At 36.6% G+C, this 144,179-nt stretch overlaps 1 protein-coding gene across 21 annotated transcripts; it reads right to left on the reverse strand.

Moving 5' to 3' along the window:
• Positions 1-8,113: 8,113 nt before the first annotated feature.
• LOC139967290 (myoferlin-like) lies at positions 8,114-104,504 on the reverse strand. Of its 21 annotated transcripts, none has more exons than XM_071970915.1 (57): positions 104,273-104,504; positions 101,045-101,100; positions 91,966-92,057; positions 85,219-85,321; positions 84,293-84,356; positions 81,487-81,625; positions 80,057-80,240; positions 78,499-78,561; positions 77,897-78,094; positions 77,255-77,289; positions 76,808-76,890; positions 76,182-76,282; positions 75,622-75,690; positions 74,910-74,953; positions 72,965-73,041; positions 70,522-70,569; positions 69,137-69,193; positions 65,990-66,010; positions 65,500-65,600; positions 64,881-65,297; positions 64,638-64,744; positions 64,038-64,233; positions 63,536-63,691; positions 60,710-60,772; positions 58,810-58,953; positions 58,446-58,526; positions 58,116-58,195; positions 54,988-55,105; positions 52,430-52,538; positions 51,247-51,371; positions 49,432-49,605; positions 49,108-49,222; positions 47,706-47,783; positions 46,828-47,009; positions 46,306-46,458; positions 45,653-45,751; positions 44,722-44,883; positions 43,227-43,395; positions 42,187-42,231; positions 37,773-37,817; positions 35,824-35,937; positions 31,150-31,340; positions 29,677-29,691; positions 28,131-28,184; positions 23,937-24,041; positions 22,613-22,744; positions 21,737-21,892; positions 20,907-20,998; positions 19,822-19,992; positions 18,716-18,861; positions 16,500-16,731; positions 15,270-15,365; positions 14,720-14,858; positions 14,304-14,403; positions 13,753-13,937; positions 13,466-13,575; positions 8,114-9,978 (listed from the first exon to the last, which is right to left on the reverse strand). In XM_071970915.1, the coding sequence occupies exons 1-57, from the start codon at positions 104,364-104,366 to the stop codon at positions 9,792-9,794; spliced, it is 6,672 nt and encodes a 2,223-aa protein (XP_071827016.1). In that variant the 5' UTR covers positions 104,367-104,504; the 3' UTR covers positions 8,114-9,791. The 21 variants fall into 21 exon arrangements, with proteins under 21 accessions (XP_071827016.1, XP_071827015.1, XP_071827014.1 ...); XM_071970914.1 differs by having other exon boundaries at positions 9,833-10,375; positions 42,187-42,228; XM_071970913.1 differs by having other exon boundaries at positions 9,833-10,375.
• Positions 104,505-144,179: the final 39,675 nt, after the last annotated feature.

Consider the following 144,179-nt stretch of genomic DNA (forward strand, 5'->3'; position numbering starts at 1 on the left):
TATATATCTGTAGATGGTATATGTATTTACTGTTTTTTGTATTTAATGTTTTATGTCATTTTATATTCTAGATTGTTTGTAAAGCGCACAGATGCATCGCGCGTAGTGCGCTATATCAGATTTTATTTACATATACATTTACCATGCGTCGGAGCCAATGTCCTTCAAGATGAAAGAGATTGAAGCAAAACGAGTTGAAACGCGACTAGATGATATGATGTCATCGTTATGTTGGGTAATGCCCCTCTGGGAGCTGCAGGCACCGTTTTTCGGGACCGTCTCCTGTTTTTCGGGCTGTTTCGGAAGCCTTCGTGTTAGCTTGTAAGAGTAATATATAAGGTATCCATAAAAGTATACTTGTTAAAGTATATATATGCCTACGTATTTATATAAATATAAAAGTTTACGTGTATAAGTATATTTGGTAAAGCAAGGACAATAAATTTCAGTAACTTTAAAATCTGAACGAATAGGATTTGCAGAACGCGTGATTAAAGTAATCGGTACAAAATAGTTACACAATAGGCTATTCACATTGACCCAGCGGCGTAGCTAGGATTTTTTGAGTGGGGGGCATGGGGGGGGGCTGTTCTTTCTTGTGGGGGGGGGGGGCCGGGTTACTATCTGAGCGGAGCGCCACCTTGGTTGGCGAGGAGCGTACAGAGAAAATTTGAGATTTCAGCACCCCCCAGATCGCAGGAGATGGCACCTGTGAGGCAAAATAGCAACCAAAAAGATGTGCAACTTTGGTGACAGAAATGCAAATTTTTTTTTCCTCTTTCATGCTGACTGGCCTTGCCAACTCAGCCAGACTTTTAACTTGAGTGAAGTTGACATCAAAGGCGTACGGGACCATTTCAGTTTGGGGGGGGGCAGAACTTTTTGTGCCCGAAAGTTCCCGTGACACTTTCTAAGCGGAGCGCCACCATCGGTTGGCGCGTAGCGAACAAGAAAATTTTTGGCACACAATGCCTCTCAGATTGCCGGAAACGGCACTTCTGAGGCCTTGCAAGTTGCATCTAAACATTCTTTATTTTATAATCTCACGTTTTAGAAATTTACAGTTCCCCAAAAATTTGGTAAATTAGAAGAAGAAAAAATGGTAACATCACTTTGAAGGGGAAAAATGGGACAGTATATTTTTCAAGCTGCTATATTTAGTTACCTTATTTATTATTTTAACACAGTACTCAGCTACCCCCAGAAAAACATTGTTCAACGACACGTAGGCGGGATAATGTCGCTGTGTCGGGTGAGACTGCAATTTTTCTCACAAAAAAGTATAAAATATAACAAAGAATATGATAAACATGTACTTCTAGGCTTGTAGACACTCCCCCACCATCCATGAAAATGAAAATGTTTCTTTTATACACTCATGTCGGGGATATCCAGGTCAAGGGCGGCGGAAGCACTTTTAATCTGGGGGAGGGGGGCACCGACATCAAAGGGCACTTTGCAGAAATTCGATTGGAATGATGCAGCGTTATATTCAGTACCCTTTTTAACTCTTATTGTATTATCTTATTTGTGTATACACATCACTCCATCAACGTCCCCCCCCCCTCAAGGAAAATATGCATACTAGCACTGCAATATCCAATGCGCAAATTGGGAAACAAGGAACAAGTTTTCTTTTGAGACAAAATGAGGTGAAATCATGCTAGTTGCTAATGTAGGAATCTTCCGAATTAGAGTTTTTTTCTTGTTAATATCTTAACAAATTTTTTCCATTCGAAAATGCTTTGAGTTTGACTCACAGAAATTCGTCAAAAGTCACGGGCTTAGCCAGGATTTGCAAAGTTTTATGCACGGCTATCTGAGCGGAGCGCCACCATCGGTTGGCGCGGAGCGTACTTTTAAAAATTTTTGGGTTTTCAAACCCCTCAGATGGCCGGAAACGGCCCTTCCCGAGTGTTCATTCTGGTTCCCTAGCCTCTTGCTAACTTGAGGCACCTCAATTTTTATGTAGAAAAAAGGCACATTTCTAACCTGAGGAAAAGTGGGGGAGGGGCACGTGCCCTCTTTTCCCCCCGGTTCCGCCGCCCTTGGTCCAGGTATACAATTGAATAGTTAGAAGAAAAAAAATTGATCGTGCAAAAAGCGTGGTAGCCCAGATGAACTGCACTTACGGTGGTGTTACACGGAAATATTCGGGCATCATGATGCTAAATAAAGAAAATCATGGAATTGTCGGGCAAAAATTTGAAAAAGATTCGGGCAAGCTACTGCATATTTATATATATATATATATATATATATATATATATATACATATATATATATATATATATATATATATATACATATATATATATATATATATATATAGGCCCCCTATATATATATATATATATTTTTTTTTCTCCTCTTAGGCTGCCCGAATTTTTCAGGACTTTTGCCCGAATTTCTTGTCCTCTGGAAATTTAGGGGGCAGTCTGCCCCCCTGCACCCCCCGCCTCGTACGCCTATGGTTGGCATCATTTGTTGTTTCAAGGTGTCAAGGCCTTTCTCCCAACTCAAACCCCTGTGGGCTACCGGTAGGTTTGCAGGAAATGCCCACATGTGGACTTAAATAGCATTAGAGGAAGGGGATGGAAAACTAACACGCATCGATGTTTCGGTAATGTTCCACATTGGTGGCTCGGTGCTAATTAGGCCATTTATTGGGTTTCTTGAGGCAGCTGTCATCAGAATCTGGGTTTTTGTGCCAATCGATGACCGATAACATGTATTGGTAGATATCGATATCGCGCAGAACATGCACAAGGCTCGTGGTGTATGGTCGCAACCGTCGCATCGACCATTGCCATGCCATGCTGTATGACCATTCTAATGATTACTACAGATATTGTATTATTCTTATTCTGCCAGATGCAGACGAGAAAATTGTGTAACTCTATTTCCCAAATTATTGAACAAAAAATATTAGTGAATCCCACTGATGATTTTTTTTTACATTTTTTTTACCCCATTCCCAGTGGGGGGGGCCAGTGGGGGGGGGCCAGCCGATTTCATGGGCCCCCCCGTAGCTACGCCACTGCATTGACCGAACCTTAGATATAACGACTTCAAAGTTGGCCATACCGAACTATTGGGATCGGAGCCTCGGAGGTGCTGCACATGTTGCTGGAACGGACCGGTCGCATCGGTGACAGTGAAGCAGAAACAGTAAATGCCGAGAAAAACGCATGATGCGGTGGATGCGATGAGCACGCGAGCACAACATGAGTGACTCAAAGAGCACACGAGTTGGCCCAGAGAAACGAGGGCTCCAGAAGTGACGCCCGAGTTGGCCCCGTTTGGAGTCCCGAGTGAGGCTGGGGGGGGGGGCAAGCACGGTAAATACTACTATCATAATTGAGCAGCTAGCCTAAACTATAGGCCTACTGTGTTGTCTTAATGCTGGCGTCACACTGTCCCGAAGTTGACATCAGATGGACACACGATAAAGAAAATGTTCAAATTCGGCTCTGATCGTAAAAACATCGGGCCATTCGTGAGGGCATCTTAAGCCATCGTATGACCGCCGGTGGAGTTTTTCAGGCTCCGGCAGCAACTTCGTGAGTGATGGCAAAATCTTTGGCATGCCAAAAAATTGCCGGAAGACCTTGCGAAGGTTCATTTTCGTGTTGAATTCGTGTGTCCATTTTGCCCTTCGTAAGGCCATCGTGAGGGCATCTTATCAAATCGTGCCATCTTCGTTTTTACTTCGTGTGATAATCGGTGCCATCGGGCATTTTCGCCTCACGAAGACAATACGAAGGAAACAAGAAGCTGCCCGATTGTCTTATGAAGGCAACACGACTACGTGAAGCCCTCGCAATGCCGTCGAGTAATCATCGTATTATAGTACGATGACATCGAGATGGAACCACGGTGTCGGCGAAGACAGCCGAATTTGAGAACCTCAAGCGTTTCCCAGGTGTCTTGGTAACTTGGACATATAAATGCCGGCCTCAGAGCATCTTCCTCAGTCAGTCCTAAGCAGGCGCGTAGCCAGGAATTTGCCAAGGGAGGGGCGAAACTGTAGATTCGGCATTGCAAACTATCTAAGCGTAGCGCCACCATGGTTGGCGCGAAGCGTACAAGAAAATGTTGGCTGTAAATGCCTCCCAGATCGCCGGAAATGGCACTTCCCATGCCTTGTTAGTTGCATCTTAGCATTTTCTCTTTTGAAAATACTAGCGATATCATAAAAACCTTAAAAAATTTTGTAAAAAATATGCTCAAGGGGGGGGGGGCGGCTGCCCCCTTCGCCCCCCTTGGCTACGCGCCTGGTCCTAAGCAACTCTACAGAGCAGAGGCGTGTGTAACTCCCAAAGCTACAATCACAATCACAATTAACCACCAATCAGTTCCTGCAGAATGGCATACTTTGGTGATGAGACAACCAGGAAAAAGAAAGCAGCAACATTGCTTCTTTTGATGCACCTCAGAGAACATGATGAGCAACTCTTCTTACAATAACAAAGCATTATTTTATTGCACTTTGTCATTTCTTGCTATTTACCTTTCTAGCATTCGACAATGTACTTATCAATACGTCATCGTGTATAGCCATCGTGTGGCCTTCGTGTGGCATTCGTGTGTCCTGCGGGTAAACTACTTAAATAGAAATGCACATCTTCGTGTTGCCTTCGTGTGTGGTTCGGGTGCAATCGTGTGACCTTCTGTAGGCATCGTACTTGCTTCGGCTGTTGATTGGCTGTTGACCAAGTTCGGGGCCATCTTCGTGCGAAATTCAAAATTCCTTATTCGTATGGCCATCTGGTGTCAATTTCGCGACAGTGTGACGCCTGCATAAGCAATTAAAAATAAAATATCTGCGAAACGAAGATAGCTTGGCTTCTGTTACGTTAGGGCTCCTCTATATACTAGGCATATACTATACAGTAGCTAGGTGTGCGCGAGTCCTAAGCCTATACAGTGCTTCACGACTACTTTGAACCGCGACTCGATCGATTAGCGCGTACATTTTCCCAATTATTGATCTTGTCTTTTAGCTGCAGATTGGTGCGCGAAAAAATGTTGCTTTTACTCCATTACATTGCCTAAACCAAGGCGATTATTTACACAATGAAAATCAAGGTTGAAGGAGCATCTTCCAAAAATCATAACAGCAATAACAGTAAACTTGTATTACAACTCCTTAAATTGTTATATATTTTGCGTATTATGACTGATGGCCAGTAGGAAAATGCCTTAAGAAGTAATTTAGAAGATGTTTTGCCATCTTAAGTGTATTGGTGGACTGATTGGTATTCTTCACGTTGTTGTCTTAAAAAATCCAATTATACCCCACTACTCCACTAGGCGTCAGTTAAGTTTCGTAAACGGCCCCTGGTCATTTCCCCGACGTAACTGCATCCAAACCTTTGCGAAAAACGACGGAAAATTCCAAAAGCACCGATGTGTGTACAAAGAGTACACCTTTTTGCTCGCAATGTAAGTAGCGAAAGTAGGCATCGGAGCGACACACGAAGCCTATATAGATATGTACGAGTTGGCAGTTGTGAGTTTTCGATTCTACGAATGCCAATAAGCTAATTTCCAATTGCCAACAGCCTCATGTTCTTATGAGGCGTAACGCACATGTTATCTAATAGGCTGGTCGGTGAGAGATACGGCATATTATAGAACAAGGTTTCGATTAACAATTTGGTCTCTGGTGACAACAAATGTCCTTTGACCTTCATAAAAAACAATATGCTTCTTGTACTGAACGTTTCACAACTACATATTAAATATGATTGGTTCAAGCTTCCCTTCTTGAGATATCGTGTTTATAATGTTGTCACATTATGACCCTAGGGACCTTAAATGAACTTTGACCTCCACAAAAACCCATAGACTTCTTTTACGTAATGTGTTACACCTTCACACGAAATATAAGATTAGTCGAAGCTTCCCTTCTTGAGATATCGTGTTTACAAGCAAGGCGTTACCGCAATATAATCAATTCAGACATATATTCCCTTATAAGGGAAACCGAATCAACGGTTTGTTTTCTTGTTATTCATTCATGTAACATCACTCTAAGGTTCATAGGTGATCAACTGTAATATTTGTTATCTGCGATTATTTGTAATTTCATCTACTCCTGTTCTAGTTGTTGACACATCAGATGTTGACACATCAGATGTTGAAGGGAGTTTTGGTGGATCTCCCAGGACTCGTCGCAGATGTTTACGATTTTTGCGTAGTTTCATTCCATTCTCAGTGACTATTTCATATGAACGAGGATCTACCTGTTTTGCACTTGTGCCTTTTGTCACGACTGGTGTGTGTCTATAAGTGCGACTCTTACAATATCTCCATTCCTCAACATTGGCAAGAATTTTGCTGCACTGTTGAAGTATGATCTTTGGCGTTCTTTTTCTGGCCTGATTTCTTTCTGAGCATTTTTGTCTGTTTTAGGTTTCCAGAGTCTTTTGTTGATGGTCGGAGTGCTCTTGTTTCCCTGCTGAACAATCTTTGCACGGGGCTGGTTTACATGCCTTGTGTAGGTGTGTTACGACAGTCCAGAATAGCTAGGTAGTTGTCACTTCCTGCTGCCAGAGCCTAAGTTATTGCCTTGACAGCGTTAACAGCTTGCTCTGCCTTGTGTAGGTGTGTTACGACAGTCCAGAATAGCTAGGTAGGTGTCACTTCCTGCTGCCAGAGCCTAAGTTATTGCCTAAGAGCTTCCTCTGCCGTTTGATTGTGCGGAACCAGCCGATGAGGTCTTATAATGCTGGAACTCCCAATCCTTGCTGAACTTCTTGAATTCAAGGGATGCATATTGGGGTCCATTGTCTGGTCCATTGTCTGACATGAGGACCTATGGGATTCCATGTCTTTAGAAGTTATGTCTGTTTTTGATTAAGTATCTGTTCTGGCAACAAACAGCAAACCATTTCTTTTAGTGTTAACGATCTCAATGGTTCGCAAATGTCACTTGGTTTCGGTAGAAACTTACTCAAGTAGTTCACAAACCCTATGAATCTTTGTCCTTGACTGCCCATACTTTCTCTGGGTCCTGGGTTTAAGGCATCACTTGTAATGAGATGTCCTTTGAAAGGCACCTGGCATTGCCTCAAATGCACCTTTTTCGGGTTCAGTCTGAGGCTCCTTTCTCTGCACGTTTCCATCAACTTTTGTAGTTTGACATCAGATCTATTGCTGCCTCCTCAATGGTATCTCCTTCTCTAAAGATCAATATGTCATCCACTATAGACTTAACTCCAGGCAGGCCATCTGCTGCCTGGTCTTTTCTTCTATGTAACACCTCTGGAGCTGTTGATATGCCAAATGGCATGCGGACCGCAGAGACACCCATATCTCCCAAAGGGAGTGTTAAATGGGAGTTATGTTTATGCCAGCTAATGGTTAACCACAGTGTGTTTGAAATCTCATTAATGTTGGAATGTATTATGCCGAGTTACCTTTATTTATCATATTTTTGTGCTTGAAAAGTGGAACACTGTGTCCCAGAGAGGGGTGGGGGGGGGGTGGGTTGAGGGAAGGGGTATATTCAAGAACACATTTGGGATTTTAAAGAGTGGCATTTTACAGCTTTATACACCATTTATACAGAGTAAAATTTCCAAAGCTCCACTTTTACTTGAAATTTTCTTAGCAAAAGGTGGCTCATTAGGTCTAATATGTTTTTTTTCCAAAATTATTTACTATTTCATTAAACTATATGAAGCTTAGGAATCACAGAATTTTTCCTGCAAAGCTTGTGGAGCTAATATGTGGCCATCAATCATCATGTTTCCAAAAGACTTTTTCTCGTTTTCTATAGTCACATGAAGTGATGCATCAAACAAAATGTGTACTCTTTTTAGCTTTAAATCATCAAAACAGTGATAGTTTGAACATCACTAAGACATTTTGAAAATTTGGGAAGAATAAATTTCCATGCCAAAAAATGGGACATTCCTGATTGACTACCATGTATGGTAACCCTAGATTTGCTGGACTACATCATGATAGGATAGTGTGTAGGAAGCGAAACTAACATATCTGGTGGTTGACTGATGGAGGGAAGGTACTTTCCTGTAGGTTGGAAGAAAGTGTTTCTGGCCAGTGACATAAAAAAACAGAGAAAACACAACAGCAACAACAGTTATTTTCATGCTGATCAATCTTGTAATACTTGTAATACAAAACAATTCACCCTAATTAGAATTCATTTACTGAAGGCACAAGACATAAGACTAAACAAAAAGATAACAATAAATCAGCTATTACTTAATGAAACTAATAGAGGCACTTTTGAAAAGCTAAGTTAATTTGCAATATCTCCATTTAATACCGGCTAAAATATATTCTTTGATTCTTTTTGCATGATTACAACAAATTTCATTCAGTGTTTATAGTTTCAATGGAAAACTAAACTTATATGTAATAATTGAAAAATACATCAATATTAATATTAATGACTCCAAAGTCAGCATATACCCTTAATGCACAATAAATCTTAATAGTCTGTAGTGCAACTGGGCAGTAGTTTAGTTCATCAGGCACTTTGAGTGGTTTAATATACTTACTGTAGAAGCAACTACATTATTATATATCTTCTACTGGTAACACTGAATATTGCTGTAAGTGTATGAGATAAAATATGGTATATCTAAACTAATCCAAATCAGAAAAGTATAACAATATGACAATTCTTCTGATTACATAAACAAAAATATTTCTGATCTATACTACTCTGATTACATAAATGAAAGAGAAAAAAAAAGAAGAAAATACATAAATTCCTTGACGTTAATCACCGTAATGTAAGGAGTGCCTAAAGCACATTAACACCTGTCACCATTACTAGCCCTGCTACATTGAATCAATACTTCAAAAGCCTTGCAGTCATCTGCACATTTCAAAACCACCTTGAAGAAAACCGCAAACTATAGAACCTATCTTGACAGCTTTTGAGGCCATTGTCATACCTTGTGGCCGATACTGTTCATACCAAAGTTTTCATTGTAATTTATTCAATTTGTAATTTATTCAATTTGTAATTTACTCAATTATGTTTGACTTATAAATAATTGACTTGTAATTTTTTTTGCAATTTATTCAATTTGTAATTTATTCAATTATGTTTGACTTGTTAATAATTGAAATCCTTAAATAAATCTACAAAGAGTTATATTAATTCAGCAGCTTCATGAACTGGCCACATCGACTCATAATTCATCCTTAATATTTAATAAAAGGCTTGATATTATTGGAATACACAAATAATCTTATCAATATAAAGTGACATGATTATCAATTGAATGTTTCTAATGCACACATTCTGAAATGTAAGATCACCTCCATCTTTGTCAATGACAAAGCTCAAACAATTGCATTAAAATGTTCATAAATCTCTGAGTGTGTATCCTTGCTGGATACTGTTTGGACGTAGTGTGGAACATTCTTACATTGGTTCCCATCATAATTGTTCCTCTTATTACATACAGTAGAAGCTTCAAATTCTCTTTGAAGACCTTTTGAAAGCCAGAGTACCAACAAAGCTTACATTCCCCTTTCCTTTTCATGCACCCTTATCTTCTTAATACTACTGTACACATTTTTATTTGATAGTAAACTTTGTCACAGACTAACATAAACCAACTGATTTACCAAGAATGAATGAATAGAGTAGAGGAGAAGGTCTTCCAACACTTCCAAGTCGACTTGGATTATCTGTTTGGGAACAGATTCTTTTCAATGTCATTTTTTTGAGCAGTGCAGGCACAGAGAACATTTCAGAAACAGTTACACAGCTTGTTAACATTGAGATGATACTGACTTTAGCCAATGGAATTCACAATGCCTGTGTTAACAGCTCCAGGTAAAGTGTACAGGAACAAACCGACAAAGAGAATGATCAAAACAACTAGAAAGAAGCCAATAATGTAATACTTGAACCGTTTCCAGACGATGAATTTGAGAGACTTCCACGGGGAAGTGATCCAGAGGAATGAAGTTGCTGGTCGTCTGTCGATAAACAGTAAATCACATCAGATGTTGACAGTTATTAGCATCTGAAGATTTAGAGAGTGGTCATGGGTGCAGGTTGACAAGCAAAATGTCACATGACAAACAGTTTGTCATGTTGTAAAATTAACTAGATTCAAGCACATAAAAAAAATATTTTGTGGAAAAAAAAAATCATTTTAGTAGAATGATGCGAGTGCGGATTTATCCGGGTATGGCTTTGCTCATGACTGCGGTAGTGACGGCTCCAGGGAAGGTGTAGAGGAACAGACCCAGGAACAGGATCAGCCAAAAGATGATGAAGAAGCCGATGATGTACCACTTCAAGTTGCGCCAGAGAATGAATTTCAGCGTCTTCCACGGAGACGTAAACCAGAAGAACGATGTGGCGGGGCGTCTGAATATGACACAAATGAGAGATGCAGATGGGGTGAATGAAGATGCAGGGAATGTACACATGCACAACGAGCAAAACAATATGAAATCCTTGAACTTCTGTTTGACACACTCCCTTCAAACAGAAGCATGTAAGTGACAAGCAGTGACAATGTCTAGGCTGTTGAATCCTGTCTGGTACCATTTTGATAGTTCTATTTAACTTTCTTTGGCATTTGAGGCCATACCCTCAACTGCATAAACACCTTCATGTTGGGTAAACTCTTCCACTGTTACATATGGAACTTAAGTATTGATGAACCATCAAAGAGAAACAGAACAGAAATTTTCACGGGACCCTTCGGTCATTAAACTTGGTGCGACATTTTGGGGGACTGTGTTTCCTCGAAAAAGCAATCTTGTATTTAATGAACAATAGATGCCCTTGATACCAACATCAGTTCCACTTTAGTCACTACAGCGATTATTATGGGGTCTAATGATGCAGCATTTCCCCCTATACTGATATAATATTGTACATTAAATTAATACCATTCACCCATCTGATTGGCCCTTCCACGGTGGCTATTTCCTTCCTGTTACTCTCCACCATCCGGTCAATCAAATACTCTTTGTTATTACTATTCCCATTGGTATCATATCTTTCACATAATATAATAATATAATATCGACCATCCCCTCGCAGACAAACCCTCCAAGCCTTGCTCAACCTTACAAAACAATGTTACACGTAACAGTAATTTACAAATGTATGTAACAAAATGATAATGGATGACTTAATGTAGTTATTACTATTCAAGTTTGTGGTTGTGAAAATGACACTTGTGTTGTCTCTTTTATGTGTGATAACATTCAATGAATTACCTATTCATACATTTATCCCCACTTGATCGGTGGCGATACTTATGAGGTAGCACTGTACCTTCAGAACAAAGTACTCTTTTCTCCCCACGCCATCAGCCCTCAACAAACAGTGAATTGTCTACCAACTATTAATATACCAGATCAAGCAGCACCTAGTCTAGCAGAACCTGTAGCTAAGGAAGGTGCCATGGTATGGTCACTCAATACCACCAAAGAACCTGTTTGTGGGCAGGGTCCACAAGTTCAGTTGTTCTCACATAAGTAACACCACTAACAAAATGGAGGAACTCCTTGCTTTCAGGACAAAGACTTGACCAGTCTATCTAGATCTTCTATGAAGTTTCATGCCATGTCCCTTGTGAGAAATGATCATTACCGGGAGATCTCCCCGTCTGGCTGACAAGCATGTAATCCACCCCCACCAACCCCCCCACCCACCCCCACCCATGCCCCCTCCCCAATGATGATTGGGTATCAATGCTTAAAGTTGACTTGTTTTTCAATGGAAACACATGCCAGTGATATTCAGATGTGTTTGTGGAGTGTCACATAGATTAGCAAATAACAGAGGAGATGGGTGCAGGGAAAGGACTTTGGGACCTCTGTGTGGAGAACTTCTTGGAAACATGACCCCTGGGAGATTGGCTTAGTCCCACCACACTCTAAGCCTAGGTGTAAACAGCTGAGTAGAATGTGTGCAGCCCACCACTGCACACATTAGCAGTACAGACACAAGCATACTGTCATGCTGATTGGTTTATAGTTAGCGCTAGTTTTGCTTCTGAGCTGGTTGCCAATGGCATGGAAAGTGTGTAGAAGGTAAGTTCTTGAAGAAAATACCAACATTTATCAGACAATTTCAAATAATGTCTACATTCTGAAGGTTACATTTACTACACTCTACAAGATATCACAATGTGAGGAACAGAATATATGCAATTGTCACAAATAGAGAAGACCTTCTTGTTTCATGTATGTATGTCTTGAAAGCAACAAAACAAATGGTGGAATTTAAGCTTTCAAGTGGGTGACGAAGTAAAGCAATGTATATAATAATGTACGTGTTCATATACATGTTAAGTATGAATGGTACCTTCATATACATGTGAAGTATGGATGGTACCTTCATATACATGTTAAGTATGAATGGTACCTTCATATACATGTTAAGTATGGATGCTACCTTCATATACATGTTAAGTATGGATGGTACCTTCATATACATGTTAAGTATGGATGCTACTTTCATATACATGTTAAGTATGAATGGTACTTTCATATACATGTTAAGTATGGATGGTACCTTCATATACATGTTAAGTATGAATGGTACCTTCATATACATGTTAAGTATGAATGGTACCTTCATATACATGTTAAGTATGGATGGTATCTTCAGATACATGTTAAGTATGAATGGTACCTTCATATACATGTTAAGTATGAATGGTACCTTCATATACATGTGAAGTATGGATGGTACCTTCATATACATGTTAAGTATGGATGGTATCTTCATATACATGTTAAGTATGGATGCTACCTTCATATACATGTTAAGTATGAATGGTACCTTCATATACATATTAAGTATGAATGGTACCTTCATATACATGTTAAGTATGGATGATACCTTCATATACATGTTAAGTATGGATGGTACCTTCATATACATGTTAAGTATGGATGGTACCTTCATATACATGTTAAGTATGAATGGTACCTTCATATACATGTGAAGTATGGATGGTACCTTCATATACATGTTAAGTATGGATGGTATCTTCATATACATGTTAAGTATGGATGCTACCTTCATATACATGTTAAGTATGAATGGTACCTTCATATACATATTAAGTATGAATGGTACCTTCATATACATGTTAAGTATGGATGATACCTTCATATACATGTTAAGTATGGATGGTACCTTCATATACATGTTAAGTATGGATGGTACCTTCATATACATGTTAAGTATGAATGGTACCTTCATATACATGTTAAGTATGGATGGTACCTTCATATACATGTTAAGTATGGATGGTACCTTCATATACATGTTAAGTATGAATGGTACCTTCATATACATGTTAAGTATGGATGGTACTCTTAATGTCCGTCTTATCTTTAGGAATACCTTATCTTAATTAAAGATGCAACAAGAAGAATGCAATTAAGAATAATTAGTATGCGTGCATGGGTAACAATAGCAATCACTTACTTGGGTGGATCCAAGGATGGGTTGGCGTTAGGTTCATCTCTGGCTTTTGCAGCAGGTCTTTCCAATTCTTCCAATTCATCAACAATCTCCAACTCACATTCCACTTTGCCCTAGAAATGGAATCAAATACATATTTTATCATTTATTCTTGCATATGGGTGCCTCTAGTTTCAGCACTAACCATAACTTTGCTTTCTTCTGCTTATTACAATAGCAGCAAGATTCAACCATTTCCTATTACTACCTTCACTTTTATATTTGATACATAGCATCTGGGGAATACTTACACCGATTAGTCTCTCCCCTGTTGTGTCGTCAATGCATGGGAACCAACCTTTGACCCTCTTCATCTCAAAGAGTGAGTGTAAGGCTGGTTGTTTCTCATTCTCTGGGTAAGGAATATCTGTTTCCTTCACCTGTGAAGCCTTCTTCTTGGGTTTAGGCATTGCATTTAGATCAAGGTTCAAAGATCCTGGGGGAAAAAACATTAACAACTGATGAACACCTCAGTTTTGCCTGACAATGGCTTGTAGAATCCTACTAGTTTAGCATGGTTGGAAGACCACTGATGCATTCCATGCTAATGGAAGTGTAAAATGTACAACTTATTATTTTGTTAACTTTATCAGTGTCGCATACTGATGTACAGATGCTTTCATATATACAGAAGAAATATGAATATAGAGTTAATCAACAACAGGATTAAGATAACAGGGGAGAGGTGATAACTAAGTTAGTAATCCAACACAGGTTCATGAAGAATATTCTTCCTTCGAGGTAAATACCTCACAAAACATTTCACTATCGTCACAAGTCTACACAAAGTGTAGAAACTCACCCAGGAAGTCATCCGAAGAGAACTTGTCGTTATCCCAGATTTGAAGATTCAGCTGAGGTGGTAGTCTTGTCTCTGTCTTGTCAAGGCTCCAGAAATGTTCCTAGAATAATGAAAAACAATGCATTAACAGTTGCACTGAGTTGCCTGATAGTCAATGTATGTTACAGTGAATATTCAAATTATACAAGCAAGCATTTGCATCAGGTATTGAACATTAACCGAAACATTCTGCTACTTCCCAGTATGCAGTAGACACTGTTCACACAAATCACATTATTACATTAAGTCTATAACATCCATGTTTGCAATTTAAGGAACATTCATGGCATGGAAAAGTGTACATTCCAGTTTCTGAGAGAAAAATTTCATTCATTCCTTTAACTTTAACTGTTTAATACTTCACAGCCCAAACTGACCTTCTTCTTCACGGCAATGACCTTCTCGGGAGGAATGTAATCAAACGGGAAGATGAACCTCCAGTTGAAGTTACCCTCGCCATTCAAGGAACGATAATGAACATCTGTTCTCTGCTTTTCATCGATGCCTTGGATCCACCTGTAGAATGAACATACCATTACTAATGCATATTGGAACAACATGGCTGATAAAGAGAACAGCTATTTGAATACTGTAACATTAGTTAGCAGGATATAATTCAGACATGTGATCTGATTGGTACACAGGACAAGGTAGTTGTCTAGCTATTATGCACTACTATTAGCCAAGCAGGAGCTGTTTGTGACAAGTTGTCCACATGTCTGCTGTGCAGGAGTTACTGGTCATTATTCTTGCTACAAAAAAAGTTAATAAATAGGAAATTGTCACTCACTGACAGTCTAGAGTCCATATTAAAACCTCAACAAACTTAGTTCAAGCCTCAACTATTAGAATTTCAATGAACTTCTAATTCTGGAACTGTATTTAAATACATAAAAGGCAAGAGAGTAAAAAGTGATTGGTTCTCACCCCTTGACATAAATGTCACTCATCTTCTCTCCCAGTAGACTTGTTTCGTCCAGCACCACATCTTGACAATTCCAGATGATGCAACGTAGCACAAACCTGAAACAGACATAGAATTGAGACATGAGGCCTGATCAGTACATTGTCACAGATATTCAATTGTTGTCTTACAATATCAAACACGGTGATCTAAGCTGACGCGTTGCCTTACGATATCAAACACGGTGATCTAAGCTGACGCGTTGCCTTACGATATCAAACACGGTGATCTAAGCTGACGCGTTGCCTTACGATATCAAACACGGTGATCTAAGCTGACGCGTTGCCTTACGATATCAAACACGGTGATCTAAGCTGACGCGTTGCCTTACGATATCAAACACGGTGATCTAAGCTGACGCGTTGCCTTACGATATCAAACACGGTGATCTAAGCTGACGCGTTGCCTTACGATATCAAACACGGTGATCTAAGCTGACGCGTTGCCTTACGATATCAAACACGGTGATCTAAGCTGACGCGTTGCCTTACGATATCAAACACGGTGATCTAAGCTGACGCGTTGCCTTACGATATCATACACGGTGATCTAAGCTGACGCGTTGCCTTACGATATCATACACGGTGATCTAAGCTGACGCGTTGCCTTACGATATCATACACGGTGATCTAAGCTGACGCGTTGCCTTACGATATCATACACGGTGATCTAAGCTGACGCGTTGCCTTACAATATCAAACACGGTGATCTAAGCTGACACGTTCTCTTACAATATCAAACATGGTGGTCTAAGCTCACACCTTGTCTTACAATATCAAACATGGTGATCTAATCTGACTTTGATTCAAGTCTGATCTAGTCATCATCCTGAGATAAAGGAACATAAGAAACTATCTTTATTTTCCAAGATTAAACTATTTTGAAAGAGTAATTGGAATTCAGCAACATCTATAATGAATGAACATTCAAGGGTGGACAAGCTTTCAAGCTTATTCTTTTGCTCTTATGTTACATTTCAAAACATTTCGAGTGATCACAACCACCTTGTCAGCTTACATAACATAACATGTACATGACACTTACAAGAGGACAATTCATACACTAGTGAGAGAACACACAATCAATAGGATAATGCATTGTTATATAACATTTCTGCCGTGAGGTTTGCAAAGTTATCATAAACTGCATAGTAATAACTCCCTCTATACAGGAAGAAGATGATGAACTCTGACCTTTTTGCAAGTCTTGGTGTGATATCTACGGGAATGGAGGGAGCTCCCATGTACAGAGGGAAGATGTCAACCCACATCTGTAGTTTGCCTTGTTCAATGTCAGGCATCAGTGGACTGTAAAGAGGACGGGTCTCGATATGTTCCTTGACGAGAGGAAGTGTATTGAGAGCGTAGAGAGCCAGCCTCTCAGATTCTTCACCTTCATGGGGGTTGTTGATATGACCAGCTGGTTCTGAGAGCAAAACAAACACAAACAATGGCTATAGTACAATCACATTGGCTTAGACCAATATTTACCCAATAGGGAACTTGGTCAAAACATCTGGCAGGAAAAAACCCAACACATGTTTTCTAATTCAGGCACAGATAATTCATCTCAGTTAATTTATTTTAGTAGATTTATGATCAAAAGACCCTGTGTTAAATTAATTATGGTGTATAAATACATAATGTTAGTCCTCTTACATGATATTACTGACTCAAAACTTGTCTAGAAGAGCACTACGTTGAGCTTCTCTCAGAGATGTACCCTTCAACTGCAACATGCAGATTTAATAGACTTTTCTGAATGCCTCTTGCTAAAGTTCTATAGCTAGTATAATCACTCGCAGAGATCCTTGCTTTTCTAAAATCTCAATCAGCCATTTGGATATTAACTTGGCTACTAAGCCGTACAGATTTCCAGTTTTTAACAACTGGACTACACTGCTTACTTATCTAGTATAATTCCTAACCAGTCTTTATCAAACATTTTGAGGTAATTTTTTATCGCTTTATAACCACAAAAAGATTGAGTACTCAGCCTTCAAAGCCTAGAGAGTCAGAAGAACAAAACAAAAGAGAGAGACAAACAAGACTGAACAAAAGAAATAATCATTAGTTAGTGAAGAATGCTGTCAGTCGTCTCTTAAACTCATATCTACTTTCATTGTTACAGTAGAAGCAACTTATTTCCACTCTGCAAAACTAATTAGAGCTTCAGTAATTTTGAATCTTATTTAAGGATAAGCTTTTTGTTGGTCTATGGGTATGTAAGACTAGCAGATATCATCTATGCATTTGTGGCTTCACTATGCCCTGATCCCAGCTTCCCTAAGGATACAACCATACCTTTGTTGATGGGTATGTAAGACTAGCAGATATCATCTATGCATTTGTGGCTTCACTAAGCCCTGATCCCAGCTTCCCTAAGCATACAACCATACCTTCGTTGATGGGTATGCAAGACTAGCAGATATCATCTATGCATTTGTGGCTTCACTAAGCCCTGATCCCAGCTTCCCTAAGCATACAACCATACCTTTGTTGATGGGTATGCAAGACTAGCAGATATCATCTATGCATTTGTGGCTTCACTAAGCCCTGATCCCAGCTTCCCTAAGCAAACAACCATACCTTCGTTGATGGGTATGCAAGACTAGCAGATATCATCTATGCGTTTGTGGCTTCACTAAGCCCTGATCCCAGCTTTCCTAAGCATACAACCATACCTTTGTTGATGGGTATGCAAGACTAGCAGATATCATCTATGCATTTGTGGCTTCACTAAGCCCTGATCTCAGCTTCCCTAAGCATACAACCATACCTTTGTTGATGGGTATGTAAGACTAGCAGATATCATCTATGCGTTTGTGGCTTCACTAAGCCCTGATCTCAGCTTCCCTAAGCATACAACCATAACTTTGTTGATGGGTATGTAAGACTAGCAGATATCATCTATGCGTTTGTGGCTTCACTAAGCCCTGATCTCAGCTTCCCTAAGCATACAACCATACCTTTGTTGATGGGTATGTAAGACTAGCAGATATCATCTATGCGTTTGTGGCTTCACTAAGCCCTGATCTCAGCTTCCCAAAGCATACAACCATACCTTTGTTGATGGGTATGTAAGACTAGCAGATATCAGCTATGCGTTTGTGGCTTCACTAAGCCCTGATCTCAGCTTCCCTAAGCATACAACCATACCTTTGTTGATGGGTATGTAAGACTAGCAGATATCATCTATGCGTTTGTGGCTTCACTAAGCCCTGATCTCAGCTTCCCTAAGCATACAACCATACCTTTGTTGATGGGTAAGTAAGACTAGCAGATATCATCTATGCGTTTGTGGCTTCACTAAGCCCTGATCTCAGCTTCCCTAAGCATACAACCATACCTTTGTTGATGGGTATGTAGGCCTAGCTGCTATTTATGGCATCTAACTATTCAATGCTCACCATAATCTTCAAGATTGTACATCTTGCCATCAAAAGTAAGTTTATTTGTTCCATAGAAGACCGCCTCTGCCAGACCATTCTTTGTGCAATAATCCTTAAGAATCTGGGAAGGTAGTTGAGCATCTCTCCACTGGTTTGGTCCATCACTGAGAGTAATGCAAGAAATGTGTGTAAAATGACACAGTATGCAAGGCCACCAGACATAGATTGAGGGTTGGCAATGTTCAGATATATTTGTACTTATGTAACATCATTATGGGTAAAGGTAAGTATGAAACAAACTAAGCATATAACGTCATTGTCGGTAAAGGTAAGTATGAAACAAACTAAGCATATAACGTCATTGTGGGTAAAGGTAAGTATGAAACAAACTATCATATGACGTCATTATGGGTAAAGGTAAGTTTAAAACAAAGTAAGCATATGACGTCATTATGGGTAAGGTAAGTTTAAAACAAACTAAGCATATAAAGTCATTATGGGTAAAGGTAAGTATGAAACAAACTAAGCATATAACATCATTATTGGTAAAGGTAAGTATTAAACAAACTAAGCATATAACGTCATTGTCGGTAAAGGTAAGTATGAAACAAACTAAGCATATAAAGTCATTATGGGTAAAGGTACTTATGAAACAAACAAGGTATAACGTCATTATGGGTAAAGGTAAGTTTAAAACAAAGTAAGCATATAAAGTCATTATGGGTAAAGGTAAGTATGAAACAAACTAAGCATGTAACGTCTATAAGGGTAAAGGTAAGTATGAAACAAACTAGCATATGAAGTCATTAAAGGGTAAAGGTAAGTATGAAAGAAACAAAGCATATTACGTCAGAAAGGGTAAAGGTAGTTATGAAACAAACTAAGCATATAACGTCATTATGGGTAAAGGTAAGTATGAAACAAACTAAGCATGTAACGTCATTAAGGGTAATGGTAAGTATGAAACAAACTAGCATATGAAGTCATTAAAGGGTAAAGGTAAGTATGAAACAAACTAAGCATGTAACGTCATTATGCGTAAAGGTAAGTATGAAACAAACTAAGCATATGAAGTCATTAAAGGGTAAAGGTTAGTATACAATAGCAGGGATGACATGACTTACATGTGGTAGGCAGCAGGAAGGCCACAAGTAGCCCTGTACTTGGATAGGTAACGGTTTTCTAGGTCAATGTACGTCTCACCAATGATGTCGTCCTTTGAGAGCAGATCATAGTCCATTACTGTGATCTTCAGATCTTTATGGACCGGTAGGAAAGTCTTCACTTCAAACATCCTAGAAAAGATGACAAAATAAACGGTGCAAAACATTTGTTTTTCCTGTAAGTAACAAAGATTTATATTTGTAATATATTTTTCTGTATGATTCATAGTGGGCTGTATTTACATAACATCCGTCATGACCTATTGAAGCCATACTAAATTATTTTCAACTTTCCTGTAAAAAAGAGGTATTGCCAATGAAGAAATGAAAAAATAACACATTCTTTGGGTTTTCCCTTTCAAAGTCATCTCTTAGAGAAGTTAAACTGATTTGATACAATGTTTTAAGATTTTGACCTCCGCTGACCTCAACCGACCTGCACCAAAACTCCAAGATGGCTAATTCCACTTTCTAGGCACCTACCACTCCCAGTAGGAGATTCATGGAAGCGACAGTTGTGGAGTAAGCATGTTTACATCATTATAATATTTTAGCCACTGGTGACCTGAAATGACCTTTAACTTGCAGAATAATAAATGCAGCTGAGAATCTAAAGGGCATCAAGATGCCATTTCATCCTTAAATGACCTTTACCAAAACTATTCTAGGGTTTGTACTCATTAAGGGGCACCTGTCATACAACTATGATCAATGGAACCAGCCAAAAACGACTAAGGGGAAGCTACCCCCCAAACTTTGAAGTTCATCTAAGCATGGTGAGTGATCATGTTTACAGCCAGGGCTTCACATCCTTGACTGGTAACCTATATTACATATGTATACAGCAGTATGAGTATAAGTACAATCACTTTGATACCAGTGAAAGCATGTAATTCGTGGTTGTACCTATACTAGATTCCAAGTTGCCCAGAGTAATAGTACACTCCATAGGGGGAGTACAGGTAACTATGTTAAATACAAGAATGATGGGGTAGTTTATCTTTGTAGTTCATAGATACCCCAATTATACTATCATTAAGTCTTACCTTCCAAAGCTTGGATTTAAGGTGTTTGGAATATAGTAGTCTTCATCTGTGAATTTGACTTTGCCAAGGCTCATCTTCAGGTATGGATCAGACTGTAATTACGAGTAAATGAATGAAAAACGGTTACAATGTTTGTTGCTTAGCATTTCCCTGGTGATCTTATTGTACAGCACAGTTGAGTATTTTGTTATTACTGGCACTTTATAAGTGGTCTACTATACTGTACTGTACTGTGCGAAACTATACTGTACTGTACTATACTGTGCTGTACTGTACTGTACTATACTATACTATACTATACTATACTATACTATACTGTACTGTACTGTACTATACTATACTGTACTGTACTATACTGTGCTGTACTGTACTGTACTACACTACACTACACTACACTACACTACACTATACTATACTATACTATACTATACTGTACTATACTATACTATACTATACTGTACTGTACTTTACTATGCTATAAAGATTACTCTTATTAATAGCAATGTGCAATTTTTTTCTAGCTGCCATTTTTATTCATCTCCATATCATATTATCAAATACTTCTGGCACAGTATGCTTTGTTAAAACAATGTCAGTACTGTCAGTGTTGTTACTTGGTAATGTGGTTATGTGAATTCAACATCTCATACAAGGGTTCTTGAAACATTCAACAGCCAATGTAAAAAATGAGAGCATTAAGAAAATTTAATGAAATTTCTTATAACAAAAATTACTGCTAAAACAAATAATCTTCAATGAAAGGTCACTTTTCACTAGAATGAGTGATGCAATTACTGAGCAAACAGTTGAGCCTAATTAATAAGACTCACCAAACCATTTGCATCCTGGGGCTGAAGATCGATAGCCTTGATGCAATAAACACGGACCAAACATTCCACAGGTTTTGAAGGAGGTAGTTGTACAAACTGTTTACCAGGCATTACAGCTTTGAGGTCCCCTGGTAGGGGATAAATGCGGAATAGGCCCTGTAAAACAAAGAAATTGAAGAAGTGCCGGCAGTCAATTATGACTATACTTTACAAAATAAGAAGAACTCCTTCTGAGGGACGTTACCTTCTCTATTTCAGAAGACAGTTTTAGAGTTTCCACCGTCAAAAGTTATGGAAGGCTCGCAAATGTAAAAACTGACCATGATAGCCAGACAAAGTTCTGGTTGGTGTATAATGAGCACACATAATGAGCAACACTTTAAGGTAAACAGCTCTGATTATACTTAGGTCTAAGACCTGTTACATTCACTCCTTGCTGCTTCCACAAAGTAGTCTTTTACAGTACCACATAAGGAGTATCTTGCAAAGGGGCATGAGGTACTGCTGGTAACAACACCCTACTAAGGAATATGTTTGAGGTACTCACTACTGGTAACAGCACACTACTAATTAATGTTCAGTACAACGAACAAAGTATCTGATATCAAGTGTTGTTGACATCACGTCATCATGTTGGCATTAATAAAGTCTTTGCTTTTGCTCACCACTAATAGCAGTTGATTTGTTGTAAGATTTGTTAAGACCGTCCATAATTTGCTGCTTAAGGATACTAAATCTGTGACATCATATGCTTTACATGTCAACAAATTAAGTCAAAAGTGTTGCATAGATGCACAGGTACTTGAGACTTGTTTTTTGTCTCAACAAGCCACACAATTTTCCAGGGTTATTAAATAGATTTGTTCTCCTTCTTACCTTGAATTCTCCGACATGAGATTCTTCCTCATCATCATCGTCATCCTGTTTTCCTCTTTGAAGCTCAAAGGTGTAACAAAAGTCCTTGAAGTTGTCGTACTCGCCAACTTTCTCTAGAGAAGTTTCATAGAGCTGCAGCCAATGGGGTCATGGGAAACATTGTGAATGCACCGCACTACTATATGACCACATACCAAAATATGTTAGATCTCTTATCAACACATCACCTTTGGACAAGGACATCTTCACTTAAAAATACAACTGTCCCATCAATAAGTTGATTATAAGGATATCAAAACCGAGCTCTCCATTTACTAACAACAGCTTGAAGGTAATATTTAAAACACAGTTTTTCAACACTCAGGACTTTTATTTTATGAAGAAATTCTCAATCAATTTGGAGGTTACTATTAGTATTCCACAAGTGGAATCATCACAGCAACAGACTGACTGGTATGTCTTATATACCGTTTATTCCATTATTAGGTTTCTTGAACCAGATGGTAAGGATGGACACCATGTGTATAGAGAGAAGCACATTAATGTTATAAATCTTTCTTCTTTCCATTCACAAACAGTAACATAAGGATATTTTAATATTCTTTAATCTTTCTCTTGTTCCCATTTGTTTCCATATTCTACATTACTCTCTTTTTTACAAACATTCAATCCTAGTGCAGTTATGCAAGCATGTTTACAATACAATACTATGTTTGTACTGTATTATCAGCTAGGGTATTCATTACTGGATATTATGGATACATGCTAGGGTATTCATTACTGGATATTATGGATACATGCTAGGGTATTCATTACTGGATATTATGGATACATGCTAGGGTATTCATTACTGGATATTATGGATACATGCTAGGGTATTCATTACTGGATATTATGGATACATGCTAGGGTATTCATTACTGGATATTATGGATACATGCTTACTATGATGAATTGTCAGGTACAGCTAAGTACTAATCATAACTAGTCTAGACAGTTTAAGAGGCAAATGTATTACCAGACTTAGAGTTTGTACACAACAGAACTGATATTTATGCAATTATACTGTTAAATCTAGTCATTAAATGCATTTCCTCATGGGGGAAATTGTTTGCATGGAATACAATGTATGGTAAGAAAATCAGTTTCCCAGATTTTGTTTTAACTTTCATTCAAAGCAATTTTTGTTTATACCATAACTATGCAAGTAAATGTACACAAAATTTGACACAAACACGTCATAATTACATGATGAAAGTTAGTTGAAATTACTGTTTCTAAGTTTTTAGGGGTTGTCTTGTGAGAAACAAGAGTGCCCACTTACATTTAACTTCTGATACCCTCTCTCCAAGTAGTCACCTGCCTTCTCTGGTTCATCAGTTGATGCATAGTATTTGGACCACCAGTCAATCTCCTCGTTCTCAACATCCTGTTAAGTAATCACCAAGCCAATAAATCAGTGTTAGTATTGCATGCAGAAATCAGGTTCTCTCTCTAATAGTCTCCATTTAACAGATTAACTCTGCTGTAAGAATCCCTACAGAACCCATCTTTTCTAAATTTAAATTTAGCATGGCTTCTACCCTAGCAAAATCTAGAACAACCCAGTTGCTCAACCACAACACTTTTTAAATTATGATAACTAAAAGTTTCTAAATATTTGATCTTCAAATATCTATCAACAATAGCCCAATGGGCACTATGGTTCCTTGCTTAGTGAAATAATAAAGTATTGTATGTCATCACCCAATATCATAATATTTATGCCACATGTACCAGCTATTAACCAACAAGTGTATTCCAAGTTTGGCGACAATCCGACTGAAGGCTGCAGAGTTATTAATGTACAGAAAATGTGGGCCCAATTGTACCCCACAAATTTGAGTCCAAATAATGTGCCCCAAAATGCATTTGAGGTGGAAATAACATTTGGGACCATCCAGCACAAACATGGGCCCAGATGGTCCCAAAATATTTATACTGTATACCAAATTTGGCTACATCTGACTTATGGTTGCAAAGGTATTGTAATGTAAAAGAATATGTTGGCCAAAATGGCCCCGTATTGGGCCCCACAAATTCTGCCCCAAAAATTTGGCCTAAAATGCATTTGATTTGGAAATCACTTTTGGACCTACCCAGCCCAAATATGGACCCAGAATGGTCCCAAAGAAATTAGGCCTACATGTACCAGCTATTAACCAACAACTGTATACCAACTTTGGTTACAATCTGACTAAAGGTTGCAGAGTTAATGCAATGTAAAGATTTTTTTTTGGCCCCATAACCTCATTAATATTCATAAGGTCAGCAGAAAAATAATACAGTAACATAGCAAGTATGACAAATATCCATCACTCCGTTGCCGAGTTACCGTAGACCCAAGTGAGGGTGACAGACGCACACACACACACAGACCTGACTGCATAGGTTCCTTTGCTTCCAGCAAGGAACCAAAACATCATTACCATGAAAGCTGCTTTAGATATTATTAGCTACATGAGTTTCCAACCCTGGAATTGGAAGTACATGCAACAAATGTATCTTACTTAACACCTGGGACAATCCCTGAATGTGGCCCACCAAAACCCATAAAGATGTGTACCTAATACTAGTACACATAATGATGTGTTAGTATTGATCACATGGGTGCTTTGGTTATTTATGAAGACTAACGGTCATCAGTATTTACCAAACATTTTTGGCAGCCTAAAAATTGCTTCAATTTGGATTTCAAAGTATTTTCCTAGTAAATTATTCACAGCCCTTTCGGAATATTCGATAACAGACAATTAAGTATCATGGTGTGAATTATAAGAGTGGCAATAAAATGCTCATTAACATTTAAGAAATGAGTTACCATTATCTCACTTTCCTAGCACATTTAGGGGCAATACGATGACCTTCAATCTATTTACATGGTAGTTGTACATGGTGGTGCAATATATATTATACATATACATACATATAAATACATATACATTCATATAGATATACATGTATATTATCTGACACTATAGGTCCTACTGACAACATGATATACACAAATGTAAGAATATGTTGTTAATTCTTGATGTAATGTAATAATAACAATGTTTGTTTATACTATCAGAAGTATGAAACAATCACTGAATCCAAAACAGCATTTAATTGTGATCTGATTATAAACCTCTAGATGTTTGGACACTGAGTCCTAAGATCATCGCAAAAAATAGGTATCATCATGTTGGAATATTTTAATTTAGAAATGGAGTTGCAGCAAATTGCCTATGCCAATACTATTCAGTTGTTTGGAAACTTGGTAGGCTTGTTCCAACATTGTTTATGGATATTTTGTAATGTTCAGCCTTTTTATGGCAAAATAAAAAAATACACGTTTAAGTTTCTACAAACAAAGGCTTTTTTCACTATACATGCTGCAGTTGGAAATCTCTATTATAAGAGTCTACTATTTATTAACTTGACTAGTAAAGAGATGAATTTAATCAGATTCTGTGTGAGTTGTGCTGGGATTTATAGAATAATCCTCAATTAGAGAATCTTATTTCTTGACAATCCTCTAACTACTGTAATTTCTATCTGGCAAACAGCATTTATAGAAATGGATTCCTTGCACAACTTAATACATGTATTCTTAAAAATTAAATTTCAGGGACGGATGTGTAATGTAGCTATCATTGCATATAGGTTTTAAAGATATCTTTTCCAACAAAGCTTTTTGGGTTGAATTCAATATATTTTGATGCTTTACAAGAAATTTCCTTTTCAATGCAAGTCATTAACTTGACTTGGCTACTTTCATTTAAAAATAATGAAGAAAAATGTCCCAACATTTTTAATATTTTGCAACTTTAAGAAGTGATTGACACTTGTGGTAATGACATGTTAGGATCTTATAACGCACACATGCCAACACCAGCACTCTTTTTGCACTCTTTTTTGCCAACACCAGATTCCTTTGAACTTCAACAAGAAAAACAAATTTAACAATAAAGAACAAGAAAATATTTTAAATAACCAGTCTACCACATAAATATTGCTGAAGGGCATTGTCATGGCATTTCTTGGGCAAGGCATCTTTTTGATTTGCAAAATTTAAACAGCTGCTGTATTGTGCATACCAAAGCTTCCTGTGAAAACTATACACTGTATAATGTGCAGCAAGTTTACAGAGATTTGCATTTAGAAAGGCACTTGTTTAGTATTGCAGTTAATGTTATTAATTTTCTTTGCCGCAACTAAAACCTGCACCATTCCAATCTATTTTAATTAGCTACTTTCTAATACAGACAGTATAGTACATAGCCCTGGTATTCAATCCCTTTGATTTTGTGACCCAATTTGCACCATCATGATCTCTGCAACCCTCCAGTGTTGAACATTGTGGCCTGAGAAGGAGCATACAACAGGGAGAAGGTTCCCCCCACCCCCACATGTAACAAACATTTATATTGATTAAGGGTGTTTGATTCCACAATGTTGTGTATTTTGCAACTTATGAAACAATTTGTCTCTTTTTTATTGCCTTTATTTTTTGGTCACCCTTCAAACATATTTGGCTATCTTACAATGGGTCGCAATCCCCAGTTTGAATACACAGGGATTTAGAGTGTCCATCTCTACCTGTTTACATTAATGTTCTTAAAATCAATGGAAATATAAAATAATAAAATCATAATTTTATAATGTGCTGAGATTTTTTTATTTCTTGGCTTAAGTTACCTTCTCTACTGAGTCTATGCCAGATGGTACTGGTAACTCATGAATATTCAACGAACAAAAATGAATCCAATTACAAAAGACCAGCAAATAATAAAAAATAACCAGTGAATAATAGGTTAATGTTCTTTTAAAACCAAACAAACAATAAGGAAGGTGGTAAGGATGAACGCTTTGTTACATTTGGATGGTAAGGGGTGAACACTAAGGTGCCAATCCACTTAACAATACAAATAATGTACACATTGACTGACTTCCATTTAAATGGAACAACCATCAACAAAGGCAGAGAAGATTGAAAAGTTAATAATGTTAGTAAGGATGTTAGAGTAGAACCTTAATGAATTCATCTAAACAACTACCACCACATAATACTGACCATCTAACAACAATACATCAAACAATAAGACATAAGACAATGAGATTATCCAAATGATCATGACCTAGATATAAAACTGCTAACCTACTGGTCTAAGCTAGAACAAAAATGGATTATAGTTAGCTTTGCAGCAGCAGGATACACTGTATGTAGGATATGAGAGCAACAAAATATGGAAGGCACATCTAGGCACATCTAAGGTGAAGTTCATCCAGTTTGTGGGTGATCACTACTGAATTCCCACCAGTGATTATGAAGTATGAGATTTGAGTGGACTGACATGTTAATATCATAATAAGTAAGCCATAACCCAAAGTAAGTAAACAGGGAATTCATGTAGCGGATGAACTTCTCCTGTAAGCAACAGACACTGTTACAACCATTCACTGAAGCATTGTGAACATTGCGACATGTACAAACCTCCTCTTCCTGTGTTTTCCCGACAAGGGATCCGAGTTTACCCAAACCTGGGAGCTGTGGTGCGGTGAGAGAATGGAAGTTTGCAGCGATTGAATAAACAGGATGCAAACTTTACAGCTCGGATGAAATTAATGAAACTTAACAATTATTAAAAAGGATGATTTAAGGCAAAGTCTTGTATAGATATGTAACAAGTCCTTCCATATTTATGCCAGCTTTTAAAGGTATCAATCGTTTGAAAGATACATTCTCTAATGGTTGCTAACACAACTGGGTGCTAACTTCTGCTTCCCCCTCCAGGTCATTGTTAATATTTTTGTGACTGTTTTATCAATTTTAATATTTCCACCAAGTGGCATTCCACATAGTTTTCATTAACAACAGAGCAAGCAAGGATGGAATCAACCACCATATCTCCTAAACAGATTTGTGATACATTTTAAATGTCATATTTCAGGCCACATAAATCTTGATTAATGATTTCATTTCCCCTTTCATTGTTCTGTGTAAAAAAAACAATAATTAATGAACCTTGGGCACCTTAAAGGGTAATTCTTTGGAAATAAAAGTGATATTGAACGTTAAGGTTTAAGGTTCTGTATAATATCAAACTTAATTTTGTGCCTTAAATCATCCTTAAACAGGAAATTAACTGAAACATAAAAGTAGCTAATTCTACAAATAAAGCAGGATAAAAATGATGCCAATATATCATACAATCAAACCCACAGTGCTGTGGTCCTAAAAGCAACCTTACTTTACAAATCAAACACAAGAATATGAACTGTCTGTAAAGTATTAGTGTGATGTTGCCAAGGAGGATATGGAAATCAAATATCTAGAAATTATTCATTCATTCAAGGCAAGACATCAGATATTTCCCATTATTCCCCATCTTAGATGTAAGCTCATTCTGGATTATTAATTATATTTTAACCACTATGTACAATGGAGGTTTGAACTGCAAAAGCAATACGGTCACACTAGGGTTAACCCTTCCAATAGTGAGAGTTACACATTGACTCACTGTACACTAATTGAAATCAATGACCATTACAAAATATTCTTCATATATTGCTGGTGTAAAGAGGGAGGGATACATTTTTCATAAACACATGTCCAACAATATGCACATGCATATGGATATTAATTTCAGTATATATGTAATTCTGCAATATTAATCCTCTGTACGTTGTTTTATCATTGTTCACTACCTGCTTCAACAATAGGGTGTAATGGAATGGAGGATAGATACAGGCTTGTTAAATTGGCTACACTGTAGTACTTAATGACATCATGTTAAGTACCTTAATACCAGTAACCATGGGAACTACAAGGTTAGGAATCCTTGAACCAACATTAACCTGTTGTGTTTGTATGTTATATATTAATATACATTCATGTTATATATATATTATATATTAATAAAAATTTGTGGAAGCCACTACAAAATGAAACAAAGTAAACCAAGATGATGTTATAGTGCTATAAATGTAACTCTTATCAGCAGTGTGGAGTGCAATGTTTGATGAGATCCAATACTTACTTCAGGTGTACCCTCCTATCACAAAAGTAAGAAGAGATTGACATGAACTGATTAATCTTACTACTTGACCTCAAACAATCAATCCTGCATCTTCCCCGGTAACCTCAGCATTGACTGGCAAAGGTCAACTAGCACGACACATTAAAGTCGGTGACACTAGTCTCCTAACACTGTCAACGTGTTTGTAACTTTCATACTCAAGACCTACTATAGACTGGTAACAATACCCTCATTCACATTATAACCATACCAAGTACTAACACTGTCAACATGTTTCTAACTTTCATACTCAAGACCTACTATAGTCTGGTAACAATACCCTCATTCACATTATAACCATACCAAGTACTAACACTGTCAACATGTTTCTAACTTTCATACTCAAGACCTACTATAATCTGGTAACAATACCCTCATACACATTATAACCATACCAAGTACTAACACTGTCAACATGTTTGTAACTTTCATACTAAAGACCTACTATAGTATGGTAACAATACCCTCATACACATTATAACCATACCAAGTACTAACACTGTCAACATGTTTGTAACTTTCATACTAAAGACCTACTATAGTCTGGTAACAATACCCTCATACACATTATAACCATACCAAGTACTAACACTGTCAACATGTTTGTAACTTTCATACTAAATACCTACTATAGTCTGGTAACAATACCCTCATTCCCATAACCATGACACATAACTTATTCACATAACCATGACACATAACTCATTCACAAAACCATGACTCATTCACATAACTCATTCACATAACCATGACACATAACTTATTACATAACCATGACTCATTCACATAACTCATTCACATAACCAAACCAAGTAATGATGACACAACATGAAAGAGATGACAAGGGACAATTCTCACTTTGAGAGACATGAATGAGGCAAGCAAAGATGTTTCATTTCACATTTCACAAAGCTGTTTTTATGATTTTTTTTTTAACTACAAGAGACTGAAAGAAATATTGGCAACAATATGAAGTCATCTTCTCTTCCAATGACACAAATATGCTAATTTTGTTCTTTCTTTCCTTCTGTTATGGTGTACTCTAATCTTCTTTCTCTTTCGTCATATAATTCTTGGAATGAGGGATACATACTTACCTTGACAAAATAAAGCATAGAACACAACGAGTAACACAGTAATTAGAGTATAAGACACAAGAAATGTTCGGACAACATTGGAGTTGCATTCACTAATGGTTGACACATTATACAGGAAATCTAATCTGTCATACCATAAAAGTGATGAATTCCTTATCTGAATCAAACTGCAGCTATTCTTTTCATTTTGAACATGTTTCTGATGGTCTCTAACCCTGTCACATTGTTATAGAAACCATTGTGTCTGCATTTGAATTATGAAGAAGAAAAAAAGCGATGATTTAAGACTTCTTACAACCGCTCTTATTAGCTCCAACTTCCAGCAATTTACACCAACCTTGATCTTTTTCTCATCCTTGATTGGTCCCGCTTCTGCGTCTGCTCCTGCAGCAGCTGGTTGTTCCTCTGGTATCTGGATAATGTGGTCCCCCTCTCCTGCTCCTTGGCTACTCTGTCCACTCCCCTCCTGTCCAGGTGGTGTCACTGCACCTGTTCCATTGACTGGTGGTTTAGCAGCACCATTTTCATCTATCATGAAAGAACAAAGAAAATAATAGCTGAATTCATTTTTTCTAACAAATTGAAGTTTGCTTAAAATTATGAAGAAATGATTTTGATTTGAAGCCGCACACGGATCATTTCAACAGCAGATCCAGAGGGGTACAAGATAGAAACCCAAGTGCATGGATGGAGAAGACGATGTACTAAATACTTGCATTACATGACTAGGAATGCTACAGAAACTGTGAACTACAGTATCACAATGGGAACTAATCTAAACTAATGAACTGGAGATGAAAGAATGTATTTCATGAATTAGGTGAAGCTTAGAGAGGAGCACAGTACTGTTTGCTTTGATTGTGTGGACTTGTTACTCAGAACAGTCTGTATTCAAAGTAATAAGTTTTTATTTACAGCTACCCAAATATGAAACTAGTTGGTACAGTAATAGGAAGTAATGTTCTAGAACTACTGAAGCTATGACAGTCATGCGAGTTGATAACTATTACTCATCATAACATAATCATAATCAACTAATATTTAACCATCACCAAAACAATTCCCAATAAGTAACTCTAAAACATGCATAAGGAGTCAAGATATAGCCACCACATGACATAAACTTATTGTTATAAAGCATACATTGATATAATTATTACATCAGCCTCCATAACTGCAACAAACACGACAATTTACCAAACATGCCAAAACATCCCAGTCATAACTCCTCAAATTCTGGTGTAGACTGTACATTACAACACTAGCTTAAATTATCATCAGCCTACATAAGCATCAAAGCCTATTACGATTATATTTTCATTTATCAAAAGTTATGAGCTTTGTCTAAAACTAAAGACCAATATTGATTTTAATATTCTTTGATTTCATTTGTAGCAGTATGTTGTCTGTTATAACTTATGAAATAACTCTGTGAATGTGGAACTAATAGATATATATATTTATAGATATATACTGTTAGAAACATTGGAACAAAGTTAGCACAATAATTTAGTTCTGGCAGGAACTTTAGCGGAAGGTAAATGAGAGGGTCATGAGTTATACTCTTATGAATGCCAAACCAGGAGGCTGGAAGAGCCAATTTTAGGCTTCTGAAAAAACAAAATGGTGGTTTAAATGTAATACTGGAAAGTTAGCTGACAACCAAAGCATGTACAGTATGTATATTAGATCCTCCTGCAAGCAGGAACTCGCGAAGAAGCCTAATTGGCTTATCAAAGCCGCAAGCTGACCGAAATCAGTCCCTCACATTCATATTTAACGTCCATGATTATGAATTGTTAATTGTCAACAACTCTGTAACTGGACGACATACATTAATCTGGGAGTGACTCAAGTAAAGGACACATTATGAATTTGAAGACAGACAATTGAAAAGAGAGTAATTCCTTGCTTAAGTATGTATGTTGTAGATATAGTTGAGATTCCAATGTAAATGTGACAGGGGAAGGATGCAATTATCCAGTAAACTTATGTAATAATATATTATATAGCTTATATAATCTGGTCCTGTGCAAGTATAAACTTAATTTAGCAAGTATAGCACTTCAGTATCATTTATAATTGATGATCAATTTTCAATGACTTTAGCATCTGCTTTTCAAATGAAAGGCTGAAAGGCTGATCATTCTTCCACTGGAGTACACACAGCAAAATTCATGTCAATTTAGAAGCTAAATATACACAAGGGCTATGCAAAGCAGGCAAGCTTACTACGGTTTTTTACTATTATTAAGATTCTCTAGTTCTTAGTAACATCCCTTACTTATCTATGTCTGTTACTACTAATAAAATTCTCTAGTTCTTAGTAATATTCCTTACTTATCGATGTCTGTTACTATTATTAAGATACTCTAGTTCTTAGTAACATCCCTTACTTATCTATGTCTGTTACAACTAATAAGATTCTCTAGGTTTAGTAACATCCCTTACTTATCGATGTCTGTTACTACTAATAAAATTCTCTAGTTCTTAGTAATGTTCCCTACTTATCGATGTCTGTTACTATTATTACGATCCTCTAGTTCTTTGAAACATTCCTTACTTATCGATGTCTGTTACTATTATTAAGATACTCTAGTTCTTAGTAACATCCCTTACTTATCGATGTCTGTTACTACTAATAAAATTCTCTAGTTCTTAGTAATATTCCTTACTTATCGATGTATGTTACTATTATTAAGATACTCTAGTTCTTAGTAACATCCCTTACTTATCGATGTCTGTTACTATTAATAAGATTCTCTAGTTCTTAGTAACATCCCTTACTTATCGATGTCTGTTACTATTATTAAGATACTCTAGTTCTTAGTAACATCCCTTACTTATCGATGTCTGTTACTACTAATAAAATTCTCTAGTTCTTAGTAATGTTCCCTACTTATCGATGTCTGTTACTATTATTACGATCCTCTAGTTCTTTGAAACATTCCTTACTTATCGATGTCTGTTACTATTATTAAGATACTCTAGTTCTTAGTAACATCCCTTACTTATCGATGTCTGTTACTACTAATAAAATTCTCTAGTTCTTAGTAATATTCCTTACTTATCGATGTATGTTACTATTATTAAGATACTCTAGTTCTTAGTAACATCCCTTACTTATCGATGTCTGTTACTATTAATAAGATTCTCTAGTTCTTAGTAACATCCCTTACTTATCGATGTCTGTTACTATTATTAAGATACTCTAGTTCTTAGTAACATCCCTTACTTATCGATGTCTGTTACTACTAATAAAATTCTCTAGTTCTTAGTAATGTTCCCTACTTATCGATGTCTGTTACTATTATTACGATCCTCTAGTTCTTTGAAACATTCCTTACTTATCGATGTCTGTTACTATTATTAAGATACTCTAGTTCTTAGTAACATCCCTTACTTATCGATGTCTGTTACTACTAATAAAATTCTCTAGTTCTTAGTAATATTCCTTACTTATCGATGTATGTTACTATTATTAAGATACTCTAGTTCTTAGTAACATCCCTTACTTATCGATGTCTGTTACTATTAATAAGATTCTCTAGTTCTTAGTAACATCCCTTACTTATCGATGTCTGTTACTATTATTAAGATACTCTAGTTCTTAGTAACATCCCTTACTTATCGATGTCTGTTACTACTAATAAAATTCTCTAGTTCTTAGTAATATTCCTTACTTATCGATGTATGTTACTATTATTAAGATACTCTAGTTCTTAGTAACATCCCTTACTTATCAATGTCTGTTACAATTAATAAGATACTCTAGTTCTTAGTAACATCCCTTACTTATCGATGTTTGTTACTATTATTAAGATTCTCTAGTTCTTAGTAACATCCCTTACTTATCGATGTATGTTACTATTAATAAGATACTCTAGTTCTTAGTAACATCCCTTACTTATCGATGTCTGTTACTATTAATAAGATACTCTAGTTCTTAGTAACATCCCTTACTTATCAATGTCTGTTACAATTAATAAGATACTCTAGTTCTTAGTAACATCCCTTACTTATCGATGTCTGTTACTATTATATATTACATTAATTATTTAGATATTTTAGTTAACATATCAACTTTCCTAGCTATTTGATTTCTGTAGTCAAGTTTAATTTTAAAACATAAAGTGAAAGTCAGATATTAAAAAACTTTGCTGTTTGTGTAAATGTGATGGATGGAGAAATACAGTCCAGGTTACAAAATATCAAATATCCCATCAAACTTGTTAATTACTTTCTCATTAATCTTTGTTTATTGAACAATTATAGGTTGTTGTCTTCATTTGATCACATAGAACCTTATTTTGATTTGGTGAAATTGCTGAATAAATAAAAAAATACTGTACTGAGACATTGCCCTGTGAGTGTTAAATATCAGAACTCTTTACCACCACCATGCAATAACTACAAACATTCATTTGACTGTAAACAGAAAACTCTCACACCACATTAAAGCAACCTTCAACCACAAAACAAACTTTATTTCAAAATATGGGAGACAAAACAGATCCTTTCATTAGGAGTATGACAGAAATACCCATGGCAGTCAAATCAGCAAGCCAATTGTAATTTTTTTCTGGAGTCGTGACAGACCAAAAGTTTGTGAATGGCAAAAAGGAAGAAAATCTTCCTTATTCCTTAGAAATCAAACCGAGCCAGAAAAATGTATCTTCCACCATGCCCTCCATATACTGCCAGACATATTTAATACCTAGCGCAGCATATAACATTACATACAGTATTGCTGTTAGTAACAAGAAATGATCTTTTATTTGTTAATATTTGATTTTTCCAACTGTTTTTGGTACGTAATGCCACACTAAATACTACTTGGTTAGAAGTCAAATGTGCAACACTGCCACACCTAGAGAGAAGATCCCACAGGAGACACGTGCACACTACAAACAGATGTGAATATGCAGACTAAATGGTGGTTATGAAGATGATGATGATGGAAGGAGGAGATGTCCCCTATGCATATTCATTCTTTGGACTTTTGCCTGACCTTTGACCTCCTTGGATCTGACTTGCAACAAACCGACACTTTCTCCCAACAACTGTGTCGCTGAGATCAATTCCGCAGTGGAAAGGCTCTCTTCGTCGACTGCGGATTTATCTCCTGGAGAGAGGTATGTTCACAGCAAAAGGAGGGAGTTAAGATGGCTTACAATAATATCAGTTTACATCCTTTCTCCTAAATGTCTTGCAACTTGAAACTCTCCCATGACTCAACAAGCAAGTACTTCCAATGAACTGTCCAGTTTATATCTTTCCAATTGACAGTTATGAACCTCAATTCTGACCTTTTCTGAAACTAATACAGTCTTCCTGATATAGTGATCTTTATACAATATCTCATACCCATGGAAGGATGATTGAGTTTCTACATTTTGCTTTGTGTTTACTCATCTTCAAGTGAGAATTCTCTTTCAGTATGGCACTCTAGTTCATAGCTCAGGAATCTGTGTGTACTCAAGTTAGATATGCTTTTATCCAACATACATAAATTGCAGCAAATTGACTTTTAATAGCAAAGTGATATTACAGAGAATCATAGTGCTTTCAAACAAGATCAGTAATATTGTACATGGGTGGAGGGGGAGGGGGAAGTGGAGGGAGAAGTGGGGAGAGGGGCTAAGCAAGGATAAGTGAAGGACCTTCACATAGGCAAGCCAGCGAAGTGTTTGAATACACTAATAGTAATCTATATTCATTAACATGGAAACACATGGCACCTAGCATAAAGTACGTGACATCATGTTACCATGGTAATTGTTTATTTTATATTTCATTTGATATGTTTGAATATGTAAGCTTGCTCCCAGTCAGTTGCTCCCATTCAAGTTGGATAGGCTTGTAAATTCAGGAGACAAATCAAGAGTTAGTGTGTTAGTCACAAGCCACCTCTGCAAACCAGACAGTGGATTGGTGCAAAAGGATAAGTGCAAATGGATAAATATGAAGGTATATGCCAGGAAACCCTGCATGGATGGGTATGCAGGCAGCAAAGCCTGCATGGATGGGTATGCAGTCAGGTGGGTGATCTTGTGCACAATCTCCAGAGGCTCACCAAAGCCATTTCTTTCAGATACCTAGCTCAGCCTGATCTTGAGGGATAAATACCATATTTGTATTATTACAGATGACAAACTAAAAAGCACTTTCTCCTGCCCACAAACTATGTGTAATATGCCCAGGGGTCATACTTCTTTATAAGTATCTTTAAAATGAATGTAAACTTTTTGCATTTCTGTTCAGTCAGTTTCTCCATAGAATATTACTACTTTATTAATTAGGCAAGATGCCAACCAGAAACTCTCGGAATGTAAACTTGAGCCATCGACTCGGCTGTCCCTAAACTGTCTTAGACTAAAACTACAGAATGCCTAATTTACTGAAAGCTCAGTGTGGATTAATTAAGACCTAAACAATAACAAGGATGTAAAAGCAAATAGACACAAAACTGTTTGAAAGCAAGGAAACATTTTATAGTGCTATTCAAAACCTGAAGCCCTGAAAAGAGTTAAGCGAACAAATGAAAATAGAGTGTAGCGATATAACCGAAGGTCGAGTCATTATACAAAACCAATAGGAATTGACTATTAAAGAGTATAGATTAAAATATCTCACTTTCAAAATTTACAAGATAAAAAAACATGTTTGTAAGGCGAGTAGAAAAAGTCAGCCATACTGGTCAAGTCCCAATTTAGTTTCTATTCTTTAATTTTCTAGGTGTTTGCAACTATTTATGTACAACCCATGTTTTGAGTGGTTATTTGAGGCTTTTTCTTCAAGAACTAGACAGTCTGTTCATTTCACCCAAGTAGTGTTTGGTAATCTCTGACTTATCTGAGTTTAAGACATTCTGCCGAATCCCAAACAAGAATGGCGAGACTCTGGAGATTATGAACGAGAGAGGAGGCGAGAAAGTCTTAAAACAAGTTGGAGACAAACCCAGATTTTCTAAAGCTTTTGAGAGGTCCTCGGGATCCACGCTCTCTGAAACGGAAAAGTGGGTCACATGATCAGGATTATTCATACAGGAGGGGCCTCTCAAGGTCGGTCACATGAGCAGGATTATTCATACAAGGGGGGCCTCTCAACGTAAGTAGCAGTGTTAATGGTAACAGTGGTATGCATGACAATCTGTGGATTCATATACTGGAGTATGCGGCATTAAAAGATGGTAACCACGACAACGATAGCTATATATCTGTGTGATGAAAATGGTGAATGTCTGCTGCATACTGTTGAACATTATATGAAAACAGTTTGCCACATAATAATACTGAATGATGCAATGGAGAGTCACAATTAAGAGGTGGTTTAAAGAGCCACTCTCAAACCACGGTCCCACAGAGGTGTTCAGAATAGGGACTGAGCCACTGCTCATTCAGTAATGAATCTTCAAATACAGAGTATTAAATAACCACCACCACCTCCTCTCTCATCTGTCATTCTCACCAGTACATATGACAGTCAATGGAAGTTTGTTTCCTTGGATTATTTTTGTGAACCTTTCTATAGGTGAGCTCCATTTATTAACACCTTTCAGTGCAAATCCAATCTAAGGTATATGTATAGTTAACAGATTTAACTACATGTCCAGACAATAAGACAAGGTAGAATGAAAAGACTAAAACAATGTGCTCTCAACATTGCACTAATCTGCTACATGAAATAATTACACAAGAACAGAAAGAACAATGACCATTACTGGGTATACTTTACAGAGCTTACATTATTGTAACCTTTCTAACCTGTCAATCCCATCCAACCGGTCACTCCCATCCAACCGGTCACCCCCATCCAACCGGTCACTCCCATCCAACCGGTCGCTCCCATCCAACTGGTCGCTCCCATCCAACCGGTCGCTCGCATACAACCGGTCACTCCCATACAACCGGTTACTCCCATCCAACCGGTCACTTACTTCCAATCGGTCGCTCCCATCCAACCAAATGTAATGAGTGCTGAAACTATGTGTTATGCACTGCTATTTATCTTTGATCATATTATTACCCTCAGGATACAAGACGACAGACACATAGCATAGGAATAGATTTACCTAGTATTTCATTCAAATATCCACTGCAGGGTCAACACATAGAAGCAAATTATTTTCTAAAACCAAAGAATGGCTATAGAAAAAGAGAATACTCAATTATTCCCCAGTGTTGTTATGTTGTCAGTTTGCCTATATAGTTAGAGTCTCTCACAACTGACAGCAAATTAACCTCAAGACACAATCCCTTATAAATAAAAAATATCCCACAGCGGTGTGAAACCAATTGATATGAAATAAGATAAAGACTACATCCTAAACTGCCAAGAAAATAGTAACAAAGTAGAGGAGGGCAAACTGATGGTAAAGGCAAGAGAGCAAAATAGCTTCATTCGGAATGAAAATCCAACAAAAGAACAGTACATATATACAAACCCATCATCATCATAATATAGTTTCCTTCAAATTTTCCATTACATCGTTAAGAATATTTGTCTCCAGTAACCAGCTTGTATTAATTATAAAATGTTCTGTTGCCTGAGCTTAGGATCTTCAGAACCATCTTTTCCTTGCAGATATTTATCAAGACTGTTCAGTTCTTTGCATCACATCCTCATGAAGAAGAAACATCATTAATTATATTACCTAGATTTGACCCAAACAATCTAACTATACACTCACTAAGAAATTTAGTGGCCACGAAAAATGTGACAAACAGGACAATCATGTGAACCAGAGAACTTAAAGGAGCTCAGAGATGACCAATGCTATGAAACACTCTAGTTTGATGTACGACATATCATCAAGTACAAAAGGCCAATCTGTAGTAGTTTGAGGGTGCACTAACAAATAAAAGCATGAAACAGCAACTTTATTAGTTTTAGAGAGCTGTTTGAAATTTGAAAGATAATGCCAAACATCAGAACTATATGGCCTACAAAAATACTCTGGGGTTTCCGACTAATTTTCTTATTTTGAAGCATAAAAAAGACATGAACAATACAATATGCAGTAATAATAAGACAGAAAGGAAGGATGAGAGGGGCAAAGTAGTTCATATTTTATGCTATGAAGTGTCAAATAGCTGAAGGGTTAAATTGAGCATCAAGTCAAGAGTTGAAGCTGAGAGGGAAACAACTAAACCACCACCCTAGAAAATTTTGCTGCAACCTTTGAAATAGTTCTTCTATGTCTCTCCTTCCAATAAAAGTGTTAGAAAAGGTTGGATCTCATAATCCTACTAGTTAAAAGAACCATTCAAAATACATTGAAGAATATACAGACCATGGAAGATTTTTGATAAACATAAACAGAGCAAGCAGGGAGCTGATCCAACCAAAGCAGCAACAAGTGAAGTGGTAGTCACACATAGCAACCATGACTTACACCAAGAACAAGGAATATGTGAAAAGCATTAACTCCACGCACAACCCCAAGAGTGGGTGGTTAGGCTGTTATAAGATATCTCAGTTAGAAGAACCATTCAACCTCATGGGCTCAAAATTTAGGAAGGACATGACTAACTTTTCTTCTGTTCCCCCTCCATCTCCCCTTGCCCACACCTCCCCCCTGCACTCCTCTTCTCATAGCTCTCTTCCTTTCTGTCTTTGTCCTTCTCTAGTTTATTCCCTACCCCCTTCCCTTTATCCTCTCTTTGTCCCTTCACTGTTTATCTCCTACCTCTCCTCTTCCCCTGTTGGTTTCTTTCTTTCTTCTCTCCATCCCGTGTCTACTAATCCCCTTAAATCTATCTCTTTGTGTTCACCATGCTCATTAACCTGTCTGTATTCTGTGCGTGTTTTTGTCCCTTCTGTTAGTGTTACTTGTCATTTAGCCTCTGAAGATCCTGCTAGGATCGAAACGTCAGGCCAACTTACTTTACACAAGATATCTCAGTATTATCATAAACACAATGGCAATTAAAAATATCAATAATGAAGAGTAAGTTCCTCCCAAAGATAACTAGATTACTAGACTAAAGCTGACAAATTACATCTGGAGAAAGGATTCCTTATAGTTTCATCTCTTAAAATATCAATCTGAGACACAGTGGTAATATCAAGTACAAACATTGACTGCATTCAAATACTTGGCAGCAAATGGAACTGAACATCCAGGCAAGATTAATGTTTACATATATGGTCATAATGAACCATGTGTAATAGCTGGTTTTTAATACAAAACTTCTGGTAATTGCAGTTAATTGCTTATCAAAATTGCCAAAACTTCTGAACCACATCCTCATAGCATTCTGTGTTGCAAAGATATGAATAAATATTTCAAAGTTTGTTTTGTAAATTTGTCTGGTATAAAGCAGAATGGATGACGTCTTTTTTTTAGGATTGGCATTTGAACTGAAAAGTTTTGTTATTTTCTTTATCCACAGAGAAAAGGAATAGTTTTATAAAAAGATCAATTTTGATGAAATTTTAAGTACAGAGAACTTTGACTGCTATTATAAACACTCCAAATATATCAGATTTAAAAGGATAAATAAACAAGAGAATCTTTTGAAGGCATTTTGCCCAGATGACATTACAGACCCCAACTGTGATTCAACTCTTGCAGTAGGCCAAGGGTTAAGCCAGTCAAAACAGGTTACAATTCAATAAAACATATTTCAAGTTAATGGCAAGATATTGGGTTTTCAACTAGCAGTGTGGAATACTTTTCTCTTCAATATAAGTTGCACATTGCTTGTCCACAGAACATCTTTTCAAATTTAGATGAAATTGCAAACTTAAATCAGATGCAACACTTAGTTAATTAAAATCTTGAGCCAAGTTCAACTGTATCTAATGTTACTGCCTAAATCCTCTCCTTAATGAACTATAAAATAAAACACACCAATGTTGTTACTATGTTACAAACTACAAAATATGAAAATGAGTGTCTAATAATTTGATGGCTGGGATTTAAATGCTTAAACAACTTTGAAAAGAAATCTAAAGAAATGTTATCAATGCTGCTGGCCAGAGCAAAAGACAGAGGATGCACTTATATGAGAGCAAAAATTGTTTCTTTCAAAACCACCACTGGCATGAGCAACAAAGGCAGCATAATTGTTTGAAGAGCAAATAACAAAACTATTAAGAATATCTTGTTAAACTCTTGGAATAAATTCTTTCCTCTCAGGGCAGTCACTATATGTGTATCACTTTGTCAACAACAAGCCCTTTTTATGTGTTTCCAGGTAGAAACAACAGATTAAGAAACAGATATTAGTAATAGACAGAGGACCAACTATAGAACAGAGGGTGAGATACAGGATGGGTTACAGTAAGTCAAGTGTATGTGATGATGGCCTATTAAACCACAGAACAAAGCTGCTACCACCAACTAATTGAAATGTTATTTTAATACCTTCAACAGGCAAAGTTGCTGGAGCTTGTGCAGAAGCTTCATCTGCTAAAGAGAGAGTCAATTTGGGCCGTTTAATGAAAATGTCAAATGAAACAAACAAAAATGACAACAACATGAGATGAACATGAAACACATGCAGAGAACATGAAATGTTTAATATCATGACAGCAAATATCTGACATGCATCGATAAAACAAAAATAATAATTAAGAACAGCAAGTTTTATATTGACATCCAACACTATCTGTAACCCTCAACAAGCACATTTTTTAGTATGTGTTATTTCTAAAGGTGAACCTTGCAGATTCAATCAAACCAGTGCAAACTCAATCAAACCAGTGTAGCCTCAATCAAACCGGTTCTGGCTAAAGCTGTTTATTGGTAGTGAATGAGGAATTCTCAAGAAAGCTTCCGCTAAACCAAGGCATGACATTTTGAAAACAATGCCCCATTGTACCTTCAATGACCATGAATGACAATGAACACATAACATCTCAAGCATTCCTAGCCAAAACTTTTGGACCATTTAGCAACAATATTTCTGATCACACGCATTACATTTGAATGAAGAAAATTAGCAATGTCATTCCAGATTTTCACATGCAGAAAATAACTCGGCCTTTACACTTCATTTCCTTTGAAGAAGTTACGTTATGTGTACAAATTGAATCTGGTTAGCAAAGCAGAACAGTCTCTGAATATCTGGCTTGTTTGACACTTGATTATTGGGCTACATTCTGCTAACACCAGAGGGAATACTACAGAATTTACACCTCAGTTCAAGAGAGGGGCTGCGAACTAAATTCTCATTGCTAACTGTTAAACGACTCAAGCCCAAAACAATCATATTAAAACTACGTCACTGATGCAAGCTAGGATACATCAAACCGAAATACAAAACAACTCAAAATATACCTTTTTATTTTCTTTCTTACATTTCCTGTATTTTGCTACAGAATGATGAGTCTGTGTCAGAGGTCAGAATGATTTGATTTTGGTACACAAAACAGTAGATTTGTGCAGTTACATTAGTGACTTACCTGGTTGCTCTGGTGGTGGTGCTGCACCTGCAACTGGTGCAGGGAGACATCTGAATGGAGTCAGGTTCTTGATGACAGAGGTTCCCACAATTGGCTTGCGACCGAATGCTCTGTGATCTCTGACCTTGATGTTGATTGGTGGGGTGTAGAGTTCCTCTTTTGGCAGATCCTACCAACCGATGAAAATAAAAAAGATCAGATGACATGGGAAATCGTACAAAACACGTGGAAATTTAAAAAGTCATGCATAAATAAAGAATAACTGAGACAACAGAACATACATACAAAGAAGATGGTTGAAGTGATAATATTGAAACGGAATATATCTACCACCTGACAGCTGCCTCATGTTTTGTAATTCCTTGTCACTCAGTTTATACGAGAATTGAGTTCAGGAGTAAGTCTACAAACACTGATTGAAGTCAATTCATGAAGTCTTTAACCTTAACAAGCATGACATTTCTTAAATGCAGAGGGTCCCCTCCACACTAATAATTCAGGTTCCCTTATACTTGCTTTCTGTATGGCAGAAACCAAAGTATAAACCAAGGGAAACCAGAAATTAGCATGAAAGTTCCTCCAAATTGTGCTTGGTTGAACCTAATCAACCTACAATAGGAAAGCCAATAAACCGTTATTGTTAAGTAATCTTTCTTAGATTTGGACTTCTAATTACTGAATTGATGATCTTCCATCCCCACCAAACTAATAATGTTCAAAAACCTGTTATAAGGGGCATCTACATACGAAGAATAGGTTGTACTGTCGTATTATTTTGTTTACAAGGTTTTCAGATTTCAAACATGACTGACTTCAAATGATCTTGGAACTGTACACAACTCAAAACCCTCAACAGACATACACATAGGACAAATGACATGCACCTACAATACAGGTGGGCAAAATGTGGCCCACGGGATGCAACCTGCTAGGACAGTGGTTTTAGTGCTACCCGAAGAACCTTAAAGCAATGGAACACATAAAATATGTACACTGGGGGAGGGAGGGGGGGCTTACAGAGCCTACACTTGCTCTACAGGGCATGTTGAACCTTACAGCCCAAGGAATCACATACATATGCAAACCTACACATGCCACAAACCATAATGATTACATGAACTCCCTCTCTCCTTTGATAAGGAATCAAGAAGAAACATCCTGCCATAAATAATTAAACACTACTGACATGTTGCTGCAAATAATCTTGTGATAAAGAGATTTTGAGGGCAGATACAAGAAGGACAATCATCTGCAGATCACATTGATGGCTATTTATAGGTCTTCTGCAGTATTGAGATAACAGCTTGGTTATGCATTGAATATTTCTAGGTAGTTTCTTACTATTGTGCCATTTGATATTGAGAAAGCTAGCCTAATTAGAAGCCACTTGCCAGTATTCCAACATTAGACACTTACCACTTCCATGAAGAGCTGATATTGAGAAAGCTAGCCTAATTAGATGCCACTTGCCAGTATTCCAACATTAGACACTTACCACTTCCATGAAGAGCACTGGGCTTGAGAAGTTTGGATTCTTCTTGGTATTCTTGATCACCTTAGAGTGGATGATCTTTCCTCCAACCTCAAACTCAATGCTGGGCGAGGAGACGGACGAGAGCTGGAACTTCTTCATGTTACGTACCCCCCAACAAAGAACCTGATAGTAACAAACAACATCAATGAGAAAGGTAACTCCACAAAAATCAAACAAAGATCAAATATATAACAAACTATAATCAAATATATAACAAACTTAATCAAATATAAAACAAACTTAATCAAATATATAACAAACTTAATCAAATATATAACAAACTTTAATCAAATATATAACAAACTTCATCAAATATATAACAAACTTCATCAAATATGTAACAAACGTAATCAAATATATAACAAACTTAATCAAATATATCACAAACTTAATCATACATATAACAAACTATAATCAAATATATAACAAACTTAATCAAATATATATAATAAACTTAATCAAATGAGAATTGTGACATTGCTTTTTAACAGTTTACTGTATGTTATATTCACAGTGTTTTGGTTGTTATCGTTGCTGTGTTACTGTTTCTTTTACAGTATTACTGTAAGTTCTTGCTACATAACTACATTAATTTCCTTAATGTTACCCATAATGTTAAGAATCTGGTACACCACTGTCATAATAAAAACACAGGGCGTTCTTACCTATCACGTCTGAGGACTTACAAACAACTATGAGTTTCCCTACAAATGAATTTTTCTTGCCTCTGCTTCATGGATCTATTAACAGGTCGAACCACATTCAATCCATACCTCACACTTACAGAGCTATGTAGATGGAGCTATATTATAAACTTCACACTTGCTATTTATTGTAGTGTATTCCCTCTGTACTTTTACTGTAAGTTGAAAATGTAACATTGACAGTGTACCTCCACTCCTGTTCTCTGAAGCACAGGTCGGATTCCATTGGGCACAATGTAAAGCTCTTTCTTCATTGGTGGCATGAAAGGCAAGTCAGATTTCTCAGACTGTAAGAAAAAAATATATAAAATACAATAAAGGTACTAGCAAGAACACTGTAGCCAAGGTGACATAAAATATCCCAAGTTAGTTTAAAAGTCAGCAGGAGGTATTTAAGATACCGTATATGAAAGTATTAGACAGTAACAACATACAGGCATACAAAATTGACCTCAAACACATTACTGTTTTTTTTATACAGCTGTCATTGCACTAATCCAGCTGTTCTGAAATCTCATGATTGCATGGCAGCATTTTATCATTCTCATCATATTTAGTAGACAGACATATCACACTCTACAAAAGTATGACAGTTAAGTGATCTGGCTATATGAAATATAGTTCTTTCATGACTTCATGCCCTGGCAAATTAGAGAAAACAAAATTCGATAGATAATCCCATTTGTATGAAAATTGTTTATAAAAAGTTAAGCCCTATTAAAGAAAAAAGATGAAAAGAACAGTATGAATCAAAATACATAAAACACACGGAACTATTTATGATGGCAAAATGTGCTTGCTACCAGTTATCACATTGTCTTCTCAAGTCATTTATACTTACCACTAGGAAGAGCTCAAACGAAGCCAAAAGTTCTCCTGCAGGTTTTCCTTTCTTGACAATCTGGTACCAGGCCAGACGGGCCACTCGCTGGTCAGAGCCGTCCAGTTTCACAATTGGTGATGCAATTGTTCGTCCGAGGAACTCATTAGAACCCTGTAAATGTAGATCACATCGTGGAATATAAAAGAATGGCATCAAACATTTCTGGGCAATACTGAAAATAAGCAATACCAATCCTCTTTGTAGTAACTTCCTTTGTTGCTATTTGGGGCGAGTTAATGTGTAAGAGATTGCCCAGCTGGGCAGATATATCTGTACATGTAAACTATGTAAAATCCAACAACTATGATATCAATATGGACAATACAAATGAACAAATACTATATAATAATAAATAGTGAGAAGTCTGCTTCATCTTATCCACAGGAATATATTAAATACCAAACCCTTGAAGATATCAAGCACATAACTCAGACTTAATTATGCGAAAATTATTTTTTAATATATTAAATCTTAACTCACAAATGTGTCAAAGTCAAAGACTTCAAAGACAATTTCTGGAGGGTTGCCTTGGATGATCTCCGGATCACCAGATATCTCCATGTCATCAAAGATGAGCGTTTGGTCCCAGGTCGGACAGAGGGTCATTTTAAAGGTCTCTGTCTTCTGGCTGCGGTTCATAAAGCTCACATAGGCATATGGATCTGTAAAAAAGGCAAATTACATGCAAATAACATACAATTTATACAAGAATAACATATTGACAAATCTGCCTTCAATCTTTAGGACAGGTGATCTATAACATTGCAATTATTTGGATGCTCTCACTTTGAGTGCTGCTATTAACTATTCAATCCAATACAAACAAAATTTGTCCCACAAATATTATGTTGATGCAGTTTTACTTCACAATACAAACCTTTGAAATTTAATCCTAGTTCAAAACAAGATGAACAAAAAGAATAACATATAACATGCCTCTGCGTTATTTCAGTCATCCTAGACGATTGTGGGAAATTCAATGCTAAAGAAGCTTTTTTGCATTTTGCATATTTAATATAAAAACTACATAACCATACAATCATTGCTACCACAGAATTTGTGAACTTGATAATATATGAAAGATACTTGACCTTGCTAACAAATGAAAATATAACATCTTTTTCACACACCTGGTTCATAAATGTTAACTACTATGTTTCAGTGTCTCTGTTTGTTGTTGAAGAGACTGTCTCAAAAGTTGTAACATTTGTTGCGATACTAATGTATTAACTCAATATGCATTATGTTTGAAAAATGTAAAGAAGGACACCCTGAGGTGAGGGAAGGAAAAATTTCTTTTGACATCTGCACACAATAAATTGAGATTATTTGTACTATCAATGGGAACTAGTTCTTACCAGAGAAACTGTCTGAATCAGAGGCGATCAAGTCTCGAGCCTGGTAGATGTAAGCCCTCATCTGATACTTGTTGACCTCTGGCATGGAAAGAAGATAGTATATTACATGTGAATTTCTAACATATATTATTAATACCAAATAATACTTTTCCAGAAACCTCTATATATTCAAAAGCCTATATATACCCATAGCTTTGTTAGGGGGTACCATTCACAAGCCACTATATACACATATCTTTGTTGGGGGGGGGGGGGTACCATTCACAAGCCTCTATATACCCTTATCTTTGTAAGGAGGTATCATTCACAAGCCTCTATATACCCTTATCTTTGTAAGGAGGTACCATTCACAAACCTCTATATACCCATATCTTTGTTGGGGGGGGGGGTACCATTCACAAGCCTCTATATACCCTTATCTTTGTAAGGAGGTATCATTCACAAGCCTCTATATACCCTTATCTTTGTAAGGAGGTACCATTCACAAACCTCTATATACCCATATCTTTGTTGGGGGGGTACCATTCACAAACCTCTATATACCCATATCTTTGTTGGGGGGGGGGGGGTACCATTCACAAGCCTCTATATACCCTTATCTTTGTAAGGAGGTATCATTCACAAGCCTCTATATACCCTTATCTTTGTAAGGAGGTACCATTCACAAACCTCTATATACCCATATCTTTGTTGGGGGGGGGGGGTACCATTCACAAGCCTCTATATACCCTTATCTTTGTAAGGAGGTACCATTCACAAACCTCTATATACCCATATCTTTGCTGGGGGGGGGGGGTACCATTCACAAGCCTCTATATACCCTTATCTTTGTAAGGAGGTATCATTCACAAGCCTCTATATACCCTTATCTTTGTAAGGAGGTACCATTCACAAACCTCTATATACCCATATCTTTGTTGGGGGGGGGGTACCATTCACAAGCCTCTATATACCAATATCTTTGTTAGAGGGTACCATTTAGAAGCCCTTATATACCCATATCTTTGTTGGGGGGGGGGGGGTACCATTCACAAGCCTCTATATACCCTTATCTTTGTAAGGAGGTATCATTCACAAGCCTCTATATACCCTTATCTTTATAAGGAGGTACCATTCACAAACCTATATATACCCATATCTTTGTTGGGGGGGGGGGGTACCATTCACAAGCCTCTATATACCAATATCTTTGTTAGAGGGTACCATTTAGAAGCCCCTATATACCCATATCTTTGTTGGGGGGGGGGGTTACCATTCACAAGCCACATTACAGTACCGTGGCACCGAGGGATCACACCCATGTTTCAACTTGTTTATTATTTCCCAGTCAAGTTTGCATTGTTCATTTATTTTTTCAACCAGAGGTTTTACAATAGTTTGAAAGAAGAGAATGGTTAATTACGGGTATGGGTGAGGAATATTCTAGGGGTCGACATGGCTGCTTTTGGTCCCTCTTTCTCCTTCTTTTTCTTCTTCTTCTTTTTCTTCTCATCTTCATCGTCACTACTGTCATCTGCCTGTTGGACAGCAAAGACGGAATTTAAATATTATGTTTCAAAATTGACAGAACAGCAACCAAACATTTGCAGCTGATAACAAAACCTGACCTTGGTTGACATCATGCTTACTATAGATGACACCACGAAACTACAACATCATGTGGACACTGAACATAAAGTAACGACAAGTTTTGGCAAAATCAGATTTTGTCGATAAAAAAACTCACTCCTCCACCAAAGTCGAAGACAGCAGATGCATTTGGTGAGTCAGCCACCATCTTACGATGGAATCGTCGTCTTCTAACCATGTCCATCTTCCTCTCTGTGGCGTGAAACTTCATGTTGAAGAGAGGCGCGTACTGCCAACCTTCAGATTTCTGGGCCTCGTCCTTCTTCTTTTTCTAAAATGCATGAAATACAAAATCAGTCCTGCCATTAAGAAAGTAAGTTAAAAACAGAAAAACAGACTCGGAAATGATGAAAACCAGATAGCCGGTTGGATTGTTGATTTCTTGGCATAATAATTTGCTCAAAATTCCAAATAATTATCTGACGAATGTAGATAGAGCAAGTGAGGTAAATTTATCCAAGAATTCAGTGAGAACCAGAAGAGATCAGAGATTTCTAGGTCTTACTTGTAGCATTCCCTTGTGGTCATCAACCATTTCATTCACTGGTAAGGATTTTACAGTTTTGAATTTTGATTCCAAAATGTTTCAATATCCAGAAAGAACAGTCTTCCTACATGAAACATAGATGTATGAATTAAAGGACATTTTCTTTTATCAATTTTGAGCTGGCAAATCAACTCTGCCACCTTGCAAACATCCCTTTAATAATTGTTACTCATGAATGGGATGTCTACATGATATTGTTTATACATTGTGAAAAACTTGCACAAACTTACTGCCAAAGCAAAAGTCATCTAGTATAAATCATAGAGGAAATGGCCAATTTTGAGACCACTTGAGATAACCTGTTGACCCCTTTAAGCTCAGAGGGTGAAAACTGATCAGGGCCTGACATAACTTAAAGAAAGACTATTGATTCTTTGAAGCAAATTTCATTTCCAGGATGACTGTTTGTTTTGTTGAAAACATATAGAGCCTCTTCTCAAAACTTAACTGAAATGAATTTGACAAACTATGTTCACCAGAAGAAAGTCATCGCATTGGAGGATTCACAGGTTAATTGAGCTTCAAGTTTGGAGTAGTCACGTTTAAAAGGTTTCAGACTTTGACACCTGTTGACCTAACTTAATCTTTGACCTCTACATATTTCTAATAGGGTTCTTGTACTCACCAAGCTTGATCTACATATTATGAAGTTCAAGAAAGATGCACTTCTTGAGTTATTGTGTTTACAAGATTTTCAGACTTTGACTTAAATGTTGACTGCAAATGACATTTGACCTTCACCAATTTCAATAGGGTTCCTCTACTCAATAATATGAGACATCAACATGCCAAGCATGAGATTCATGAAAGCTTCTCTTCTTGAGATATCCTGTTTACAACGTTTCCAGAGTTAGTATGACCTTTGATCCCAGCCAAGAACTATGTTGCCATTATGATTCCTTTTGCTTCAAGCAAGGAATCCAAAAAATGAAAGACAAAAGAAATTATCACTTTAAAACAGGATTTGAATTCCAAGCTAATACTTTCTCTGATTTCTCAAATAAAGGCAGTTTGATGGAATTCATGTCACTCAAGTCACTTGGATCAAACAATACAAACCATGAAAAGAACTGAAGCAGAAAAGTACTGCACAGATACACCCAATACTCCTCCCTAGCAACAAGAGCAATCATCTACACCATCAAAAGCATAACAAGAGTGGATCACAAGAGTGCATAACAAGAGTGCAGTAGTCAAATAGTGAATGTCTGATTACACTTCTAAAATAATGATAAATAACAAGAAAGGTACAAAACAGAGTTGCAAGTCTTCCTTTCAACATTCTCTACTGTCGCTTCTATGGTACAGTATTGTACAAGTCATACCGTCCTTAAATCGGGGGAAAATATCTGTGATTTTCTTTACCTCTAGCATCTTTGGATCTGCGACCAAGCTCCTGGGTCTGACCCAGCGCTTACGACGGCAGAGATGGTAGGTCCTCTCCACAGCTCCCCAGCTACCTAGAGTAGGGTCTACGCAATACTCAAAACCTGAAAGAACACATTAAAATAGTGTACAGGATTCGAATTATGCAATATTCATTTATTCAGGTTTGAGGAGGAGGTTTGAGGAGGAGGAGAAGGAGAAGGAGAAGGTGAAAATGAAGGAGAAGGTGAAGGAGGAGAGGGAGAAGGAGAAGGAGAAGAAGGAGCCTAAGGAGAAGGAGCCTAAGGAGAAGGAGCCTAAGGAGAAGGAGCCTAAGGAGAAGGAGCCTAAGGAGAAGGAGCCTAAGGAGAAGGAGTCTAAGGAGAAGGAGCCTAAGGAGAAGGAGCCTAAGGAGAAGGAGCCTAAGGAGAAGGAGGAGCCTAAGGAGAAGGAGCCTAAGGAGAAGGAGAAGGAGAAGAAGGAGAAGGAGAAGGAGAAGAAGGAGAAGGAGAAGAAGGAGCCTAAGGAGAAGGAGCCTAAGGAGGAGGAGCCTAAGGAGAAGGAGCCTAAGGAGAAGGAGCCTAAGGAGAAGGAGCCTAAGGAGAAGGAGCCTAAGGAGAAGGGGCCTAAGGAGAAGGAGAAGAAGGAGAAGGAGAAGAAGGAGCCTAAGGAGAAGGAGCCTAAGGAGAAGGAGCCTAAGGAGAAGGAGAAGGAGAAGAAGATGGTGGTGGTGGCCTAGTAATACATTCATTTCTCTCCTGATATCTGTTTCTTGTGACAGTACAAACTAAGGTAACATCAGAAGCATTCCAATCTGACAGCTAATACTAAGTACAGTAATGAAATCGAGAGCTTATATTGAGTACGGTACTGAAATCAAAGTTTCATATTGTTGGATTTGCTTTGTATCTAAACTGTAACATCATTTTATTTTACACACTGCTTATAACGAGGAACACTATTGAATTGGGTGTTTAATGGTAAGCATGGCAACATACAACACTGTCTGACCCACGTCATTTTTGTAGAGGGACAAATGCCAATAAAACCACTTGGGCAAGTCTAGTTTCTTGAATATATCTGAAGTGATGCCAGTCTAGTTTCTTCAATATGTCTGAAGTCATGCCAGTCTAGTTTTTCACTATGTCTGAAGTCATGACTTATTGGTGATATACAGACATACCTTCTTCATCCACAGCTCTGTTAATATCTGCCTGCCAGGCATCGTCCCACTGCCAACCTTCAGGTGACTGAAACTCCTGCAAGCTGCTGATGGATACATTATCTCCTTGCTGATTAAACAAACAAAACAAGTCATTAATTAAGCGACAATCTGGTATAGTTTTAAGCTATGTGAGACAAACTGGAAGACTTCACAGTCACTTGTATCATTAAGTACAAGCCACTTTTCTAATGTCATCATTTCAACTGAGAAAATAAAAAATACAATCGACTTCTTGATAAGAATAAAGAGAAGATTTCAATATCAATGTATGTTACATGAGTATATGTTCAGTGATGTTTAAAAGTATGTGTGGACAAATATCCAGTCACTGGATACAATTTATGCACATTGATGTAGAGAGTTTTGTTTTGATCTTCTTACCATGGTTTGATCACGTTCAGGTGTCTGCATCCATACATATATATATATCTATATAACTATCTATAGCTCAACTCTCTGTGCAATAGGACTAATTTTTACAATTTGAGAAATCCAAATATCACGCCATCTTTTAGAATTATACTCTTTAAGAACTCGTTTATTTACAGAGCAGCCATTTTTGTACAAAACGGCTCCTTAGATCCTTTATTGTAGCTTTTTGATAATGTTTTAGAATTTTACTATTTAAGAACTCGTTTTATGTACAGAGCAGCCCTTTTTGTAAACTGGTAAAGACAGCTTCCTAGATCCTTTGTTGTAGCTTCTTGATAATTTTGATAACTTTTGTAACGCTTTTTATGTTTTCACTATTAACTTTGTCTCATAAACTTTTATATGTCTTAACCTGTATTTTGATGTTTTGTATATTGTTATATTTTTATCCTATTTATAAATTTCTCTGTAAATTTATACTGGAATAAAGAAATGAAAAAAAAAAATATATATATATGTATATATATGGATGTACCATCTTATATAGCATGATACCATAAAATTTACACACCTGTTTATGTATCAATGCTGGACTTAAAGTTTTGCAATTTCCCATTTACAAATGTTCTGATCTTTGTTGTGTTAATTTCACAATAGGAATAGGCAGTGAGAGAGAGAGGCTATGGTTCTAATATATTATAGTGTTTATAGACATAACAAAAACATGAAATCGTGGAAAAGCACAGAAAACTATTGGTCAAAAAGACAAACACACGTGCTGAGAAGAAATCATTACTGCATTTGGTGAAGTGATCCAAGAATATTGGAATAAGAAGAAGAAGCAAACACATGGTCCTTGGAGCAATAGCTAAAACTATTGCATCTTAAACAATCATATGCGAAGGCTGTACTAGACAGCATTGCTCTGATGCACCAACATGCATGGACTACCCCTAGAATAAACCCATCCAAGCTAGGACATATCAACCTTGTAGTTGTCTTTCTCTACATATACAGTAACAGTACACAGATATATAACATAAGGTTTATGACCTAAATCCCTCGTGCCAATAAACTAAAGAGGGACCCCAACTTCTTGTTTAAAAGTCTCATAGCAAGCAGGTATTTAGGTCTTGTTACCAAGATATCAGCAATGTTGATCAGTCTATACGATTAAGAATACTGCTTCAATTGTTTAATCAAGCTTCTAATCTTTTAAACTTATTTTCTTAGATTTTTGAGTATGAATGTTTTGATTTTTAAGTATGAATGATTTTTAAGTATTTTTAAGTATAAATGTGAGATATATTAACTGAGCTGTAAAAGATGGCCAGAGAAGTTTATTAAGTTTTAAATCCTTGCCTTACAAAGAACAAGGAAAGAGATTGATTGCAGACAACAAAGTGACATTAGCAGGTAAATAACATCCGTTTTATCAATAGTCACACAATCACAACAGCCTGGAAATACACTCCTACCTGTAAGAAACCCTTTGTCCATAAAAGTGCAATACCAAATAAATACCAAGTAGAAAAGGTATGAAATCTTTATTAAAATCATACAGGCAAAATTTCCAAAGGTATCATTATTCTCAACAAGTTTTCATATTTTTGCAACTCCTCTTTCTGGTCACAACTGAATACTCTGTCACCTTTTCAAAGTCAACCCGACTGTTTCCACTAATTTCGTAAAAGTTGCGGACAAGATTTGAAAACCAAAGTCCCATTTCATGCATTTCATCCACTCAGCTAGACACCTTTTCTTTCCACTGGTTAAGAAAATGTCAATTTGTTTCTACACTTGATTATTATATGTAACATGAAAAAGTGTCTGGCAGACCTATAGCTTTCCAAGCAAAAGATCAAGCGGAGTGACTTCCTGTAGTCAATTGAAAACTCTCACGCTGTCAAACTGCTGACAATTAATGAATGAGCCCATAAAACAAATGTATCATTGTGCTCAAAGATTATTATTACTCAATCAAACTGTCTTGCTTAAATTCATCACATAAAAATAGTGCAGAGACTTTTCTTTACCTAGCTAGGACCAAAGGATAGTAATATGACGTATGTCTCTTCCTTCCTAAGTGTTTTAAATGCAATTATCTAAACTGAAGGAGAAATGAAAACATCCTGAGCACTTACAGAGGTGGTAAAGGGAGGGTCAGCCTTCCCCCAGTAACCCCCGGGGATGTTACGAGATTCCTGCTCGTACACATCCTCCAAGAACTTTGTTTGGCCAGAATCAGCATCGAAAGTGGTGCTGCAAAAAACAGAAGATAACAATGTCATGTACATAGAACCAGCCACAACCCTTCCACTGGTTACTTGCTATCTTAGGAAAGTTCTGATGTATCGCTGTTGTATTGCTGTTGTATGCATTGCTTACAGATGATAACAATGTCATATACATAGAACCAGCCACAGCCCTTCCACTGGTTACTTGCTATCTTAGGAAAGTTCTGATGTATCGCTGTTGTATTGCTGTTGTATGCATTGCTTACAGATGATAACAATGTCATATACATAGAACCAGCCACAGCCCTTCCACTGGTTACTTGCTATCTTAGGAAAGTTCTGATGTATCGCTGTTGTATTGCTGTTGTATGCATTGCTTACAGATGATAACAATGTCATATACATAGAACCAGCCACAGCCCTTCCACTGGTTACTTGCTATCTTAGGAAAGTTCTGATGTATCGCTGTTGTATTGCTGTTGTATGCATTGCTTACAGATGATAACAATGTCATATACATAGAACCAGCCACAGCCCTTCCACTGGTTACTTGCTATCTTAGGAAAGTTCTGATGTATCGCTGTTGTATTGCTGTTGTATGCATTGCTTACAGATGATAACAATGTCATATACATAGAACCAGCCACAACCCTTTCACTGGTTACTTGCTATCTTAGGAAAGTTCTGATGTATCGCTGTTGTATTGCTGTTGTATCGCTGTTGTATTGCTGTTGTATGCATTGCTTACAGATGATAACAATGTCATATACATAGAACCAGCCACAGCCCTTCCACTGGTTACTTGCTATCTTAGGAAAGTTCTGATGTATCGCTGTTGTATTGCTGTTGTATGCATTGCTTACAGATGATAACAATGTCATATACATAGAACCAGCCACAACCCTTTCACTGGTTACTTGCTATCTTAGGAAAGTTCTGATGTATCGCTGTTGTATTGCTGTTGTATCGCTGTTGTATTGCTGTTGTATGCATTGCTTACAGATGATAACAATGTCATATACATAGAACCAGCCACAGCCCTTCCACTGGTTACTTGCTATCTTAGGAAAGTTCTGATGTATAGCTGTTGTATTGCTGTTGTATCGCTGTTGTATTGCTGTTGTATGCATTGCTTACAGATGATAACAATGTCATATACATAGAACCAGCCACAGCCCTTCCACTGGTTACTTGCTATCTTAGGAAAGTTCTGATGTATCGCTGTTGTATCGCTGTTGTATGCATTGCTTACAGATGATAACAATGTCATATACATAGAACCAGCCACAGCCCTTCCACTGGTTACTTGCTATCTTAGGAAAGTTCTGATGTATCGCTGTTGTATTGCTGTTGTATGCATTGCTTACAGATGATAACAATGTCATATACATAGAACCAGCCACAACCCTTTCACTGGTTACTTGCTATCTTAGGAAAGTTCTGATGTATCGCTGTTGTATTGCTGTTGTATCGCTGTTGTATTGCTGTTGTATGCATTGCTTACAGATGATAACAATGTCATATACATAGAACCAGCCACAGCCCTTCCACTGGTTACTTGCTATCTTAGGAAAGTTCTGATGTATCGCTGTTGTATTGCTGTTGTATGCATTGCTTACAGATGATAACAATGTCATATACATAGAACCAGCCACAACCCTTTCACTGGTTACTTGCTATCTTAGGAAAGTTCTGATGTATCGCTGTTGTATTGCTGTTGTATCGCTGTTGTATTGCTGTTGTATGCATTGCTTACAGATGATAACAATGTCATATACATAGAACCAGCCACAGCCCTTCCACTGGTTACTTGCTATCTTAGGAAAGTTCTGATGTATAGCTGTTGTATTGCTGTTGTATCGCTGTTGTATTGCTGTTGTATGCATTGCTTACAGATGATAACAATGTCATATACATAGAACCAGCCACAGCCCTTCCACTGGTTACTTGCTATCTTAGGAAAGTTCTGATGTATCGCTGTTGTATTGCTGTTGTATGCATTGCTTACAGATGATAACAATGTCATATACATAGAACCAGTCACAACCCTTCCACTGGTTACTTGCTATCTTAGGAAAGTTCTGCTGTAGCTGTATGCATTGCTTTCGCTAACTAGTTCGCTCAAGTGGGTACTTAAAGCTCTTAACAATGCGTTTTACTGATTTTACAAACTTGTTGCAAATCATCAAAGCCACAAATGAAACAATTGTCCAACTTAAAATTCTTCACATAAATGATTCCTTTTTTTCATTTTGATCTCTCCTGACTTACTAACAACATATAAAGACACTGTTTCCATGGTGATAAATCCACATGCCAAGTATGACATTTGCCAATATTCCCTTTCTTCAAATAGAGTTTACAAAGTTCTCAGCATTTCACTTAGAGTTGTTAACCTCAAATGACCTTTGACCTCCACAAAAAATGTAGAATTACACGTAAAAAGATCAATCTTAGATGTATTAACATTCTCCAAGTTACCATTCTTGTGATACATAGCTTCAAAATTTGAGCACTGGATGAGCACTGGATACTTGCTGACATGAAATGACCTTTAACGTTACCAAAACACTATGGACCTTATCCTCATTGTGGTCAAGCTACATGCCAAGTGTATGATCTGTCAATGTCCCCCACCACCTTCTTGAAATAGTTTGTTACAACTTTTGCAAGATTTATTTACCACTAAACTCAAATGACCTTTATCCTTGACAAAATCGTGCAGATTAGTTGAACATAATTTATGCCAGTTCATGATGCATGTGCAATATTCCTGCATATTAAGAGTTTTTAGATGTAGAACATTTAAACTTATCAAAGTTTGGCCTCTGTTGACCTTACATGACATGACAACACCAAAAACAATAGGTACTGAATACAAACATAGAAAACATTAAAAGCAATTGATGGGCATTACCGTTCATATTAAGATCTGCAGAACCAGCTAAATAAGCAACAATAATACATATTTAACCTACATTCCGACTGGCCATGATAAAGCTAATGATATATATCCCATTTAGAGTTTCATTTACCTGATCTCAGGAGCCTTAAACCAATCGGAATCCCATCTCCAGCCAGTTGGAAGCTTGAACTTATCCTTCATCAGTTTGACCTGTGAAAGATGACCAAATAAATATACATAATCATCTTTCTCAATTGAATATTTTCTCACAAGTGTCAACGAAAATATATTTTTATGATCTTTCCGACCTTAAAAAGATTCTTGAGAGTGTGAGAATTTTTCACAGGGTAATGAATGTAATCATGTACAGGGTTAATCAAATTTCTGAAAACATCCTCCACAATGTTTGCATACAATAAGGGCAAAGGAAACATATGAAGTGGATGAAAATGTGTTTCACCTTGCCATTGGCATCTGACCACTTTGGTCTGGGCAGGCCCTTGTTGGTCCAGTGGCCCAAGACACTCATCTGGTTTTCATACTGTGGGTCGAACAAAGAAATCAGACATGTTAAAACAAAAACAACTGACCCATGGATCACAATTGGCATTTAAAGTAAATAGGATTTATCAGGACAATTTTGGTATCATAAACAGATATTTCTTCTAAGAGCTAACAATAAAAAGTAGTGAGTAATGAAGAAGTTGAGAAGACAACTCACACATTGTTGTTAGTGGTTATGATACCAGTAATTTCAACTAAAGCAAAAATAAAACTGAAAGTCAATAAGAGACAGGAAACGAGCAACAATTTTTTTTACTCACAGTCTCTGCAAATACGGCCACCTCTGCATCCTTCAGTCCTCTTTGGAAATTTTCACTCTCGGCCTCCAAGCCGAGCCACATCTTGACTCGGATGAAAGCTGGAATCTTCCTTGCTCCAATGTTGGCCCACATCTGTCCAGGGACCTTTGGGTCATGACAAAATGAAATCACAATAAGCATTCACCTTCACCAGTTATGGCAACAATTTTAAGGGTATATCCTAAAGAAATATCCACTTCACAAATAACAGAATCCATTTCATTCACATATATATCCTTCACAGTTCCTATGGATACTTGTGACTGAGGATGATAATTAGGGCGCCACCTGACTCCTGTATATATGAATATTCATACAACTGCTGTCAAATTCAAACTCACGAGTCGATGTCATTTGCTGCAATTCAAATTTAAGTCAACCCATGCTGAATATAACTGAAGGAGGTAAGGAGCCCCCCCCCTCCTCCCCCATGTTACCTACATAAATTACTATAAACATCTACCTTCCTAGCTCTATAAACAGAAGATGTATAGGTATTAAACCCCTTGATTGCTCTAGTGTTTTCTTTCAATCAAAATTATGAAATAATTTTGTTCTTTCAAAGCTGTTACTTATCATCATGTATACTATCCACCAAAATTTGTCAGTATGATTGAAGTTGATCAAGATAGTAAGGTAATGCAAGCTATTGGTCATGCAAGGTATTGGTCATGCAAGGTACATTGTCATGTGTTAGCATATTAAAGGGTGCCACAATAAACTTGTAATTTTGTAGTATCATTCTGAAATATATTTTGATAATGTGAAGAAAGCAGGAAACTTAGGAATCCAGAGAGGTGATATGGTGAAGGTATTAATGCATGCTGAATAATATGGAGTTAGTATCATTTAAAATGGATTTTATTTCTGTAAAATGCTGATGACATTAGCAACATGTACATCTTGATGTAGTATTGTTAATATCCACAAAAGAACTATTATACCATCGCACCTTCTACATTCGTAGATACCAAACTCGCATGAGATTCAATGACTGCAGGTTTGAAAGGATTTTACAGTAGAAGCATTTAAAAGCATTTGAAATGTTAAATGAAACTTCATACTAACATGATTTTGTTTTAGTTATGTGTATCAAGCTAATCAGCAGATCACACATGGCAAAAACTTCCATGTGGCATCAATACATCACTTCTCTGACAAATTTCTCTGAAAACTTGAATGTCTTTTTTTTGCATTCATACACTACTTTGTGCAAGCTGTTTACTAGGCATGTTTCGTCATACGGTATAAGAAGTATATCTGCTACTACTTTAAACATTCCTGCCACCCGCACAAAACAGTTTGGCAACCGTGTATTTTCTGTAACTGGGGCCAGGCTATGAACGACTTACCGTCTTCGGTTGCTAATCAATCCACATTTCTCTCTTTCAAAAAATCTCTGAAGCAGTTCTCTTGCATGAGGCCTTTAAGTAATCCTCTTTTTTCTTTTTTCTGTCTTGTTGCTGTTTTTGTTCAATTGTAAGTTTTATATTTTCCTTGTAAAGCGCCAGAATATCGTTTTAGTTATGGCGCTATATAAATGCCTTATATTTATAGTATTTTGAGGGATGTGTGCAAATTCTTGTACCAAAACCCAGAAATCTTTAAAATCTATTTCACTACAAATGTTAGTCTCCCAATCTCTACTTCCACTAACTGTATCAATGACACTGCAAATCATAGCATGCAAATAAGATTGAAGGGTGCTGAAAATAAAATACAAACAGAAATATGCCCCAAACTTAGAACTGATTGCCTACTAGTTTTCACCAAAGGTTTAGTGCTTTTGCAGTTAGTATTCTAGCAATGAACCCGTCTACAACAGCAGTGGCTTTTACAGGAGAATAAAGTAAAGAGATACCTGAATATCGTCGTCAGTGATTTCTAAACCATTGCCACCAGCAGTTTTACTGGACTTATATTTCTAGACGTACAAGGAAGATGGAATGTACACATGAAATGACAGTTTCGCAAACACAGACAACCTCAACAGCGAGTTTTGTTTTCTTGTAGAATCACAGAGAGGAACAGTGTGGTTACATAGTTTCATGCAGAATATGATGTACATTTCAAATGGATTTTTGGACAGTAAATGTTACACTAGGTGCAATCAAAAACAAAGTTTTGGACGTTTTGGTTTTTTTTGTTGTTTTTTTTCCCTTTGAAAAGGAGGTATGAAATGAAGGCACAGATAGAGAAAGATGTAAACAAACTGTTCTTCTGTTTGGTATAGAAGTATCCTTGTTAAGAGCTCTAAACTGCAGTGCCCAACATTAATATCAACCCAAGAATAACAAACTCTGAGCCAAGAAAAATCAGTATCGATTTAAACAGTCTTTACCGTTGACAACTGCTTGAATGTCATAAAGTTGTCATTAAGCAGAAGAGAAGAATCTGCCCCTATTATATAGGGTAACAGACACAGGAAAGAGAGGATAATAGTAGAGAGGCTTTCTAATCAAAACCCACAGCAGAACACACTGATTCAATTTGCACAAGAGGCAACAGACCAAGCACATCAAGCAATATGTTGTGGGTGATTATGACATGGACAGTACAAATATAATATCATTACCACTATGTCTGAAGCTTCCAGTGCTTCAATATCATCTGATTCTGTGGACACTGTCTAATAATCATACACAATCACAAATGAAAAATTTAGAACATAAAACATCACAGAAAATAAAAAGATAGAAAATCAATTAACACAAGCATAAAAAGAGATGTGACATATAAAAGGAAAATCACAAATAACAAAAATTAAAAGAAAGAATGACAAGGAAAACATACTTGGATTACATCAAAAGCTTTTCTGGTGTACTGAATAAATTTTAAAGTAGAAAGAGAAGTTTCTGAAGCTTCAAATATTGGTTCTTTTTTACCATTTCTATGAAATATTACATGTTTTGAGGATTAGCTCTGAGGTTCTTCTCTTGTTGGAGTTGAGACAAATTTGCACAACTATACAACAAGGGAATTAGCAAGCATCATGAAATATATGGAGAATATACTGCGATAATAACAGTTACTGTTTGCACAAATGCCTTAATCTAATGTTGCCAAATTTATTTGAAATATATGGAGAATATACTGCGATAATAACAGTTACTGTTTGCACAAATGCCTTAATCTAATGTTGCCACATTTATTTGCAAGAAAGAAAAGAACAATAGATAAAATATAATCATGGAAATTAATTATCAGGACAAAAACACAATATGAGGTATGGAACACTACCGACCCTCCCAGTGGTTACCAGGGGAATACATTGCTGCTGCTCCAGTTTAGTACAACAGTCACATATATCCATTTACTTAAAGTGGGTGCTATAGCACTTGGCTGATATTGTGGGATAGTTGACATAATGAACGCTCAGCTGTGGACTTGAGTACTTACAATGTATTAGCTAACACACCCCATGTCTCTTGGACTCAGAAAAAACACCTATTAATGAGTGAAAACAACTTTACCCATGCTGGCAAGCAACTGTCTAGGGAATCAGTTACTGTTCTTCTAGAAGAAATAGAATTTCACTCAAGGCAAAAAAACTATTAAATAGTAGTAACTAGGTTAATTTCATGTTCCTCTAAAAACTGTTCAAATTTATTAAAAATTGTACCAAAGAACAACTAAATTAGTCAAAAATAGATGAGGCCATTGCATGGAATATGTTTTCATTAAGAAATATTTTGAAAACTTCAAATGAGCTGTTGCACATAAAAAATAGTATGTGTGCACAAAACTATAAATAGTATGTGTGCACATAACTATAAATAGTATGTGCGCATATAACTATAACTAATATGTGTGCACATAACTATAACTAGTATGTGTGCACATAACAATAACTAGTATGTGTGTACATTACTATAAATAGTATGTGTGCACATAACTATAAATAGTATGTGTGCACATAACTATAAATAGTATGTGTGAACATAACTATAAACAGTATGTGTGCACATAACTATAAATAGTATGTGTGCACATAACTATAAACAGTATGTGTGTACATAACAATAAACAGTATGTACGTACATAACTATAAGTAGTATGTGTGCACATAACTATAACTAGTATGTGTGCACATATAACTATAACTAGTATGTGTGCACATAACTATAAATAGTATGTGTGTACATAACTATAAATAGTATGTGTGTACATAACTATAAACAGTATGTGTGTACATAACTATAAACAGTATGTACTTACATAACTATAAGTAGTATGTGTGCACATAACTATAACTAGTATGTGTGCACAAATAACTATAAATTGTAAGTGTGTACATAACTATAACTAGTATGTGTGTACATAACTATAACTAGTATGTGTGCACATAACTATAAGTAGTATGTGTGTACATAACTATAACTAGTTAGTGTGCCAGTGTGTCTGTCCAAAATGGTTTGTAGAAGGAACAGTACTACACACTGTCTACTTCCTAATTTATGTCCATAGGGTTAAAAAGAAGTTACACAAATTACATCCATTGTTGCCAGACTATGGCAAGCAATCAAAAAGAAAAACTTTCCTAGCAAAGGATAACTTGAGAACTCATTCTAAAGAACACATGTTCTATCGACAACATACAAGAACCAGTTCAAATCAATGTACTAAATAACTAAGTCATTGCAACAGAAGGGTACGGAAGCTTAACCAAAATGGGGAATGGTAATACCTTGAGAAAGAAGCTGGAGATCCTGCCACAGAGCTTGCCGCAAGCATCGGGGTCTTTTGAAGAGAACATGAGGTCATTAGCTGGGATCCTGTGGTAGGCAATACGCTTGCCTCCACTGATCATCCAGATAATCACATCAGGCATGCTGTTTTGAGGCTGTACGGTATAAAGAAAACAAGGACAGGAAATGTATCACAAAATTAGAACATTAATTATAGAAGTCAAATACTGATCATAGCACTGGTCAGAAATAAAGTTAAAAGCTCAATAAGATAGGAACTCATGTAGGTGTAAATATTGGATGGATTGAAAACTGAAAGAAAAGCCTTAATCCATCAAATGCTAATAATAAACCTGATTTATTTGACAAGGGATCGGTTAAACCTTCCACCTTGCAGAATACAATGAGTGGGGAATTGCTGGTACTTTGTTTTGAGATGATTAACAGAAGCAGCAGTGTTTAAAAATAGAGAATTAAATGTATGGATTTATAGACACTGACCTCCACAGCGAGAGACTTTAGGACATTGAGGTAGCCCTCTACCTCATCAATGGCCTCCTGAACATCCGTGGCGTGTTCTCTCAGTTTTGTTGCCTCAGCGGAGATGGCGATCAGAGCATTGCAACGCATCTGGTACTTCTTGCGGTCAAGGTCGTTGAGCTTATCTTTCGTGGTATCTGCGACCGGTAGAGGTTTGCTGGTGAAATAATGGAAAATATGTCACACATTGTTCACAACCACTACCAGATTGGACACCTACCAAAAAGGATTGCTTTTTAACACATTAATGATGATAATGAACTTCTCAACCCTATGTGAGAACAAGTTTCTCTCAATAGCTCTTGCAGCGCTCATGCTGTAGAGCTGCTTTGATTTTCACATAATGAGAGTTTCTAATGCTCCATTATTAGAGCTATTATAACTTCTATTCAATAGAGGTGCTATACGTTCAATTAATACAACAGAGCTCACATTTAGTCAAAAAGAGTTATCATGCTGTTGAGTCAAAAGTGCTGCTCTAATGTTTAGTTGAATATTCTGTTACTTGGCAACATATACAAAAAATCCAAACAGGAAAAAACCAATGATTTATCCTCTTACTTGCAATCCATGATCAGAGAATCAATCATGCCAATTAACTGAGCTGCAATCTCTGCTGTCGGTGCTCCTGCCTTCATTGTCAGCTTGACACGGGAGAGATTGCTTTCCTGAGGAGGCAACAGCAAAATATTCACAATCATCCATAGTAGACAGAGTATCATGTGTGAATAATTGTCACTGACATTTGGGGGCAGAGGATGTATTGAAAAGTAATATATAATACTAATTTACAGCATAACTTACCAATCGTCTGATTCTGCTGAACAGAATGTTGAGAGACTCCAGTCTCCATGTTATGTCCTCCCAGTCTGAATTGATAATCAACAGAGGCTTGTTCTCTCCCCATGGTAAGAAATGGTACTGACAGCCATCATATACAGCATTGGTAGGCTGAGTAGCAGAGGGTTGTGGTATGCAGCCGTCATCCAACTTGTTACCATAGTTACCGATGCTGACCTCAAATTCAACAGGGTCATCAGTCTCACTGACCATCAGGGCATCTAGCATGGCACAGTAGAGGCGGAACTTGCGTCGCCGTAGGTACTTGCTGACTCTCAGCAAGTCTTCTTCACTGATTGGCTCCATGCTTGTCTCAGGATGCTCTCCTAATTTACTCTCGATGGAGAGCAACACTCGCCCTCTGTAGGCCACACCTTCTCCCTAACAGAGCAGAGAGGAATGAGACATCACATTACATAATTAACTGATCAAATCAGTTACATTTAAAGCAAGGATACAACACCACTTACATTATCTAGGTTAATCATTTAACAATAAAATGAGACCTACAATTAATTAGCTTCTCTTGTCTTAGCATACCTCACTCAGTTATATTTGTACAAATGGTGGTAAATAAATTTACCTTGCCCTTGTTGAGATCTTCAAAGGAATCTGGTAAGTCTGAAAACTCTCTTGTTGAGCCATAGAAGTTGACAAAACACGGTCCAAATGTTGGAAGGAACCCTGTAGAATACATTACAAGGAATTATTCAGAATGGCCAACAAAACAGCAGCAAAGAGGCTTTACCCACAACACAACAACTATTAAAAACTGTGGTGACATTAATGAACATTTGATTTCTGCGAAACAGCACACCATTTCCAAATGCGATACTTTACAACTTTGTCTTTATATTCAACACATCTGTGTCCCTAATTATGAAATATGAACTACTAGTTAACAGTATCATGAATATTCCTCAATCTTCAGTAATGATAGTTCACATATACCACATGATTATTGACCTTCAAAAATTCATATTGCTTTCACTGATTTGATCCACATTGGTTACTATTTAGGTCTTATTTGTCTTAAAAATAATAATTGGTCTTAAAAATGTAAAATGTCCTACCTGAAGCCAAATCTCCTTCTTCTGTTGAGGAAAAACAATATTGAAATGAGAGAGATAGAACTTGCAAGATGCACAGTTCTGATATCATTTAACTATATTAAAATGTAGCACAACTACTTAAACTATATTAAAATGTAGTACAACTACTTAAACTATATTAACATGTAGTACAACTACTTAAACTATATTAAAATGTAGTACAACTATTCAAATGTAGTACAACTACTTAAACTATATTCAAATGTAGTATAACTACTTCAACTACATTAAAATGTAGTACAATTACTTCAACTATATACAAATGTAGTACAACTATTTAAACTACATTAAAATGTAGTACAACTACTTCAACTATATTAAAATGTAGTACCACTACTTCAACTATATTCAAATGTAGTACAACTACTTCAACTATATTCAAATGTAGCACAACTACTTGAACTACATTAAAATGTAGTACAACTACTTCAACTATATAAAACTGTAGTATAACTACTTCAACTATATTAACATGTAGTACAACTACTTCAACAATATTAACATGTAGTACAACTACTTAAACTATATTAAAATGTAGTACAACTATTCAAATGTAGTACAACTACTTAAACTATATTCAAATGTAGTACAACTACTTCAACTACATTAAAATGTAGTACAATTACTTCAACTATATACAAATGTAGTACAACTACTTAAACTACATTAAAATGTAGTACAACTACTTCAACTATATTAAAATGTAGTACCACTACTTAAACTATATTCAAATGTAGTACAACTACTTCAACTATATTCAAATGTAGTACAACTACTTGAACTACATTAAAATGTAGTACAACTACTTCAACTATATAAAACTGTAGTATAACTACTTCAACTATATTAACATGTAGTACAACTACTTCAACCATATTAACATGTAGTACAACTACTTAAATTATATAAAAATGTAGTACAACTACTTCAACTATATTAAAATGTAGCAAAACTACTTCAACTATATTAACATGTAGTACAACTACTTCAACTATAATAAAATGTAGTACAACTACTTCAACCATATTAACATGTAGTACAACTACTTCAACCATATTAACATGTAGTACAACTACTTAAATTATATTAACATGTAGTACAACTACTTAAATTATATAAAAATGTAGTACAACTACTTCAACTATATTAAAATGTAGCAAAACTACTTCAACTATATTAACATGTAGTACAACTACTTCAACTATAATAAAATGTAGTACAACTACTTCAACCATATTAACATGTAGTACAACTACTTCAACCATATTAACATGTAGTACAACTACTTAAATTATATAAAAATGTAGTACAACTACTTCAACTATATTAAAATGTAGCAAAACTACTTCAACTATATTAACATGTACTACAACTACTTCAACTATAATAAAATGTAGTACAACTACTTCAACCATATTAACATGTAGTACAACTACTTCAACCATATTAACATGTAGTACAACTACTTCAATTGTAGTACAACTACTTAAAATAGGCACATCCTGTGATACATTATACAAAACTTGTTGCTTTTGACTTACTATTGAGTAACTGCATCAATTTCCTTGCCAATATTTGAATGTTATTAAATCAATATATAAAAACATTATGGTAATGTTTGCTAGACTAGGTGCCCTTTGGAAAATAACATACAAGAGTGTGGAAATCAAAATATTTCAAATGATGACAAATTAATAACATTAGTAGTCAAAGATACTTTTCCATAAAATTTCATGGAACAAGAAAAAGGGCAAAATTTTTAAATTAGTCGAACAACACAGAACATACACTAAAATATAATAAGGCTTGCAAAAGAAAGTGGATTGCAAAATGAAAATGGAGTTCAAAATGAAAATGTGCATGATAAATATGAATTAAAAAACAAAACAGCAAGTGAACTAACTACTCTATCTTTTATGACTTTCAGTATTAAACAGGAAGTGCACTTTATAACCAATCTGTATTCCAATGAGGTATGATTCATTGCTCACTAGCTGTTGGTGCTTTGTGTTTTTGGATGGTTTTATAACTAACATTCATATAAGGTATTTTCAGGTTTAAGAGGTTAATCCAATCTACTGAGTGTTGCTCTAACCATCCCATTTTGAAATACTACTATTCAAGAAGGAGTTAGTATGAGAAGAGTCCCTGATAAACCCACACTTCAAATGTTGTTGATTGGTTGTCTAATCAAAGTTAACATTGCAGCAAACTGCCATCCGTACAGGATTCACCTACATGTGGTAAAGCATCCAGGGCTTTTCTCTCACATTTATATATATATATATGCTGTCAAGAAATAATGGCTAGAGGGCAGCTCTCCTCTGTTTATTCTAGCATGTACAATTCTAAGCTTGTCTACAATGTGACATCTCTTGTCATGTAAGTACATTTGAATATAAAACATGTTGCATATCTGGAAAGTTCAAAATCCAACATCACCCCATAAGAGGTAGATTTTAACATGTCTTTGAAACTATAGCTAGCTGACTTTTGTACATAGCAATTGAAACATACATTTTATTGTTATTAAGACTAATTAACAGCTCACTTCATTAGTCCAAGGAAGATATACTTCCTTGCATATAATATGGTTCTCCACTTGAGGAGAATCTGGAAACAACTATGTACTGTGAGAATATTAATAGGCAATCAGTTGCTGTTAATATTCACTCACTCACACCAATGTCTAAGATGAGCACATTTTTGGAAACCTTTGTTTTTTAACTTTTGACATATTTTTAAGTATTTATGGACTGCGATCATAAGGAATTATAACAAAGAAAATTGTGCAGCAACCCTCTTATTGTTTGAACAGAAATAATACAGCATGCAGCCATTCTCAACTCTATTCAAAGTTGTATACACTACAGTTCCATGACCCCAACATGTTGATGCTCAGCAAAACCTTCTACTCTAAAGCAAAGACTCAAATCTTTAAGAAAAAAAAAAAACATTTAGAGAAATAAAACAGGTCAACACAATACTTCAAAACAACTAAAGCAACCCAAACAGAATAAGCTCAAAAACTAAGTTGTTTAAATATTAGTGACCGATTAGTTATACCCCCATCACATGCAGAAAAAACACTCAAAAATATAAACTGACCATCATCTTCATTATTCTCACTTCCACCAATTCCACCATTTTCACCTGCTGCAGGAGCTATAAATATATGGTACGTGCATTTTACACAGAGGCAGTAAAGTCAGTCTGACTGAAGAAACCAGTCAATTGTTCTATTAAACTGACAGATGCCTTTAGTCAGCATAGAATAGCATCAACATTCGATATGAAAGGTAGCATAGCATTGCTTGTAAACTTTGCATTTACTTGCTTGCTGAACACTCCGGTCCATGGACCTCCGAAGATCAAAACTTCAGGTCCTCTAACTTTACCCACACATGCTTTGTTGCAATAGATAACCACTTTGTTAATTGAATTTTCTCTTTCATTAGGTAACAGTTTTAATAAGGCCCTACATCAATGACAGAAATTGCTACCATCAGTAGCTTCAAAGTAATGAATCTGACCTGTTGTTTGTTTTACACAGTATGGAATGTCCTCTAGCCATCGATAAATACTGTATATAACAGACTATAGGCAGTCTTAAATGCGGTGATATATGGAAATAAGCAATAGGACATTAGAATTAGGGAGGAAAAGCTGCACTTACTTAATGTACAAAATGATGAGCAAAATTGTGATGAAACAAAGTACAACAGATTGATGGTAGACAGTTCATAAGGAATATATGGGTGCATGGGAAAAATATGCAAAGTGTCATGTAGAATGACTAGGAAATGCAGGAGGGGTGAGGGGGTGGACAGTGGGAGTTGGTGGGTGTGCAAGGTAACACTGAATGTACTGGCATATAACTGCCACATTACTTCACTGCAATTGATAGTATATTACCCACATATTGTTGACAAATATGGACAGACAAGCATAAAATCAGGAAATTTAAAATAGCTAGCCACAACACAAGAACACCTCAGATTTTGTTTGGTTCGATGTACTGTACATGTCTCACAACCTAACAATATACCACAACTAGCTTAAAAACATGATTTCTTATCGCTTATCAAAGCATTAGTTTAATTGCTAAAGGCCATTTAAGTACTTCTCTGAGAGGAAAATGTTAGTTCCTATAAATCCAAAGCAGTAGTCTTCTGGTATTAATATTACTCAACATATCAAAAGGTTTCAATGTATAACATAAGTTCTTCACTTGCAAATCTGTAATAAAGCTGCTCAATATTTAGTTTATTTATAGGGAGTACCCCCCCCCCCCCCCGCCACCCCTCTCCCACCTTTCTCCTAAACTTGGCAGGTCTAGATTGATGCATCGTCATCTTGGTTTCCTATAGTAGGTCTAATTTTGGGCTTTCGATCTTGTTTAATGTTCAAAGAGAAGAACCGACCACACCAGCCGCCACCAATCAGGTTAGTAGAGGGAGGTTAATGACATCACCATGGAAACATGTACTGACCCTCTTCTTCATTGTCCCCTTCAGCTTCATCTTCTTCCTCTTCATCCTCTGTAACAGTGTCAAAGGTCATGGTAATCAAAACAATAATTCTTAAATGTGGACTTAATGTTTTACTCACAAGTTACAAATGAATAAGACCAAAACATACATAGACAAACAATGGGTTCAAGAACTGTTACTGCTTGCTTGAAAATGAAACAGTGATGAAGGTCTGAAAAGAAAGGGTATCAAGTCTTAAACCATCATTCTACCTGGACTTCCACCCCTGCTAGGCTGAGAACAATGCATCAGAGGCAAAGAGGTGTCTGAGGGACTGGTCTAGCATAATATTACCTCTTGGAATGTGTCAAAACTAAAACTAAGGATAAAGAATTATGGTGTTTGGTTTGCATGGCATTACACGAAAACTAAAATAGAAAGAGTTGGACATTTTAAGCAAACCAATATTACACCAAATTTTGACAATTTTGCAAAACTGCAACATCTAAGTAACTTGTGATTGTCAATATTACCAACAGTTAAAGGTAATTCTTGTCCGATCTATGCCGCAAGATTGAGGAAAGTAGCATTTCAGATTCCTCCTGTGAGCTCTGCCTGATATATATATTACCAACTTAACCATAAGTAAAATTGGGGAAAGATGAAATATAATTAGTTTACAACATGAATCTATGAATTTCCATAGTCTGCTTGTCACAACTGACTGTTTACCTTCTCTTGAATACAATTTTTATTACGATCACAAATCTCTGCTTGAAAGTAACCAGCAGAAACTTGATTACAATTGGTACCATCATTAATTGCTTCTTATCCACCAGTCCTGTGCCAACTTTAAGTTTTCAGTGAGGTTTTTCCATACAATCAAGGAACCTGTATGCTTATTAATCAAAGTATGCAGTAGCTATGTTTATGTTTGGTATTGCATTAAGAAGATGTAAGAGTTAAAAGTTTTAACACTGTAGTAGTGGACTAGAGTATGTAAGCAATACCTTTGGCAACATAAATAAACAGGTTATGTGCTGTAACAATTTGTATTGGTTTGTATTATTACGATGTGTGTTTTCTCACTGGGTTATGTAACTTTGTAGTATGTAACCTATACCTTGTTATTGTACAGTATGTTAATAACACAAAACAGTGTCTGTTATAGACAATATAGTCTCTGCGGTTCACTCAAGCCCCTGACAATATGTCTGCAGTACACACTGTGCAAGTCAAGCTAGTTTCTACAATACAAGTGACTCTCTACCAGGCATTGTATATCTGCAAACATTGTATATATTGACAAACACATATTTTAACCAGTTGAACCATCTACAGCACACAAACATCATGACAGTGTACACAAACCTCTGCCAAGTATAGTTCACAATTCAGACAAAGTACCGGTTGAGGAGTTATAAATATTGTGTACACACTGCTCTTTAGTGTGTATCATCTGACCCTATGACAGTAACTCTAAAGTTACCATAGCAATCCAAACAGCATACCAAACAAACCTCAAATAATACAAAAGCCTATTCTAATATATTCATTTGACTCACTCAGGGAGGAAGGGCAGGAAGTAAAATATAACCACAGTACACTCAGTTCACCATCATTACTATATTGTCTTTGTCGGAAACTATGTTCGATTCGGCATGTGTTTGCCCAGAGTTGCACTGACAGAATTGTCGATCCGTTTGTAAAAAGACATGGCTACAGAATAAGGAGCCACCATTTTAAATAGTGAAATGAGACGGATACAGGAAGTGGTAATCAAATAGTTAGATGCTTTAAGCTGGATTGAGCAGAGTTTGAAGCTCTCACCTTTTATCTGTACTATAACAACAAGGATATGATTACATGGCATTAGCTGGAAAGACTGTACGTCATGAACACTGAATGAAATGTAATTACAACAAAGGACTCTTTCATGAGGTCTGTTTTTGATGAATATTGCAAGTTTTGAGATAGTTGCAGATTGATTTGTATAAAGCCTGAAGCAAACAGGGAGAGCACCGTGCTACCTTGTACGAGAGAGGCTTCGCTGTCGTTATCACTATCGGCATCACCTTGTCCAGGATAAGCCTCATCATCTTCCACTAGATATTATCAAAAGTAGAGTGTTACATATCCATGTCTACATCAATCATGTATCACCATATTCAAACATTTAAATGTAAAACAGGTACACTTGTTTTTTTTAACATAGCCAACACCAAAACTTGGATGCAACAAAGTTGCTTTTCTACCAGTAAGTTCATTTACTGAATAAACTTACGACAGAATTTGCAAATGTGTAATCTGCGGTTGTACAACTCTGTGTACATGTGTTATTCTCATGTTACAAAACATGCAGTGAAGTTTGCCACTAAAAAATGCTTTCTTCACATTTTAAGATGAAATAAGGCCCCTAAAACAGTCTGTGAAGCCTATACTATTTTGTTGGTCTTAAATTTACCTTCTTGGCCAGGACTGGAAATTGCAGGGAGGTCTATGAATGCTGTACCAATATAATCATTCCCAGTCAGTCGATCCCTGCGGATAGAAACACAAATTCAGCTTTACTACTTTATGACACTTCATAATAAACTTAGAAACAAATTGTGGTACATTTATCAAAGACAAATAAAAACATCCTAGAATTGTGAGCCTTCAAATCTCTCACTTCCCTATACAACTACAACTTTCAAAACACACAAGAATAATCTGTCCTTGGACTAACATTTTCTTTCTTGAGACTGCTTGCTTACATGGTAGAGCAAGATACAAGTCATTTGGAATACTCTATTTAATATATGTAAGCCATAGAGTCAATTATGAGATACTCTATGTAACATATGTAAGCCATAGAGTCAATTATGAGATACTCTATGTAACATATGTAAGCCATAGAGTCAATTATAAGGTACTCTATGTAACATATGTAAGCCATAGACTCAATTATGAGATACTCTATGTAACATATATAAGCCATAGAGTCAATTATGAGATACTCTATGTAACATATGTAAGCCATAGACTCAATTATGAGATACTCTATGTAATATATGTAAGCCATAAAGTCAATTATAAGGTACTCTATGTAACATATGTAAGCCATAGACTCTATTATGAGATACTCTATGTAATATATGTAAGCCATAGACTCTATTATGAGATACTCTATGTAACATATGTAAGCCATAGAGTCAAATATGGGATACTTTATTTAATATATGTAAGCCATAGAGTCAATTATGAGATACTCTCTGTAACATATGTAAGCCATAGAGTCAATTATGGGATACTCTATTTAATATATGTAAGCCATAGAGTCAATTATGAGATACTCCATGTAACATATGTAAGCCATAAAGTCAATTATAAGATACTCTATGTAACATATGTTAGCCATAGACTCAATTATGAGATACTCTATGTAACATATATAAGCCATAGAGTCATTTATGGGATACTCTATTTAATATATGTAAGCCATTGAGTCAATTATGAGATACTCTATGTAACATATGTAAGCCATAGAGTCAATTATGGGGTACTCTATTTAATATATGTTAGCCATAGAGTCAATTATGAGATACTCTATGTAACATATGTAAGCCATAGAGTCAATTATGGGGTACTCTATTTAATATATGTAAGCCATAGAGTCATTTATGGGATACTCTATTTAATATATGTAAGCCATAGAGTCAATTATGAGATACTCTATGTAACATATGTAAGCCATAGAGTCAATTATGGGGTACTCTATTTAATATATGTAAGCCATAGAGTCAATTATGAGATACTCTATGTAACATATGTAAGCCATAGAGTCAATTATGGGGTACTCTATGTAACATATGTAAGCCATAGACTCAATTATGGGATACTCTATTTAATATATGTAAGCCATAGAGTCAATTATGAGATACTCTATGTAACATATGTAAGCCATAGAGTCAATTATGGGGTACTCTATGTAACATATGTAAGCCATAGACTCAATTATGGGGTACTCTATGTAACATATGTAAGCCATAGACTCACTTATGAGATGCCATAAAGTCAATTATAAGGTACTCTATGTAACATATGTTAGCCATATCTGAGTCAATTATGAGATACTCTATGTAACATATGTACTGTAAGCCATGGACTCAATTATGTTTTGCCATACTTTCCCAAGTCTATCTCCTATGATAACACAGCCATGAGTGTTCTATCTCAAATGAAAGTGATCATGACAACTTAAAAGATGACCTATTTATTACCTACTTCTGGATAAACTGCATATAATACCTTCAAATATGTCAAACATTATGTTTAACATAAACACAGATTACGATAATTATTACAGAAATGCAGCAAGCTAACACTAATGTGTCCCAATGAAAACTAGATTCTAAGCAAGATCTCACCAATCCATCATCTGCAACTTGATCCTTTCACACATAGATGGAAACTGTGGAGAGAGTTGAACAAATACCATATTGCCTTTACTATTTCTTTAAAACGAGTAACAAACATACACAAATATGTCACACATGTAACATCGAATGGTACATTGCAAAATGTTTGAAAATATGTGTATCGGGCCAATATCGGGATGGGAATACTGATTATCGGACAAAAACCGATATTGGCAATATCAGCACAACACTAATTAGGGAGCTCATCGGTGACACAAGGTTTGTTTCAAGGTTTGGCAAGGGTATCCCCCTGTTTCCCCCAAGGGTATCCCCATGTTTCCCCCAAGGGATCCCCCTGTTTCCCCCAAGGGTATCCCCCTGTTTCCCCCAAAACCTCCATCAAGATACGGTAATTTTCTCGCTCGATTAATTTCCAAAATGACCATTTTGGGATATTTACCTTGCTTCATCAGTCACCTGCTCTCCTGGCAACTAACCCACCGAGTAGGACCATTATTATACTGGAGGGGGGAGGGGTGGGGTAGGACCTGCTACTCAGACCATGATGGGAGCAAAGGATAATATATCAGTTTCTCAGTAACTGATCTATGTTAAAGAAAACAATATAGCCCTTGTTTGGATCCAATCTGTTTTTATATTAAAGATCAAGTTAAACATGATGCGCATGACAAAATTATTGAAGATAATACACTTTCCTCACCCGAATACCGAGTCTGAGGATCATGTTCCAATCAGGATGGTCATTACACTGCTTCACCTCAGTTTCAATCTAAAAATAAAGAAAACATGAGGAATTAAAAAGTTCTCAGAGTTCTTGATTTCTAGATCATAAGCAAACTTTTTAGCATTATTTATATCCTTTGATAAAACGAACAATAATCGTTGGTTCTCTGTTCATCTCATGGGAGCGGACTTGGGAAAATGAGCAAATTAACTCATCGACCATTTCAGCCAAATGTTCTCTTATAATACATTGGTACTGAATGGCTTCCTGTTTGACCCATGTCATTCCTTGTCTATTCAGGCAAAGAATTGATGCTGTCTAAGAGAGAAAACACAGGTGAGTCTTTTTTGGATTGCATGCTGCGTAGCAGATGGCAGTTGTTGGTACTGCAGAATTACAAATCATGTTATACCCAGTTAACCACCACATCCAGTGTCAAACTAGATGCTGCTTTAAGGTCCTTTCAATGCAGAGATGTCAGATTGGCTTGCAAACTACTTGCTAACACACTTTTGTTACTGATTTTGACTGTTTACCTGTTGTCCTGCAAAATCGATGACCATGAAAGGATCTACCAATTCCTTCTGTTTGTCTGCACCAAAGAGTTTCTTGACACCTTCAAAGAATGCAGGATCCACTAGAAAAGAGAAGAAAATGTGAACACTACGTAAGCAATGGTCTGCCAAAAATATGTCACATGGCTAACCAACCAACGATGTTCATACTGCCACACCAACACAGGCAATCAAATGTGTTATACCTGACTCTTTAATAATGTCCATCAATAGCTAGATATGTGACTTGCATTTGCAATGCTTTCATTAGCCAAAACTGACTGTTTATGACTGCATATCTGACTCTCAGTGACTGTATGCGTGATCAGGTGATCAAGAAATGATCAATAATTACATACCTAACTGTTGATGACTGCATATCTCAGGGGATCAATACATGATCAATAAATACATACCTGACTGATTGAATATATGAGACTCTCAAAGACTACATGTGTAACACCTCTCACCATTTATGTACATGACATCAAATTAACACATATGACAACAAACCTTACCCTATTATAAAGTATGATTGGCTACGACTACATATCTGACTTTCTGTGATTTCAGTGATTAAAGATTTGTCAATTAACAGATAGACCTACTCTGAGGAATCTCTTCTGCATGGTAAACCTTGATGACAAACATTCCTTTCCTTAACTGCATACCAGCTGGTCTTAGAAGGTTTCTGTAGAGAAATGGGAAGTAACAGACCAAGGTATTTTTCAAATCATAAATATTCAAATGACAATGCAATGGATGCTTGTATCCTACATCTTAGTTTACAAAGTGTCACATAAAGCCAAGAACATTTTGAGCTACTTGCACTTTTCACAACAATTTGTACACATTTCAGCATTGGATTAGGTAAATTGAGAAGTGGGGGGGGGCAGTAGAGAGTACATGACCTGGAATTTCAAGTTTCAAGCCTGTTGCTTGATAAAGTCTTATCATATTTTATTTCTGTACAGGGTTGGCGAGGAAGGTGATATGTAATGCAGAATTCCTAAACGCATCCCTCATTAAAATTTATTTTAACTTATCACACTTACGACTGCATGTCATCCCCTTCTGACTTTTTGAAAACCTGCAGGGAGCAAAAAGATGAAATGGATTAACGGTTAAAGAACAAAGGCATGTGTAAATGAAAGAAGATTTTTGGGACTGATGACCTCAATCGACATTTGAGATTTACATTAATCTAAAGAGATTCTTGTACTTGTAATTGTACTAAATTGGATCCAAATATTCCATACAGCGTTCATCAAACCTTCATGTATCATTTATGGAGTTTTCAGGTTTCAGAATTTGATCTCTGTTGATTTCAGATGATCTTTGACCTACATGAAAAACTATGCAATTCTCTAACACATCAAGAACAACCTACATATACTAAATATGAAGTTTATTTAGGGATTTTTACTTAAGGAGTTTGAGTTAACAAGCTTTCCAGATTTTTACCTCTGGTGACCTCAGATGACCTTTGGTCTCTACGACAAGCCAATCACTTACTAATATGAAGGCACATAGTAAGTATGAACTTAATCCATCATGTACTTTGAGGGAATCACATACACGCACCCATACACATACACCATTACCATCGCACAGATTCCTCTTACATTCCGCATGGAATCCAATAACATAAACGACTTACAGGTGTGCTTATATTCTTAAGGTTAGAAACCACTTACAGGAGCATCTTCACCAGTGGTCAAGACAGACATGCTAGCTTGAAGATAGCCCTTAGGTCCAGCCTGGGCATCATCAGCATTGGTCAAGAGTAACCACTTGTTCAGGAAACAGTGGTCATCCTCCTCATAGATGGTACCAACATCCAACTGGAAATTCCCAATCAGGGCATCACTTCTGAGTTTCTTGGAATTGAACACCTGAATAAAACAAAACAAAACACAAAAGCTTGCCATTACAACTGCTGACATTCCACGTTTTCCGTTTCTTGCCAAATAGAAACAGAACAAATGTCAACCTATGGAGTCAGTAATGCTCAAGATCCATACAGAAACATGGGAGAAAACACAAACACACACACACACTATTAGTACTGTAAAGGGTTCAGTTGCCATCAAAACCACAAAATCTGGATACTGATTAGTGGACAGACAAAAAAACCCAATTGAGAACTTTACTCACTGTTATTGTTGATTATCTATTCATAGTACCTGTAATACACTTGGTGCTTTAACTGGATGATGACCGGAAGATAATATACACGCTGATAAAATATACACAGATACTCTAGCAGCTTTAAACAAAGTTAAGAAAGTTACTTTACCTCAAGGTTGACAACTTCATCAAAGAGTTCTGCAGGACTGGCATTAAAATTGAAGAAAAACACCTGCAAAACAGAGGGAAGAAATACAACACTATTTAGGAACATTAAAGAAAACATGGTATTTCCAATCATATGAAGGCTTAGTGACTCTTTGACAGGTTTCAAATGAGACTAAAGTAAAACTGGAGACAAGATTCTCACTTTTGACTTCTGTTGACCTCCACAAGCAACAACTTTAACAAGCTTTAAAATGACTTACTAATTTAATTTCTAAGACAGAAAACTGATTTGCTTCATAGAGAGCTGCATCATAATTATGCATTGATCAGATTCATCTGCTCAAAAAGCTTGATCTTATTGACTTTCTTTCATGGATTAATTCTTTTTTTTCAAAGCATTCACTTCAGCCTGGCACATCTGGATGCCTCAACCTACTTGAGAAGATTCATAGAATGTAAGAAGTGTAAAAATGCACACAAAAGCATCAACTTAAAGGGTTCTGATGAATCCAGATATACATGCACATGTATGCATCAACCTGCAGAATTCTAAGGCACATGCAGTCATCAACTTGTCCTTCCACATTCAAAAGTCAAGTTATTTACCAAGAATTGTAGTAATATAAAATATAATACTTTGAATAAATGCAGGCACCTGCATGTAACTATATCCACATGCTAACCTAGTATCCTGTGTAAGGGTGTAACTACAGGAAGTTAGTACCATGCTTTCATGTGTTGTTTTTTCCAATGTAAGAAATCCAATTCTTGATAGGGGCCAGTGACTAAAGCCTAAAACAGCTTTTAGTGCTAAAGCTAAAACTAAACAGTAATAGGACAGGAATATAAAGTATTTAACCCTGATATATATCTGATTGAAGAGAGAGATGTATGGTTAGTGGATTAACAGAACATAAAATTGTTATAAGGGCCAGGACTGGCCAGTCTGGATGTAACCTACGTCATTCCAATAAGGGCCATGACAGGTCAGTGTGGATGTAACCTCCCTCATCCCAATAAGGGCCATGACTGGCCAGTCTGGATGTAACCTCCCTCATCCCAATAAGGGCCAGGACTAGCCAGTCTGGATGTAACCTCCCTCATTTCAATAAGGGCCAGGACTAGCCAGTCTGGATGTAACCTCCCTCATTTCAATAAGGGCCAGGACTGGCCAGTGTGGATGTAACCTCCCTCATCCCAATAAGGGCCAGGACTAGCCAGTCTGGATGTAACCTCCCTCATTTCAATATGGGCCAGGACTGGCTAGTCTGGATGTAACCTACGTCATCCCAATAAGGGCCATGACTGGCCAGTGAGGGTGTTACCTACCTCATCCCAATAAGGGCCAGGACTAGCCAGTCTGGATGTAACCTCCCTCATTTCAATAAGGGCCAGGGCTGGCCAGTGTGGATGTAACCTCCCTCATCCCAATAAGGGCCAGGACTAGCCAGTCTGGATGTAACCTCCCTCATTTCAATATGGGCCAGGACTGGCTAGTCTGGATGTAACCTACGTCATCCCAATAAGGGCCATGACTGGCCAGTGAGGGTGTTACCTACCTCATCCCAATAAGGGCTGTTGGTTGACTTCTTGACTCTTGTCATCTTCGTCTGATTGGACACAGTGACCTTACACACTGGGTGGACGTTACCTCCCCCCAACTGTCTGGCTTGCCAAATTTTGATACGGACTTGGAAGTCTTGAGGTTTCTTGGAAAGCTGCGAACGCCTCTTTTTCTTCTTCCTGCGAGAAAACCAAATCAGAGTGACATTTCTTCAGGCAGTTAAAATAAATTAAACTCAACATTCAATGAAGTAGCTAAATTTTAAGACATGGGTTAAACACGCAAACAGAGATGCCAACCTCTTGACACAAAAAAACAGACTGAATATCCTAAAATATCAGATTTTGGAGAGGAAAATCAGATTTTCACGGAAACTTGACACTACCACTGGCCTGGGGCCAGTAAAATGTCAGAAAAATGTTTTACTGGTAAGAACGGGCAAGTAAAATGTTTGCTTTATCATTAACATTTAATGAGAAAATTGTAAAGCTGCCGATTCCGCGTATTTCCCGGCCATGTAGGCTCGTTGTTCAACGTGTTTGTCAGGGTTTGGGGGGTTACTTGTACATGTTTCTATGCGATTCCGCTTCCTTTTTTTTTGTTTTGAAAGATGACAAATCGTATTTTCAAGAGGCAATATCGTATTATCATATTTCACATTTTTTATAGTACTAAATACAATAAAATCGTACTGGTTGGCATCTCTGCACAAAGAGAGAATTTTACTTCCCTCGATTGAGCAATGACAAAATGTCACGTTATCCAAATTTGTGTCTATGTTGACTGGGAGACAGGTAAGAGAGGAGCGAAGTAAATTTTCACATTATCCAAGCTTTGAAACAAATCAGTCTTCAATGGAACACGGAACAAACAACCTTCTAACCTTTTGCTGAAGATGCTACTAGTATTGAAAATTATTTACTTACTTCTGTGAGTCTCTTGTGGTCAGAGAACAATGTTACATTTTAAGGTTAATTTATGCATAAATTCTTGACCACCTACTGTATATTACACAAACAAAATGCCAGATAGAAAGTACTCTTTTTGAAGAAGGAAAAGACTTTTTCAAAGGAAATATCTTCAAACATGAATGTACAGTTACCAGTTTTTTGAAGTCTTAGTGATTTTTTTTTCATTTTTTTAGATATCATGTTTTCAAGGTTTCAAGCTTCCTACCACTTTGAACCTGAAATGAACTTTCACCTACACCAAAAACTCTAAATGGTTTAGAGATCCTTAATACACAATGTACCTTGAATACATACTTTGTCCAAGTTTACATTTCTTCAAATATGTCGATTTCATGATTGTCATATTCTGCTTTCTGCTGACCTCCAATGGCCTTTGACCCACAAAAATGATAAGAGCCTTATACTTCAAAAATTAAAACCTGATAACACCATGTGCAGGTGAGAGAAAACGTACTTCATGCTGCCAATACTACGTCCTGCTCCTCCTGCATCTCCTCCCTCCTCTAACTCTTCCTCTTCTTCCTCATCTTCCTCATCATCTCCATCGTCTCCATCTCCAGCACCAGGAGCAGAACTAACGTCAGCTGCCTTTTCTGAGGGGTCAGAAACAAGAAGCCAGTTAGCTCTGTGATTCCTGGTCACATAATTTGCTCAAATTCAAAATAACTATCTGAATAATGTAGAGCAAGTGAGTTTCATTTGCCCAAGAATTAAGTTACAACCAGAAAAGATCAGAGAATTGATGCTAGTTCAAGACTTAAACGATGAGTTACCAGAGAATGTGGCAATAAAGAATCAACAGATCTATGATAATCTATGCAATAGAGCTACACTATTGCAAAATAGACTGCCAGAGTTTCCCATTAATGTAAAGCTGAGATTTTCATTAATTCAATCATTTTCTGACAGTCTCTAAACATCACTTTCCTTAGCCTTCTTCATGTCTACCTACTGTACAGTACTGGTCCCATGTAATGTAATATTAAGTAATGTAATGTAATGGGTGGAATGCAATCATCCCAGTTATGGCTCTCATTTCTTTTTGTATAGGATTGCAAGTGTCGAGATCATTGTGAAAACTTGAGACAGTGTTCCACGCAATGTACGCGCTACAGTAGGTCTATTCATCTGCGCAGTCGTGAAGAGACCATTGTTTGGTCGGTGCAAGCAATACCACGTTAATGCTATTCACCTAGTCACAAAAGAAATTCAATCGCAGTGCAAAAATGACACAATCTGACAAAAAAGCTGGAACTGACAATCCTAAAGAAGAATTAATAACTTGTATGTCGTATGTCATGCCGCTTCGTGATAAAAGCGTGACAAAGTGACAACTTTACTCTGAACTGTATGATATGGCTGCAGTACAATCCAGCATACCGCTGTATACTAAAAGTAACATTACCAAGAAAGCTCTCTGTGCATGGAATATAGAGAGTTGCAAAGAATTTTTCCGACAGCTTGTACTTTCTGTCGACGGACCACGGTAGCCGATCAGATATTATGATTTGAATGTATGAAGCTGAGAGAGCATAGATAGTCTCTCTTCATTGGCTGAAATATTCAAAGACAAGCTCAGCTGAAAAACATGTCGGCATAAGAGTGTTCCCATTCTGCCCAACCAAAGATCAGACAGTAGGCTCCCCAAAGGAATGAGTAAAGAAACTAACCATTTATAATGACAACAATGATCATTGATCATCTTCAGTTGTCAGTTTTTTGCTCTAATGTTTTTAGTTTTTTTAATCCTGAGGACTTGCCTTGCCATGTGCCACAGTAGTTAAGGGAGCAGTCATGTTTGGTAACACAATATGTATTGCATATTTAACCAATCATGGGAGTAGTGCATGGCTTATACACTGGGATATCAAACGACATTAGACATTCTTATGTTGTACCAAGTCTGCCACATGTTCTAATTCATGTATTGCAGATTGAAAACATTGATAAAACAAAAATCAAATTTGAGTATAACATTTTATTTTCCTGGCAAATATGACTTGTTTTTATGAGAGCAACAGAATTCTTTTTCTTTAAACTTCCTGCAAAGAAAATATGGGACGGATGAAAAGTTAAAACAACGTACAGAATCTACCAAACAAATGTATTAGGCTACGTGATGGACATTTCTTATTCATTCCTATTCTCTTTTCATTTTGCATCTGGTCTTTTCTTATATCATTTCTACGAAAAATGATGTGTTTTTTTTCATTCATTCATTTTGTCTGTCTGTCTGTGTGCGTGCGTTTGTGTGTATTTTTATCTTGCAAGGTTGTAATTAAATGGAGCAGCACATGATAACAGGCATGCGTGTGTCAATGGTGTAATATATAAATTTTCTACTTATATTGTGCAGTTTAGGAATAAAGAACATGCTGATTGCAATCCTTTAGAATTCCTCGCACTTGAGCATCTTAAATGCGGTGATCACATTCCGAGCACTAAGGTAATTTTGGATCGGTACTGTAATGCTGTAGTTAAGTTAAGTGGTTGGAATCAACCAAAGTGTCCTCCTGATCTGACATGTTGTATGTGTAGCTTGCCAATGCTGTTAATTCAAAGTCAGTTAATGCGACACCCAACAAATGCCTTAGGAACCATGTATTCATTAATGGGAAGACATATTTCACTTGTGAGGAGGTTATGCTTATACCGTTTCTAACCTCTCTTGCCCTTTAAATGACCTTTGCCAAAAGTTGTAGAAAGTTGCAGATGGTACACCATGCACTAACACTGTCCCAGGCATGCTTCTAGAGTTATACAGAATGTTTGACCTTTTACTCCACCAACCTTATATATTTACTAGCTGAGGTGTAACACACCCACACAGACACTCCCCTACACCTACTCGACTGCATGTTAAGTACCCAAAGACTGTTTGAGCAATGAAATATTTACCTATTGAATCCTTGTCACTACCTAAATTCTGGTTTAGAACATAGTAATGTATACCGTCTACTAAAAGTGCTAGAATATTTACAGGAACATCAATGTAGGAATCCGTCCTTGTCACCTACAAAGATTCAACATTGTCAGTCTAATAATTTGGTCTTAACATGCATCACATCATTGTAGCTTATCTAAAGTGAAGACTATTCCTTGTTTTCGCTACTGCACCCCAGAAATGATGACGATACTTGTCTGGTCTTTTACAATCTCAACAAAACCAAATGTATCCTCAAAGACACAAGGTCTGTATTGCTGTACTTCTGCTTTATGGTCAATTAAACATACCACAAGACATTTAAGACCAAACTTACTAGCTTTGATTGGCCCTTCTGCTCCTGGTGGCGGGCTGTAATTTATCTGAAGGACGAGTTCACCCTGTCAATGAAACAGAAGTTATCATCAAACATACTGTGACCATTCTGACAGAAACCATAAAGCCAAACAAATGCTCTTCACTCAGTGAATAGTAACTGGTTCACTTCTATTCCTCTCTCATCATTTATGATAACCCTCAACTGCCCATGGCAAAACCACTAACAGAATTGGTCAGGTGTCTTACATTTATCAGAGATATTACCATCAGCACACTACTCTTCAAAGCAATATATATGTTGAAATACAGTACCTGCCACAGATTACAGCGTTGAAAGGTCCATGGTCTATACCAGCTTGGAATGTATTTCCATTAGGGTCGCCTTCATCAAAATCTTATTCTAGTCATAACATGTCATTGCCAACAACCTCAGCTATGCCAACAGACTGGTCTACAAAACTAATGATTGAACTTTAAGGAACAGACTTATTGGGATTCAGTCTTTTAAAACCAACATATCTAATGATGTACATCTATATTGTCACAGCAATGTTCTCTGACAACAGGATGTGTAGCAGTAGTTGCTAATGGTAGACTATTAGGTCAGAGAATTAGTGGTACAGAACAGTGAGACAGTACTAATGTAGGCACATGAGAGTGAACATGATGAGTGGGAGGCAAGTAATAGGAATGTTTATAAACTAACATTACTTTCCCATGTGGACATTGACAAAATTGAAGATGCAGTACCAGCACTAGGATTCCATGTCCCCAGTTACTCATACTGCTATGAACACCTATTATTCTATTCCCCTTCCTCAAGCCACACATGCCCCATCTCCGCCCCCTGTACCATCCACATTCCCTGCCCCACCCCCAGTCCCCACCCCCACCCTAATCAGCTGTGGCATTGTGTATACTTACAGTGGTTGGTCTGCCACTCTTATCTTGTAATTTGATGGTGGGGTTAGCCGATTTGTTCTTTCCAGCGACAGCACTCAACGAAAAGGTGTATTTACCGACAAGTCTGTGAACGACAGAGAAGGAAGGAGGTAGAACTTTATTCACTTTAAGCAAATCATTAAAGAATATTTTATAGTGCAACTGAAGACATTTTATGTCACATTATGTCCTGTTGAAGAGGCCATATTATGGAATTGTATCCTTGCATGCTTGATTTGGACATTTTTCCAGCATTGCTTTTGAATACAATATTTAATGAGTGCCAATTATTAGCTACAAAATTAATAAGCATTTTGCAGCACACTGTCCTTTAGTGACAGTTAACACATACACATTGTCCTCTTACTGTGTGTATCTCAAGGATGTGGACTCTGATAGTAATCAGGGCAATGGGCACACAAGAACAAATTCCAAGGATCTTGAGCAAATTACAAATTGTAAACAGGTCAACAAACTGATGATCTCAACTTCGGACTAGATGTAGGTAATTTGTCAATAACTTGTCCTCTATATATACTGCACACCAAACTCGAGTGGTAGCGTCCATATGAGTTCTATGGAGCCGGGTACAGTACTACTATCTTGAGTGGTAGTATCCATATGAGTTCTAAGGAGTCGGGTACAGTGTACAATCTCCAGTGATAGTTTGCTGCAATATAGTTATTTATGGTCAAGTTCTGTGACATTGCTTGTTGTACATGTTATAACACATTGAAATATCGCAGTCTTTCCTGCAATTTTATATTTATTTATGGTCCTGTTCTGTATTACTTGTAGTACCTCCAGTTAATACACACTTAACTACTGTAGGTACTACATGATTGTAATGTCAGTACAAGACACTCTCGTAGCATACTGTACACCAGATGGTAGAAAGCAAACATTATAAAGCCATATAATATATTAAACATTCCATATAATAGATCACCTGAAGCAGCTGTAATAAAATCTTCTACTGGTACTATTGTCAACAGGTTGCAACATATTACTACTTTTATGTGATTCCTTCATGTTCCATTGAATTAGTTTATGCAAAAACCGTATGTCCCAGGAGAGTTACAGTACAATTAAGCCAAAGCAGAATTCCACTTAAATACCATCAATTGCCATAATGATGGTTGTTATCCTATATATCTTTCCTCCCATTAGATGATTTCAATGTCATAAAGTTTGTTTCATAGGAAAGAATGTGGTTTCATATTCCCAGTAAGACAACTTAGAAATAAGGAAATATTAACGAACATTACAGTATGAGTTTATAATAGAAACAACATAAAGTGAATTCAGAAATGTTCTCTTTTCATTGGCAATGTACATTCACACTAATTGCTACTGGAAGTTTACTCTAAATACCTTTTGATAAAAGATCTTAAAACTACTTACATGCATCAGAATGTAAAACAGACACATTTCAGATTCATCATCTTTACATACAAATAAGAGATTTATTAATTAAAATTATGTTTTGTTTTAATGTTTTACTTAAAATGTTTTACTTTAAAATGTAATGTTTTTTGTTCTTTTAATTTACAGTAATGTTTTACTATAAAACCTCACCTCACATCAAATCAAAATATGGTTGATTCAATATAACCTATTTTGAATAGTTAACCTTCTGTTATTTCAGGAAGTAGATCACCACAGATAGTCTGTAATTTCATCACGGCACATGTCATTCAATAGTAACATATGATAATCAGTTTATCGATTTATCCTTCCAGTGGGATGCATATGGATCTACTATGTTAACAATGTTTCGGATTTTGACAGATGAGCTCTACAAAATTCAATGAGTTTCGTGCAAATATCCAAGCAGTTATTACATGTCGACTATATTAAACGTTTTCTTTCATTCTTTATCCTCTGTTCACCTTAAATGAGCTTGGATCTAAATGAAAACAATGGGTTTCTCTTACTCATTATTCTTTAAGATGATTATACATAGCAAGCAAAAATATACCCAAGCTTTCCTTAAAATGTACAGTAGGTATTAAACCTATGTTTACAAGATTTTTAGACTTTGACCTCTACTGACCACAAACCATCAATCTTCTTTACCAATTCCATTATGTTGGTTACCCTGTAGGTCTACATACCTAGTACCAATCTAAGTTCAACCAATCAAAACTTTTTGAGTTATTGTGTTTATAAGGTTTTCAGACCTTGACCTCAGTTGACCTCAAATGATCACTGATCTACACCAATTTTCAAAACTTGTATTCACCAAGCTGGATCTACATTACCAAATAGGAACTTTAAGCTGCATTTTTGAATGCAAACAATTTCAAAATAAATTTCAAAAAAAATCTGGTGAGTGTAACATTTGCACCCACATGAGCTCAACTGAGGGATGGGGGAGATGGAAGATGGTGCAGAAGGAGGAGGTGTTTAGGTGGGAAGGAAGGCTGAGAAGGCGTCAACTTTTGCCATCGAGGTCATAACAGCTTTTTGCCATCGATGCCATTTGTTATGCCAAGCCCAGAATCAATAATATGGCATATGTGCCAAAGCACTGATATTTTTGATGTACACAGTTCTGCATTGTCTGTGATAAATGTTTATGTTGCTGTGATTATCACAGTTCCAGAATATATTAAAGTTGTAGCTTTAAAATAATTAATACTGATGTAGGAAAAAATGTAGGAGTGGGAATAAGATCAGTCTCAGCCTTCCTTCCCACCTACAGTAAACACCCCCATCTCCTGCACCATCTCCCATCTCCTGCACCATCTCCTGCACCATCTCCCATCTCCTGCACCATCTCCCATCTCCTGCACCATCTCTCATCCCCTCCCCCACCCCTCATCTTTTTGTACTCTTTTAAAGAGAATGACATAGATTTATGTTTTCACTGATTACTTGGTTATTTACTGAAGCCCCCCTCCCCCTTTCCCTCCAACCATCCCTCCCCTCCCTACAAAATGGAAAAGCAAAATGAGTCATTTCTTGCAATTTGAAGCTTACATTGTGCAAAACATCTTTTCCAACACTGACACAATCATAATCAATTATGTAGCAATTAGTGTGGATGCTGATTTCTTTAATACTTTGCAACATGTTTTTATGCAAACAGAGCTTCACCAGGGAGCTGTTATGGAACTCCCTGGCTTCACCTTGCCAGAATATGTGCCTGAGTATTTGATATCTACAGGGTACTGCACCATATTATGAACAATGCATACATATTAGGCCCATTCATTACATATGTATGTACAGTGTATAGTACAGTACAGTTGGATTAATCGCACTGTTAAGTAGCAGTCATCTTTCCTGCTCCATGCATGGACTAACACCAACAATAGGCTAGATTTATTGTAGGTCACTAGTAGTAGGTGTAATGGCCTAGTAGACGACTCCCATACTCAAGTGTGCATAGACTGTTAAAGAAATGAATTGGACTAGATACTACAGTATTGTACACATATCATACTGTAATCAATGTAATTACAACAGTAATATCATTACCAGCCTATGCATTAAGTGTCACAAAGGAACTACATTCAGGATTCCTTGTACAGCCTCTATACACATATTATAGTGCATACACTGCTTGCTGTGAATGTGAGTCAGAAATCCACACAGGGAACAACAATTAAGTCTCTAACCAACAATGAAAGCAGAAACTTACCTGCAGTTTTTAACAAGAGCATCAATGACGCAGTATCTCAATACTGGAAGTTTTAATTTTGATTCCTAATTTCAAATCTTTGCTCCGTCTCTACAATTATCAATATCAATCATGGTACAACAAATATATAACTTGCATTTTTGCTACTTTGCCACGAATAGTCTCTGCAGGTTACACTTTATCCTGCTAGTCTTGCCTTTAGCGCTAATTGCCTGTTAGTCAAAAGAACGACGTTGCAAGGTTTAGTAATGTCATAGAATATTTAAGAACTTGTTTTTATGTGGTATCCTTCATCTTGGGTCAGTCTCTGTTGGACTTTTTGGTCATATAGTTTGACGTCAATGACAACGGCCAAATTAGAAGAGGCAAACAACTCGACCATATTCTTGATGCCTGCCTTGAGAGCTAGGCCTATTGACCTACTGTATGTTACTGTAGACTGTAGTGGTGACTACCATCAAAACTGTGGTCACTTCTAGATACCAAAACAACCCACGTTTTTCCATCTCAATTTTTCTTACATGAAGATTTCATGGATTTATGACTTGGAAAAAATAATGTAAAAGAAGATTACAAGTTTTTATATGCAAGTGATGGGTGGCCTCCTCCTCCCCTAATAGCCACCTCAGTTCCTCTCCAGTTTGTTATTTTATTTTAATTCTTTGTACATTTGATGTCAAACATTACAGGTTCAAAAGAAAGCTAAACATATTTCTTATAATCTTATACATCTTATATCCTTATAAATAAAACATAACCTTATACAATTTTTATAGTCTTATAAAAGTTGTGATGCTATGGCCGGCTCCTCTTTTATACGTACCCATCAACAAACTTACCCTGGTCCTTCCTAGGAAAAGCTGTCTGAACACCAGTACAATGCTAATGTGGCTATCACTGAAAGCCTAATATGCCTAGCCTAGGCCTATATATATTTTTTTTAAATGCACTAGGCCTACAGTAAGTAGCCTTCAGAAATACAAGAATGTGTATACATAATTATACAAAATACATGAAGGGCAATCAAACAAACTTATCATGGCCCTTGCTCTGAAAAGCTACCTGAACACCAGTACTATCCTTAAATGGATGTTACAAAAACGAAGGCCTAATATAAATTAAATGCACTACGTAGAATTCAGCAGTACAGAATTTGTATATGTAATTAGCATGCAATACACTACACCTCAGGTACCTAACTACAGTAGCCTACAGACAATTGGTCGCGAGGGTAGCCATTTTCGTATATCTAACATGTAGCTGCCATGAGTCATAGCCAATCTGCTACAAAACAGACTTGGGGGCGGGGCTTAATCATCAAAAACGGTCCTTTTTACTAAAAGTAGGGGCGGCAGCTCAGTATTGTTTTAAGAAAGAAAAATCATTTAAACATCAAATAAAGCAAATAAAAGCCATTAAATGTCATAATACAGCTAGTAAAATTCTTATTAATACCTACCTGTAAACAACAAATGAAAGTTTAAAATGTTAATAAAATATATAATACATAGGACCCTATTTTAGACGATACCACTGTTGACAGACAATTCTATTCTATTCTCTTTCATAAAACATAGGTTTTGGAGCGTGTGCAAAAATGGGTTGTTTAAACTGTATTTCGGTCCAAATTGGCCCGATTTGGACATAAATCGGTGAAAAAGTCATAGAATGAGATAAAATTCTTGAATAAAAAATAGTAACTTTTGTTGGCCTATATGATATATGCTTGCTCTGAAAATTCCAGAGAAAAAGAACTTTATATGAAGACGCTGAAATTTTTTTAAGAGAAGAGAGAGTCCCACTTACTGTTACAATATCTCTATACATGTAATGTATTGAGATAAAAATTGGCTGCTTAAATGTTGGAAGAAAATTTGGAGACAAAGACAAGGGTAAACTTGCTTGTAACTTTATCAAATACTGTTTACCATTTACTATGTCAGACAATTTCCCTGAATAACTGAACAATAAGGTCAGAAGAAACATGAAAATTTAGGAGATTTTGACAGAAGGTAATTATTACTGCGGTACATGAATGTATATTAGTACTTTATTTAGCCACTGAACTCTTAACACAGAGAACATAAACATAATTGTGAAACCAACAATACTGTACCTATTGTTTCCATGAAAACGATGGTTAAAAATAAATAGTGTATACAATGGAGACTTCCTCCAATGATCATTTCTTGTCGAGGATGTAACAAGGTGCCCTAATGTTATGATTTCTTTGTACATGAATATGATAGCCTATAGCCCAAACATTGCAATCTTAGTAAACAGTAATGTTGAGATGGAACAACATGCTCTATGTTCAATGAGTACGGAAGATGCAAGACCTGGCAGGAGGACAACTTACAAATCAAATTAAAGAAAGCACTCTTGAATAATTTTATCTAAAAAATTATTGACACTCAAGTATCTCAGCTGATTATTCTTGTTTTCATTTGTTGTTGAACAAATCACTTCCAGGATTAAAATTTGTTTGGATCTTTTGACGAGACAAAAACCACAGTTATTACTGATGAATTGCATACATTAATCATCCATACAGATGAGGCAAACATATGGTAGTTGCCAAGGAAGGTATTAATTAGTGACTCAGTGACCAATTTCAACACAGTCAACACTAGTTTGTTTTGCCTCACAACTAGGTCAACCCCTGTTAACAAACAGCACACAAAGGAGCGATACTATGAACTAAAGCAGAGACCAATAGATTAACTTACTACCAACTTTACAGGTTTTCCATTCCCGATATCTAGAACTTATTTCCGAAAATATGAAAAGGGAATGAATCTGGTCCGATTGTCAAACTGATTATTTGTCAGACACTACAATATGCAAATCTAGTTATGCATACGGAAGGACTTTTAGATTTGCATATCTCTTTAAGCATTTAATATCCTTCAACACAGCAAGTTGGTAAATTGACATTAGGTGACCAAACTTTGCTTGTCCCAACACAGAGCATAAACATATAAAGTCACTTAATGAACAAACACCACTATGAAACAGGTGTTGGTGCTTAAAGGTAAACTAGATGAACCCATAGTTCAGCATGAGTAAACTTTCCTCACCTGTCTTTACCAATTTTCTCACTGTCCTTGACAACGATCTCTATGGAATCCGATGAGCTCAACGCTTTGCCACCAAGGTCAAACTCCAATTTCTATAATATCAAAAGAAATAAAACAAACTACAATTTAACAGATAAGTGACTACTGAAATAAAAAACATTGTGCATATGTACTGCATTATATTCACAAAATCACACACAAACTGTAATACACTATCTTATAGAAACAAAATTTAAATTTTTGCAGTATACAGTAATACCATTGAAAGTAGTATTGCCTGGCTACTACTGTATATGGCCAAAAATATAATGAAACTTTACCCTACTTAACAGAATATAATCCACCCATGATCAGCTTGTTCAGCAGAAAGTCAATTGGGAGCTCATTCTAGATATAAAAAGATGCCCACCAAATTTTGAGGTATGTATTACTTTACATCAAATGCACAAGTTTACTGTAAACGTCAAATAAAGAAGTTCATATTTAGACCAAATCTTACTGCCAAGGGTTAAATTGTAAATCATGAGTAAATTTTCTGCACCATTGTTTATTACCCACTAAAATTGGATACTTCCAATATTCTGTACGACATTGTATTCATTCATAATATAGACCCCCTTACCCAAAGGACGATATTTCTACATAGTCTGTGAAAAAGATACAAATATTGTAAAACTGAGAAAGGAAATGAAAATGAAATTGAAAACCATATTTGAGGGTAGGTTGATTCTAATTCTTCATAACAATAAAGTTAAGGTTACATCTCTTTGTTGAGCCACAATGAAGCTGGGGAATCTTATTGCCCTGTAACACAACAGTATACAAGAGGTATTTCTATACTGTACTTGGTATCAATCCCAGAGAAACCAGACAAGACAACCGTATCATTTTACGTGTGTTTTGGTTAAAAGACCACTCTTTGCAGTTGATTTTTGTTATGCACTACTAACAAGGAGAAATTAATTCAAATAATGGGAAGTCTATGTATCAACGTTAAAGGTTCCTAAATGGAGATGCATACCCAACCATAACCATTAGTCTATAGCATCCCTTCTTCAACAGTCAATGTACAAGTCCCAATTGATCACACCGCAGAGTTTTCTAATAGCATTAACACCCTTTCTCCCACACCCATCTCCACCCACCTTCCCCTGCCCCCACAAAACATGAAAAAAAAAATTAAGTGCAGTCCAATAGGAATACCAGCTATTGTTTAGTTCACCTCATTCCTGTATATTCATGTACTACAGTGAACCTCTTCCTAAACACCTCTACTTAAACACCAATTTGTATGTTCCTAATCATTTGTCGCAGCTAGGATCCCACATAACATACTCTAGCGTTTTTCAGCACAATTCAAACCAATACTGTACTATGACTATATGAGTCTATGATATTACTCAACAGATCCGGACTCAAGGCTGGACAAATCAATGCAAAAAATATGTGTAACTATTGATTTCATATTCCCAGGCTACTTGTTACTGTACAAGGCTGATATTAACTATATACTACTGTAACAATATCATGTACAGCACACAGTCTACCTATGCAGCTGCTCTCTTTGTGCACTCTTGTGACATTTAAGTATATAGAATGTAAACACACATCAGTTGACTAAACTAACACATCAACATTGTTTGCAGTATCATGAATTTATCCAACACACAGTATAATTCTCAGTTTTACTGTACAATTTTTCCCTCATGAAGTCCCTTTTCTCTACCATCACCATCATTGATCAGTGAAATTGTAGCTCAAATCAGTTTCTTGATATTAACTTTCTCTATATATATCTTTTTTTTTAAATGTTAGTCATAACAGCTATGGTGATGAACAACATTTTTCAATGCAGCACATGCATACATACAGTATTAAACAAGTTCTAATGATTAATACAGAGCAAATACTTGAAGTTGAATTTTCCTTCCAAAGAATGACCAAAGAGACATTAGACTAAAGTTCTGTTCCTTTCAATAATGGGCCCATGTGAATGAGGTAGTGATGGTCAAGTCAGACTTGGCTGGAGCTACTTGAGGGACAAGGCTAAAGCACATTTTATACTGACCTTCACTACAGTGTTGCTACAAAAGAGTCTGTCAAAAGCAAGATTCAATCTCTGCTTCATGCAGAGAGCTACCTACATTGAATTGGCTATATCCTAAATAGAAATTGGTCAGATGTGACCTCCCTCTAAAAACAGAAGGGAAAGCACATCAAGACAGTGTTCATTAATTTGGTAGCATCGGAGAAGTGAAACAGGGACCACTGTACCATCAGTGTCAGCTACATTAAGTGATCATGCCCCTGTGATACAGTGAGGTAGCTTTTGTAGTCATCATATATGCAGGAAGTTAGTCAATGTGTAGTTTCCTTTATAATGAACCAACAAAATCACTTTTGAAATGAACACCATTCCTGGTAACTTCCACACAACTGATACACAAAGCTATAGTATAGTGTTGAGTTAACACCCACCCAGCACAACCTGAAATACAACCATAATCACCAGAAAGCCAGTTGGCTTTGTGATTCCTTGCTATATAATTTCAAATAACAATCTGAACAATGTAGAGAAGGGTAAGTTAAATTTATCCAAGAATTGAGTGACAACCAGAAAGGATAAGATTTTCAGCTCATATTTGTAGCATTCCCCTATGAGCATCAACCAGTTCATTCACTGGTAAGGATTTTACAGTGTAGAATTTTATTCCAAAATGCTCTACATGTATAGCTCTACCAGTCATATTTTATGACCCAAATGGTAGCTCACCATAGGTAAGAACAACCATGGTACTGCACCCCTTAGCCAACTTATTATATTTTTCTTGTTATGTCAAGGTGTGCTGTTGATAAATGATTTTTTACTCTCATTCCAAATATTACCACCCCCTCCCTCCCCTTCCTCTCCCCTCCCTCTCCCCTCCCTCTCCCCTCCCTCTCCCCTTCCTCTCCCCTTCCTCTCCCCTCCCTCTCCCTCTCCTCTCCCTCTTAGTCTAGAAACATTGACGATCCAATGTACTGCATATTTCATGTATGTAATCATGTCTGTATCTTGATGTGTTCTAATAATTACATTGCTCTCACTGATGCTTGTCCATAAAGCCACTCATTGCTCCAGATGTTCAATCCATGCTATCATTGTACCAAGTGCTACAAATCGTTGAATGTGAGTCATAAATGGTTACTCTACATGGAGGTATACTTTGTCTTGATTGATAATATAGTGTTCCCATCCATATCGTAAAGCCCACTTGATAGTGTTTTAAGATATATAAGATATAAGAATCTTTATTGACCATAAAAGGAATTGGAGTTCACTCCATCTCAGTATAACATACATAAAACAGTCAAAAATACATCAAAACATAAGATTTATAATATATACATTTCTTAAGACAATAAAAATCCATGTACTGGCATATAAAAAACCCTATTTCCTACAAAACTCGTTGGCAAGACTAAGAATGGCCCTTGGCAAGAACGAACGTCTGTATAGCAGTTCCCATCCGGCATCCATACCCATGAGCTACAAGCCCACTTAAGACAGCAGTCGCAGCACCTCTGTAGACTTGGCTATATTTTGTTTTCCTCTAATCAAGTCAAGATTACCAGCTTGAAATTCCTCTTAAGCCCTTATGTACACAGCCAACCCTTGCAGTTTGTTTGCGATCCTCAATTCACAAGACAATAAACGAGTTTAACTGCTCTGACCTGCGCACACAAACACAGACACACACACAGTCACACTATGGGAAAAACTCACCATTTAACGGTACTGATGACAAGCATTCATTAGCAGTACTCAGTTCTTACAGAAAGCAAGTTGCCTGCCTTATCTTACCTTACCTTACCTATATCAAGAAGACTTGTCTGTCCTGTGATAATCTCATTGACCCTAAAACAGCGGGTTACTTCTTCTGTACAATATCATTTAACAGAGAGATTTGAGACAAGATCAACAAGTCCTAAATGTAGACAGATGATCATGACACTAGGTATAGTCTGTGAGTATTCTAGCATCAAATCTCCTTGGGGGAGGGGAAGGGGGTCCTACTGTACCTATGCTAATACAAATAGTAGATGAGTGCTCCATCTTTTCATGGATATGGTACATCTCCTTCACTACATACTGTACAATGGTCAACATTTGAGGCCAAAAGGTGCATCAATGACAGAACATTAATGTAATCAAAAAGAGGTCACAATGATTGTGAAGGTTTCATTGCGAGGGCTTTGTTCTGAAAGTTAGTATATTACATCTGTGCCAATTAATTCAGAAGTGACAAGGTCGAGTAACAGGTCAAGTAGCAGGTCAAGTAACAGGTCAAGTATCAGGTCAAGTAACAGGTCAAGAACACTACAATCTTGATCGCCCATGTGGGGTCAGGACCCTCCCACAAGGGACATCACAATTGCGGGGTCCAATCCTGAGTATGTGAGCGTCCACACAAGATTAACACCAGACACAACATACTGTATATCTCATAGATCTGTAAATTCTCTTTTGAGTTATCATGTTTACAATCCCAAAGCATCGCATGCATATATACATACACACACACACACACACACTACTGCTAAAAGGGGTTGAATTTAGCTAAGTTTGAAACATGAAACAGAATTTGCACAAAAGCAGACCTACTGTAGTCTTTGAAAGGATAAGATATTGGCTTCATTAAGGCAAAGAGAATGTATGCTGTGCTTAATGGACAGAACCAAAGCAAATAAAATGAAGGTCACAAACTACAAAGACACATACACATACACTGTTAGCTTCTATTGGAAAGTTTTGTCAAGATGCATGTGCAATGCACAAACCATTCAAACTGAACTAGTAATTTCAGTAAAATGGTATGACTAAAAAGCATAATATGATGCTCTTTGCCAAACATAACCCCAATCAATTATTTAAACCTGAGTATTGCTATTTGATGATATATTAAAAAAAGAATAATAATTGTATCTGTTTACAAAAACTCTCTAGTAACAGAGAAACCCTCCCCCACCCCCCTCACTCTCCCCATCCCATGCTTTCCACTAACTATTCTTCTAATTTCTATCCCACACTACCCTCATCAAAAATCTAAAGAACCTAAATTATACAAGATTAACAAAGACGCATGTACAAGTAGACAACAGAATGTATCAAAGCCATATATTTGTATGGATTCAGTCTTCAGATGAATACAGTACCTAAGTTCCAGTTATTGTGTAGATATGACTACCTGCTCTCACTTGCAAATCTTTTTACCTAACTAATAAATTACAATAAATTTACTTGCCAGAGAAAATAATTGACATATATATATTTCCATAGCACTTTTTAATGGCTATGAATATTATGTGCAAATATGTAATAAACATTGATGATGCAGGTTCTGCAAAGCAATAACTTAATGTATTTAACTTTGCTTTTAAAGACATTCCCTGTTTGGGAAAGCATACAGTACATCTGAAGTTTAACATAATAGTAGTTGATTTGCAAGGCTAGAGCTGAAAGACAATACCAACGATGTCTCCAGTATAGTTTAAAAACAATGAAAAACAAAACACAAGTTAAAAACACTTAAATTTCTCAAATAATTAACACACTTTCATTTGTGCATACAACAGATGCTGATATATTGTACAAAGCTCCTCATAAATTGTGAACTTTTGTATTCATGCAATGATTCCTCTTCAGAGAGTAAAGAGAAATGCTCAAAGGCGATTGATGAGGCTCAGAAGAAGTTCAACAAGAACTTTTATACAATGGTCCAGATATGTTTCCGACAACACTACATTCATAAATGGAAGGTCTTAGCAGCACAACGAGTGTGTAAAACACATAATTTTCCAGTCGTTCTCCTGTGCAGTATTGCTCAGGTTTTTTTTCGTGCCATTTCATGTGTGACACTTCTGGTTTGCGCTGCGTTGCTTGAATGTTATGTAATATTGGTCGATTCAGGAGGTCAGATTCCCAACTGGTAGGGTTCTTGCAACACCACAATAAAAAACCTAAGTTCAATCAAGTCATCCCTTTGGATTTATTGTATGTTTAAGGCTGTCACACTCTGACCACATTAATTTACTATGGGGAAGTTTATAGGCTACATATAAACAAGGTTCACTGTAAGTGAAGTATTTTTAAGATTTCAGATTTCATTTCCCATAAAGTACACTGCAAAAGTCAATAAACAGGCAGGCATGGAATTCCAACCAGAGCTCTGTAATGTTGTCAGGAAAGTGCATTTGTAGCTCTAGGCAGGCTAAAGAAACATATCTTTTGCTCAGAGAATACATAGGAGGGCCAAACTAAACATCAATTCAAGTTTAACTTAACAACACCATATTTAAGATGTTTCTCTGACCTACTCACCAATTTGGACCAATTAAACTAAGTCATAGTTCATTAAAAGATAACTTATGTTATTTCTCTCTTGGCTACATTTTCAGTCCTTCCTTTCATATATAATAACATTACATGATGTCTCACAATACTGTGCAGTCAAATTAATACACACAAGCATGCACAGAAGTCAGTTGCTGAGGTGGGAGTTGTACAGTATGGTTCCACACCCACATCAATATCTACATTGTTAACGCCTACACAAATCTCTAACACTGCATGAAGAATAATACTGTAAATCATGACTAATAACTAGCAAATGTCAGCAACTTATTCTCAACAAAGCTGGAAACCAATCATTGTTTCCAAACCACAATCAGGAAAGAAAAATAGTTCACAGTACTACTGTAGTTACCAGGGAAGGATTGGCTTAACAACATATTATTCTTGAACCTTGTAAACACTATGTGTGACCAGGTTAAATTAAAATCAAACAGCATAACATATAAGCAGGTTAAAGTACATTCACATAACTATAGCTATAGTAGATCCAAATGTGATACAGGTGACATCCTTTTTCTTGATGTCTGATTCACAGATCTGTGAAAACCTAAAGAGAGCTTGAAAAGCAATTCCTATAATATTCCTTATGATGTTACATGTCCAGGGCACAGACAGGGAAAGTAGTAAAGAGTACTTCTGCTGGAAAATACTGTTTGAGACATTTGTAACATGTATGTAAACATACCACATAACACCATCACAGGGGAAGGAATTTAAGCAGTCAATAACTTTAAACTTTGTTTCATAAAGAGGGAGGGGGTGGACCTATATACCAAATATCAAAGTCAGATATAGCAGCTTGTTGGCTTACAGTATCAGGCTTAAAATTGTCCTGATTAAAACTGCATCAAACTTTTTTACCGCAGATAACCTTTGCCATTCACCAAACAATTGGTGTCTTAAATGCTTAATACAGACCTATGCATAGATACATTCTGACACAAAGTATCTAATTATATACAATACTTTGATGGTTCTGTGCAACAGACATTCTATTATTTTTCTTGTCTGTTATTATTTGTACATCACAGGCACAATTTTACCGAGCTGTCAGTTTAAACTGGATCAGATGATGACGCTGGTAGGTACTGAGAATACATCTTCTCTCATTAAATAGCATTGACTAGCACATTTTAAGATATCTGACACCATTTTGTGGGAGTGGTGTTATGCAACTGGATAATTAAAAGCACAAACTGACTCATCTTCTAATATGAACTGGTTGGGTACCTTGCACATAGACTCTTCTAGGTACACTACACATAAATAGGAGTGGAATTGTCTATAACTGGAAATGTCTATATGCTGTAGCTATAGGGAATACCAGGATTTAATCTCCACTTCAAGAGAAGGTAGGGCACATAACTTCAAAAGCAAGTTTGTTGTGATAAATCAATAAAATCATGCCTAAAATTTGCTCATTTTTTGCTTAAATCTCAGAAGAAGCAATTCTATGTACTGTAACTACAGTACCAAAATACTTTGCAAGTGATAAAATTTCAAGTAACATTTAGTGATGATTTGGTTTACATAGTATTTCCCATGAGGACAAATACTGCTCAGACCAAAGTTCAATCTGTGTGGGATGATGAAAGGGTGTGGTGACTTTGGGATGCCTGTCATTACAGATATAGTACAAACATCATACATGGCAGTTTTTGGAATGTCAATGAGTCTATTGGATGCAGAAAATCACATATCAAACCTTACATATACATGCTTCCTAACCTTTTAAAATATGAGGGGACTCCAAACCTTATAAATTACAAAACACAGTCTAAAGATCACTAGCATCCCAAACGTGAAATGTTCAAACTTGAAATGTTATGTTTAAAAATCCAAATGGCAGACCACAATGTTATTCCTACTTACATTAAAATTATAACATTTTTTCATGTAATAAAATAGCCCATGTTTGTCTTCAGGTACATACTGTACAGTATACTCGCAGGTGGTGTTGAAGAGAGGAACAACTAGCTGAATGATATGTAAAATAGCTTTACAACATTGACATAACTACAGGACTTTCTCTGACCAAAAGTCTGGAACCGGTCTAAATCTCATAAGAGAAGTTACCATACTATATGGACTATTTTTACAAATAAAAAAAAACTAATTCAGAAGCCATCCTCTCCAGGAATCACATTAATAATACAGAAGGCAGACCTGTGCAAGTAAAATCGGTTCCTATTCAGAGTGGACTCCTAAATTATTTTCAAAGTGCTTTCTTTTTGCAAGTCTTCACTGCCTTAAATCCAAATGTCACTCCACAACACTTGTTCTAAGTCTAAGATACTGTAAACAACCAATCTCTTAATGCACTTAAAATCTAACAGTGTACGTTAAGAGAGTAACTGATGCTTATTTGCTAAAAGTCACACATCAAATGACAATAAACATCTTTCAGAACTCCTCAAATTTGACACATTGTGTTAACTGTGAAGTATAACTTGTTGATCATGTAAAAAAAATTAAAAAATACTCACTACTTCATTAACTAAAACTTGTTACATAGGGGTTGCAAGTTCTATGATTTGTAGCAATGTTGAGCTATTTGGTCATTAGGTACAGTAAAAGATTTATCATGTGTTCAATATTTATAACACAGCTTTCTCTTAGTAAAATCACATCGGTATTCGTCCACCTATCTATATACCTCATATATTCCTCATATATATATATTACCTCATTGAAAGTAGGATCCAATGTATCTTTCTGCACTTCAGTCTTCTTTTTTGTACCTGTAAAAGATTAGAAATTCTAGTTTCAGTACCAGCATAAAAAATAAAAGTGAAATATAGAAAAGATGAATGAAAGATACTGGTACACTTGCACATCACAGGCATAGATACAGAGACATCAGTTGTGAATTATTTGTAACTATCCTACAACATGTACTGTATTTCACAGCAGCAATCTCAGACTAACAAATTCACACTTCAAAGACCAAGTAATGCAGTGCCCACCAGCTTCATTTATTACTAATATACATTATATTACAAGTCGATCTGCTCAAATTATACCATTTTAGCAGGATTTCTTTTAAATTACATTGATGCCGTTAAGTTTCTAATATGGTGTGCAGTTTCAACCAAGTGACGAACAATGCAAAAATGTGATGAGTTTTGGAATCCCTTTGAATGTGAGCATCTTAGCAATATGTATGGGCAACTTCAATGTAAGAATCTCTATAGAGCTCTATAGTATGTATGTAACCAATCAACGTATATACATCAAAGTACATGACTCTTCACAGATATGACAGAACCAGTTTGATCTTGGGGTGATATTATTTGCAGGTAGAAGAATGTACAGTATACCGTATCCGGCTAAAGATAAACCAGCATAAAAGGATTCAGTCCTCCACCCAAAATGCTTGGACTGCACCTGAAAGGTAGTGGTGCTTGTTAATTTTCTTTAAGTACTTTGAGGACCTGCACTGTGTTAATTTCTGCCCACTTACAATTTACCAACTAAAACCATCTTTTTTATCTTGACTGGTTAACAATTAATGGTCTATTGCATGTATGTACTGTATACTGATGAAGCAATTAGTTGTCAAAGTTGTTTAGAATTGTCTGAAGCCAAACAAGGCTGCTGGTTTTGATAACTTCAGGGCACTCTACGGAATAAGCTCTGACTGATGCTGTCGATAATATAACTACTGCTCTGGATATGAAACAATCTTGTGTTGGTGTCTTCCTGGACTTATCAAAAGCATCTTGACACGATTGATCGATAAAATTTTATTAAAGAAGCTTTAGCATTATGGTATGTGAGGCAATGGCTTAAAGTGGATCAGTAGCTACCTCTGTAACAGGAAAGAATTTATATCTTTTCATGGAACTTACTGTGACTCTCAGATTATCATTTGTGGTGTGCCCCAAGGTTCTATTCTAGGTCCATTACTTTGTATTAAAATATTTATGTAAATGATATATAAAATGTCTCAAATGTAAGTTTGAATATTCTCTTTCATCATCATCATTATCAGTTCGACCTCGGTCGACCATTATCATCATGAGGGGTAGGAGAAGTTGGCCGGCCAATAACCTGGCATCGAGATTTCCAGTCATTTCTGTCTTCCATTTTTTAAGGGATATTCTCTTTACTGATGATACAAACATTTTTTACAGGGAATTGACTTGAAAGGGATGGAGGACACAATATGCCATGAGTTACAAGCTTATCATGATTGGTAACAAATTGTTTGCATTTTACATTTATTTTACTACAGTTGACATACTGCTTAACTATTTGGTCTGGTGGATACAATTTTCACATCAACACACTAATACTGTTACGAAAGAAAGCAACCATCACATATCACATGCTAAACATATACTAATCGTACTAGTAAGTTGTTTTCTACTCTACATTTGCTCAAGCTTGTTGATCTTATACATGTAAATATCGTAGTTACCTTTTACCTACAGCATTGTTCATAATCTACTCCCAGTAAATTTCACAAATGTCCTTATCTACAATTACAAAATCCACAATTATAACACTCTGGCCAGCTGATAACCTTCACACTTCACATTTCAGAACTAATGCTGCCAAACAGTATTTGACAAATCACGCAAATTCTCTCTGGAACTCATTGCCACAGGATATTAAACATTTTACGCACTGCTTCATCTTTCAGAAGAAATATAAGAAATAGCTAAATAGAGATATTACTGACTCTTACCACATTTCCCTCTATTACATTGCTTTAACTATTTGTATGTTTTGTTTTTGTTTGTTGTATATTTTTCCATATGTATAAGTTTAACTGTGTTATACGGGGAGTGACCTCATAGAGAAGCCTACAAAGGTTTTTAGGTCACTTCCCTTTGTAAAGTATGGACATTACCACATACTAACTAATATATATACTTGTTCCATATGTTGTGATAAAACAAATGAAAATGAAAGTGTGCACTAGCAATTGTTAGGTCTATGATTGTTCATAACTGACCAAAACATAATCTTTGGGCAGTTTTATAATGCATACAATATGGGCAAATGGTATGATGCACAAGTTTAAATCACCAATTACTGTCACTATTTATGTATATTTTATGTATGACAGCATCATTAGTCCCAATGTACTACGGTCCATCTTATATTATAGTCATGACTGCTATTCAACACAGCTGTTATATGAATTCTTCCAAAAAGTTGCTTTTTGGTCATTGTGTTGATGGATGACTGGATATGTACGATGTTTCAACAATGGACGTATAAAGTAATTATGTTAGGTCAGATATAGGCCTACTGTACAACCGACTGTTAAAATCCCCCAGGAAAGTTACAGTGGAGGCAAGCAAACATTTTCGGATATACATTAAAATGCTGTAATTTGTTTAAAACCAGAACAGAACAAACCTTTGACCATGAAGAAACCCCCCCCCCCCCCTTATCCTCCCCAAATACTACTGCATCTTAACTTAGATAATACAACTATAGGGACCGGGTTAGGTAGCCCAAGTCTCTATCTTATTGACATTACCAATAATCAAAGAAACAAATGACAAAACAAATGACCAGTAGGACCTAGGCATATTACTAGTATAGTACTAACACTACACGATCTACCCCTCGTTCTACTCCCCTGTGCTCCTACTTCTAGCAACTGCTAGTTTTATTCAATTATAGACTAAAATATCAACAAAAATTCTTAAGCAGTTGCTAACTACTTGAGAATGGCAGCTGAAATATCTGTACTGTCATTAATTTATTTATTGTTAGCATATGTGCCTTACGAAGTTACGACACGTAACACTTGCTGATCACAACTTACAAGTAGGCCAAAGTTAGTAGCTGGTATTATTAGTACTGGTAGCAATATTAATTATGATAAGCATGGCCCGAGTTTTGTTGTGTTAAAGTTAAACTAAGTTAGAGTTAACGTTCACTACAACTAACCTGCAAAGGTAATCTCGACGAATGGGTCGATTTTTCCAAACCGTTCAAGATTAGGCAGGGTTTTAGCTTCCGCGACTACGATGATCAAAGACATTTTGGATGCAAACTCCTTTTCAGGAGAAGCAAATCCTCAGAAAATGCGGACAAGAACACGGAACTTTTCAACTCTGTTTCGAGTTGTTGACCACACCTCCAGTGCTGTTCAAGTAAGTTTCCATGCAATGATACACAGTACATGCACCAACACACTAAATAGTTCACAGGTCACGCCTCATTGAAGGTAGCAGCCACTAAGAGCAGACACTAACAGCAGCCACTAAGAAAAAAGGACAGTAAGACATGACACACAGTACTACAACTGCGGTCGTGTGTGTTTGATGTAACCAGTGTTACCAGCGACAGTTGACGAAAAAACGCTAGATTGGCGAAAATAAAACCCCAAACGCGCTGTATAAACTTAATGTGTAATGATCAGAAAAATGATTTTTTTTCAAAATCGATTAACTTTAGTTATGGAGCCTACTAGGATGTCCGGTTAGCACCACATTAAAGTAGAACGGTACTTCTTTCACGTGGTATACCTCTACCATCGGTAACAAAAATGATTTCTTGACCAAAAATGGCCTTAAAGTTTTAACCCCGATACAGACCCTTCTCTAAACGCGCTGTATATACGTAATGTGTAATAATCAGAAAAATTTATGATTTTTATTTTTTTCAAAATCAATTAACTTTAGTTATGGAGCCTACTGGCATGTCCGGTTAGCACCACATTAAAGTAGAAATGTTCCTCTTTTACGTGGTATACCTCTACTATCGGTAACAAAAATGATTTCTGGACCAAAAGTGGCCTTGAAGTTTTAACCCCGATACGGACATCTCTAAACGCGCCGTATATACGTAATGTGTAATGATCAGAAAAATGTTAATTTTTAATTTTTTTCAAAATCGATTAACTTTAGTTATGGAGCCTACTAGGATGTCCGGTTAGCACCACATTAAAGTAGAAAGGTTCCTCTTTTACGTGGTATACCTCTACTATCGGTAACAAAAATGATTTCTTGACCAAAAGTTACCTTGAAGTTTTAACCCCGATACAGACCCTTCTCTAAACGCGCTGTATATACGTTATGTGTAATGATCAGAAAAATGGTTAATTCTTATTTTTTTCAAAATCGATTTACTTTAGTTATGGAGCCTACTAGGATGTCCGGTTAGCACCACATTAAAGTAGAAAGGTTCCTCTTTTACGTGATATACCTCTACTATCGGTAACAAAAATGATTTCTTGACCAAAAATGGCCTTGAAGTTTTAACCCCGATACGGACATCTCTAAACGCGCTGTATATACGTAATGTGTAATGATCAGAAAAATTTATGATTTTTATTTTTTTCAAAATCGATTAACTTTAGTTATGGAGCCTACTAGGATGTCCGGTTAGCACCACATTAAAGTAGAAAGGTTCCTCTTTTACGTGGTATACCTCTACTATCGGTAACAAAAATGATTTCTTGACCAAAAGTTACCTTGAAGTTTTAACCCCGATACAGACCCTTCTCTAAACGCGCTGTATATACGTTATGTGTAATGATCAGAAAAATGGTTAATTTTTATTTTTTTCAAAATCGATTTACTTTAGTTATGGAGCCTACTAGGATGTCCGGTTAGCACCACATTAAAGTAGAAAGGTTCCTCTTTTACGTGGTATACCTCTACTATCGGTAACAAAAATGATTTCTTGACCAAAAATGGCCTTGGAGTTTTAACCCCGATACGGACATCTCTAAACGCGCTGTATATACGTAATGTGTAATGATCAGAAAAATTTATGATTTTTATTTTTTTCAAAATCGATTAACTTTAGTTATGGAGCCTACTAGGATGTCCGGTTAGCACCACATTGAAGTAGACAGGTTCATCTTTCACGTGATATACCTCTACTATCGGTAACAAAAATGATTTCTTGACCAAAAATGGCCTTGAAGTTTTAACCCCGATACGGACATCTCTAAACGCGCTGTATATACGTAATGTGTAATGATCAGAAAAATTTATGATTTTTATTTTTTTCAAAATCGATTAACTTTAGTTATGGAGCCTACTAGGATGTCCGGTTAGCACCACATTAAAGTAGAAAGGTTCCTCTTTCACGTGGTATACCTCTACTATCGGTAACAAAAATGATTTCTTGACCAAAAGTGACCTTGAAGTTTTAACCCCGATACGGACATCTCTAAACGCGCTGTATATACGTAATGTGTAATGATCAGAAAAATTTATGATTTTTATTTTTTTCAAAATCGATTAACTTTAGTTATGGAGCCTACTAGGATGTCCGGTTAGCACCACATTAAAGTAGACAGGTTCCTCTTTTACGTGGTATACCTCTACTATCGGTAACAAAAATGATTTCTTGACCAAAAGTTACCTTGAAATTTTAACCCCGATACAGACCCTTCTCTAAACGCGCTGTATATACGTAATGTGTAATGATCAGAAAAATGTTAATTTTTAATTTTTTTTCAAAATCGATTAACTTTAGTTATGGAGCCTACTAGGATGTCCGGTTAGCACCACATTAAAGTAGACAGGTTCCTCTTTTACGTGGTATACCTCTATTATCGGTAACAAAAATGATTTCTTGACCAAAAGTGACCTTGAAGTTTTAACCCCGATACAGACCATTCTCTAAACGCGCCGTATATACGTAATGTGTAATGATAAGAAAAATGGTTAATTTTTATTTTTTTCAAAATCGATTTACTTTAGTTATGGAGCCTACTAGGATGTCCGGTTAGCACCACATTAAAGTAGAAAGGTTCATCTTTCACGTGATATACCTCTACTATCGGTAACAAAAATGATTTCTTGACCAAAAATGGCCTTGAAGTTTTAACCCCGATACGGACATCTCTAAACGCGCTGTATATACGTAATGTGTAATGATCAGAAAAATTTATGATTTTTATTTTTTTCAAAATCGATTAACTTTAGTTATGGAGCCTACTAGGATGTCCGGTTAGCACCACATTAAAGTAGACAGGTTCCTCTTTTACGTGGTATACCTCTACTATCGGTAACAAAAATGATTTCTTGACCAAAAGTTACCTTGAAATTTTAACCCCGATACAGACCCTTCTCTAAACGCGCTGTATATACGTAATGTGTAATGATCAGAAAAATGTTAATTTTTAATTTTTTTCAAAATCGATTAACTTTAGTTATGGAGCCTACTAGGATGTCCGGTTAGCACCACATTAAAGTAGACAGGTTCCTCTTTTACGTGGTATACCTCTACTATCGGTAACAAAAATGATTTCTTGACCAAAAGTTACCTTGAAGTTTTAACCCCGATACAGACCCTTCTCTAAACGCGCCGTATATACGTAATGTGTAATGATCAGAAAAATGGTTAATTTTTATTTTTTTCAAAATCGATTTACTTTAGTTATGGAGCCTACTAGGATGTCCGGTTAGCACCACATTAAAGTAGAAAGGTTCCTCTTTTACGTGGTATACCTCTACTATCGGTAACAAAAATGATTTCTTGACCAAAAGTGACCTTGAAGTTTTAACCCCGATACGGACATCTCTAAACGCGCTGTATATACGTTATGTGTAATGATCAGAAAAATTTATGATTTTTATTTTTTTCAAAATCGATTAACTTTAGTTATGGAGCCTACTAGGATGTCCGGTTAGCACCACATTAAAGTAGACAGGTTCCTCTTTTACGTGGTATACCTCTACTATCGGTAACAAAAATGATTTCTTGACCAAAAGTTATCTTGAAGTTTTAACCCCGATACAGACCCTTCTCTAAACGCGCTGTATATACGTAATGTGTAATGATCAGAAAAATGTTAATTTTTAATTTTTTTCAAAATCGATTAACTTTAGTTATGGAGCCTACTAGGGTGTCCGGTTAGCACCACATTAAAGTAGAAAGGTTCCTCTTTCACGTGGTATACCTCTACTATCGGTAACAAAAATGATTTCTTGACCAAAAGTTACCTTGAAGTTTTAACCCCGATACAGACCCTTCTCTAAACGCGCTGTATATACGTTATGTGTAATGATCAGACAAATTTATGATTTTTATTTTTTTCAAAATCGATTTACTTTAGTTATGGAGCCTACTAGGATGTCCGGTTAGCACCACATGAAAGTAGACAGGTTTCTCTTTTACGTGGTATACCTCTACTATCGGTAACAAAAATGATTTCTTGACCAAAAGTTACCTTGAAGTTTTAACCCCGATACAGACCCTTCTCTAAACGCGCCATATATACGTTATGTGTAATGATCAGAAAAATGGTTAATTTTTATTTTTTTCAAAATCGATTTACTTTAGTTATGGAGCCTACTAGGATGTCCGGTTAGCACCACATTAAAGTAGACAGGTTCCTCTTTTACGTGGTATGCCTCTACTATCGGTAACAAAAATGATTTCTTGACCAAAAGTTACCTTGAAGTTTTAACCCCGATACAGACCCTTCTCGAAACGCGCTGTATATACGTTATGTGTAATGATCAGAAAAATGTTAATTTTTAATTTTTTTTCAAAATCGATTAACTTTAGTTATGGAGCCTACTAGGATGTCCGGTTAGCACCACATTAAAGTAGACAGGTTCCTCTTTTACGTGATATACCTCTACTATCGGTAACAAAAATGATTTCTTGACCAAAAGTTACCTTGAAGTTTTAACCCCGATACAGACCCTTCTCTAAACGCGCCGTATATACGTTATGTGTAATGATCAGAAAAATGGTTAATTTTTATTTTTTTCAAAATCGATTTACTTTAGTTATGGAGCCTACTAGGATGTCCGGTTAGCACCACATTAAAGTAGAAAGGTTCCTCTTTTACGTGGTATACCTCTACTATCGGTAACAAAAATGATTTCTTGACCAAAAGTGACCTTGAAGTTTTAACCCCGATACAGACCCTTCTCTAAACGCGCCATATATACGTTATGTGTAATGATCAGAAAAATGGTTAATTTTTATTTTTTTCAAAATCGATTTACTTTAGTTATGGAGCCTACTAGGATGTCCGGTTAGCACCACATTGAAGTAGACAGGTTCATCTTTCACGTGATATACCTCTACTATCGGTAACAAAAATGATTTCTTGACCAAAAGTGACCTTGAAGTTTTAACCCCGATACGGACATCTCTAAACGCGCTGTATATACGTAATGTGTAATGATCAGAAAAATTTATGATTTTTATTTTTTTCAAAATCGATTAACTTTAGTTATGGAGCCTACTAGGATGTCCGGTTAGCACCACATTAAAGTAGAAAGGTTCCTCTTTCACGTGGTATACCTCTACTATCGGTAACAAAAATGATTTCTTGACCAAAAGTTACCTTGAAGTTTTAACCCCGATACAGACCCTTCTCTAAACGCGCCATATATACGTTATGTGTAATGATCAGAAAAATGGTTAATTTTTATTTTTTTCAAAATCGATTTACTTTAGTTATGGAGCCTACTAGGATGTCCGGTTAGCACCACATTAAAGTAGAAAGGTTCCTCTTTTACGTGGTATACCTCTACTATCGGTAACAAAAATGATTTCTTGACCAAAAGTTACCTTGAAGTTTTAACCCCGATACAGACCCTTCTCTAAACGAGCCATATATACGTTATGTGTAATGATCAGAAAAATGGTTAATTTTTATTTTTTTCAAAATCGATTTACTTTAGTTATGGAGCCTACTAGGATGTCCGGTTAGCACCACATTAAAGTAGACAGGTTCCTCTTTTACGTGGTATGCCTCTACTATCGGTAACAAAAATGATTTCTTGACCAAAAGTTACCTTGAAGTTTTAACCCCGATACAGACCCTTCTCCATACGCGCTGTATATACGTAATGTGTAATGATCAGAAAAATGTTAATTTTTAATTTTTTTTCAAAATCGATTAACTTTAGTTATGGAGCCTACTAGGATGTCCGGTTAGCACCACATTAAAGTAGAAAGGTTCCTCTTTTACGTGGTATACCTCTACTATCGGTAACAAAAATGATTTCTTGACCAAAAGTTACCTTGAAGTTTTAACCCCGATACGGACATCTCTAAACGCGCTGTATATACGTTATGTGTAATGATCAGAAAAATTTATGATTTTTATTTTTTCAAAATCGATTTACTTTAGTTATGGAGCCTACTAGGATGTCCGGTTAGCACCACATTGAAGTAGACAGGTTCATCTTTCACGTGGTATACCTCTACTATCGGTAACAAAAATGATTTCTTGACCAAAAATGGCCTTGAAGTTTTAACCCCGATACGGACATCTCTAAACGCGCTGTATATACGTAATGTGTTATGATCAGAAAAATTTATGATTTTTATTTTTTTCAAAATCGATTAACTTTAGTTATGGAGCCTACTAGGATGTCCGGTTAGCACCACATTAAAGTAGACAGGTTCCTCTTTTACGTGGTATACCTCTACTATCGGTAACAAAAATGATTTCTTGACCAAAAGTTACCTTGAAATTTTAACCCCGATACAGACCCTTCTCTAAACGCGCCGTATATACGTTATGTGTAATGATCAGAAAAATGGTTAATTTTTATTTTTTTCAAAATCGATTTACTTTAGTTATGGAGCCTACTAGGATGTCCGGTTAGCACCACATTAAAGTAGAAAGGTTCCTCTTTCACGTGGTATACCTCTACTATCGGTAACAAAAATGATTTCTTGACCAAAAGTTACCTTGAAGTTTTAACCCCGATACAGACCCTTCTCTAAACGCGCCATATATACGTTATGTGTAATGATCAGAAAAATGGTTAATTTTTATTTTTTTCAAAATCGATTTACTTTAGTTATGGAGCCTACTAGGATGTCCGGTTAGCACCACATTAAAGTAGAAAGGTTCCTCTTTTACGTGGTATACCTCTACTATCGGTAACAAAAATGATTTCTTGACCAAAAGTTACCTTGAAGTTTTAACCCCGATACAGACCCTTCTCTAAACGAGCCATATATACGTTATGTGTAATGATCAGAAAAATGGTTAATTTTTATTTTTTTCAAAATCGATTTACTTTAGTTATGGAGCCTACTAGGATGTCCGGTTAGCACCACATTAAAGTAGACAGGTTCCTCTTTTACGTGGTATGCCTCTACTATCGGTAACAAAAATGATTTCTTGACCAAAAGTTACCTTGAAGTTTTAACCCCGATACAGACCCTTCTCCATACGCGCTGTATATACGTAATGTGTAATGATCAGAAAAATGTTAATTTTTAATTTTTTTTCAAAATCGATTAACTTTAGTTATGGAGCCTACTAGGATGTCCGGTTAGCACCACATTAAAGTAGAAAGGTTCCTCTTTTACGTGGTATACCTCTACTATCGGTAACAAAAATGATTTCTTGACCAAAAGTTACCTTGAAGTTTTAACCCCGATACGGACATCTCTAAACGCGCTGTATATACGTTATGTGTAATGATCAGAAAAATTTATGATTTTTATTTTTTCAAAATCGATTAACTTTAGTTATGGAGCCTACTAGGATGTCCGGTTAGCACCACATTAAAGTAGACAGGTTCCTCTTTTACGTGGTATACCTCTATTATCGGTAACAAAAATGATTTCTTGACCAAAAGTTACCTTGAAGTTTTAACCCCGATACAGACCCTTCTCTAAACGCGCTGTATATACGTAATGTGTAATGATCAGAAAAATGTTAATTTTTAATTTTTTTCAAAATCGATTAACTTTAGTTATGGAGCCTACTAGGATGTCCGGTTAGCACCACATTAAAGTAGAAAGGTTCCTCTTTCACGTGGTATACCTCTACTATCGGTAACAAAAATGATTTCTTGACCAAAAGTTACCTTGAAGTTTTAACCCCGATACAGACCCTTCTCTAAACGCGCTGTATATACGTTATGTGTAATGATCAGACAAATTTATGATTTTTATTTTTTTCAAAATCGATTTACTTTAGTTATGGAGCCTACTAGGATGTCCGGTTAGCACCACATTGAAGTAGACAGGTTCATCTTTCACGTGGTATACCTCTACTATCGGTAACAAAAATGATTTCTTGACCAAAAATGGCCTTGAAGTTTTAACCCCGATACGGACATCTCTAAACGCGCTGTATATACGTAATGTGTTATGATCAGAAAAATTTATGATTTTTATTTTTTTCAAAATCGATTAACTTTAGTTATGGAGCCTACTAGGATGTCCGGTTAGCACCACATTAAAGTAGACAGGTTCCTCTTTTACGTGGTATACCTCTACTATCGGTAACAAAAATGATTTCTTGACCAAAAGTTACCTTGAAATTTTAACCCCGATACAGACCCTTCTCTAAACGCGCCGTATATACGTTATGTGTAATGATCAGAAAAATGGTTAATTTTTATTTTTTTCAAAATCGATTTACTTTAGTTATGGAGCCTACTAGGATGTCCGGTTAGCACCACATTAAAGTAGACAGGTTCATCTTTCACGTGGTATACCTCTACTATCGGTAACAAAAATGATTTCTTGACCAAAAATGGCCTTAAAGTTTTTACCCCGATACGGACATCTCTAAACGCGCTGTATATACGTAATGTGTAATGATAAGAAAAATGGTTAATTTTTATTTTTTCAAAATCGATTAACTTTAGTTATGGAGCCTACTAGGATGTCCGGTTAGCACCACATTAAAGTAAACAGGTTCATCTTTCACGTGGTATACCTCTACTATCGGTAACAAAAATGATTTCTTGACCAAAAATGGCCTTAAAGTTTTAACCCCGATACAGACCCCTAACAAAACTGATTTCTTGATTAGATTTAATTATGATTCAATTTTGTCCTTCTTGTCGGAACAAACTGAATATTTGTGCTCCATAGCTACTGTTTGTATCAAATCTACTTCTGTGCTCCACCTGTACCGAAATATCAGACTATATAGACAAAATATGTAATCAAATAAAATTGATAACTTTTCGTCGTACTGTATTTTCTTTCAAAAGAAGTTAGTCATTTACCTTTTTGAGGCATGACAAGAAAATCTTCACATCGTACCATAAGACCACATATAACCAACATGAAGTCTGTGTGGAATACATTGTACATTTAACACACGATCGGATACTTTTGTTAACTAGTACGAATCATCCTGCAGTATGATCTTGAGGTTCTAAAGAATGACTGACGATATTAATCTCTCTTCTCATTACCTCTTTGTAAAAGTATAATTTGTAATATTATCACAACAATAAAACGTCTTATAAGTTAAACAGACTCTCTATGAGACATGACAAACCCTATATTCACACTTAGTTACATCCAGTAGCATATCAAATACAAGCACTGGCGGATCCAGGGCCTCTGTTTGGGAGGGGCCAAAGTGGCATTAGAGTGATATGGGGGAGGGGTCTAAGGGGATGGGGTGCCCCCCTCCCCTTTGGAAAATTTTCTATTGCTGAATGCCCTAAGATGCAATTTGGTGCGACAAAAGTGTACAATGGTGATGTTAATTTACTTCTAACAAAAATGTTTCCCAGGTGTAATTTTCTAAAATATTTATAAAACAAAGTTGGGATCATCTTTCTCAAGAAATTTTATTTCTCATAGGTTATAAATTTCTTACAACCAGCCTGTAACTGCAAAATGGTGTTAAACTGTAAATCCTCATGCTCATACATTTACATAGCTCCCAACTCTTGAGAAGGCAAATGCTGGTCCATGCCACGAATCGCCGTCCTGGGGGAGGGGTATAAGGGGAGGGGGTGTCCCCCTCCCCTATTGAATTTTTTTGGAATCCTGGTGATGCCTACATGTAAAATGGTGGCACTTAGAAAGGCTTTTGTCACCCAAAATTTTCTGAGAAATATGCATTTTTTTTTGTGTAACACCAATAAATTGAATAATCGGTGATAATTCATTCTTTCCCGTGGCATGAAAATGTTCGCTGCTCGCCCCAATTCAAAGGTTCAAATGATGCTGTAAAGGAGGTTTTATACTCTATTATGCTAAACGCTAAAGAAATGATGGTTGCTAAGTCAAAATTCGATGCAAATTTTTTTTATGTATACTTGACAATTACAATGCGGTTTTTTCGGACGCTTGTGCGGGTCAGCGGGTTTGGGTGTTAGACTGCGGGTCTAATTCCCGCGAATCGCGGGTCAGTTGGGAGCTCTGCATTTAATTTTAAACCCGAAAACAAAAAGGTTTAGACTAGTCTACCACTGCTATTCCTCTCGATTTTTTAAATTTCCAATCATACGATTTTAGCGGATGTTCGGAAACACTTTTTTGCTCACCTTTGGGGGGGGGGCATGGCCCCCCTTGGCCCCCCCCCCCTTGGATCCGCCAGTGAATACAAGAACAAATGTATGATCCCAATCTATTTTGCTCTCCAGTACTTATGAAAGAATTGGAGACTGTTTTATTACCGTCATCTGCTTTTTGGTCTGGGTTACTTCTCGGTGACTTGAACCGACATATTAATATAGATGTAGATATAAATAGTATTACCAGAAACGTTCGTAAAGTTTCGGTACCACGAACAATTGGTCATGCTGAATCGAGAATGAAAGTTCTTAAATCTAATCAGCTGAGTGATCGCAACATGAAAAGAATTGATGAATTACTTTCTGTTTATTACCAAGACTTGATTGGAATACAGAGACGATACAGTGATCAGATGATCAGTTCATACAAAACTAAGTGAAAACATAACACAAAGACAGTCGAAGAGTACGGAGAGCCAAACGTTCCATAAATGTCGAAAAAGAAAGTGGAGTGTCCAAGTTAATATATATGTCCAATTCGATATCAACATGTTACAATTCCATATGAACATATCGAGACAAAATACCAATATGTCATTACGTCTATCAACATGTCAAATTCAACATATATATACGTTATGTGTAATGATCCAAAAAATGATTAATTCCTGTGTGGGCAATTGGGCCTTTGAGGTTGCTGCATGGCCCCCGTTACAGTTAAAAATGAAGTCGTTGGTATTTTTAGATACCGCAATGTCCAATAGGGCCAACACCTCTAAAAGAATTATCCTGATTTTGTTAACATAATCAAATCATGTGTGGGCCATGGGCACTTTATGGCTGTTGCCTGGGGCCCGGTACAGATAAAAGTCGTAGACGGTATTTTTTGGTTTCTCCAATGTATAAAGGGTCCAATGCAACTATAGAATAATCCTTGTGTCTTTGCACATGATCAAATCACGCGTGGGCCATGGGCCCTTGAGGTTGTCTGGGCCATGGTAGAGGATAAATTTGCAGTAAATCGACCTGTGACGTCATTATGATGGCTCGCATCTTGCATTGATGTGAGCCTAGTTTATTGCATTGCACTGCACTTGGCCCGCGTTTACTTTCAACCCAATCTGCATCGATTCGATACTCAACTGGACCGGGAACCCAGAAGATTTGAAAAGAGACAGAGGGTTTAATGGGCAGCTTATGTCCGTTTATGACCAGGATTCAAGGTTATGTGTTGCTGCCGTGCCACACAATGTGCGTGTATGTAGTCTAAATGTGCCTTCAATTAAAATAGGGGGCTCAAATGTTGATTTAATCATGTGAAAGACGCAAGGCAAAAGCGCTGGATAAAACTCAAAGTAAGATACTTTTAGAACCATAGCAATGACAGTAATTGTACCTTGTGACGGGCCCTGCAGAAGGGCCCATCATAATGGTATTAATCATGCGAAAAGAGACAAGGATAATTCATTTTGCGGTACACCAGTTAAACATTGGGGTGTCCCAAAATACTAATTACAGCAACTTTATGATGTACCAGGACCCATACAGCAGCCAGAAAGGGCCCGTGGCCCACACATGATTTAATCATGTGAAAAGAGAGCAGTATGATTTCTTTTTATTGGCGCTGGACCATAAGGTTGTCGGGTATTAAAAAAAGAAAAACCTATGACTACAAATTTATCCTCTACCATGGCCTCAAGGGCCCATGGCCCACACGTGATTTGATTATGTTAACAAAAAGCAGGATAATTCGTTTAGAGGTGTTGGCCCTATTGGACATTGCGGTATCCAAAAATACCAACGACTTCATATTTTAACTGTAACGGGACCCATGCAGCAACCTCAAAGGCCCAATTGCCCACACAGGAATTAATCATTTTTTGGATCATTACACATAACGTATATACAGCGCGTTTAGAGATGTCCGTATCGGGGTTAAAACTTCAAGGTCACTTTTGGTCAAGAAATCATTTTTGTTACCGATAGTAGAAGTATACCACGTAAAAGAGGAACCTTTCTACTTTAATGTGGTGCTAACCGGACATCCTAGTAGGCTCCATAACTAAAGTAAATCGATTTTGAAAAAAATAAAAATTAACCATTTTTCTGATCATTACACATAACGTATATACGGCGCGTTTAGAGAAGGGTCTGTATCGGGGTTAAAACTTCAAGGTCACTTTTGGTCAAGAAATCATTTTTGTTACCGATAGTAGAGATATACCACGTAAAAGAGGAACCTGTCTACTTTAATGTGGTGCTAACCGGACATCCTAGTAGGCTCCATAACTAAAGTTAATCGATTTTGAAAAAAATAAAAATTAACATTTTTCTGATCATTACACATAACGTATATACGGCGCGTTTAGAGAAGGGTCTGTATCGGGGTTAAAACTTCAAGGTACTTTTGGTCAAGAAATCATTTTTGTTACCGATAGTAGAGTATACCACGTAAAAGAGGAACCTGTCTACTTTAATGTAATGCTAACCGGACATCCTAGTAGGCTCCATAACTAAAGTTAATCGATTTTGAAAAAAAATAAAAATTAACCATTTTTCTTATCATTACACACTACGTATATACAGCGCGTTTAGAGATGTCCGTATCGGGGTTAAAACTTTAAGGCCACTTTTGGTCAAGAAATCATTTTTGTTACCGATAGTAGAGGTATACCACGTGAAAGAGGAACCTTTCTGCTTTAATGTGGTCCTATTCGGACATCCTAGTAGGCTCCATAACTAAAGTTAATCGATTTTGAAAAAATAAAAATTAACCATTTTTCTGATCATTACACACTACGTATATACAGCGCGTTTAGAGATGTCCGTATCGGGGTTAAAACTTTAAGGCCATTTTTGGTCAAGAAATCATTTTTGTTACCGATAATAGAGGTATACCACGTGAAAGAGGAACTTGTCTACTTTAATGTGGTGCTAACCGGACATGCCAGTAGGCTCCATAACTAAAGTTAATCGATTTTGAAAAAAATAAAAATTATAAATTTATCTGATCATTACACATAACGTATATACAGCGCGTTTAGAGATGTCCGTATCGGGGTTAAAACTTTAAGGCCACTTTTGGTCAAGAAATCATTTTTGTTACCGATAGTAGAGGTATATCACGTGAAAGATGAACCTGTCTACTTTAATGTGGTGCTAACCAGACATGCCAGTAGGCTCCATAACTAAAGTTAATCGATTTTGAAGGGGAAAAAAATTGGGATCATTACATGTTACGTATATACAGTGCGTTTAGAGATGTCCGTATCGGGTTTAAAACTTTGAGGCCATTTTTGGTCAAGAAATCATTTTTGTTACCGACAGTAGATGTATACCACGTGAAAGAGGAACCATTCTACTTTAATGTGGTGCTAACCGGACATGCCAGTAGGCTCCATAACTAAAGTTAATCGATTTTGAAGGGAAAAAATTATTTTTTCGGATCATTACACATTAGATATACAACGCGTTTAGAGATGTCCGTATCGGGGTTAAAACTTTAAGGCCATTTTTGGTCAAGGAAACATTTTTGTTACCGATAGTAGAGGTATATCACGTGAAAGATGAACCTGTCTACTTGAATGTGATGCTAACCGGACATGCCAGTAGGCTCCATAACTAAAGTTAATCGATTTTGAAAAAAATAAAAATTATAAATTTATCTGATCATTACACATAACGTATATACAGCGCGTTTAGAGATGTCCGTATCGGGGTTAAAACTTTAAGGCCACTTTTGGTCAAGAAATCATTTTTGTTACCGATAGTAGAGGTATACCACGTGAAAGAGGAACCTTTCTGCTTTAATGTGGTCCTATTCGGACATCCCAGTAGGCTCCATAACTAAAGTTAATCGATTTTGAAAAAAATAAACATTAACCATTTTTCTTATCATTACACACTACGTATATACAGCGCGTTTAGAGATGTCCGTATCGGGGTTAAAACTTTAAGGCCATTTTTGGTCAAGGAAACATTTTTGTTACCGATATATCACGTGAAAGATGAACCTGTCTACTTTAATGTGATGCTAACCGGACATGCCAGTAGGCTCCATAACTAAAGTTAATCGATTTTGAAAAAAATAAAAATTATAAATTTATCTGATCATTACACATAACGTATATACAGCGCGTTTAGAGATGTCCGTATCGGGGTTAAAACTTTAAGGCCACTTTTGGTCAAGAAATCATTTTTGTTACCGATAGTAGAGGTATATCACGTGAAAGATGAACCTGTCTACTTTAATGTGGTGCTAACCGGACATGCCAGTAGGCTCCATAACTAAAGTTAATCGATTTTGAAAAAAAATAAAAATTAACCATTTTTCTTATCATTACACACTACGTATATACAGCGCGTTTAGAGATGTCCGTATCGGGGTTAAAACTTTAAGGCCACTTTTGGTCAAGAAATCATTTTTGTTACCGATAGTAGAGGTATACCACGTGAAAGAGGAACCTTTCTGCTTTAATGTGGTCCTATTCGGACATCCTAGTAGGCTCCATAACTAAAGTTAATCGATTTTGAAAAAATAAAAATTAACCATTTTTCTGATCATTACACACTACGTATATACAGCGCGTTTAGAGATGTCCGTATCGGGGTTAAAACTTTAAGGCCATTTTTGGTCAAGAAATCATTTTTGTTACCGATAATAGAGGTATACCACGTGAAAGAGGAACTTGTCTACTTTAATGTGGTGCTAACCGGACATGCCAGTAGGCTCCATAACTAAAGTTAATCGATTTTGAAAAAAATAAAAATTATAAATTTATCTGATCATTACACATAACGTATATACAGCGCGTTTAGAGATGTCCGTATCGGGGTTAAAACTTTAAGGCCACTTTTGGTCAAGAAATCATTTTTGTTACCGATAGTAGAGGTATATCACGTGAAAGATGAACCTGTCTACTTTAATGTGGTGCTAACCAGACATGCCAGTAGGCTCCATAACTAAAGTTAATCGATTTTGAAGGGGAAAAAAATTGGGATCATTACATGTTACGTATATACAGTGCGTTTAGAGATGTCCGTATCGGGTTTAAAACTTTGAGGCCATTTTTGGTCAAGAAATCATTTTTGTTACCGACAGTAGATGTATACCACGTGAAAGAGGAACCATTCTACTTTAATGTGGTGCTAACCGGACATGCCAGTAGGCTCCATAACTAAAGTTAATCGATTTTGAAGGGAAAAAAATTATTTTTTTGGATCATTACACATTAGATATACAACGCGTTTAGAGATGTCCGTATCGGGGTTAAAACTTTAAGGCCATTTTTGGTCAAGGAAACATTTTTGTTACCGATAGTAGAGGTATATCACGTGAAAGATGAACCTGTCTACTTGAATGTGATGCTAACCGGACATGCCAGTAGGCTCCATAACTAAAGTTAATCGATTTTGAAAAAAATAAAAATTATAAATTTATCTGATCATTACACATAACGTATATACAGCGCGTTTAGAGATGTCCGTATCGGGGTTAAAACTTTAAGGCCACTTTTGGTCAAGAAATCATTTTTGTTACCGATAGTAGAGGTATATCACGTGAAAGATGAACCTGTCTACTTTAATGTGGTGCTAACCGGACATCCTAGTAGGCTCCATAACTAAAGTTAATCGATTTTGAAAAAAAATAAAAATTAACCATTTTTCTGATCATTACACGCTACGTATATACAGCGCGTTTAGAGATGTCCGTATCGGGGTTAAAACTTTAAGGCCACTTTTGGTCAAGAAATCATTTTTGTTACCGATAGTAGAGGTATACCACGTGAAAAAGGAACCTTTCTACTTTAATGTGGTCCTATTCGGACATCCTAGTAGGCTCCATAACTAAAGTTAATCGATTTTGAAAAAATAAAAATTAACCATTTTTCTTATCATTACACATTACGTATATACAGCGCGTTTAGAGATGTCCGTATCGGGGTTAAAACTTTAAGGCCACTTTTGGTCAAGAAATCATTTTTGTTACCGATAGTAGAGGTATATCACGTGAAAGAGGAACCTGTCTACTTTAATGTGGTGCTAACCGGACATGCCAGTAGGCTCCATAACTAAAGTTAATCGATTTTGAAAAAAATAAAAATTATAAATTTATCTGATCATTACACATAACGTATATACAGCGCGTTTAGAGATGTCCGTATCGGGGTTAAAACTTTAAGGCCATTTTTGGTCAAGAAAACATTTTTGTTACCGATAGTAGAGGTATATCACGTGAAAGATGAACCTGTCTACTTTAATGTGGTGCTAACCGGACATGCCAGTAGGCTCCATAACTAAAGTTAATCGATTTTGAAAAAATAAAAATTATAAATTTAACTGATCATTACACATAACGTATATACAGCGCGTTTAGAGATGTCCGTATCGGGGTTAAAACTTTAAGGCCATTTTTGGTCAAGAAATCATTTTTGTTACCGATAGTAGAGGTATATCACGTGAAAGATGACCCTGTCTACTTTAATGTGGTGCTAACCGGACATGCCAGTAAGCTCCATAACTAAAGTTAATCGATTTTGAAAAAATTAAAATTAACCATTTTTCTGATCATTACACACTACGTATATACAGCGCGTTTAGAGATGTCCGTATCGGGGTTAAAAATTTAAGGCCACTTTTGGTCAAGAAATCATTTTTGTTACCGATAGTAGAGGTATATCACGTGAAAGATTAACCTGTCTACTTTAATGTGGTGCTAACCAGACATGCCAGTAGGCTCCATAACTAAAGTTAATCGATTTTGAAGGGGAAAAAAATTGGGATCATTACATGTTACGTATATACAGTGCTTTTAGAGATGTCCGTATCGGGTTTAAAACTTTGAGGCCATTTTTGGTCAAGAAATCATTTTTGTTACCGACAGTAGATGTATACCACGTGAAAGAGGAACCATTCTACTTTAATGTGGTGCTAACCGGACATGCCAGTAGGCTCCATAACTAAAGTTAATCGATTTTGAAGGGAAAAAAATTATTTTTTTGGATCATTACACATTAGATATACAACGCGTTTAGAGATGTCCGTATCGGGGTTAAAACTTTAAGGCCATTTTTGGTCAAGGAAACATTTTTGTTACCGATAGTAGAGGTATATCACGTGAAAGATGAACCTGTCTACTTGAATGTGATGCTAACCGGACATGCCAGTAGGCTCCATAACTAAAGTTAATCGATTTTGAAAAAAATAAAAATTATAAATTTAACTGATCATTACACATAACGTATATACAGCGCGTTTAGAGATGTCCGTATCGGGGTTAAAACTTTAAGGCCACTTTTGGTCAAGAAATCATTTTTGTTACCGATAGTAGAGGTATACCACGTGAAAGAGGAACCTTTCTGCTTTAATGTGGTCCTATTCGGACATCCTAGTAGGCTCCATAACTAAAGTTAATCGATTTTGAAAAAATAAACATTAACCATTTTTCTTATCATTACACACTACGTATATACAGCGCGTTTAGAGATGTCCGTATCGGGGTTAAAACTTTAAGGCCATTTTTGGTCAAGGAAACATTTTTGTTACCGATAGTAGAGGTATATCACGTGAAAGATGAACCTGTCTACTTTAATGTGATGCTAACCGGACATGCCAGTAGGCTCCATAACTAAAGTTAATCGATTTTGAAAAAAATAAAAATTATAAATTTATCTGATCATTACACATAACGTATATACAGCGCGTTTAGAGATGTCCGTATCGGGGTTAAAACTTTAAGGACACTTTTGGTCAAGAAATCATTTTTGTTACCGATAGTAGAGGTATACCACGTGAAAGAGGAACCTTTCTGCTTTAATGTGGTCCTATTCGGACATCCTAGTAGGCTCCATAACTAAAGTTAATCGATTTTGAAAAAAATAAAAATTATAAATTTATCTGATCATTACACATAACGTATATACAGCGCGTTTAGAGATGTCCGTATCGGGGTTAAAACTTTAAGGCCACTTTTGGTCAAGAAATCATTTTTGTTACCGATAGTAGAGGTATATCACGTGAAAGATGAACCTGTCTACTTTAATGTGGTGCTAACCGGACATGCCAGTAGGCTCCATAACTAAAGTTAATCGATTTTGAAAAAAAATAAAAATTAACCATTTTTCTGATCATTACACACTACGTATATACAGCGCGTTTAGAGATGTCCGTATCGGGGTTAAAACTTTAAGGCCACTTTTGGTCAAGAAATCATTTTTGTTACCGATAGTAGAGGTATACCACGTGAAAAAGGAACGTTTCTACTTTAATGTGGTCCTATTCGGACATCCTAGTAGGCTCCATAACTAAAGTTAATCGATTTTGAAAAAATAAAAATTAACCATTTTTCTTATCATTACACATTACGTATATACAGCGCGTTTAGAGATGTCCGTATCGGGGTTAAAACTTTAAGGCCACTTTTGGTCAAGAAATCATTTTTGTTACCGATAGTAGAGGTATATCACGTGAAAGAGGAACGTGTCTACTTTAATGTGGTGCTAACCGGACATGCCAGTAGGCTCCATAACTAAAGTTAATCGATTTTGAAAAAAATAAAAATTATAAATTTATCTGATCATTACACATAACGTATATACAGCGCGTTTAGAGATGTCCGTATCGGGGTTAAAACTTTAAGGCCATTTTTGGTCAAGAAAACATTTTTGTTACCGATAGTAGAGGTATATCACGTGAAAGATGAACCTGTCTACTTTAATGTGATGCTAACCGGACATGCCAGTAGGCTCCATAACTAAAGTTAATCGATTTTGAAAAAATAAAAATCATAAATTTAACTGATCATTACACATAACGTATATACAGCGCGTTTAGAGATGTCCGTATCGGGGTTAAAACTTTAAGGCCACTTTTGGTCAAGAAATCATTTTTGTTACCGATAGTAGAGGTATATCACGTGAAAGATGACCCTGTCTACTTTAATGTGGTGCTAACCGGACATGCCAGTAGGCTCCATAACTAAAGTTAATCGATTTTGAAAAAATTAAAATTAACCATTTTTCTGATCATTACACACTACGTATATACAGCGCGTTTAGAGATGTCCGTATCGGGGTTAAAACTTTAAGGCCACTTTTGGTCAAGAAATCATTTTTGTTACCGATAGTAGAGGTATACCACGTGAAAGAGGAACCTTTCTACTTTAATGTGGTCCTATTCGGACATCCTAGTAGGCTCCATAACTAAAGTTAATCGATTTTGAAAAAATAAAAATTAACCATTTTTCTTATCATTACACATTACGTATATACAGCGCGTTTAGAGATGTCCGTATCGGGGTTAAAACTTTAAGGCCATTTTTGGTCAAGAAATCATTTTTGTTACCGACAGTAGATGTATACCACGTGAAAGAGGAACTTGTCTACTTTAATGTGGTGCTAACCGGACATGCCAGTAGGCTCCATAACTAAAGTTAATCGATTTTGAAAAAAATAAAAATTATAAATTTATCTGATCATTACACATAACGTATATACAGCGCGTTTAGAGATGTCCGTATCGGGGTTAAAAATTTAAGGCCACTTTTGGTCAAGAAATCATTTTTGTTACCGATAGTAGAGGTATATCACGTGAAAGATGAACCTGTCTACTTTAATGTGGTGCTAACCAGACATGCCAGTAGGCTCCATAACTAAAGTTAATCGATTTTGAAGGGGAAAAAAATTGGGATCATTACATGTTACGTATATACAGTGCTTTTAGAGATGTCCGTATCGGGTTTAAAACTTTGAGGCCATTTTTGGTCAAGAAATCATTTTTGTTACCGACAGTAGATGTATACCACGTGAAAGAGGAACCATTCTACTTTAATGTGGTGCTAACCGGACATGCCAGTAGGCTCCATAACTAAAGTTAATCGATTTTGAAGGGAAAAAAATTATTTTTTTGGATCATTACACATTAGATATACAACGCGTTTAGAGATGTCCGTATCGGGGTTAAAACTTTAAGGCCACTTTTGGTCAAGAAATCATTTTTGTTACCGATAGTAGAGGTATATCACGTGAAAGATGAACCTGTCTTCTTTAATGTGGTGCTAACCGGACATCCTAGTAGGCTCCATAACTAAAGTTAATCGATTTTGAAAAAATAAAAATTAACCATTTTTCTGATCATTACACACTACGTATATACAGCGCGTTTAGAGATGTCCGTATCGGGGTTAAAACTTTAAGGCCACTTTTGGTCAAGAAATCATTTTTGTTACCGATAGTAGCGGTATACCACGTGAAAGAGGAACCTTTCTACTTTAATTTGGTCCTATTCGGACATCCTAGTAGGCTCCATAACTAAAGTTAATCGATTTTGGAAAAAAAAAATTAACCATTTTTCTTATCATTACACATTAGATATACAGCGCGTTTAGAGATGTCCGTATCGGGGTTAAAATTTTAAGGCCACTTTTGGTCAAGAAATCATTTTTGTTACCGATAGTAGAGGTACATCACGTGAAAGATGAACCTTTCTACATTAATGTGGTCCTATTCGGACATCCTAGTAGGCTCCATAACTAAAGTTAATCGATTTTGAAAAAATAAACATTAACCATTTTTCTGATCATTACACATTACGTATATACAGCGCGTTTAGAGATGTCCGTATCGGGGTTAAAACTTTAAGGCCATTTTTGGTCAAGAAATCATTTTTGTTACCGATAGTAGAGGTATATCACGTGAAAGATGAACCTGTCTACTTTAATGTGGTGCTAACCGGACATGCCAGTAGACTCCATAACTAAAGTTAATCGATTTTGAAAAAATAAAAATTAACCATTTTTCTGATCATTACACACTACGTATATACAGCGCGTTTAGAGATGTCCGTATCGGGGTTAAAACTTTAAGGCCACTTTTGGTCAAGAAATCATTTTTGTTACCGATAGTAGAGGTATACCACGTGAATGAGGAACCTTTCTACTTTAATGTGGTCCTATTCGGACATCCTAGTAGGCTCCATAACTAAAGTTAATCGATTTTGAAAAAATAAAAATTAACCATTTTTCTGATCATTACACACTACGTATATACAGCGCGTTTAGAGATGTCCGTATCGGGGTTAAAACTTTAAGGCCACTTTTGGTCAAGAAATCATTTTTGTTACCGATAGTAGAGGTATACCACGTGAAAGAGGAACCTTTCTACTTTAACCAGACATGCCAGTAGGCTCCATAACTAAAATTAATTGATTTTAAAGAAGAAAAAAAAATATCAATATTTTAAAACGTTTAGGCCACTTTTGGTCAAAAAAATCGGCTTTGTTACCGATAGTAGGTATTACACGTGAAAGAAGAAATTGTTTTCTTTGATTTGATGCTAACCGGACCTCCTAACTAGGTCGATAACTCAAATTAACCGATTTTGAAATAATAATACGTTTGGATCATAACACATTACCACGCGTTTCGAGCTAATTTTCCCATTTGCATCCCACTCCTGTTAGGATCGAACGGTTTGTAGCCATCGAATTTCAATAAATCAAAGTGTTACTGGCTGTTTTTTCATACCACGTGTAAGAGGAATAACTTAACATCGTCATTGTACCCCTCTTGACTGTTGCATATTCTCATAAATTAATTGTTTAGACATTTGAAAAAAAAAAAAAAAAAAAAAGGTATAAAAATTGCCGCCATTTACGCCTTTCTCCACAAGATTTGGTAGGATCACAAGTTTCAGTTCAATATGGATGCAGATTTCGTCCACCATTAAATTCCAAAATTATATTACATGAAAGAGCAACAACTCATCTCTCATATGGTGCAATTATTGGCATTTTACAGTATTCATAGCGTTAATTATTATCGCTTTAAAACAGGTACGAAAAAGTAGCAGTCTTGTTATTGTCCGCTAATTTAGGCTGCCCTTAGTGGCTGCTGGGGATCCACTTTCCCGCCACAGCGTACCCAGCGCTCGTCACAGTGTACAAACATCAGTGGCCAACGGCGTGTAACGTTGATGTATACACTATTGGCTGCTGTTAGTGGCTGCTGTTAGTGGCTGCTACGTTCAAACAGGTACAGGTCACATCATTGAGTCGTAAATAGTTTACTGGCCAGATTGAGTGAACGATGATATGCCAAACTTTCAATTGGCAATAAGATTACTGTTGAACAACTTACTGGAATTCCATTAGAATCATTGAAGAATGAAACCTCTTCTCTCATACATTTCTCAATTCAAACATTTTTTATAATACTTTCGTAGATGGAAACAAAGATTTTGACGGACGCGACGAACTACCCAATGTCAAACGAAGGACACCGATGGTCCCTGGTCAGGTCAGGTCAATTTTTCTTCGTGCCTGTTTTCATGGGCGGCGATCATGGGGGGGGGACAATATTTTAGGTGGGGATATAGTATCTAATATCCCCCCCCCCAATATTTTTAGCATATTTTTTTTATGATATCGCTGGTAATTTCAAAATAGAAAATGCTTAGATGCAACTTACAAGGCCTGGGCAGTGCCATTTCCAGCGATCTGGGAGGCATTTACGGCAAAAATTTTCTTCGCACCAACTTATTGTGGCGCTACGCTTAGATAGTTTGCCTACAAGCTTCGCCCCTCCCTTGGCAATCCCTCGCAAGGCGCATGTCTAACCGTGTCACAATTTGTAACAATATATGAGCGAAAGTAGTTTTTACTCTTTTTTTTTCTCGAAATGAATAGCTAGACGGACCGCATCCGTAATGAAATATATATATATATATATATATGTATATGTATGTATATGTATATATATATGTATGTATATGTATATATATGTATGTATATGTATATATATATATATATATATATATATATATATATAAATGAAAACGTAATGAGAAGGAATATATATATATATATATATATATATACACATGGGCGGCGATCATGGGGGGGGGGGGGGACGGAGGGACATGTTCCCCCAATCTTTTAGGTGGGGGATATACGGTAGTATCTAATAGTTACTCATATCCCCCCCCCCCCCCAATATTTGGTGGCATATTTTTGTGTGTGGCTATAAATAGAAAATAATGCGTGAGATTATTTATCCAAATCATATTTGGCGGTGGCTAAAACTTCATCCAACACATGCTGTATGAGGTAAACGACTCTTCGTGGTCGTTTCTGTGACCGTATAGCACGTACTCACTCATGATTATTATCATAATGTCTGTACATCTCTTGTGTATGAGTGTAAGTACGTACAATCATATATATGATCCACATCGATATGGGTTCACTTGGTTTCCATTTGGCCTGTTTCCTACAAGATTTCTAACCGCAGGCGCGTAGCCAAGGGGGGGGGGGGGGTGCGAAGGGTGGAGACCGCCCCCTCGAGCATTTTTTTTTATGATATCGAAGTTTTATAGTAGCCGTTATAAGAGGTTTTAATATTTGTACACCAATAAATTAACTGTGTCTGAATTTTCGAAAATTCCTTGACCAACATTCTTCATCATACTTCCCTCTACTCGTGCAATTTTGACCGGTCTGTTACGGGTTGAAGTGGGTTTTTCTATATTGGTTGTCCATTAGATGAAATTTTGTGCAACATTATGGGTATGTTTGAAGTGAATTTATTATTCAAATTCTAAACAAATAATGGGCTTAAAACCTTGAAAAGTGGGGCTGACGGGTATTGTGGGGCGTTACGTAGAATTACCTACAAAAGCAATGATACACAGGAGATGCGATGAGGTCGAACATGATGTGTGACTGGTGACAATCTTGAAAAAGGTTATGAATGAAGAAAAAAAACTATTTGGGAAAAACTTGATTCTCAGGCAAAAGTGTACATCTGGTTGGTCATTTTCAAGCCCGAGAAGTGCCATTTCCGGTGATCTGGGGGGCTATCAAAACCAGAAATTTTCTTGTACGCTGCGCGCCAACCAATGGTGGCGCTCCGATTTGATAGTAATTTGCCTGCTCCCAAGCAAATGTCCCCCCCCCCCAATACTTGAAACAAATCGCCGCCCCTGCCTGTTTTCATACTCCTATGCACAGCTACATATTATTTATGGCTCTGCACAGCTACATATATAAGAGTGTTATCGATCCACCAAAGTTTTCGCGTATCCAAGACAGAGTGTAAAACACTAAGAGAACGTTTTACATTTTTCGAATTGTGACAAAATATGTTTAATCGGCTCTGGGGTCTATGCCACCGTATGATGCCTTCAGAGAGCCACGCAAGATCAGGCGCGTAGCCAGGAATTTGCCAAGGGAGGGGCGAAACTGTAGATTCGGCATTGCAAACTGTCTAAGCGTAGCGCCACCATGATTGGCGCGAAGCGTACAATAAAATTTTGGCTGAAAATGCCTCCCAGATCGCTGGAAATGGCACTTCCCAGGCCTTGTAAGTTGCATCTTAGCATTTTCTCTTTTGAAAATACTAGCGATATCATAAATACATTAAACAATTTTTTTTTAAATATGCTCAAGGGGGGCGGCTGCCCCCTTCGCCCCCCCCCTTGGCTACGCGCCTGCGCAAGATATTTGTTTATTGACGAGTGTACAGAAACTATTTCACAAGCCCTCTTGTGGAACCATAGGAGTCTCGTTAACGAAATTTACCTGGTCATGGTACGGAATTGAAAGGGGATTTTTGAACCTGGTGCAAACTTCGGAAGGAGCATTATTTTCATTATGCAGTGTGTATGTAAATGGAAAATGAGTAGGAAAACAAACGTTTCACTCTTTTTGGTGAAACTGTATTCGATAGTGGTGTGCTCCTGCCTATCTGGCGTAGTTAGGGTTTCTTAAGAAATTTACTAGCCCATTAGTAAATTTACTAGCCCATTAGCCTTCACAGGATAAAAAGCATAGAGACATCTTCAGATTGTCATCATAACTGCCGCCCGACCTCCCCAACCCCACCCCGACCTCCCCAACGTTAAAGGGTGTGAAGACTCGCGCACAAAGAAACGTCTCATGCCGGTAATCTGACTTAGTTTCGAATGAGGTGTTACAGAAGTGTTAAACACCAGCATCGATCCCAGAAAATACACACACAGCTTGCTACCGTCGGTAATTAGACACTAGTGTACAGTCAGTACATACAGCTGCGGTCAATACCCACAGCACAGTGTACAAACGATACAGCGATGGACATCTCAGGTCCAGCTAAAGATAACAAGGTATCACGTTTCATTACTGTCTGCATTTTGTAGCGACAAGAGAAAAACTTCACTTGCAAGCAACGGTAAGTTAACTTTTTAAAGATGGCGACACGCTGTTTGTGGCGAGTCGTCAATGCCTTTAAGCATGCCATGCTAGAATGAGTTGTAAAAAGGTTCAAAAATATTGTGGTTGACATTTTTATCATGACCAGTATTTTTCTTTCCTAATATATTAGGGGTCAATACTGATACTTCAAATCTTTTAAAATCATTTATTAGCAATTATGCAACAAAATGATGAGTCTGCAGCCTCGTACATCGATCGATGTTTGAATTATGTACAATTTAATCATACGCAATCCAGCGGAAGAAGTAATGAAAATTGCCAATCTTTTTAGCGTTTCAATATTGATTTAATACACAACTCTCCAAGTGTGTTTACAGCAGCTGCACAATAGCGGTATGACCACCAATACAACATTGATTTCAATCTGATTTCAATCCACTGACTTCATTTCCAGGGCAGATCTAGAAGGGAACCCGGGTCCATACATAGTCTCTTGTTATATATGGAAGGGGTGGGGGGTGGGGGGCTAACCATCAGCAACAAACATGGTTGATCAAAACATCATACACAGAGGGGAAATGCAAATACATACCAGTGCGGACTTCTCTTGCTTTTCATCATATGAATTGCTTTTCTGTAGTTATTTCGGTATCTCTAAAAAGCACGGAATTCCAATACAATATTTTTATTTTTTTTGTCTTCTTGGTGATGGCACCAAAAATTCCAAACTTGTTGGGGTTGGGGCAAGCAAACATTTTTTTTTGGGGGGGGGGGTATGGGCAGACATTTTGGAAGTCCTAAAGCCACCCTATAGCTGCCTATATGTATATAGACTGATACTTTCATACATTTATGGTTATCAGTTTGTATAGCACTATCTATACATCGTATCAAATGATGAACCAGAGTCCAAATCAAGAACGAGACCATTACAATCGTGGTCGAGTAACCGAGTCCACAAAAACAACATAAACTGTAATTTGCAGTGCATTAGATTCTTGTATTCGATTGGGAATCGAGTACTTTGTTGGCAGTACTCGTACTTGGGTGTTATTGAAGTAACAGTTTATTCGTTGTATATACGTCTGTTCAGGTCCTAAAATACTTTTACCTGTATTCAAATGAAAGTATGGCACTACTCGTTGTTATGCGCTCAGGAAAAGTAGTTTGCGAGTTGTAAAACCATAAATGCAAATATGTTTGGATGTTTGGAGGACAAAGGCCTAGTTGAAGATGTTAGTAATCAGAAATAACCGACGATTGCCTTCTTTAAGGATTACTTTAGGCCCAAAATGAATTTCGATTTTGCAGACCATTAAAACTGCTGTGCTATTAGTTCAGTTTTTATTTACGTAACACTTTTAATTATTGAGAAATGATTGTCATAAAAAAAAAACGACTTGATTATATAGTCTGATACACCGACTATAAGGCCCGTTCCACGAAACACAAACTCAATGGGAAAACTTAAGACTTTATGGCTTCAAAATGATATATTAATACAATGTAGTACACTTTTGCCAAGGAGAGATGGTGATGAATGGGCCCAGGGTGCTTTGTTGTTAATATGAAGTTAAAGATTGGGTTATTAGAATCAATATATCAATAGATTAACATTAACATTTAGACCGGCACCGAGGAGAAGAATTCATCGTCTCTGAAGCTTTCAAATGTAGCACTAACCACAATGTTTGCATATTTAGAGGTGAATAATTTGAAAGCTTAAAGGCAGATAGAAACTTTATAACAAAACCCATCAAGATAAAAAAAATGCTGCCTAAATTTATGGTTTAAAGTGATTCCGTGCTTACCGAAAAGGTAAAAAACATATATAAGATAATGCGTGAAGTTATGTATTTAAATGTACCACCCTGAGTGTTGTTCATGGATGATATATGTCACTTAATGACTGCAAATGACAGTGATAGTTGCTAAAAAAAACTAACGGAAACGGTAACATTTTGAAGAAAAACAAACGGTTCTCGTTATAAGAACTAGACCATGCCTAGATGTGAGTTTAGTCATGAATATGCAACACTATAAACAGCCGCGGTGTCACCGGTGTAACAAATGGATACTACTCAAGTTTTAGTTTTAGATTCCAAATTTGAGTTAAATTGTTGAATTGGAAGCCACCTGAAGTGGAGGTGTAATCCATAAACCCTTGCGGGCTTCTCCCACATTAGTGGTCGTAAAAATAACTGCCTCATAGCCTGTTTTCATTTAGCTCCATGTTAGCGTCAGCGAGGTAATGCATTTGGTATAAGCCATAGGCCTACGTTATACATTAATTATGTTCGATAGTATAGTAGTGATACCGGTTGTTTTCTTCTTGACTTAATTCTTCCTCTATGTTAGGTTTGATCACGTACCGGACAACTATTTTTCATATCATAGGACTTTGAAAGCAGTATTAGGCCTAGTCAGAGAGAGATTGTGAAGATGATCTGTAATATCAAGTGTAGTTTTATGTGTGACCATAGGCTAGGTTTTGCACATTTACTTCTGTTGTCACTATAGTCTGCTAGCCGCACCGACGATCGGATGATCTTGTCGAGAAAGGAGAGTTTCGTTGGTACTGAATATGCATTACAGTGTGTTCTCTCATTGGTTTGTCCAGAGGCACGGCGTAACAGAATACATGAATGAAATCTGCTTTCAATGGATAAATGTTTGGATACTTTAGATCATTAATTTTTTTAATGAAACGTTTTTGGCAAAATTAGCTTGGAGTGAATCCGTCTAATTTTTCATGGTTCGTCAGATAAACCGCTTAAACGAAGTTTAATTTTTTGGAAAATGGACAGTTTTATTTCTTTTCTTTTCCAAATGCACGGATATATTTAGGATACCGCAATACCAAAATATCCAAGCTAAATTGACATCTGACCTCGGACTTACACTACACGCAATAATCTTCTTTCATTTTGTTTCTCTTTTTTTTTAGAAGCATAAACAGTACAACATAATAAGAATCTGAACAAACCAAACTTTTCCCTTCTTGGGATATTTTGTTTACAAGACTTTCACACTTTGACTTCTGATCACCTCAAAAGACATATATTTCCTCTCTTGCACTGAACGCAACTGGCTTCATCTACTCATACAGGATATTCATTAAATTGATAACAGAATTATTAGTAGGATCCGTCGGCCTCGTGCCGTGGTAACCGACACCCGATCCATAACTGGGTTATTAGTATACTCGAGACCAAGACCAGCTGCCTGGCAATGCGAGACCTTGCAAGGCGCAGGGTCTCTTGATACATTCGAGTAAACTGACTCCATTAATAGGTCTTTGCAAGTCTGGCTATACCACAGTCGATATTAGATATGCAACGAAGAAGATGTTACAGGAAACATTACGTATTTGTGTATGCATTGCAGAACAGACCAGAAAATAGACATTATCTCGCAAATATACTATAGCCTTAGTTATTATCAACAGCTCCACAGAATTTGACCCAAATCGTTCAACGTGAATGAAGATAGGTAGGTGTATATATAGAGCCCATCAGACAGTACACGTCTATGGTAGGCCATACGGGAAATTATTGCTGATTATGAACTAAAATTATTACCGGTAATAATTCTATTTAATACCGACATTAATTCTCAGCCAATCACCATGTAGCTTCATATACCGGTATTAAATAGAATTAATACCGGCATGAAATAGAATTAATACCGGCATTAAATAGACCAATCACATTAGCGAATTTTGAAGCTGTTATCATGCTTTGAGCTAGTGTTAAATCCCTCTTGCTGAAGCGTGAAAGCAGCGCAGTTATTTCTGCCGTAGAAAGCAAAGTACAACGCAAAGGCACGCATGATAGACAAAGTACAACATCTGCGTGATTTTCGTCGAGAAGCGAACGATACTTGTAGGTTATTGACAAATGTTGACTCCCAATCCCACAAAATCCGATGCTTTACCAGTTCGCAATGCTTTGAACCGGTTTGTTAATCTTCGAAGAGCATTACGCTATGCAAAGCTTGGAAGACTCCTGAACGAAGACGAGTACAATGTCGCATCAGTGTCTCTGGATAAACTAACGGGGAAGTTTCACGCCTGGCACAAGAGTTGGAAACTTGTTAATAACATTGTATATTACACTGTAGCGCAACTAAAGTTGCAGTGCCAACTAAACAAAGATGGTCTATTTAATGCCGGTATTAATTTATATTTAATGCCGGTATTAATTCTATTAATTGCCGGTATTGATTCTCTTTAATACCGGCATATGAAGCTACATGGTGATTGGCTGAGAATTAATGCCGGTAAATAGAATTAATAACGGTATAATTTTAATTCGTACGGATTTTAAATCAGCAATTATTTCCCATTTGGCCTGCCTTACACGTCATCGTATTAGAGGTTGTGGCCCACATGAAAAAAATGATGGCAGTCTCTCAGAAGTATCATCTCGTGGCAAAATATACATGTTGGAATCAGTGGTTTCGTTATATCCACAAATCATGTCTATACTTAATAAGATAAAATATTGAAACCAAATAAAAAGCTGTTAAGCACAGATAAAAGTAGAAAAAGTATAGCTATCGAATTCAAGACTTTCGTGTAGTTGTTACATATGTATACAACATATATACGATACAAAGAAATATAGCAGATATATGCAACACAAAAATAGACCTACAACAGATATATACAAACACAACAGACATTATAGTTGACAACCAACAATTTGCATACCATGTAAAGTAAACCTATTAGGATAAGTTTATATTCAAAGGTGCTCTATTATCAGCTCGTGGTGGTTTCACAGCTGAAGTGTAAGGCCATTTTCTTTCATTTACACCTATTTAGACGAACATTTTCCTTTCTTGTGGCCACGTTTGCATATCTTAATATTTTGTTTGCGACTTAAACTAAGACTTTCGGGACAATGCTGGTGACATTCTAAAAGAGTTACATTTAAGGATTAAGCTGGTTCTAGCTGATCGTCGATTCATCAAATATAGGGAGTAATGACCGAAAAACAGAAACTCAATCGTATCACAACTAAATCATTTTAACAAGAACTTCATTCTTTTTTCCCAAAAGTTTTGGCAATGAAGTGTGTCGTTAACAATGAACAAGGTGTGTACTTAGCTTAAATGTGTTCAAACTACGCATAAAACTACACGCGAATGAATAAGAATAGAATTCTGTGGTGATGCTGAAGGACAAAAGACGTAAAATATGTGATATTCTACACCAACCGGGAGCAACGAGGCATTAATTTAACCAAAACAATATCTACTGTTCCTTTTCTATTAAAGTTGAAAAAAAAGCGAAAGATTGATCTCAACGAAATGTTTATTCTTTAATTTAAACGGACATTTCATAATTACATTAATGCCGTCATCAATATTCGCATGTCTATTTTTAGACCGTGCCCTCGTATCTACTTTTACTAGCCTTGTATCTACTTTTACAATGTTTATTTCTTATAATCCGTATAGAAGTATCATTCGATTCACCTCGGGTAAAGTGTTTTTACACTTTTAAGTGCTCCAAAATAACACTTGTGAAGTGTTCCAATATTAACACTAAGCATATGTTATTTTAACGGTCTTAAAACTTTCAGTATTGTTAGATTGTCACTACCGAAACATCCTTTATCTCCTTATTTTTTTTTTACTCAAGGATATACTTGGTGAATGGCCCAAGTTTCTTTATTCATTATAAATGAAATCCTCACAAAGTACTTTGCCTTTCCTCTGGTTACACGAAAAGCAATATGTACCCATATGTGTTTTGAGTTATCGTCAAGTATGCTCGAGTAAATTCAGCTACCAGCATCTTCTTATAGATGGCGTGATACTTCTCAACGCTTCTCTTAGTGGAACCTTTTTGATAACAATAAATAATCGTGATAAAAAGAGCAGGTAGAATTAATTTTTTATATTTCGTATAGAAACTTTGATCTCCTTTTTTTATTTGTTTAATGGCCATATGGTATCAGGATGAGAGGCGCGATCATCAAATGAATCCTTAATCTTTTTTTATATTTTTTTTATGAGGAAGTACACAGCTGTACTACAACTTGTTAACATTCATTGGGTAAGATCATATGTGAGAATAAATGAATGAAATGAACAATTGAATAAGTTAAGAATTCCCTTTCATCAAATTTTGATAGGTAACAACACTGTGGCAATCTAATTTAGTTGAAAAAAGTGTAAAGAATGCGATTAGAGAAGTTCTCTACAATTGAAATCCCGTTATCAAGCGAGCATAATTATTAACTTCCTCGTGCTGTTCCTATAAGTGTGACGTCGTTCGTTACGTCGTATAAGACTGAAGTCTCAGGTCTATAGAGTTAGGTCACTGAGCAGTTATTTAAAGATTAAAGGATGCTTTTGGGCACAAAATAAATGTTAATATATTGCAGACTGTTAATATGCACTGCTATAGTCCAGGTTTGTTTTTCTATAACATGTTTAGTTTTTGTAATGTAACATAATTAAACAGATGAGGTTGATCAGTTACAGTGACTGGACTAGACTAATACATAGGTCATTATATAGACGCAATCACTGCACTAAAATAACTTCAGTGGACGCAACACAAAATTTATACGAGAACATCATACTTTTATGACCTAAAAATGACATGTGTATAGTGTGTTAGAAATTTGGCAAGAACAAGTAGTGTCGAATGTCATCCAAATTATGTTTTTAAGGTAAGGTCATTTTAGAAGGATGCTGTACGTTAACTCACTGAATAATATTTGTTTGAATTGGGAAGTTGGATAGCATGTTGATTAATGGCTTTTATAGGATTGGTTAACTGTATAAAATATGAGCCGCTGAGAGAGGCTTTAACAATTGATGCATTCTGGATAAATGTGATTTGTGATTGACCTTGTGACAACTGGAAGTGGTACATATTTATCATGGGAAAGTCACTTTAACACATGCATTACCAGATACACTCCATTTATTCATATAATTTTTTAAAACTGATCCAAACATTTTCAAACAATGACTACTACATTTTTATAAGATTGGGAAACATCAAAACCACAATCCTCACTACTTAGAATATTATAATGTTGAGGGCATGGATAAAACTATAACAGTTCTCGTATGTGATCGTACAGTGTCATATATGAGAGAAAAGTTAGGTTGAAAAATGGGACTATAACATTAGGCTACAGGTCTGTATAGGATGCTTATACTGAGATATGATATTGTAACAAGCGTACTTTTAAGGAATGCTAATATTTCAGCATGGTATAACACTGTAACGCAACTATACATACTCATGAGGTTTCAGTGAGAGGTAAACACCCTCTGAGACCCTATTACAACATATTCTGCCCATGCCCACCCTCCACCTCCTTCATGAAGTTTTGAAGATATACCTAAAGAAAGTTGGTATGTCTTGTCTGGCATTGTTCACAGAGGACCATTGATATTTCGGACCCTCTTGACTTTGCGAGAACCATAGACACTTGCTTAAACTGTATATATGGCATGTGAAGCACTGTGCAGTGGCAATGGTGGAAGAGACAAACAAGAAAATACTTTTACAGCTCTATTGCTGTAGTACTAACATTGGCTTCCACGGGGAAATACGGCAGGGCGGGGGGGAAGGGGGCGGTGCGGAGTGTCCACCACCTCTATTACTAGTCGGGAGGGGGGGGGGGGGGTGGAAAATGTTTAGTCGGGTTTTTTAGATGCAGTCGGTGGAAGAGGTAGACTAATGTTCCGGGCTCCGGACGCCCTTAGGCGCGTATCCAAGGGTGTTTTTTCAACCTCACACATATATACAGAAGTATATATATATATATATATATATATATATATATATATATATATATATATATATATATATATATATATATATATATATATATATATATAACTAAGGTACACTTTTTTACCATAAACTGTCGACATAAGGTACATATTATGGTTATATATATATATATATATATATATATATATATATATATATACATTCGTGCATTAAAGGTTATACAAAAGTACATAGAAACTTTAGTTGTGTCATAGATAGACTAGTTGCGCTTACTTTTTGTTGGACAGACACAACTGTTAGTTATAATTAAATTAAATGTATATATATAAACACACAGTTCACAGTGTATGCATACATCCGTCCAAAGCGCATATATGATTTGGTTTCGTCATAGCTAAGGTGGTCGCGCTTACTTTTCGTTGGACTGGGCAATACTGATTTACGTTAAAGTTTTAATGTATAGATATAAATACACGGTACACATGTATACATACATCCATGCATTTAAGTTTTATACAAGAGGGCATAGATATACTTTGGTTGCGTCATAAATAGGATAGTTGAACTTATTTATTGTTGGACAGACAAAACTGTTAGATATAGTAAAATGTATACATATTAATAAACAGGACACAGTGTATACATACATCCGTGCATGAAAGCGTTATTCAAAAATCGCATAGAATCCTTGGTTGCGTCATAGATAGTCTAGTTGCGCTTACTTTTCGTTGGACAGACAAAACTGCTAGTTATAGTTCAAATGTATATATATATATATATATATATATATATATATATATATATATAACACACAGTATACATGGTATACCAGGAGCGTATCCAGAATTTTTTAACCCGGGGGGCGCGAATTACTATCTAAGCGGAGCGCCACCATCAGTTGGCGCGCAGCGTACAAGAGTATTTCTGGTTTTGATACCCCCAGATCACCGGAAATGGCACTTCTCGGGCTTGAAAATGACCAACCAGATGTACACTTCTGCCTAATGAGAACCAAGAATTTCCCAATAGTTTTGTTTTCATCCATAACCTTTTTGAAGATTGTCACCAGTCACACATCATGTTCGACCTCATCGCATCTCCTGTGGATCATTGCTTTTTGTATAGGTGATTCTACGTCGCGGCTCACAATACCCTTCAGCCCCACTTTTTAAGGTTTCAAGCCCATTATTTGTTCAGAATTTGAAAATTCACAAATTCTCGTGAATAAATTCACTTCAAAACATACCCATAATGTTGCAAAAAATTTCTTCTATGGACAACCAATACAACCTCCTTTAACCTCTAACAGACCGGTCAAAATTGCATGGAGGGAATAATGATGAAGAATGGTGGTCAGGGAATTTTCGAAAATTCAGACACAGTTAATTTATTGGTGTACGTCTATTAAAACCTCTTATAACGGCTACTATAAAACTTCGTTGAAGGATATGAAAAAATATTAGATATTTCCGAAACCGAACACTACACATATCTACAGTTAGAGGCTGTTCATCCCGGAGCGCCATTTTCATGCTCACTGATATGATGTGATATCTGCTGTTTGCTTTAAAAATTCGAATAGTTGAAAGGAGACTGAAATAAGTAACTATTATCTGTTTATTGTGTAATGCTCCACCAGGGCGTAACGATGAGCCTGCCGGCCCATGGCCCAAAGGGGCCCCTATCAGGAGGTCTAAGCAAGGGCGTCCTCAGAAATGTTTACAAGGGGGGGGGGATCAGTAGGTCATAAAGGTGAAACAAACTACTTGATACTATCTAAGCGGAGCGCCACCATCAGTTGGCGCGAGCGTACGACGATTTTTTTTTGCCAAAAAATACTCCTAGATCGTCGGAAAAGACACTTCCCGTTCAAGTTGCATTTACACATCGGTTATTTTGAGATCTCATGTCTTAGGATTTTGACTTTCAATAATTTCAGTAATGCATTATGGGTCCGTATGCAATACTAGAGAACTGTTGGAGGAAATCATTGAAATGTCAAATGCTTAACTTTTTTTAATTTGTGATTTTCCAGGGGGAGTGGGCAAGTGCCCCCTATACTGTATGGAGTATAATGGAGGGTACTGTACAAATACAGTAATCAAACCTTAGCATAAACCTAATTTCGGCTGAAACTTGTCTCCATCTAAGCCTAATTTCCTGTGCTTTTTTACTTACCAGATACACCGAAGGCATCTTTATGTTTACCTTTTATATTATATTTGTATGAAAGCCCTGCCTTCTTTTTCAAATGAACGCAGTTTCAACTCTGTTGGGTGGTGGGATGTTGTTTTAGAATTTTCCAAAAAATCATATGACCCGATGTTGTACTCAGTACAACATTGGCTGGAATTGGGTTTTAAATAATATACTTCGTTTTCGATTATAATAATAAATAACAAACTAGCTCGACACAGACATTAATACCCAATGAGCCCATGATCATGATGTCCGTATTCCGTATCACGTGAAAATATGTATATTTGTCTTGTTCAGTCTTTGCATGACCTTTTCTTTCCCAGTAAAACGGGCCCTCCCTATCCAAAGAGGTATACCCTTTTTCTGTGCATCAGTATAGCGGGGCCCCCTTTTGGTCGGGGCCACCTGGTTAGCACGGTCTGAGCCCATAGGAGTTACGCTACTTTGCCCCACATTCTTTTCATTTCGAAAGACGCACAGTTTCAAGTTCATTACACACTGAAGGCTTCGATTCTCTATCCGCCTTCAGTTAAGGGAAGATCTTGGGATTTTCATCCTTATCACTAGATATTGCTAGATATCCATACAGTACAGTGCCCTTGGGATTTCTTGGATTTTTCGGAGCCTGATCTTGGGAAATTGCAGTCGCAAGTGGTCACACTCCTTGTAGGTCAGTGCACGACTTCTAGACGTCACTAATATACCCGATCACTTGTTATCGATGAAGTGGTGTGTTGCCGGATTTTGTCAAGGTCTTGGTACTACGGGCGAAGGTCATTAATTAAGTTTCGTAACTCATCGGGAAGCGATTAGAGGGGTGGGGCGTATGGTTGTGGGCGCGTTTTCATGCAGATGGGAACAATCTCAAGAAGGGATGGGTTCGTCATGTTCCCCGACGACTCGGTCGAGTTCGAGACCAGCCACAGTTGGTTTCATAGCACAATTGTACAATTTAAGGCGTCCATACACACACACGCGTTATGATAGACCAGGGAACTGCTACGTTCCCTAACGTTAAGAGTAGCAGCTCCCTGGATAGACCATATATAGTACCGGTATATATATAGATATCTACATTAGTGAGAGAGGAAAAATGGAAACGTCAAAAATGGAGTTGGTCGGTGTAAGGGGAAGGGTGAGGCGCACACCCCCTCCGTAATGCTCGATTCGTCACTGGCTACCCTGTGTATATAATAGTGATCAGCGCTGTAATTATGACTGTTCCTGTTCTCTTCCCGGTGTCTTGGCGTTTATCTTCTACTCCCTCCTTTTCTCCTTTTTCTCTCTTTCTTCTTTTTCTTTTCCCTTCTTTCCTCTCCTTCCTCCTCTTTTTTTCTCCCTTTTATTTCCCTTTTTTCTTCTCTTTTTGTCTCTCCTCTTTTTCTTACCCGGGGGGCGCGCGCCCCCAACGCCCCCCCCCCTGGATACACGCCTGTATACATACATCCGTGCAAAGCGCATAGATGAATTGCTCGCGTCATATATACCTAAGGTCATCGCGTTTACTTTTGATTAGACAGACAACACTGCATGATGTATGTTAAAGTTTAAATGTAGAGATATAAAATAATACACGGTACACAGTGTATACATACATCCGTGCATTGAAGCGTTGTTTGTCCAACGAAAAGTATAAGCGCGGTGAACTTAGGTATGACGCAACCAAAGTATATATGCGCTATGCAATGATGTATGTATACACTGTGTATTGTGTACTTATATACTTTTAAACTAGAACATGCCCCATGCACCCACAAACACATAGCAAATATCTTAAATAGTATAGCCGAATCAGGAGATTTCCCAATTGAAATTAAACAAGGAATCCTAACTCCTATCCAAAAACCGGGAAAGACTAAAGGTCCATCAGAAAACTTAAGACCAGTCATTTTATTATCAACACTAAGGACAATTCTTGCGATTTTTGTGGCCAGGAGGATTCGTCCGTTAATTGATGAGCATATCCTCCCCATTACCCAGACTGCCTACACTTCAGGACGTTGCACAGCTGAACTCGTCTTCGCTTTTAAAGTGCTAGCAGAAAAAGCTATAACATCCGTAGGTAACACTATATAAATCTATTGATGCTAGATATATGAGCAAGGCGTTCGACATAATTCAAAGAGGATCCTTGCTTAATGACCTAGAAAAGGTTCTTGACAACGACGAACTTCACCTGATATCACTGCTAATCGATAACGTCTCCTACACCGTCAAACTAGAGGGCAAACTCGGACTTCCTTTTAACACTAACATTGGTTCACCACAAGGAGACAGTGCAAGCGCACTATTTTTTATAACTTATCTAGCCAACTCTTTGAAATCAGATGATAATGATATCGATGCAGTTATCCTGCCAACTCAGTTAGCTGATCATGATTAGAGCACAACCACCAACGCTTTTTTTTTCACAGTAGACCAACAATTTGCTGATGATATTTCTTGGGCATCAACTGGTCAGCATATACTGCAAGATATCGAAAAACGAGTTTGTGAGAAACTGACAGGATGGAATCTGAAAATCAATTGCACAAAAACTGAGATATTTCCAATCACAAGAAAAGGAAATGAAAGTTGGAAGAAGTGTAAATATGTTGGAAGCTTGCTGGGGACCGAAGAAGATATTAACCGAAGAATTAGTATAACCAACGGTGCTTTTAACACACTGTCAAGTATTTTCAAAAGCAAAAACATAAGCCGGAACATTAAGCTTGGGATTTTTGAGGCTTTATTAAAGAGTAATTTTTTGTACAATTGCGAACTGTGGGGCACAACGAAGGATCTTGATCGCAAAATTGACACTTTTCCAAGGAGACTACTTCGTAATACTCTCAACATTAGATGGACCAATAACAATTGGTTATCAAACGATGAGCTCTACAATGAAACCAACCAAACACCTTGGTCATCCATAGCAAGACTCCAGGAGGACGCCCCAACAAAATCGCATAGATACTTTGGTTGCGTCATAGATAGGCTAGTAACGCTTACTTATCGTAGGACAGACAACGCTGTATGTTTTGGTTTAATTATACAAATAATGAATGGTTATGAGTGCAATAGTGCAAATATTTCATGAGTTGAAAGATGGAATGTTCCATTCAACGAGGCGCAGCCGAGTTGAATGGAACAAATTCATTATTTGTTTTATACAACATATTATATTAAGATGGGTAAAATGCACTCATTCAACAGATTGTTTTGAACAGACATGTTTCTCTGCTGTCTTACCATTGAAAAAAAAGTGCTATCAAAAAAGTATAACCCATGGTTCTATTTCATAGGGTGTAATAGAGCGGATTTTGCATGCAATCATCGAGCAATTGACCAATCAATGACCAGAATACAATTAGGTGTTGTATAATATATATTAATACACGGTACTTAGTATATACATACATCCATGCATGAAAGCGTTATACAAAATCACATAGATACTTTGGTTGCGTCATAGATAGGCTTACACTTACTTTTCGTTGGACAGACAACGCTGAAGGTTATAGTTTAAATGTATAGATATAAATACACGGTACATAGTGCATACATACAACCGTGCATTGAAAGCGTTATACGAAATCGCATAGATACTTTCGTTGCGTCATAGATAGGCTAGATACACATACTTTTCGTTGGACAGACAACACTGTATGTTATAGTTCTAATGTATAGATATAAATATACAAAGTGGCTATTCTTATGACTAGTCATAAGAATAATTTATAAATACGCATGCGCAGTTGCTTTAACATGGCTATTTTTATGACTAGGAGTATTATTTTTACAACTAGGAGTAACAATAATTTCCGGTTAGGGTTAAGGTTAGGGTTAGGTTAGTGTTTAGGGTTAGGTTTAGGGTTAGGGTTACCCCTACTACATGCGAAGTTGCTTTATTTACTTTACTGCGCTTGAATTCGCCGATGTTGTAAGAATAGTTTATAAATAATTGTTACAACTAGTTGTAAGAATAGCCACGGCCATAAATATACGGTACATAGTGTATACATACATCCGTGCAAAGCGCATAGATAATTTGCTTGCGTCTTGCCTAAGGATACAATCTTGACATCACCGCTGTACAAGAAACAAAGATAAGAGGTCCAGACGATGTCACACTACTAAGGTCAGATCAATCCAATACATCTACATTTTTTAAAGCAGCTTTGTAGTTATTCATATCACGGTGTAGGTTTCTTTGTTGAGAGAGAAATTGATTGAGTTTTTAAACACATATCCGATCGCCTTGCTCTGTTGAAGTTATAATGAAAAAGTCCACCCACTACATATTATTAATGCTTATGCCCCTACATCAGTAATAACTTATAAGAATCCTGAAGAAACCGAACAATTTTACCAAAAACTTAAGATCTACTAAGTACTGCCAATAAAAAAGAAGTAATTATATGTGGTGATTTCAATGCAAAAGTTGCCTCATCAAATCCTTTTTTTCCTAAACATATTGGAAAATGCACCACTGGCAATA

Source organism: Apostichopus japonicus, chromosome 5 (assembly GCF_037975245.1).
Source record: "Apostichopus japonicus isolate 1M-3 chromosome 5, ASM3797524v1, whole genome shotgun sequence".
NCBI lineage: Eukaryota > Metazoa > Echinodermata > Holothuroidea > Aspidochirotida > Stichopodidae > Apostichopus > Apostichopus japonicus.

Excerpts from the sequence above, each read along its gene's own strand:
- LOC139967290 (XM_071970913.1), bottom strand. The coding sequence starts at position 104,366 with ATGTCTTTGATCATCGTAGTCGCGGAAGCTAAAACCCTGCCTAATCTT. Across the intron at positions 81,626-84,292 it reads AGAAGGGCCAATCAAAGCTA|AAAAGGCAGCTGACGTTAGT; the intron begins GTAAGTTTGGTC and ends CTGACCCCTCAG. Across the intron at positions 60,773-63,535 it reads TCTCCAGCTTCTTTCTCAAG|AAATATAAGTCCAGTAAAAC; the intron begins GTATTACCATTC and ends TTGTACGTCTAG.